This window comes from Thamnophis sirtalis, unplaced genomic scaffold (genome assembly GCF_051295495.1).
Source record: "Thamnophis sirtalis isolate CommonGarterSnake01/CBP01778 unplaced genomic scaffold, rThaSir2_p1.2 scaffold_3, whole genome shotgun sequence".
NCBI lineage: Eukaryota > Metazoa > Chordata > Lepidosauria > Squamata > Natricidae > Thamnophis > Thamnophis sirtalis.
In genome coordinates this window covers 101,411,613-101,548,548 of record NW_028261383.1, presented here as the reverse complement: position 1 = coordinate 101,548,548, position 136,936 = coordinate 101,411,613, and the positions used below count along the sequence as shown (strand labels likewise).

Sequence of the window (136,936 nt, the reverse complement as noted above, 5' to 3'; positions counted from 1 at the left end):
GGCCTGGATTGAGAGATTCATTATATGAAAATGAAGCAAAGATTAAAACTGACATTCTATTGATGTAGTTTCCATTAAAGCTTTGTTGCTGTTGCACAATTCAAAGTAACACAATATTAAGCTTACCAACTTAATTGGAATTTCTAGCTTCATAGTTTAATTAGTTTTAGGAAACTGATTTACCAATCCATTAAGTGTTAACTGATTAAATTTATACTGACATATTCCCTCCTTCAATTTGTCTTTGTTCAAAGTAACATTTAAGTTTGCAAGCTATGTGAGAGCAGAATGTTTATCAGAATATTGCAAATTAATGTTAGTAGGTTGGAATGCTTCATATTTCTTTGAATTATTAACATGATAAACAATACCAACTAGCCAGATCACAATTTTTTTATTTTCTTTATTGTATATGAAGTGCTTTGGGATGATTTTTACTAGTACAAGTATCCAGTTTTTTAAAGAAATAAAAATAAATTTAAATGAATTGACAATCCATATTATACATTGTAGAAATTTAATACTAATACATTATACCAATTATTATGCAATCATTTATCATAAGATCCTATCTATTCTCAGTTACAAATAATTTTCTGTTTGTTCAACAGGTGTATGTCATAGATTTTGGCTGATAATCATGACCTGTAATTTAACTATCATACCATTTTATATAAATCTTCTGTTTCTATAATTTCAAAATTTCAGTTGGCTTCAGCACATTGGCTATGATGCACAGAAGAAAGAAGCCAAAGTGTTGGGAGCAATATGCTGACTCTGTAAACTGCTTAGAGAGGGCTGTAAAGCACTCTAAAATGGTATATAAGTCTAAATGCTATTGCTATATAAAAACATGGAATTTGTTGAAGCACATCCAGTACACCAAGTACAACTGGAATATCTATGTAAAAAGACATAACTTGGAAGACATATCAGATATACCAAGTACTGTTGTTACATATGTGAATGGAACAGTCATGCAAGAGAGGCATATTATAGTAAAAGCAACCTAGCGACTCTGAAAGAATTTGGTTCTTTCAGATGTGGCATGTGAACTGATTCTTGATACAACAAAGATATGCTTCACATAAAACTGGGACTGATGAAATTTTTTGTTAAAGTGATGAATAAGGATAGTGAAGGCTTTTGGTTTTCGAGCAGATGTTTCCAAAAATAACTGATACCAAGATTAAGAAACACATTTTTTGTTGGCCTAGAGATTAGATATATCATCATTGACAAGTGATTTGAAGATGTGTTAGTGGGGTCAGAGAAAATCGGCTGGAAAGCATTCAAGGATCTTGTTGAGAATTTTCTTGGCAACTATAAAGCAGCAAATTACATTCAGCTGGTTGATAAACTCACAGCATACAAGACCATGAAGTGTAATATGTCACTGAAGATTCATTTTCTGCATTCACACTTGGACTTCTTTCCCAAATATCTCAGTGCAGTCAGTAACAAACATGGTGGAAGGTTTCACCAGGACATTGCCACAATGAAAAACATAGTAGCAGGGCAACTGGAATCCATCAATGTTGACTGACCATTTTTGGATGTTGCAGCAAGGTGCATCAGCAGCAAAATATTTTTAGCCAGTTGAACACATGCAACATGTCAGAAATGTTATGTAATTAAATACTTTATAGTCATTAAGCATTAATTTCATATTTCTCAAGATTCTTACATGATACAGACATTCTGAAATTATATTTGTATTCAGTCTGAGAGGGTCTATCATAATCACCAAAAGTTTTCCAGGAAGCAAAATCTTTTGAAAAAAAATGTTATCCAGTGAACTAATGTTTATAATACATCTTAATTCAATTTGTGCATGATGAACATATTTATTAGTATTTGATCTTTAGTGTAATCCTATTTAACTAAAATATAGATGCTATATGTAAGAGTCAAAGTTCTTGGAATAGGAGAGTCCCTTGGAGCTTTCTTCTGCATTGCTTTCTTACAATAAGAATTATACTGTTTAAATTCACTTCTATTTTTTTTAACTAAAATGGATTTTATACACATACAGTACTTCCACTTGAAACATGTTGTCATTCATTGGTCTGAAAGTAGTAAGAACTGTTTTGTCAAAAATCTGTTTATACCCCTGAAGGAAAGAATAGATATAAGTAATTCTCCCTACCTCTCCTCATTTGTCATCATTCATTAGAAATTACATATTGGCAATTATCTTTGGCTATAATTTGCATTTTTTTTAAAAGGCACTATTATGTTACTCTCATCGCTAATTGTAGCTCCTTTCCCCCATATAGCTTTAATTGTGGCTCACTTATTAAACTCTATTTAGCTGAAAGCTCTTGATTCTAATGCCTTCTTTCTAATTACTAGCTTTTGCACAATATTGCACCAAAAAATAAGTTTTCCATTGATCTGAATTCTTTATCAGATAAATTGCAAAAATAAATGGAGTAGTCCAAGTGGGATTGCAAGATACAGAATAACAAATCTGAAGAAACAGGTTCATAAGTGATATGCAAAGTGTTCTCTTATCTTTATCTAATATAATTTTAATCATATGCATTGTTTAATGGGGATTATGAGAGTCATTTTCTCCATAAAACAAAGTACTGTTCAATGTAGTGACTAAAGTGCTGGGTTAGAAACCAGGGATATGTGAGTTCTAGTCTTAGGCATGAAAGCTGGTTGGGTGACTTTGGGCCAATCTTTCCTCTTTCAGTCCAGTCCACCTGATAGAGTTTTTGAGAGGGAAAATAAGACACAAGGATGTTAAGTATGTAAACTGTCTTGAATTGACTGAAAATACAAGGCAGGATAAAAAGAAATCTAATCTATTCTTCTATATTTTCTCATCTAAAATTCTTCTACAGGTAGAGATATAAATCAGAATTTGCAAAGTGAAATTTCTTTTACTGAGACAGTAAGTAAAACAAGTTTTGTTTCAATTACAAAATAGGATTGTTTAAAATATATGAAAATAACCATTCATTAGATTTACTTGAAGAAATACTTTTAGTTACAGTGACATTATTGCTCTGTATATTGTATATAGTTTTAGTTTTTAACTTATATTTCTTTTACTGTGTATCTTCTAGCATGTTATTATTCTCCACTGCAATTTTCACTCCATTTTTAGTGTAGCATGTTAGGTCCTTTGTGCTTCTTTTTAATAATTGTACCCACCCCCTTATTTTGTAGCATTAATAAAAACATGTTATTTTGCCCAACCACATGTATTTATATTGGTCAAAAATAATTTCAGAGACAAATAAATGTCAGTAAGAGAGTCAATTATGGCAATGGAATGCTGGGCACTAGGAAAGTTGATATTATGGTAAAAAAGATTAAGTTATTGAACAGCTACTCTAGGTGATTTTTTAAGCTGTTACAAAATGCTATGAGTTTACCTTTTCAGCCAAGGCAATACACTTTTATAAGCTAAGGAGACTTTTGTCAATGCAATTTTTCATAATGGTTTTCTCAAGAGATATTATTTATGAATTAGAAATATATTATTATCTTTTATAATAGCCCCAAGACATGGATATATCTATTATGAAACTATAGATTCCAAACATGTACCATTTGAAATTATATTGTTTGCCATATTTCATTTTTTTTATTGCTAACAGAAGGAATCTATCAAGTCAAATTGTTTATCATATTTGAATTTGTAGAATATAGTATTAGTATTTGCTGAGTGCAAATCCCAAGGAATAAATTTGTTGGCTTATGGTAATTTCTCCTATTATACTTTAATGTTAGGGAGGAGTCTCTGCTAGTATCAAATATTACCATTTAGGGAATCCAAGATACACAGGGAAGATCAATTTTATTCCATGCCTATCAGTCCTTTGAGGCAGATTATGTTAGGAAACAGATTCCATAAACATGTTAAAAATCTACCTTATTGATGTATACTATATAGTGGAAACTTGACAGCCAGAGTGTGTTTTCCTTTCCTTCATTTTATAATCCAGGGATTTAAAGGAAAATCAGATTGAGTTTCTTTTTAATGGTCTTTCATTTTTAAGGTTTAAAACTTTATTATTTTGCATTTCCTTCAAAAAAGCTCCTTTTCATTTCACTCTCACCATCCAATGGGTTTGGATAAGAAGTAAAATGAGATTTTCTACAATATGTGCAGAATATTCTTCAGTTATAATGTATGTTCTGCAATATATATCTGCACAAATAGCAGGCTCTTTATAAATTACAATTTTGCAGATAGATAAGTTAAAGTCTTTCAACTTGATATATACTGAAAATGAAATAGTGCATTTATTTGTTTTAACAATATGTTCTTAACCAAGATATTTAATCTTTTTCTTTTAGGATGAGGCAATATTTGGATGGGTATAGAAAAAAAAAGAAACAAGGAAAAGAAGATTTATTTATTGTTCTTATTTTCATTGTTCTATACAATTAGCACCTAACCATTCAAGAGAAAAACATTCCCACCATCAGAAGTGCTGGAACATAAGTTCCATACAGTTTATATGAAGAATATACAATATAAAGTGCAAAGTATGCATTTGTGGTTACTGCATTTATGATTACATTACACTGTTATAATGTTTTGTTTAAATTCTGAGTAAACAATGCTCTGTTAGTATATTGTATACATTCTTATATAAAAATACAATATAATATGGATCTAACGCTGTGGAAAGAACAGTTAAAATTTCAGAAAAAATAAGTTTGTATGAAATAAATATATAAATTGAAACATCTGAAGTTTTGAATTAATTTTATTCCCATGCAATTACAATTGCATAGTTGAATCTTTGTATGTACAGTATGTTGAAACATTTAAGTAGCCAGTCAGACATCAATCTCTGCTTGCCATAAGTAAAGTTCAAGGTAGTGAAGCAGCAAAGTGTGAATTCATAAAGGTGATGAAGTTGGGATGCAGTGGCAGTATTTTATTATTGTAACCTACCAAGTGTTAAAAGGAAAGGTAATTCTCCTTCCAACATTCACTGTCATGATATAACTTTTCATTGCTTCCTTGCCTCTACGGATTATTGCCTGGAAATCTCATGACTCATACTGCAAAATTATATAACTAAGAATAATATGTTTCCTGAAAACCCAAGTAAAAATGCTCCTTTCCTAAACAATAGAACATTATCATATTTGTTATTGTTTATTGTCAATCATAAAACCAGCATTTATAATATAATTTATTTATTTAGGTTCTAGAACAATATATTTGAACATTTCTGTCCCCATCTACATCTTCATGTCTTCATCTTCAAGTTGATGCCTTGAACACAGCATTCCACCTGAGAATGTTGTCACAGAGTTGATAGTCAGCATCCATGTACAAAATAGTTTAGATGTAGGTAATGCATTTCCATGCAATTTCCTGTTCTCCAGTGGTAATACATAAATACTCTTCTGCATGAAATTTCTCTAAAATAGAGATGTGGTAGTTTATAGTGCAGGAGTTTAGCACATGGTAAGGCCTTAAAATTATTGCCTACAATATATAAACTGCACAAATAGGAACAGCAAAATAAGTCATTTTTTAAAAAAAGGTTTGACTTCTTTACTCTTAGCCCTTTTCATTGGCTATTTAATGTAATATTAGTTAAAAGTAGCTGATGACTTCATAGTTAATTGACTAAATGCAAGATGTACTGTACTTAATTTCCATTTCCTGCTTTCAGATTACTAGATGTTAACATTCAGCTTGTCTGAAAACCCCAAAACAATCAACCCAAGAATAAAAAAACCAGATACACAAAATCCAGGATTTTCCATAACATAATTGACTTTCCTGAAAGACAACATATCCCATTCAGTGGTGATCTTTAAAAGGTTATACTTGGATTTGAAGAAAATATCTACATTACAGTCACATAGTTACTGTTACAAACTTGGGTGTTGGTCCAACCTAAAAGTGGAGAATCTGTAGCCATTAAATTGCTCTTTCCTGCAGCCTGGCCAAAGATAAAAATGTTTGGAAGCTGCTAGTCAATAAGACCTGCTCATAAGAAAATACATTTGTGCAAGACTTCTCTGATCGAATTATAGCTCATGTACAGCTTGGTGTTAGGAGAATTGAATGTAGCAAAAGACAGTATATAGGTTTAGATTTTCATTAGGGAACCCTACGAGATATTATTATTTATTACAAGATAAAAGTCTTTTTAAAAGATGTAGATTGCTTTCATCTGTCCTTGATATTAGTTGTTTTGTAGTTTTATTGCAAATTTATATGCAAATTTATATTAACATCCCTTGGGAATGAAACCTTGTATTAATTATGTCTGGTATATACGGTATGCAAATGAGATTGTATGTGCTTAGATTCTACATTTTAAAACTGAATGTGGAACACTCCCTCCACAATGCTTTTATTTTCTGAAGTTTTTTGAGTTGATGATGAATAAGTCTGATCAATGATAAGAGTGAATTGAGAGAGAATTAATTATTTTTGTTTTACAAAGGTATCTGAATAAGAATGAGAGAAAACATTAATCTAAAATGATAGGTCCAAGTAAAAATTGCACCCAATCAACACCTGAGGTGCTTTATTTTATTGAATTCCTACAGCCTCAGGGAATATATCTGCCTATGGTATCTATGGCTATTGGGAAGATTTTTTTTCTACCAGAATGACCTCAAACATTGGGTGTAATGAGTAGAGGCTTTCGGTTCAAACACAGACCAAGTAAAATAGGCCCTAGCCCACAGCCACTAATACTCTGATTGTTAACAACTTTATCTGCCTCTAATGTCATTCACTGAATGAGATTTCCATACATCCACCCACTTCAAGAAAGCACATGGATTTTGATGGCTTGCTTTGAGAAGCCTCCAAATGGAAGCATCAAGGTCATAAAGACTGAAACCAGCATGATGTTACCATCTCCTTAGTCTGAAGAATACCTTAGAAAGAAATGTAGAATTGGTTGCCCTGGCCAGCTCTTTGGAAGCAGCCTTGAACCAAAATTAATTATTTCCAAGATTATCACTGAATTTTTACTAAGTTTATTGAGATGAAAGGATAGGATTATAACAAGTCCACTGAATTATTTCCCACTTAGAACTAATAGGCAGAGGATTTTTGGGTTCTAACATCCTTTCATTACTCAAACTAGGTAACATCATCAGCTAGCATTGATGATGTTACCTAGTTTGAGTAATGAAATGTTTGCAAGAAAACAACCAAGCTCAGAGAGTACCAAGGACCCCTCATGTCAACCCTGAGTTAAAAATATTCTCCTTTATTAGTCTACAGATATTCATTAGTCTAGTACCTCATTATTACAGATGTAAACTGTACCAATAAAGTTGCTTTTTGCAATTGATTGATGGTGATTTTGTCAGTGTCAATGGCATTCAAGTGGTGATTTAGATGTTTTGGATTGCACTGTGCTTGCTTTTGCCACAGCCATACTACTTCTACTTGCAGGTCTTTGTAATTTGTGATTTTCTCAAATTATTCCTCTTCTATTCTCTTGTCTCCAGGTACTGCAATAGCCACTATCCAGATTCCTTTTTCTGGACGATTGTTAAGTCTGTCAAGTAGTCAAGTGCTTGTCTGCTTGAATTTTAAAATCTCTGAGCACTTTCATTTCTTCATTTTCTATTATTTTGTCTATTTTGTGATGCCATCCATTTGTGCTTGTAGGCAAGTGGTATTTCTTGCAGATATTCCAGTGAACCAATTTTGTTACTTTGCCATGCTGTTATTTAGATTCAGGCTGAATGATTTTCTTGCAGCAACTAACTAGGGGGTCCACAATTTCTTCAGCTTCTTTGTACAGGCAGAAATTGTTATCTGTTGCTGTCTTCTTAATTCAGACTTTGTATACATTTGTTCTTAAAACTTGGTCTTGTGCAACTAGAATGAGTCCCTTGGTCTCTTTTTTTCAATTTCCCCACTCTTAGCCATTGCCAGGACTTGTTATTATCTAGTTGTGTATGTGTGTGCATGCACATGAACATGTATTGGTCATGTAATACTCTTCCTTGCCATGTCTCTTTTCTATTTTTCCTTTTTTTTTTTTTTTGTAAACCAGTTTGGTCTCTTTGGTATTCAGTAAGCTTCCATGGTGTACTAGCTTCAGTGAATCTTCATTGTCCTTCAGATATTCTTCCAATGTTCTCTTTCTTCTTCCATTTTCTATTTGCAATATTCTGCACTCATCTATGCTCCTTAGCAAGTAGTTAACATTGCTGCATGGATAAAGGGCATGATTCATTGTCATTATTTTCTGGTCCTCCTATCCAGTGCTTTTAATTCAGTTTGAGTCCAGGCCACTATTCCTGCTGAGTATCTAATGTGTTAATTGTTATTACTTTTATTTTAAATTGATTATAGTCATTCAACTTCAGTGGATACTGGGTGGCATATAAAACCAAAAAATCCATAAAAACAGATAAAACAGAACCACACAGATAATCTGGACTAAAACAATCTGAAAATCAAACAGAACAGCTCCATCTCAAAATATAATGATAACATCAGCCCCAGGCTTGGGGCCAAAGTCAGATTTTGAAGGTTTTCCAGAACCCTAGGAAGAGGACACAGTCCCTATCTATAATGGGATGCTGTTCCTGAAGGCAAGGATCATAGAAGGCATGCTTTCTCAGTCTTGCAAGTTGACAACATTTAGTAGAGGCAATCTGTCATATGATAACAATCAAGTCTGCATCTAGAGGGTTCAATTTATTGCTTTATTTTTCAGGCCTATATACAGGAATCTTCTCAATGGTTTGCACCTGGGTAACACTAGATAAGGTTCAATGGCATTCATGGGTGTGGGTGTATTGGACTTCACTCTCTTATGACTACATAGAGACTCTAAATCCGTGAGGTTGAGCCTATGGCACCCAGCCCAGCTAAGCTACGCATGCACATGTGCCTCCCGATGGCCAGCTGGTCTTTGGGTCTCTGCCGCACATGCATGTGGAGTGAGGCGCATGTGGGGAACATGTGCATGGGGGGCAGGGGGCATGTGTGTGGGGTGCTTGCATTGCATTTTGGAGGTGCATGCACATGCATGTGATACCCCCCGCACCCCGTTTTGGGCCTGGAAGGCCTCCTGCATCAATCTGGAAGCCAAAACGAGGATGGGGGGGGCAGGGTGTATGCACATGGGGATGCTCACATTGCATTTTGGGAGGGCATGCACATGCTTTGGGCACTCAGCACCAAAAAGTTTAGACATCATTGCTCTAAACTAATTCCTCTCTTTACTTCTCCCCCTGGCTCTGCCAGTCTGTCTCCAACAGGATCTGAGCACTCCCACTTTTCCAGAACTTTTGCCTTCTTCAGGTAAAGGTGAGTATGTCCCTTGAGTAATTAGTTTGCCCTTGGCTTTTGTTGGAAAACTTGAGGCTCCAGTAATAAAATCCAACAACAAAGAAGGTCCTATGAACCTAGTCTGCCACTATTCTTGATCAAAACCATGTGGAAGGAAGCTACTAGAAATACTCGCTGTGTTTCAGTTGTACAATGTCAGCAGGTTTATTTTTATATTTCATACAGCTGTTGCCAAATTACCCCTGTTTAATATGCTGTGCACCAGCCTTTGTTTTCTGCACACTGCCCCTTTTCTTTATGATATGCTTTAATTAGACATGAAGTGCCTAATCACGGTTGTGAAAACTATGAAAAGAAATGACTTGTATGTATCTCAGTTTATTAAATTGAAATAGGATTGTCTGAACTGAATATAGTGCCCCTTTATAAATTTTGCCCAGATTTTGAACAATAAATGCCCAAGCTATGTCATTTACTATAAATATAGCAATATTTATACTTCCAACTATAATTTTAGATTGATCCAGAATACAAGTTTGAGTCATCATATAATTAATTTTCCAATCCATTTTTCATGTTATTTTCATTCACCATCACTCATTGAATGTGAACATGCTTTGTTTGTAACAGAATGAACAATATCCCGCCTCTGAAAACTCTAGGGAACACACAAAATTATTTGTCCCAATTTTTTTTAAAAAAACATATTATTTCTTGCAGATACTTCAGATAGGTTTATTACTGGAAGAGTATTTCTGGTGATGGGGAGAGCTTGTGGACGACACTGTCAATAATCCAACTAACAGATCCAATAAAAGCAGGCAACTTTAAAATCTCCAAAGCAAGCCTTTATTGAGTACATCATCCTGGCACAGAAGAAAGCAAAACCAACTCTAAATATTCCCATGCAACCCTGCATAATTAAAAACGAGTTTTTAACTCATCCTCTCCTCCCATGGAATGGGTCACATTGTCCAATTAGGAATCAGCCTGTTGTTTTGATAACAGTCCACATCTTGGCAGACACCTGCAGAAGTGTTCTTGGTTCTCACTGTTGAAGATTATAGCCTCCACATGCCATCTCACTCTTCCCTCCACCCAGTTCATTGGCAAGTTGAAAAGCAATAAGTCATAGGAAGCTTAAGCATTTTTCAATCTTGATAGACACCTCCTTTAGCAGCGATGGCAAACCTTTTTTGGCTTGCGTGCCATAAACAGGGGAGGGCCGGCGGAGTCGTGCGTAGGCATGCTGCACCCATAATGCAATACGCAACCCCCCAGCACACAGATGCGCATGACAGGTGCTCCCCCATTTTTTGCATGCTTTTTTCACTCTCCCCAGGCTCCAGAGGCTTTATAGGAGCCTGGGAGAGCGAAAACAGCCCCCCTGCCCCCTGGAGGCCCTCTGGAGGCTTCAGGAGCTTCCCTGAAGCCTCTGGAGGGCAAAAAATGACCCTATGAGCAAACTGGAAGTCATTTCTGGGTTCCTTGTAGGGCCATTTTTAGTCCTCCGGAGTCTTCAGGGAAGCCTTTGGAAGGCCCCTGAAGGCTCTGGAGGACTTAAACCGGCCCTACGAGCAAACCGGAAGTCCGTTCCCAAACTTCCAGTTTGCCTTTAGGGCCAGTTTTTTGTGCTTCTGAAGCCTCCAGGGGAGGGGAGGGAGGCTGTTTTCTCCCTCCCCAGGCTCCTATAAAGCCTCTGGAGCCTGGGGAGGGCAAACAATGGCTTTAAAAAAAGGCTAACTAAATGCTATCAGGAGAATATCTAAGAGCATGTGGTCTGTGCATATGTGCTTAGGAAGAGTGGCAGGAGGAAGTAACCTCAGATTAACAATCTGTGGAACAAAGAATAGATGGAATGGTAGACAACAATAGGTTCCAGAGAGAATCCTTAACTATGTACACTTACTGTCATTTTGGGGCCATGAAGTGTTGAAGAATCAGTGTCATCGGATTTGACTCTCCAATACCCCTATGTCTACCAATCTACAACTCCCACGTGGTAATTTTTGAAGAGTTCTCTGTTGATCTCTGGGGAAAGACTTAGTAAGTGGATCTGTCAGCAATGTATTGATTGGGGGATCTGATCTGATTTGTATTCCACTGCAACAAAATGACTGCTGTTTAAACATTTCTTTGGGTTTCAAATCAGCAACCTGTGTCTTTAATTGTGCATCTCTTTTGAAGGGTGGTGATTGAATTCGAGGAATTCTACCTGAGCATCTGTGCATGGTGGAATTTGGTTTTCATGTGCTTCAGTCATCTTTTGTGCAGCCTTTTTCCATTTGATCCTCCTCCTGATAGGCTGTAGTTAGCTAGATGTTAGACTTTGCCTATTCCTGTATTTTGTTTCCTATAAATAATCTCCTTTCTGTTAGGGCTTATAAAACCTGTTCATTAATTATTGTTTAGTTCATAGCCTGACTTTCAACAATGCTTAAATGCATGCACAGAATGGTTTAACCTTGAACAAATAGAACTTCTACGCTAGCGCTATGCCATTGATTTCCTTAATAATATTTATACTGTACATACCCAGTTAGAACATTGTTGTGCAGGTAAATACTACTACAATGTATAGATGCATTCTCAAATGTTTTTCAAGAGAGAGAAAGCTTTAATTATTTTTCTTAAAATATTGAAAATATGGCTGCTAGAAAATGCATATGCAAGCAGTCCTCACCTTATATCCACAACTGAGCCCAAAATTTCTGTTGCTATGTGAGACATTTGTTAAGTGAATTTTGTCCCATTCTAAGACCTTTCTTGCCACAATTGTTAAGGGAACCACTGCAGCTGCTAAGTTAGTTACATGGTTGTTAAGTGAATCTATCTTTCCCATTGACTTTTCTGATCAGAAGGCCGCAAGAGGTGATGACATAATCCTGAGACACTGCAACCCTCATAAATATGAGTTAATTGCCAAGTTTCTGAATTTTCATTATCATGGGGATGCTGCAATGGTCGTAAGCTTGAAAAATGGTCACAACTCACTTTTTTTAGTGCTGTTGTAACTTCAAATAGTCACTAAACGAACTGTTGTAAATCAAGGATTACATTTATAGCTTGTATAGCTATTTCAATTTTCAACTGCATATCTGATTTATTTAATAAAAGTTTTATTCTGAGTAACATGCAGAATAAGAAGAAAAGAACTTATTAGGGGTCTTAAATTCATTTACAAGAAGAGAGAAAATGGGATTGGTTACCCATAATTCAGACATGCTTACAAAACTGAAGACCTGATTTTAATAATACAGTAATATAAATATGAATAGTGCTGATATTGTACTAATCTGGCAGTTTGTTTATGGGCATTGTAGTCGTGCTTCCCAAAATGATTTGGAATGGATAGCTTGGACTCTTAAAATTAACAGAGCAGCAAAGATAATTGTAAAAAGCAACAACTTCTTGATTTGCTTAAATTGAAAAGGATATCTTTCCCATGCTGAGAGCCAGTTTGGTCTAGTGATCAAGGCACCAGGTTTGATCAGGAGACTGAGAGTTCTAGTCCTGTTTTAGACATGAAAGCTGGTGGGTGACTTTGGGCTTGGCCATTCTCTCCCAGCCTCCAATGTCAGTGATAAGCTAGTTGGTGCATTTCTGTTAATATTTGGTTGACAGTAGGAGAAAAAAATATAGTTTCATTCTATGGGACTCTTAATTACAAAAAAAAACAAAGATACAAGGTACTCTGGCAGTAAGCAACATATAGTGCTTCCATGATGTTCCTTTGCATACTTTGGTCGTTTGGATGGATGTCAGTTCATATTTAATATGCAATATAATCTTTAAATTTCTCTTTGATTTACTGCTTCCAAGTTACTTTTCTGTTTGCTTTTTTAATGGTGTTCATACTGTGTTTAACTTGTTCTTTCTCTCTCTCTCTCTCTGGGCAAAGCTGATCGCTTCAAACAGAAAATACCAAGTTTATATAAACTCATTACTGTTACTTCATATAAATGTATAAATAATTGATTTGGCAAGTTGTAATGCAAAGGCATTTCAACCTTAAAATCAGCCTTTTGAACTTTCAAAAACAGCCAGGAGGGCTTCCACAGCTTTCAGGAGATAGCTCAAGTTTTTCTTCTCAAATTTCCACACAAGTTTTGATTTCTAGAAATAAAAACACAGAAACACAGAGAAACAGAATGCTATATTTTGTCAAAATCTGGCTCTGACCAACAAAAAGAAACACAGGTCAGATATTTTCTTTTTAATTGTCATGATGAACTTTAACGATCATATTTTGGTTTAAAGGCAATTTAACCTCATGACAATTAGTCAAAAGTAATTACATTCCACTTAGTTTTCTTATCGTTACATCTTACTAATATTCAGATAACCCCAAAATGAAGGGGCAGTATTTATCTGCCACTTCTTTCCTTGCTCATTCCCTCAATCTTTTATTTCCTGCTATGTTTCTAATTGATTATCAAATGTACACAAAAGACTGTATCTTGAGACATGGAAAATAGAAATCACTGGGTTTTCAGCTGTGCTCCTGCATATGGTGTTCATATTGTGCATTCTCTATACGTGGATGATTAATCCTAGCTTTGGCTATTGATTGGAATAAAGAAATTCAGAATTTCAGTTCTTCTTTGGGATCAATTTGAGAGTTATTATGTCTCTGTGCATGGCTTATTCACTATCTGTACTTAATTGACTCCTTTCCCTCCCATTTCCTCCCCTCTCCTCTCTTCCATTGGAGGGTTGAGTAATATAGCATTATCATTTGTGAGTGGTACTGTTTATAACCTTAATTTTTCCTCCCTCCCCTATTATCATCATCTTCATCATTGTTGTCATTATTATTATCACTATCACTATCATTATCATTATTCACTTTTGGTGTCACCCAACTCCAGAGTAACAACTACCATTATTTACAATTTTATATAATTATACAGTATACATCTATATTTTTATTCTGTTCTTTAGTTTAGCATAGTAAAAGTATACACCATGTAACTCTGTCAAATGTCAAATGGACTTGGATCACTTAAACCCACATGCCGGTGAGTCTTCAGTCTGACAACAGGCTATGTTTTCTGTACTGTACAATAACATCTGGGAGGGGGGAGCATTCCAAATCACTATAAATATTGGCAACAATGGGCAAAGTATTTATTGCCCATACTCCACCTTCCTTTGAGAGAATTCTCAACAGCACAAATAAAAAGCATGACACTAAAGAAAAAAAAGGTGTCTAAAGTAGTGCTTGTGTGTCAGCTCTCTGGAATTCTGTGCTGCTAAAATGAAAGCACAGGAGGCTGTTTCCCACCAAAAGTTGGAAATGAAACTTGCTTCCTTTGCCAAATGTTTCCCTCAAGAAAATAGAAATTTAATAGTGAGCACCGATCAATGATTGAGCTGGAATTAAGGAGGAAATGCAACTCAGCAAGATACATGGATAGCTGGAATGAATAATACACCAGAATAAATATAATCCATGACATTCTTATGTCTATTCCACTTTACATACAGGCTGAAAGGAAGCTTTTTCTTGTTTTAAAGACAAGCTAATCTTCACGCGTGATGGTCTGGTCTTAAGCATGTATATTACTTTTGAATAACTTAAGTTCAATAAGCGCATTGCTCTGGCCTGACTGTTTTAAAATGTATTATACTAATTTCCATTTCTCTGTATTCGGATGCATATTCTTAGAGCTCTCCTGTTTCAACAGTCCTCATCTTCCAGAGGATGCTTTTTCTCTCTCAAGAATTGAAGAATGAGCTTTTTGGAAATTCCTGCTTAGAATTTCTTGGCAAACATGGCTCTGCCTATTGTAGCTACAACTGCTCTAATTCCTGAAATCGTTCACCTATCTGTCAATGACATCACAGCAGAGGGTGGTTGACTTGGTGCAGACTTAAAACTCTTAGCATGCTGCTTTAAACAGGCAGGCCAGGCTGAGCTGGGACGTCGCCTGCCTGTGCTCTGTGCAGACTGTAGGTGGCGTTGTCGCTAAGCACCGTCTCTTTTTTTCTCTTTGCTAGCGCTTGTGGCTGCCTTGGGCGACAGCAGGTGGTGCCAGATCCCGCACGGAAGCCGCCGCCCCAGCTTGGGAGTGTTTGCCTGCCGCAGACTCGAGCGGCTGTCTCTGCGCTCACTCCTTGATCCTCTTTCAGTAGCGTTTGGAACCAGCCGGCTGAGGAACGAGGCGCTGTCCTTTCAGCACCACCGGGGGGTTTAAAAAGCAGCTTTTTTTTTTTTGGCGCAATCCGTCGCGAACTTCCTTCCAAGAGCGAGGTGTGCCCTGCAGTAAGTAGATAGTGGGAGGATGATGGGGGTGGGGGGCGGGATGAGGATTTCTCCCCCCCGTGATCGTCTGATTCTGAGGCATGTATTTGTGACCCGCCCCTGATTACTGGTGCAGATGCATCAGGGCTAAGAAAAAAAAAACGAGAAGGAAAAGGGGCTCTCGAATATATTTGACACTGTGTTTCATTTGTTAATTTCTTCACAGATTATAATTCATTCTGGAATATGTCATTTGCCAAAGAAGAGGTGGTTGTTAAAGAATGATTGTTATTAAGCATCCCTTTTGAAAGGTTTTGTGTAGTTGCTATGGTTTTAAAAAATAGATGTAATATACAGATAAAAACCTGGGCCAAATGCATCCCTTGTTTAGATATTTTCTGTTAGCAACAAAGGAGCCAAGCTAGGTTCACTCCTATAACCCGATCTTGATATAAAACAATCCTTGTCTGGAACTAAACCAACAGAAGCTTAGCTGAACTACCTTTTGGGGTGGTTTAGACCTGATGATACATTCTTTAAAGCAAGAAATAAAGGTAAAATGCTTCCCCCTCTCCCCCTCCCTCTTTTCCTCCCTTCCAATTTAACAGAGATATGCAAGTGGGAACCATATGACCTGCAGGGTGATTGAAATATGGCAAGCTGGCATATTCTCCCCTTAATTTCCCCTCCTTTCTGTCCCATCCTCCTTTTTGCCCCTTTAATACTGATCACCTCAATATGTTTTAGGTCTGGAAAGTGAGATCTAAGGATGGTGAAGCTGGGAAGCAATTTGAATGAAAAGAACAAGCAGCAGCCGTCCAATGAGGATGGTTTTCAGACGGTTCCTTTGATAACACCCTTGGAAGTCAATCACTTACAGTTCCCAGCTCCAGAAAAGGTAAAAGGAAAACAAAACAAAATCTAAAGGAGAGGGGCGGGGGGGGGCAGAATACACACTATAGGCTTTCTAACTATTCTGTTCTATCGCCTTTCAGAAGCATAGAAAAGACCCATTGTTCCCTTTAAAGGGGTTGACTTTTGCTGTGTGCACCTGTCTGTTTTCAAAAACGGAACAGACCAGCATATAATAGAAATGGATCATGGCTCAAGCCTGAAAAATGGCAGAGTCTGTTCATCCTTTTTATCCAATAAAACAGAGAGGGGAAAAAATACCTTTATTAGAACAATTACAGTGAATTTGGGTATTTTAAAATCAGCTTTAAAGCTGCAATCCCAGTTGTTTATCTGACATGAATTTAACCTGCTGCAATGAATTCTTTTGGCAAAGTGTTGCAGGGAGATGTTTCATGCCTACATTCCTGTATCCCTATTCCTCTATTAGTTTGTGGGAAGAGAACACTTTTGTCAAGCAAGTCAAAGCTTAGATTTTGAATAGGATCTTCAAAAGCCAGTATCATCGATTTACTTCTTACTGAGCCATTATTTTAATACAGTCTGTTGTCTAATCTGTACACATTATCCTATTCTTTGGTATTATTATTGGGGGAGACAATGTAAGGTTATAAATGTGTCTCAAATTCATTTAATCTGTCTTTTATGTGGGTAGAAAATGACTGCAGTGCATCTGTCTATTCGGTTCTCAACCCCAAAATATGTAGAAAACATACTATGTGGACTGTAGTCATGCACACAAAGGTGAAATTAAACAAATTATGCTTAATTCATCTCAATAATGTCACTCTCCTTCCAAAACATTAAAAGTTCTCTCTTTAATACATTATAATAAGTCATAATGTCTTTTCTTATCTAGAGGAATTCTACTAAGTAATTTAGTGATGCGGTGATTGAAAGATAAAATGATACAAAAGATTAACAATCCATAAAATTGCATTTCTGATGGCAAAGTTAGTGTAATGTGAATCAGTTCTTAGAAGCAATGGGCTTGATGGAAATATTGTGATGATATTTTTTTTTTTTGAAAAAAGATTTTTTTTGAATCTTGAAATGTTTATTTGTTTCTTTCCAATAATTTTAAAAAAATGTATTTATTTATTTATTTATCCTATTTATATGGATCTATCCAAGAGGCAGCAAACCAAAGTAGAATTACATTAAAACAAAACAAAACAAACAATCAAACACAACTAAATGGCATTGAGGCCCAATAAAAACCCAAAACTACAAGACACATATTGTAATGTCCTAGTCTCAAAGCCTGGAGGAAAAGTTAGGTCTTCGTGGCCTTCATGGCCTTGCCAAAGGCCAATAGAGAAGAGACTACCCATGCTTTTGGGGAGACTGTTCTAAACACTTTAATAATAATAATCTTAAAAATATAGAAAAGAAAAATAACTCTGTCAATGATTGTTACTCTGGATTGTTATATAAAATTTACAGAATCGGGACAATGGGCTTCTCAGTACTTTGCTGTGGAACACCTCCAGAAGTGTTCTGGTGCCTTTATATCCTGCTTGTGAGTTTCATGATTGGCTATAATGGAGGTAGAATATCCCACTAGATAAGCCTTATACCTGATTCAACAACACCTACTTTGTTTTAAACAAAATAAAAATTACATTGAACTTAAGAATAGTCCATACTACAGAAAAGAATATTGTTTATTAGATACACAGAATTTCTAATAAAACAGATGTAAGCTGTCGATCATATTTTCCTTGGGTCATGGAGATGTGGGCCTATACCCTTTTTCAACCACACAATCAATTTAGACAAATATTTATCAGTTTCAAGTTGGAATAAAGATGATATGAGCTTCATTTTATTTAGGCAAGGAACCCAGTGCACATGGATGAATAGCTGGGGCAATCAGGTTATAAGCAATGCAATACAAAATAGATTATGTGGCTGTCAGATCTGGCAGACAAGGGCTTAAGCAGATCTTGAAAAACCTTGAAAAAATATGTGGCAGCTGCTTTATCTGGGGATGTAGATGTTTTGGATAATAATTTCTACAATATCTTGATGTTGCTCATAATTGAGGATTTTAGAGTGTCAAATATTTGGTGAACTACCGATTATTTGAGCTTGTCTGGGATGACATAACAATATCAGATGTGTTGAATTTATATTTTACCAACAAAGAAATAAAGAGAGACTAATATAGATCTATTTCAAGTTATTTAGCTCTTATCAGCTAGCCATACTCTTTCTGGGGTTCGAACCCAGGGTACTTCAAACCTGGAACAATATAAGGTGTTACACAGTCACTATCATTTTTGTTTCCTTTACCCAGACTTCCATTACAGCACAATATTTAAGCCAAGGACTGGGACTTTGCTTACTTATGATGAATAAAGACATGAGCAAAACTGAATTATGCTGTCATTTCCCAACTGTAGCCTTGTGAATGTGTCAGATTCTGTTGGGCCTTTGGTCAAGACTTGTAAGTCATATTATCTCGGGAAGGCAGGAAGTTAACTGAGAAATACATAGAAGCAAATACCACAATGTATACAATTATTGTATTTTTTTAAATCAACTCTTTCTATAGGAGAGGTACAATTTTGGTAGATGTTCCAGGAAAAGGGCCTTGTAGAATATTAGGAAATGATTACAAATCATCAAATTTACCTCACAATATTTTTGTAAGAATCAAGCAAGCTCAATTCCCTATATAGAAGCTTTGGAAATTAACAGTAATTTCCTACATGCAGTGCAGATGATTATTTCCCCTGCCCCAAAACAATAGTTAAAATTATGTTACTCACTCTTTGGCTATCTTCAGAGCATAAAAACATTTCCATATGCAAAGATAACTGATAAAAATACTGGCACAGCATAAACTATATATACATAATAATTTGGTATCAGATGATAACTAACCTGATATAGAAGGAACTTATATTTACCTGTACATTTACTGTGCACCTTGAGTTATATCTGCAACTTTAACATTTCAATTTTATATTTTTATATTTTTATATTTAAGATCAAATTAGGCCTTTTCTAAGAAGTTTTTAGTGAAAGAAAGCTCACTGATGGCACTAGAAACAAAAATAAAGTATTGTTATGTTATAATCTAAAAAAAAAACAACAAATGGGAGGAAAGTTTATTCTGAATACTTTATTTAGGGTCTTGGGAAACTCAATAACTTTCTCAAAATCATTAAAAAATTGCCATTGCCAATTCTTCTCATAGTATCTTTCCTTTCAATTCTTCTCATAGTATAGCTCATAGTATCTCTTTGAATATATATCTCTATACATATATGTAGAGTATTCCATCTAAGGTCATGCAGAAGTTTATTTTTATTTTTTTTGCATACTTTCTAAAACAACAATAGTGTGGATGGTGTCCTGTCTCTTAATGTAATATAACTAAAAAGGATTAAACTGATCCAAAACAACCAGGTCTTCTTCTTTGTTCCCAAGAGAATCTTAAAGATGGGGAGTTTAGATTGTGGCACTACAATAATCAGACTAATGTTCATGACTTTTGCCAAATCAAGAGTTACCTTGTAGATAGTGAGGTAACCACTGCTATGGTCTGGAAACAAATTTATTGCTATATCTGTGTTTTACTACTTAGAATCATATAGAAGAGAACCACCTCATTGCAGTGGTTAAAGGCATTGAACTAGAAATCAGGAGACTGTGAGTTCTAATCCTGCCTTGGCATAAAGTCAACTGGGTGATTTAGGGCCAGTCATTTTTTTTCTGGGCAATTTCAAAACCAAAACTGAAAAATGTTGCCAAGAAAACTACATGGCCTTGTCCATGTAATCATCAGAAATCAAGAGTGACTTGAAGGCACAAAGTCACCAGCATCATAGAGAATCAGAATCTAGCATAAGGAAAGGAATCAGATTTTGGGGTTTTTTTTTGGAAATGTTTGATAATATCTGTGAAGTGTCTGGTATGGCATAACAAATGGAAGTAGTTTAAATGACTCCATGCTTCCTTCAGGGCAACTCTATGGCTCAGTGAAGCTGCTCTTTTGCTTATAAAGCATTCCAGATTGAGTGCTTGTTATCCTCTATGAAAAAGGCTAGGTACGTCATGGAAAGGCCTTATCCAGAAACAGCCTAGGCTGCTTTGTGTTCAATGAACCAATAATAGGATATGACATAAGACCTTATCTAATGTCTCATCATCCCCCAATGTATTATTTTATCTGAGCACACTCAGAGTCCATTACTACATATAACCAAAAGCTATTTTGCAGCTCAAGTTCTGATCACTATCTATTTTTGTCTTTTAATTCTTTTAATCGACTCAAATGCCTATTTTGCAATTATGGGAGCTCTGAAGACTGCAGTGGCTGAGGATGCAAATTAGATAAAAACAGGTCATCATGAATATCCATAGGGGTCAGAAAGTCAGGATGGCAGTGTGACCATGCAATCAAAACCCTGATTATGTGTAAAAAATGCATTGCATGTACAAACAGATATAAAAAATAAAGGTGAAGTGGTAATTGGCAAAACAAAGCCACATCTTGACTTTTTAAATCCTTCCCTATAGATTCCCCAACATATCACTAAATTTTTCCTGAGACGGGGCATTAGTTTATCTTCTTTGTTTTTCAAATAATAAGCCAAATTAAATAAATAAACCATATTTAGAGATTATAGAATAATGATATTTTATATCCCACTTCACACATGCCTCTATATCTCTATCTATCTCTATCTACCTATCTGTCTCTGTCTGTCTGTCTGTCTGTCTGTCTGTCTGTCTGTCTGTCTCTCTGTCTCTCTGTCTCTCTCTCTAACATCTCTCTCTCTGTATCTGTATCTGTATCTCTATCTATCTATCTCTTATCTCTTTCTCTTTCTATTTGTCTATCTGTCTGTCTATCTATCTATCTATCTATCTATCTATCTATCTATCTATCTATCTATCTATCTATCTATCTATCTATCTATCTTGCTATGGTTCGAATAGAATATAATTCTTTATTCGCTAAGTGTGATTGGACACACAATAAATTTGTCTTTGGTGCATAAGCTCTCAGTGTGCATAAAAGAAAAGATACATTTGTTACGAATCATAAGGTACAACACTTAATGATACTCATAGGGTACAAATAATCAATCAAATCATACTAGGAAACAATCAATATAAATCTTTTTTTTTAAAAAAAAGAAGTGAGGTACAAGCATTTGGCCTACTCCTAGGGCTACTTTTAAGCAATGCAATTCAGACAGCTCTATACTATTTTTAACCCAGCAAATGTAGGTGATGGATATTTTAGTTCTTTGTGAGAGAATAAATAATTATGCAGTCAATGAAAGAGAAATGAAAAGAAATGCATAATAACACTTTTGCTTTTTCTATGCAAGCTCTTAAAAGCAAGGGGTAAACTTTTATTGAATTCATTTCCAGATTTGTATAAACTTGCCCTCTTAAAAATGACTGCTATGACTTTGAAATTATATCCATTGCTCTTCTTTGACTATCTATATCTTAAGTTTGTTTATTGCCTTCAAGAAGCTTTAGAATTTATTTAAACTACCAGGGACAACATTTATAAGAGATTGTTTGGGAAATTAAATATGTAATTCATTTTTCAATTTTAGTGGAAAATTCCTCTATTCTTACAAGTATTTCTTCAGGATATTCAATTCCAATAAAGGTTTCAATAACTTTTCTGATCAGCTCAGTGATATCTTATTCCTTTTAATGTAAGGACATTGCCTTTTAATGTCCTTTTAACCTAAACAGTTGGGAAATTAATTTTCTTGAAGTTCATCAGACATAAGGAGAACTAGTGGCAGTACCAGATCATAATGTTTGTTTCCATTACGTTTCACATTTCTATATTAGGAAATGAGACATTTGCTTAATTTCAACAATTGTTTGCACTTGTTATTTATTTGCAGGCTTACTCCAATCAGAATACCCCAACAGTAACAATATAAAACTATACAAAGCAATACATGAACCCTAAATACTTCCCTTAAGAAAATGGAGCATATTGAACAATGACCTAAGACAAAAAAGCTGAGTGAAATAAAGCTTTTAGCCATTTTTCAGAATGCCACAGGGGAGAGAGTTGCACAAATTATGGGAAAAACAGAAAATTTTTACCACTTGGTCCACTATCTGTTAATCCCAAATGGACTGGGGGTGTGGGGATCTTATCAAGATATCAATGTGAGATGGGCAAAGTCAATCCTGGTGAGGTGGTGGTTTGAGGTGCTTTGTGTATGCTATACAAGACTTTAGATGTGCTGCTCAATACTTTGAACTAGACTTGGAAGCCTACTGGTGTAATTCAGCAATTTTAGAAGAGATATTACCTTGCAATGGTGAGGTTGATCTACAAGTACAGTACATCTACATTTTGGACCAACTGCAACTTTCAGGACATCTCCAAATGATACCCCATATAGATTGCAACACATTAATCAAGCTGCACTTGAATTAGCAATACTAAAGAATCCTGGTCTAGGCATGGTTGCAAGTAGAGCACTAGATGAAGCTGGACAAAGGACCTCTAGCCATGGCCTATCTGTACTGTTGATCTATTTGTAACCCAAGAAGACACTTAGATCATGAACCAGTTCCTTCAAAAGGAGCAGGAGGCCACCCAAGGGCCAAAGCTCTTGGATGTACAGAAAGTTTGGAATTTAATCTAAATTAATTTTGCTCTATGCAGACATCAGCTCAAACATTTTGTGTCATTTCCAACTCATCTTAAGGTGATAAAATATCATCCCAGAAGTCTCATGGCTCATCACCCCAAACTGATGAGCGTCTTTACTTAGAAACTTCATATACATATTAAATACCACAGGGCAGAGCCCTGTCTTACCTCACATTGGAGCAACTATGGTTTCAAATACTGTGATAAGAAACTTGAACTGCTCATTCAGGAACATGCAGAACCATTGAAGAACTATACCTACAACCTCCAATCCCCATACTCATTGAAAAGAGAACCCTCCACAATAAGGTCCGGACAAAGGCCATGCAAAAATGCTGTTTAAGTGCTCTGACCAGGTCTGACTACTGATTGGTAGCATTTCAGATGCATCTTTGCAGACAAGCTGCCATCATCTTCTTCTCCAAAGGGATTCTGCATGTTTCTGTATCTACTGTATATGTGTTAGAGAGAGAAAAACAACTTCCAATTATCAAAAATGGATGGCTCCCAAGAGGACTTCATTCAACTTCATACTTTCAAGCAAATGACATCCACCTTCATATTTGAGAATCTTCCAAATCCAATTACTCACATCCCATCAGGCTGCCTGTAGGAGCTAGCAAATTCAAAGATCCAACTTGTATGTGGCACAATTCATCTCAAAGAGAATATTATTTATTTCCTTGAGTGTAATAAGCTCAAAAGAAACATATCAAAAGAAACTCATTTATAGAAGAACCTACCTCCACCCCATAGTATTCTGGCTTTATTTAATTTGTTTAAAGGTAAAGATTCCCCTTGCACATATGTGCTAGTCATTCTCAACTCTAGGAGGTGGTGCTCATCTCCGTTTGAAAGCCGAAGAGCCAGTGTTGTCTGAAGATGTCTCCATGGTCATGTGGCCAGCATGACTAAATGCCGAAGATGCACAGAACACTGTTACCTTCCCACCAAAGTGGTCCTTATTTTTCTACTTGCATTTTTACATGCTTTTGAACTGCTAGGTTGGCAGAAGCTGGGACAAGTAATGGGAGCTCACTCCATTATGCGATGCTAGGGATTCAACCCCCCGGAACTGCAGACCTTTGTGATTGACAAGCTCAGCATCTTAGCCACTGAGCCACCGCATCCCATATTAAGTAATTTGTTTACTTAATATTTAATGTTTGTAGCTCTATTTTTATGATGCTTGTAAGCCAACTAGAGTTGCTCAACAATAAGATGGGTGGCATATAAATTTAATCAAGAAATCAGTTAAATAAATCAACCCAGAAAGCAGCATAAAGCTCTGCCGTGTTCACCTTGCTGAGCTCCACCCAACAGGCACCCAAACCAGAGTACACGCAAGCAATTTTATCTACCAAGAAATCATAACCATAACCTAGATGCCTGCAGGCATTTTATCATATCCAATTTTCACAAAAAAAAGAGTTTAAGTAAATCTACCATTGGGAGTAATGCATAATGCAAAAAAGAATTGATATTTTGCTGCTCTTATCACAAAAGTTGAAGCTCAGAGATAAACTCTTATCACAGCTTCATCACTTCTGCTTGTCCTCCACTTATTACATGACACTTTCATATAATGTATTTCAGTAAGATAGAATAAACTACAGTATCTTACCAGCATTCGTCATAACCATGAGGACAGCATATCTGTACATTTTAGTGCATTTTGCATAATAAGGCACAAGCACACAGAAAGCCCAGTTTTATTCCAAATACATTAATGCTATTCTATACATAATAGTACGTCCAGGCTGCTCTTGCTCACATCTATCCAACTTGGAGATACATGCACGATATGGCCATACTCAGAGAATAAGGAGAAGACTAAGACAGTTGGGATGAGACGGAATTAAGGAGATCTTTTGTTCTTGCTTCTCTAACAACAGCAAGCCATGATCAGGAGATAATGAGGATTAACTGTAAGATTTCTGCTGAAACATAGTCCATTAATTGCTGACATAGATCCTCCTACCAATTCTTGCTTAATCAGAAGATACCTTTTACAGTTAAACCAAGCAAACATATCACTAATTACCAAATTCAACATGAAAAGCAATGAAAACAAAACAAAATGAATCAGAAGAACAACAACTACAATTCAAAAACATAGTAAAGAAATACACCAATAGAACCAGCCAATCCTGGTCACTGTGGACAGGGGATATACTGTGGACAGTTGTCCTGCAGCACCTGAAGGCTGCTGGTTCCTTGTCCCCAATTTTCTCTTGGTTCTCTTATTTAAGAAGAGGAAGACAATGTAGCCTGAGGAAGAGCAAAGATCCTCTCATTATTCCCCAGTCCTCCAACCCAAGTTATTAAATGTAAGATAAAGGTAAAGGTTCCTCTCGTACATATGTGCTAGTCATTCCCGACTCTAGAGGGTGGTGTTCATCTCCGTTTCAAAGCCGAAGCGCCAGCGCTGTCCGTAGACATCTCCATGGTCATATGGCTGGCATGACTAAATGCTGAAGGCACACGGAACACTGTTACTTTCCCACCAAATGTGGTTCCTATTTTTCTACTTGCATTTTTACATGCTTTCGAACTGCTAGGTTGCAGAAGCTGGACAAGTAATGGGAGCTCACTCCATTACGCAGCACTAGGGATTCGAACCACTGAATTCCTGACCTTTCTAATCGACAAACTCAGCGTCTTAGCCACTGAGCCATTGCAATTGGCTGGCATTAAATTGGGTGAAAAAAAAATGCTTTTCCTATTACTAGATAGTTAGCGACTTTGGTAGAGGGCTTTATGCAGAAACAATATTTTGCTATTCAGTTGGAATTTCCCTGAAGGACATGGGATTTCTTTGGCTTTATACTCATGATGACATTATAAATTATGGGGAAAGCTACACCTTCAGATATTTGTCTTTGATGCAACTTTATGTCAGACGAAAAGGCATCTTCAGAGGAGTTTTGCTTTTAGATTTTTTTTGTCTTTAAAAAACAATGTTTCTATTACGGGAGAATATACCCACAGGGATTCAACTGTAAAGGCCAGTACTTCAAAATGTCAAACATATTAGTTGGCAACCTTTTTCATAATAGAATAAAGAAAAGGGATGGGAGAACATGAGTGAAGACAACTCCCTCTACTCCCACAAAGCTTTTATCACCAAATGGCTCAGTGGGAAGAAAGGCAGAATGTTCATTTGTGTTTTGAAAGTTATAATTTGTTGGGCTTTTCATTAGGATTGTTGATTATGCTTAATAGTATTTTGTATTTTGGAAAGTGTGATATAAAATAATGGCAATCAATAAAAAAAAGAAAGAAAACCAATGAGAACTGTATGCATTTTCAGTGTGAAGACAAGGAGACCTTTACTTGTTTGTCAAATTTAGATAATGCCCATCTCACTCACCGAGTGACTCTGAGCGATGTGCAGTTAATTACACCGAAGGTTAAATCAAAGGTTAAAAGCCATATAAAAATATTATGCCCCAATATGAAGAGCCAGATGAAAACAAAAATAGAATAAGTTAAAAAGGCACCCAGAATTGTTCCAATAATGAGATAGATAGGTATACATTTAATAAATAAATTACATGTATTTCTTTAAGAATTTATTTATTTTTATCCCAGAGCTATAATTGCACTCAACAATGAACTAAAAGGCCACCATCAGTGATCTGTTGGACAGTATTACTTGGTCTGTTGTGTGGATGCTTTGGTGGTTTAGGGGTGGGGAATTTTTGGTGGGTGGGGATTTTTGGGGGATTATCATGTGTGTTGGGCTTGGTCTTCAGGTGTTATGTGAAATTCGTTGTCTGGGTATACTGTATATATACATACAATGACAATAAAGTAAATTTATTTATTTAAAATGTATATGGCCATCCGATTCACGGTCAGTGACACTGGTTGTCTTACAAAGATAAAAACCCAATATAAAAAATTAGGAAAGCAATAATTACCCTGGCAGTGAAATAAAAGTTAAAAGGTAGGGCAAGAAGCATCAAGGCACTCACCATCCCCATGGTTGTGGGCTGTCCAGGGAGTCCCAGGGGAGTTTCCAGAGCCACGTCTTCAAACACCTTCGAAAGACCAGGAAGTGGAGGCCTGCCTGACTTCCAGAGAGACAATATTCCAAAGAGCAAGGGCAATGGCAGAGAAGGCACTTTTCCTGACTAACTGATGGAATCCATAATGTATCTTCCTTATTTGATGGGGGTGAGTCAGTTGCTCTGGTAACCTGGCTCCATGCCACAAATTTGTGTATTTCTTCAAAAGAAGAAATTTTCCAATTTAAGATCCAGCCAGATTCTAACCACTCTCAAAATTCTTTACTTTCCAGAAGTCCCTGGATATGGATGGTTATGATTCCATATTTCCTAAGTGGCCCAAAGGCAGGTTTCAGTAAGGTAAACCCCTCTCTTCTGGAAGGAACGCAGGAACAAATCTTGTTGAAAGGCAAATCAGCATGGATTCTGCAAAGATAAACACTGCCTCACTAAAGTAGATATTTTTTAGAAGGTTAAACAGGCACAGGGATGGAAGTGTACAGTTGACATTGTATTATTGGATTTTCAAAGAGTCTTAAGTAGAGTTCCTCATCAAAGGAGTCTGAATAAACTTAATAAGTTTATCTGTTTTTTTTAATGGATTACTAATGAGTTAAAAAAATAGAAAGCAAAGGGAAAGCAAAGCAAATTCATGGACAATTTTGTCAATGAGTGAAAACGAGAAAAAATTCTTCAAAGACTTTTATTTTGACCAGTGCCCTTCAACTCCTTTGTATATAACTTTATCTTAGAGTTAAGTAGAGAGCTATCCTAGGTTTCAGATAATAGAAAACTATTCAAGGTAATAAAAACCAAAAGTAATTGTAAAAAGCTCTAGAGATGTCCGTTCAAACTGAGCAAGTAGAAAATGTAGCTCAATTCAAGTAAGTATAAAGTGAAAGCACTGGGGGAAAAATTGCCCTATGTTCTTATATATACTGAGTCTGTTGTCTGTTGTCTTTAACCAGTAAAAAAAGATCTTGGGGTCATAATAGATTCTTCAGAGAAGATATTGATTCAGTGTTTGACAGCTGTGAAAAAGGCAAGGGATTATTTAGGAAGAGGATAGAAATCACACTGTGATATTGTCATACAATTCTATGGTAAGTACACATCTAGAATACTGTACAACTCTGGTCCTTACATTTAAAAAAAAGATTTAACAAAGGTGATAAAAGCTATGAATTTCTTTTCCAGTTGGTGGGCAAGCCCATTTGATATAGGATGAACCTCAGAATCCAGTTTCTCAGGGAGAACAATATCTCCATCCTGTTTGGATTTAATTTTAACTAATTCATATTAAATCCAAACATGTGGCTGAATCTTATCAACTTTGATTTATCTAAAAGAAAATTTATTCAGGATCAAACCGTATTACTTACCTACTTAAATGGGTGACCACCAAAATAGAACTACAATGGGCATGATGGGCCAAAGACCTAGACACTGAACAATAGTCTTCCAAAATGACTTTTTGGACACAACCCAACAGGAAAGTTTCTCTAAAAATGCTTTATTGTACTGGAGATTCAGAAATATTTAAAGATTAAGGTCACTGACAGATGTTAAGAGTTTAAGAGGAGCCAATATTTCCATCATGCAGTTTCTGCCATGAGCCATTCTATACTCTGGGGATAAAGAAATAGATCTGAGAGGCAACTTTGTAATAAAACCTAAAGAAGCTATAGGAAAGTTCCTGTTCCTAGTAAATTGTGAAGTGGAAAGAGGCGAGTCAAGATGATAAGCCTTTTGAGATGAATCTTGGGTGGGACCTTCTGAGGAAGAAGAAAGGAGAATTATTTCACTTCTCCAGACTTACTCTGTAATTTCAAATTACATCTCCATTCATCATCATCATCACCAGCATGGAATCAGCCATCATGTTGAGAGTTTGTAAGCCAAAACATCTGGAGAGAGCAAGGATCAGAAAAGTAGGAGAATCGAAGAATGGGAAAACTAAGATGGGAAGTGATGAAGATATAAAAGCAAGAAAACACATGGAAGCAATCCATACAAATAACATCATTCAGGAATGAAAAGGGGAAACAAAAACCTGAAAAGACTAATTAATGAAAGGATGAGGAAGACTGAATCCAGGGGAAAGTCCAAGAATGAGGAGGTGAATGAGATATATGGGCAAGAAGAAAGAAAGAAATGAAAAAGACACAAGGCTAAAATAAATGGTGTGCTAAGTTCAAGAGAGGTATGTGATCCTACTCATGCTTATTCAGTTTTAGAACTGGTTATGTGTATTTGGGGACACATTCACTGGACCATAGCTTTAGAGAATGCAAAGAAGCTCCTTATGCAGAATTCTTCTGGGGTAATTTGATTGTGAAATTCAAATGGACACTTTAAAATCTAAAGCCCAGGCTTATCACCATTACTATCCTTATCCTAGACCAGAGTTCCCCAATGTTTTCAGCTTTGCCGACTGATGAAGGAGGGAGAGGGAATGGGTCCGTGAGTGGGGCTGGCAAGCTCCATATGCATGTGTGCCTGCCATTCATGCAAATAGAGTGACCACACAATCACACACTGCTTAGGCAAGTGAGGATGTGCGTGCATGCACACACGGTCGCCAGCTGTTTCTGTGGCCCAATTGCAATCCCCTCACGACCCACTAGGTTGGAGACCCCTGTCCTAGCCAGCATATGTGATAAAACAAAGCTAAGAGGGCAATCATTGAACTAGATATGAGTTTGAAATAGATTTAGATGAGTCAGGAATCTGTCTTTGGAAAACAAAAATATGGATCCTCCTATGGTTTGTTGCTCTCTTTTTCTCCCTAATAAAGGGAATGCTCAAACTATGAGGACAGCCTTTCTAAGGATACATAGACCAATTCCAAACCTTAATTTCTTTTGGCATTGTTAATAATCTGGAGAAGAAAAATTTAAAAATTCATGTTCTGTGCTCCTTATGCCACCTGACCTGCAATTCATTTGCTGCAAAGTGGGAATTACATGTCCTTTCCTTAAATGAATAATTTAAGAGCATTCATAGCACCCAATCATGTTAAATATTTCACTCTGTCCTTGGTAAGAAAAAAAAGAGTTTAAGTGCAAGTATAAAGTGGAAATAAATGGTACTAAATATCCTAAAATGAAAAAATAGTGTTCAAACAATACAAGCCAAGATACTGAATTGTCTTAGTCTTTAGCCTAAAAATCTGGGGTTTTTTAAATGTGGGAAAAAATATATTCTTGCACTACATTATGTGCTTTATTTCTTACTGTATCTCCCTTTTTAATTTGGGCATCCATTAAAGTTTCAAACAAAGTTCACAGGGTTCATGCTGGAATATGAAGATTAAATTTAGAAAAGAGGTGAGCATTGCAACTTTCAGTCTTTCTTCAGCTTATATTAAACTCTGAGCTGGAAGGAAAGTTTCCAGTTTACCCTCTTCCTGTTCATCCTCCTGAATGGAAGTTTGTGAAGCAAGGAGATAATTCCAGCAGGACGTTCTCTGACTAAGAAAACCTGTCAATGCTAGCATTGGATGGAAGAGTTTGACATATTGGGAAGTAATAAAGTGGCTGGGTGGGAGAAAGAAATCCATCACTCACGTCCTTAGAAATACTTCTCCCAAAGATCCTAGAAGAAAGTCCCCCCAAGTTTTTGTGCTTTTGTGGACCGGTTGTGGGTGGACGGGGAGGGAGACAAAGGATGGTTGTGCACATGTAGTGGGCAAGCTTGTGCAAATGGAACACATGAGCATGCACTCACCTGCCACTTCCGGTTCCGAAAGGCTCAAGCGTTGGGGAGCCCTATCCTAGAAGATAAACTGTATTTTCTACTGTTTTTGCTTGTGACTATATCTCCCCTGTCATGATTGAGCAATATCTGTCTTGGGAATTGTTTATAGGGAGAAAAGGTGATGTAGCTTCAAGATCAGATCAGTGCATGTTTTTGTGTTTCATGGCCATCACATTCTCCTTAGTGGCTTAGAAAGAATACAGCTTTGGACAATGAGATGGGCAGCATATACATTTTATAATAAATAAATAAATAGCTAGATCTGCAAATTGGAATTGCCTTCGAAAAGACAACTACGATGGTATCTTGGTACTTATTGTTAATTGGTTCCAGGAGGCGTGACGAGTACTAAAAATAATGAGTGCCAAACAAACCATGTGACTTAACTTTCTTTTGGCCGAAAAGAGTCACAAGGCAGCCTACAGTGACAAGTACTAGCTTGCGCATCAGGTACCAAACAAATCATTTTCCAGAAAAAAATTCACATGAAAATGTGCCAAATTCCAAATTCAATGAATTTAAAGCAACCGAGTACCAAGGTATAACTGGAGTTATCTGGAAGCCTGCAATATGTCTGGAAATATATTGGAAATATATTATTTCAATGTATTTTGATGATAGCATGGCGCTAAATGGTACCTAGCAATGGGAATGGCTCAATTAATTCTTGTTAAAAGGTGTTTATTAATTTGAGTTCCTAAAGGCATTTATCTGAGCTTCCATTCTCCTATGTAACCAAAGAGCATAATAAATTGCCTTAAAAGTATAGACAAAAATTAAGGGAAACAGACAACAAACTTCTTAATAGTTATCATGCACCATAACTATTTCTGACAATGGGTCTGTTACAATTCAGATAATGCATAAAATCCACCCTAATTTGTTACAATTGTGATTCCTAAGTTATGATTTTTCATTATTCAGAACTAATCTGTAATCTTTTCTAGTATTTTCCAGAAATTTTATTGATTGTGAACTCCTTATCGATCCATATCTCAATTGTTACTTTGTCTAAGGTTTTCCTTTATCAAGTGATTATTATTTTAGCTGCTAAAATTAAATAGGTGATAAATTCCTTATTTTTAAGCTTAATAATTCAACTAAATAAATTAATCCAATGCCATAGCTCTTGGTAGCATTCAATTCTCAACCTGATAATAATACTTACCCTAAGCACTTTTTGAGGATGTTGTGCTGAAGAGCATAACGTTAACACATAATTATCATTTTTTTAAAAGGACCCCATATTTTGCTGATGCTTGTACTACCTAGGGGAAATAACTACCGGTAATGATTGAAGAGTTCTTCCTTCCTTCCTTCCTTCCTTCCTTCCTTCCTTCCTTCCTTCCTTCCTTCCTTCCTTCCTTCCTCCCTCCCTCCCTCCCTCCCTCCCTCCCTCCCTCCCTCCCTCCCTCCCTTCTTCTATTCTTAATCACTCAATGATTCTAAGATAATTTTGCAAAGTATTTTAAAGAGATTATACATGATAGTGTAAATGCCAAGTATGTCTATCTCAGCATGTCCTGTGAAATAGTATTAAAGCTGGAGCTGAGCTTGCACTTCCTCCTCTTCAACATGTAGCAGGAACAAAGGGTGACAGACAGACCTATGGAATTGTGAACCATTTACAAAGTGAGAAAAACCAGAGGACACAATCTTTTTTACCTGTTTTGCTGCAGCCCTTTTGTTACACATGTCTTCTATTAAGAGTCAGGGCATACACTTACATTAGTTCATCATAACTCTTTCATTATACATGCATTATTCATACTGGGTGCTTGACTGTAATTGGAGGCTCCTTGTATTGATTTTAGCTTCAGTTCTCATCTGCTCCCATAAGTTTCCTTTGATCTTATTTTTATCAGAATTTTTTTCACATAGCTTTTAAATAATAATTTCACCTTCATTCAGATTTTTGTTTTAAGAGTTCTGGGTAGTTAAATGTATCATCTCATTTGCTTATTCTAGGAAATATTTTAAAAAATTAACCAGTGTGTTATGAATATCCATCCATCCATCCATTCACCCATTCACCCACCCACCAACACCTACCCACTAACTTACCCACCCACCCACCCATCTGTCGATCCATTTATCCACCCATCTCTTTGAATCCCATTCCAGGACTTTGAAACTGACAGTCACCTGTTGTATCAAGTGCAGGAACCAATGACACTTTGGGATGATAAGCATTTTATGTATCAAATCCTATTTTTAGGGTCTTGAGGGAGATCCTTTTGTTATGTTTTGTTATGGCTAATCTTTTAGTCAGGGTCTATAGAGGCTACACAATGCAATTTAGGGACTGGATCCAATAGGATCTGGAGAAAGAAGTTCTTAACAGAGTAGTTGTGATGTTGGACGAGGACTGGGAAGACTTAGAATCTCATCCTCCGACATCCACAGAATTTCCCTGCGTAATGGGGCCAGTCTCTCTCAGCCCAACTTTCGTCACAGGTTGTTTTTAGGAAATAGGCAAAAAAAAAATGCAAAAGCTTATCTAGAATGCAGTGGCCTCAGTATCCTGAGTATTGCGAGATGAATGGTTGTTATTAGGTCTTTGGTGACATTCTAATTGTTGGATGTCACCTTTAAAACCCTTTGTGGCTGAATATCTGGAGAGCAGAGGTACCAGCAACTCTTCAATATCCTTTGTTAGGGTAGGGCTGCCTCCTTTTCTCAGAGAATAGCATCTTCAGGGCAATGGAAGTGAATCTTTAGAATTGTTACCACCTTCTGTAGAGAAGCATTCTCCCAGATATCAGAATGATCCCATTTTCTGCTGGAAGGCCCCTAAAATGCCAGCCTTCTAAGTTAAAAGATGAGATATACTATTTTTTTTCCTGCAAAATTAATATCCAGACACTAGAGGTTTATTTGTGTCTCTGTGTTCTGTAAAACAGGGATGGGCAATTAATTTCCCAATGGGCCACATGAGAAAGTGTGCCTGTTGTGCTGGGCCACTGCCATGCCCTCCACCACTGATGATGCCCTTCTCCCTGCCAACATCAAGCCACTGCAGGCCAGATAGGGGTTTGTCTGGTTGTGGTCTGTCACCTGTAAAATGAATAGGTCTGCTGTAAAATATTCTTGAACGGTTTTTAACATCAGTAAATTCTTGCCCAGTTTTCTAGAAGTCAACAATGCATCAATATACATTCAACGGAGGAAACGTATTCAAAGAGAGAGACAAAGGAATTAAATTTGAAAATGAACCAGAGATTGCAGAGAGGTTGTTCTGATATGCTTTCATGGCGTTTTATGATCAGAGAAGGGGGAAGGAACATCTAAGGACTGCAGATGTACAGAGTTGAAAGGGAATGAACGCAGTGCTTGACTTGTTTATAAAAAGAGCACAAATGCATTTACAGAGCATTGCTGAGCTTGCAGCTAATGATCACATTTTCTTTAATTAACGGTCCAGGCTTCAGAAAGCATGGAGAAAATAAGTATCAAGGTCCAACCAGGAATATAAGTGGAAAACAGGAAAGAAAAGAGAGGTGTCACCGCACTTAATGGAAGTAGAGCTCTTTTCAGTTCAGTGAGACAGTACTTGTTGATACAAAATAGCAGGGGACCACCTCAAGAGGATCACATCTAATTTACGTCAAGAACTTTCAATATAAACAGAAAGACCAATTCAGGGCAAACTCTTAATTAGAGGCTCTTAGTTCCATGTTGCCGAGCCAATAATTAGAATTAATGACATTTTGTCACCTTACTAGCATAAAATGGTACTTTCTTTTGCAAGCTTTCCAAACCTCTCCTGTATTGAGATGTCCAACAATTTTTATTTTAAAAACAGTTGTTACTTTATCCTGTTGCACCTGTGTTACGTCTGTATTAAATAATATTTATTATTTCATTGGTGAAATCTCAGTCCCCTTATTAAATTGTGCTGTTAAAATTGAAGGGTTATTTATACACACTGATGATGTTGTTATTGTTTAGAGTGTTTAGAGTGTTTATTATAATTTATAGGCCACCCTTTTCCCTGAGGGGACTCAGGGCGGCTTACAAAACATGGGGAGGGGGGTACAAAGACAAAAGACAATACATAATATTAAAAATAAAGCACAACATTCATTCATCATTCGGGAGGGGACAAACTAAGATTTTTATCCCCAGGCCTGACGGGATAGCCAGATCTTAAGGGCCGTGCGGAAGGCCTGGGCGGTGGTGAGGGTGCGGATCTCCACGGGGAGATTGTTCCATAGCGTCGGAGCTGCGACTGAGAAGGCTCTCCTCCGCGTAGTCGCCAGTCGGCACTGACTGGCGGATGGAATTCGGAGGAGGCCTACCCTGTGCGATCTGATGGGACGCAGGGAGGTAATTGGCAGAAGGCGGTCTCTCAAATAGCCAGATCCACTACCATGGAGCGCTTTGTGAGTGGTAAGTAGGACCTTGAAGTGCACCCGGAGATCAACAGGTAGCCAGCGCAGCTCACGGAGGATCGGTGTTATGTGGGCGAACCGTGGTGCGCCCACGATCACTCGCGCAGCCGCATTCTGGACTAGCTGAAGTCGCCGGATGCTCTTCAAGGGCAGCCCCATGTAGAGCACATTGCAGTATTCCAGCCTAGAGATCACAAGGGCTCGAGTGACTGTTGTGAGGGCCTCCCGGTTCAGGTAGGGCCGCAACTGGCGCATCAGGCGAACCTGAGCAATGTGAGTGTGATGTGGATTAGCAAAGTGCAGCAGCCCAGACAGCTTGCAAATGCACCTCATGGCATTTAAAGCAGACACACCTTTATTTCTGAGATGATTTCTGGGAGGGGGAACCATCCTGAAATTTTGAAGAAGGAGATTGGGCAGGCCATTGATTTATTGGTGAGTGGCATCTTCCAAAACTGTCCCATTCTTATATCTGAAAACCTCTTTTGAATGATAAATAAGGCACAAAGAGGTGTCCACAGCATTTTGCTTTCATCAGAATGATAAAAGCACCATTGTGCTGTTGTCATGCAAACTCCTCCTTTTGTATACATGCACATGGATGGTATAATGCACATAGAAAGCGAATTGAACTTGTACAGGCAACATTTCTTTTGTTATGGGCTGCCCATCCCTCTCTTATCTCTTAGCGCAAGAAACTAACTGATAAATGTATACAATATATTGATTGATTAATTAATTAATTCTAATCCATAGCCAATAAACAATTCTGAGTAGCTAATAAATAAAAAAACCAACCACATGTAAAAAGAATGCAACAGACCAGAAGCGCAAAATGGAAAAACCAACCAAACCCATTGATGTGAAGCGAAGCGAAGCAGAGCAGAGCAGAGCAAAGCAAAGCAAAGCAAAGCAAAGCAAAGCAAAGCAAAGCAAAGCAAAGCAAAGCAAAGCAAAGCAAAGCAAAGCAAAGCAAAGCAAAGCAAAGCAAAGCAAAGCAAAGCAAAGCAAAGCAAAGCAAAGCAAAGCAAAGCAAAGCAAAGCAAAGCAAAGCAAAGCAAAGCACAAGTTTGACTTCATTTCCCAGAACTCCTCAGCTCTTTTTGTGCTTTATTTCCCAGATCTCCTCCAAAAACCCAGGCCCATCTCGGATCTGTGCAGAGAGAAAGGTTACATAGCAGCAATCCAGTCTAATGCCCCACTAGATTCCAGGCTATGAGTAGGTTGCTAAGTGGCCAAGCAGATCCTTGTGGATAACCCTGAGCTTTCTTTAAAACCCAACTTTGTCCCTCCCCCACAACATTTTCCAGATAAAAATGGGATGCTACTCTGCAGGATCTGATAGAATATAGCGACTGGAAGGGTCCTTCATTCCTTCCATTTCAATATTAGCAGAAATACATAAGAAAAAAATACAACAAACCAGCAGTGACTATAACAATGAATTTGAGGGTAATATTCTTCAAATGAGGCCACATCTCTTTCAGAAAAAATAAATCAGTCGTCAGAGATCTGCAATAACCAACTCTTCATAAATTTCCAGAAGGCTGTAAGGGTCACTCTTACAAATGGTTCTGTAGAAAGGAAGGCCCCCAGAGAGAATATTTATTTACATGTGTCCTTATAGCAAATAGGTTGGGAACTTCAGCTGATATTATCTGTGTGCATGCTTTGAGTAAGGTAAAGGTGCTAGTCATTCCTAGCTCTAGGAGTGGTGCTTATCTCCGATTCAAAGCCGAAGAGCCAGCGCTGTCCAAAGACGTCTCCATGGTCATGTGGCCGGCATGACTAAAGGCTGAAGGTGCACAGAACGCTTTTACCTTCCCAACAAAGTGGTCCCTATTTTTCTACTTGCATTTTTACGTGTTTTCGAACTGCTAGGTTGGCAGAAGCTGGGACAAGTAATGGGAACTCACTCCCTTACGCAGCACTAGGGATTTGAAATGCCGAACTGCCGACCTTTTTGATCAACAAGCTTAGAGTATTAGCCACTGAGCCACTGCTTTGAGTAGGCAGATTCTAACCAAGCCCAAAGCCATATAAGGGTTTAGAGGTAATAATCAACATTTTGGATTATGCACAGAAACAATGTATTGCTAGTAAAGATGGGCATTGGGCAATCAAACTTCACACTCCCAGATACCAGAAATAGGAAAATAAATTAATCACAAAATTCACATGGCGTTCTTTCTCCCTTTATAGGACACTGTTTCCATTTTATGAACTGAAATTATGGTCAATGAATCTATATCAAGCAAATACTTTTTTTTAACAAATAGAGCATTTTATAACAAAGCACACTGCTTTCTCCTCTTTACATTGGTCATCTTTTCTTCCATATATTTAGGAAAATATTCAAGGAGTGCTTTCCATTTTCTGCTCAGACTTCATGTCCTTAAGAAGCAGAATTTACATTGCTGGTATACTGCACATATACTGTAAAACTAATGCTTCATGCCTATCTGTTTTGAAATTATACATTGAGGCCATCTCCTTGTATCTCCTTGTAAAGATACTAGAAATAGAAAATGATCAATTTTTCAAATAGTTCAAATTCCATAGTTTTTTCCTTTCATCCTTGTTATAGGCATCACAGCCTTCTTACACTCAAGCTGCACCAAGATTTCCTAGGGTTCAAACCATTACTGCTTTAGGGAATATTTTAAACTTGCTCCTTTCAAACTTACCTAGAAGTCACATTGATCTCAATGGATTTTCTTTCTGAGTAACTAGCCTAGTTTGTGCTGCCAATAAAACAATGACTTTTGAGAGCAAATGGATTGGTGGTGAGTAGTAAACAGCAGAATAATTTACAAGAAATTATTAGCAATCTGTTCTGCTTAGCATTTCCAGCAGAAAAATTGTTTGTCCTGAGATATATATATTTAAGGGCAATGACTATAGTATTTTTTTTGGCAAAGCAAAACAATTTGCTTTTTGACAAATCAAAACAACTGGCAGAGCAAAACTGCCTTCCTTTATGTATAACTCTTGCAAGTAAATATCAAAAATAGTATTTCCAGTTCTATTTTGAAGGAATACACTCACATTAAGATATAAAGTGTGGATTCTCAATTATCAGTGACTTTGCCAGCTGTTAAAAATAAGGCAATGCAGAAAACATAGTCTAAAATTATTCAGATATTGGATTGATGTGAAAATGGCAGCTCTCCAAATTTTGTAGCCTCTGAAACAAAACCATCTGATTTGGCATCTAAATTCTGGATGAAATTCCAACATTTGTTTCATTAACTACATATAATTCTGTTATTTCTTTTACATCTCATTTTCTTAGCCAAAAATAGCTTCCAAAATAGCTAACTACCTAAGGCCAATGCAAAATATAATACAGTGTCGTAAAGTGTTTATATGTATGTTATATAAGTGAATTGAAGTGGAAATTGCTCATCTAACATTAGCCATAAAGTTTGCTGTTTATAGGATTAATAAACATGATAGGTGGCATCCAACATATTTTTAAACAGCTTTAGCAATGGTTCTTAAAAATGTGTAGGATTATCAGAATCCCAGTTAGATGCTACAGGTGAAACTTGAAAAATTAGAATATCGTTCAAAAAGTTCATTTATTTCAGTAATGCAACTTAAATGGTGAAAGTAATATATGAAATAGACTCATTACATACAAAGCAAGATAGTTCAAGCTGTGATTTGTCATAATTGTGATGATTATGGCTTACAGCTCATGAAAACCCCAAATCTGGGCGGCATATAAGCTTATTAAATTACGAAATTAAATCCACAATCTCAGAAAATTAGAATATTGTGAAAACATGCTTTAGAACTACTTCAACATTTGTTGTAGATTAGAGGGATAAAATATTATACTGTTAATTTTGAATGTGAAAATTCTGAGCATGTGTTGTATTTCAAATGGAAGGAATTCTGTGGTACCACATTATGCCAGAAAGTTGCTATGCTACCTTTACCTGCCATTAACCATAAAGATTATCCTATGCTTTAGATTTGAAAAGAAAAGGAGTGTTGAAGCATACACAAAAGCAATAGCACTTATATACCACTTTACAGTTCTTTACAGCCCTCTCTAAGCGGTTTACAGAGTCAGCATATTGCCCCCAACAATCTGGATCCTCATTTTACCCACCTCGGTAGGATGGAAGGCTGAGTCAACTTTGAACCTGGTGAGATTTGAACTGTCAAATTGCAGACAGCCAGCAGTCAGCAGAAGCACCCTGTAATGCTGCACTCTAACCATTGCGTCTCCGCAGCTCATCTACATTCCTTCTCAAATCAAATGCATGTTTTCCTGAGAATATTTATTCATTGAATTAGTTTCTATAGCTACCCAATTCTATCCAATTGACTTATGCTAGACTAGTCAGATTTCAGCAGCACCTACTATGGCCTAAGTCTTGTTCCCAATGTCATGGGATGTTCCTGAAGAAGGTGGAGAAAGAAATAGAAGGATAAAACCTATACAAAACTATCATTTGAAGTGCAGTCTTCATATTCCCATTCACTTGATTTATAGATTATTAATTGGCAACACTGGCCAAAAATTGGTTGAACAAAATATTTATAATGAGAAATAGATGTTGCTTTGAATATGCCAAATAAGACACAATGTGACTAAGTAAGATGTATTCCATCAAATGATTCTTAATATTGTGGGATGGTTGTCTTTGCAAAATGGACTCAGGCTCAGGCGTTAACCTATGATTCTCAGTGCATCCCTGCTGAAATTCAGGGCCAGAATGGCTGATGTTCAGCTACAGTTTTTAATAGTCCTAAAATTTATTCCATATCATTTGTGTCACTCTGCAGTATTTGAAGACTAAAATAATAACTTTGAAAATACAGATGCCAGGAGGAAAATGTTATCTCTATATTTTTCTGAAATAAATTGATTTTTCTTCATCTTTCCTTAGCCTCAGATGTGAAGTACAGGACACTAGTAGTTTAGGGAGAGTTTAGTAGGTTTACTAATAGGTTTTAGTGAGTTTAGTTTCTCACCATCATGGAAAATGTTGTCAGTTCATTTATTTAACCTTTGTTGTTTCTTTCTGTGTGGGCTTGAGAGTATTTTTTACCTACAACAATGATTTCTGCATACATAAAGTTATTCACAGAAATGATTTATTGAAAATCAATTCTTTAATGAAACTACTTACTTTCTTTTGGCTGGGGAAAACTGAAGATGTCAATTTTTGTGTCTAGGTGATTGTGAAAACAAGAACAGAATATCAACCAGACCAGAAGAACAAAGGAAAACTTCGAGTGCCCAAAATTGCTGAATTCACAGTCAGTTTCACTGATGGTGTAACAGAAAGGTTAAAGGTAAGGAATGCAGAGGTTTGGTAAATGTCCACTTTTCAATTTTCATAGAATAATTAACAGATTGATTTAAAAATGGCATACAACTCAAGACTTAAGAATTCTTGGGTTGGAATATACAGTTTACCAATGCATGGTAATGCATCTGCATTAGAGATTGGATTAGATATATGACATGAAGAGGAAGAGGGATTCAGCCAGGCCCAGCCTAGAGCTTTTAAGCTGCTATTACTCATGCCATGAGAAACTACATTTATAGTAATAATTCAATTGGGGAATCAAACTTCTTGCTTTCATTATAACCATGATTTAAATGTTTCCTTAATTAATTAATTACCTTAATTATCTGAATTCTGGTATGTTCAGTCTCAAAATCACAAGATATTTCCAGAATCTAAAGGTAAATGATTCTTCATCTTTTTGTAAAAAGCAGGTATTATATTAAATCTATGTTCTACTCCATCTGTTTCTTATTGGCAAAGAGGTTTCAGTGTTGTTAGCCTGATTACATAGTGGAGAAGCAAATCTGATTATGCCACAGATTGAATTTGTGCTCAATTGCAAAGTTTTATACTGTTGCAAAAAAAATATCCTAGATTAAAAGGATATCATCTCCCTGACTCAAGACGATTACTGGTAATATTGCCACTGTTGGATGGATATGATCAAAAGCAGAAATTGCATTTGAACATGAAACTCAGGCCTGCAGACTATTTCTATCAAGGTCTGTTCATTGGCAAGTATGATCCATTGTCTTTGATCTTGGTTTGCTCTAAAGGATGAGGTGACAGCTATAAACTTTGTTTATCAATAAAGAGGAATCATTAATTTTGGTATGAGAATGAGCTGCAACACGTTTTAGGGTGATATGCTCCTGCTCCCGTCATTTCTTTTTTCTGTCTATCATGAGGTATTTGTTCAATTTGCATTTTAATGTAAATTTACTTAATTGGCAGATTTCAAATCAATGTGCAGCCTGTGAGTATATACAATTGTATATTTGAAAGAAAAGTGGGCCTGAAATGTCTATAGTTTTCTGATGACCTGCACATGAATATATATATGAAATTTTAATGTAGACATGGAAATAAAAGAATTATAGTCTGATTCTATAAGGAATTTAATTCTAAAAAAATTAGGACCTAAAATGGAAATATCTTATTTTCTATAGAAAACCAGCAGCTTCCACTTTTGATATTCTGCATTTGGTATCAAATGCAGAAGACTTTCATGTGATCTCCATTTATTTAAAACATGGTATCTGGAATAAAACAGTCTTGGAAAGCATTTTTTGATCACAGTGTATTGCTAATTCCATAATCATAAATAAAATCTATTAAGAATATGTCAGAATTTCATGCATAATTGACAAGCCTTCTATAGTTATACAATATGAGGAAAACAAACTTCTATATCCATGTTGCCATATCAAAAAGTGATCTTATGGGCGTAGTATTAGCTATCATGTGGCATATGAAGTTGCAGAGTAGTTCTGTTGACTGGAGTACTGTTCTGTATATCACTGAATTCTGTCTCAACATAAGATCTATAAGAGTTAGTTTGAAATGAACTATGGACATGGGAATCAAAAATCTGCCAACAATCAATACAAAATGTAAAAATTAATAGCAATTGGATTTAAATCAATGCAATGGCCACATTTTGTGCTTTGAAAAGTTCTGAGAATCCTTTGAAATCAGTATCTTATGCTTTCTTAAGCCAGGAAAACTGTTTTCTTCGTTGAGACTCTATAGTCTGAAATTTGGAGGTATATTTAATTACAAAAACACATTACTGACAACATAGTTCCCCATCACATTTATTTCTCTTTAATTGATCTACCAAGCTACTTGCGGAGCTACTTGGGGAGATATGATAGCAGTGTTCTAATATCTCAGGGGTTGCCACAAAGAAGAGGGAGTCAAACTATTCTCCAAAGCACCTGAGGGCAGGACAAGAAGCAATGGGTTGAACTAGAAGAAGGGGTTTGGACTAGAAGATCCCCAAGTTCCCTTCCAACTCTATTATTCTATTCTATTCTATTTTATTCTATTCTATTATTCTCTTTCCCTTTCTAGCATTCTTCTCACACTGGTTGTTACCTGAGTCAGCAAATAAATCCAATGATCTGTCATTCAATGGAAAATGTCAGTGCTATTTTCTGACTTTTCATCTGATTTTGATTTTGACCTCTCTGTATTACCTATTAATCACCTACCATGATAAGAGAAAATAGATCAGGCCATAAATGTCTGCCTGCTTTTCATAGATACTGTTCTGACCTGGCTCCAGAACATGACAAACCCTCTGTAGCTACCTAATTGTTCCTTTTATAAGGAGCGCCAGCAGCCCTGGCAGAAAGTGTCTCTCTCTCACACACACAACAAGCTAACAAGCCTATCCAGCAGGGAGATGAATAGTTGTCTACCACCCCTATTCATCTCTGCCCCCTGCCTTTTATCGTCAGAGCTAGGGTGGGGCTTCGCTAGCAGCAGTGGCTCTTCTGTCCCAAGGACCGTCCCATGGATTTCCACTGCTCTCCTCTTCTCTGTCTTCTGCACATCTGTGTGTCATGCAGTAGACCTAGCTGTTCCTCCTCATCCTCCTCAGCCACCTCCAGACCTGGGGCCTGTTGACTCTTCATCTGATGGATGGCCCAGACTCTGCCTCTGTCTCTATCTCTGACAGCTCCATTCCCTCCCCCCCCCTTGGAGGTTTCAGATTGCCTTATGCTGGCCCTGACTCCCACACTGCCTCCTCATCTGATTTGGCTACTGGGGGGGGGGGGGCGGTGGCCGACAGGCCACAATAGATACTCCATATTCCAGATTAACTTTATTGACTTTGTTGAATTATCTCCTGATCAAAATGAGCTGAGATAATAGATTATTTTATTACCTTCTATATGGTTTTAAAAATTGCTCTTCATTTTTATCCCACTGCATATTGAAAGAAGGTTGATGAATATATTTCCTTCCGATTACATACATATCTTTTATCTTGTGCTGAAAAAATAACTTTCATTTGTGCTTATGGAGAAGGAAAGTGGCATAAATGTTTTAGGGTTTATCGATTTTGATGCTTTTTAAAAAGAAAGAAAAGGAAAAGAAAGGAAAGGAAAAGGGTAAAGGAAATACAGACTAACAGAACTTGTAAATGAGATCCTCATGTTTTCTGTTTTTAGATGGAAGCTTGTTATTCAGTATAACTCTCCAGTGAGCAATGTGCTAGAAATTTCATTTTCACCTTTCTGGAACAGTAAAAAAGAAAAGGACTTTTACCATACTTATAAGCTGTCTTTGTCTTTTATAAATCTTTGTGTGATTGCTTATTAAGAAGCAATTATTACTACGCTCAGTGGGATTTGCTCTTAAATTGGATGTGAGGAACTGCAGCCTTCTTTGTCCTTCCTTCCAGGGTTTATCCATGGAGCTTTTCTGTAACAAATTCTTGGTGTCCAAATATAAGGAAGGAGCAAGTGATTTGACTAATATCAATGGGATTCACATAGCTGTTTGAGAAGCCTTCATTTTCCAAACAATTTTATCAGTTTTGCCCAGGTTTTACATATTCTGATGCACATTTATTTTTGAGTAAACTGATTTGAACTTAATGCCCCCCCACCCCTGCCCTGCTGATATCGTTGATCTACAGGACTTCTTTCCTAAAATTTCATGTGATGGCTGAAACATTTGAGTCTGTTTTTCAAATATAGACTGATTAGGGTTTTTTAATTGTTTGGTTTTGGTAATATAGCCATATATGAAAGTTTGCAGGTATTTTCTTAGTGGTTGAAGTTTATAAAGACAGTTATATGTGTGGCCCATTGTGAATGTATATTTTTTAACAAACTTGCTTTAATTGCAGCTATTAGGAAATTTATTTAATGTTTTGTATTTTTAGATAAAACAAGAACAATCCATGTACTTTGAAAAAAAAGATACTTTTTCTTGTTTAGACATTTAACTGCTGTATTTCTTTTCCTTTCACTCCCATGTGAGTGAAAATTTCATTGTGGCAGCAGCCATATTTATTTTTCCCTAACATAAAAATCACTTCAGAACAACATTTTAGGGCCAAAATTAAGAATGCCTGCTATCACTCTTTCCCTTCCAAGGAATGTTACCCTCAAACTATAAGAAAAAGAAAATATCTAACATTTAAAAAGGGATCCTTTTCAATTAGGCTATGTCCTAAATTGCTTCTAGCTTTTCCTTTCATCTCCCACTTGTAAAAACAGCTTTGTGTTTCTGCTGAAAATAGGTTGCGATCACATGCCTATTGCAGAACTGTCTAAAGTATGCAAATTAAACCAAACAGTGTGCTGTTTTTGCACAGTATATTCTGACTTTTCCTATTAGAGTACAGAAATAGAAATTCCCAAGGATATTGATGTTCCTTTGACTTCCAGAAATCTTTTCAGCTATGTCCTTGACATAGAAATTTCTGCAGTATCAAACATCAATTTTCACTTTTGCTAACGGGTGAAAACCTGCCTAAAAATAATGAAAATTGGGAGTGAGGTTTTCCTTCTAGCATTATATTCTGCTTACTTTGCGTATTCTCTGTCACATTAAGTTTATCGTAGTCTTTGCCTTTAAACATACCGATTTTAAGAACAGTAGCACCTTCTATTTAGAAAACTAAATTCTTTTATTTTCAAAAATAAAAGTAGCCATCCTCCCACCAAAAGCTCCAAAAATATGAAAATGATATGCCTCCTATAGGGACCCAGTACCCGAAGAGACATCTTCTTTATATGTCAGTCAAGAGATTTTACTGGGTGGGCTGATTAGACATTGCAAAAACTGAGATACATGGACTTAGCATATTGTACATTGAGTATAACTACCTGACAAGAATTTGTAGAATCCTTTTGAAGACCTTAATAACAGTTCTGTTCCACATCACATGACTTGAAGGGAGAAGGGAGGAAGTTTGGAATAAAGGATCAGCACTTTTTCAACTTTGATGCCCAACTACCTTTTACAGGTAGAGATTTTTAATGACAACAACCCCCCCTCCCTCAACTCTGGCTGGACTGAACCTATTTTTGAATCCAGTCTTTATTTTCTTCCCCTAGAGCCAAACATGATCCAGTCCTCATGAGTTTTCAAAGAATTATCCATACACACAGAGAGAGACACTCAGAATCCTGACCGCATTCATATTATTGATTTCCAACTCTTTCTCAGGTTGAATGAAAAGATAATTATATACAGAAGATAGTATGCCTGATGTATCGTTCACTATCCATTAAGGATGGGCCGCAGATTACCATAGCCATATTAATTCCATAGATTAATTCATGTGAGCAAAAGTTACTTAATGTGTGGCTTCAGCTTTCAGTCAGTGCTAAAAAAGAAAATCAATAAATGGCTGCCCATCTTCTGTAGCTTTAGAAGCTCAGTGTTTTTCATTGATGGTAATGTGTGACTTGCCCGTCTGTTTCATCTGTTTAGCTCATTTGCTAGATCTGACTAAAAATCAATTATTTTTATTTAGAGGTTTTGGGGAGAGGTATAATTCTATAATGGAAGGGGGGATTAAGATGCATGCTAGACATCAAGGATGTGCTTCTTTCTATTTCCCTTTAGTTTTGTCAGTATGTGATTAGTAGCCTATTAGTAGCCTATGTATTTGGTGCAAGATTGATAACATATGTTTCAATGACTTTCCTAGCAGAGTGAATTGAGTGTACCCCAGTGATGGTTTGTGTCTTTAAACACTCAACTTGCATTGAGTCGAGCAAACTACATCTAAATATGGCCCCAAAAAACATTATAGTAAACACAGAATTCCAATGGGCAACTATAATAAGACCATCCCGCCTTCTTTCTATTTGCTATTCAGCAATGTCTTTTACTACATGTTCATGTCTTCTCAATTCATTGTTTATTGTATAGTTGTTGAAAATGTTTTTTTTTCCACCATTCAAATGTTTTGTGTTAGAGTGTTCAAAAACACCACAGGAGTTACAAATGATACTTTGCATGTAAAAGCAACCATATTGATGTTGTAACATAATATGCAGTATTTGATATTCCAGTTGGTTTTACAACTTCTTGCAATTCTTCAGCAATATTATGTATCCCAGGACAGTCTTTGTTCAATTTCAGATGATGGAGGAGCACAGTGAAGTTATAGGTATCAGGATGCCTCAGTGAGTTTCCATCTCTTTATTTGGTAAATCTTTTCCAAAAATGCATCAATATCCTGACCTGGGTGAGTTTGCAGGAGATATGGAAAGTGACTTGATGTATTTCCTTACAAAATGATCTGTGGCTTCCTCAAGGTTTTCTTATTCTAAAAGCATTGGAAAACAGTTGTAAGGAACCAGCTGGAACTGCTGGTTGGATTGGTCAAAAACCAACACAGTGGGAATGTTTGGCCTTAGGGGTGAGTTCTCTTCAATCAGAGTTGCATGGTTGCATATACAAGATGGAAATTGCATGTACAAGACAGGAAATATGTGTTAGGGGAAGCTATAATAGCTGTTATGAGAAGGGAGAAAAGAATTAATAACGCATAGCTATTTTCAATGTTTCTTGTCTCTTGTAGACTCCAATTCTACCCTCACCCTTGTGAGTAACACTAATTAGAACATTTTGTTTTCAGGAAAGTCACTTCACCTTTGTAGGAAATATCAGAACTCCTTGTACTTAAAAGTAGCTCTAAATGTATCATTCATTCTGAGCCAATTGAATAAACGAACCTGTTAATTGCATCACATTTTGATCATGGACAAGATAGCGTTTCTTTAGAAGAGAAGCTTTTATAGTAGAGCTGTCATCCACCTTGGCAAACATATAGGTGGGTGGGTGAAGTAGGAAGATTCAAGATGTTGGCTGTGATGAAAGCCTCCCCCACCTTTTTTTTTTGCACACATCACAATCACTAGCTTAACTTGTTTGCCCCCACACCTGTGTTACAAGAATAGGGTTAAAGTGGGTAGGAGAGACAGAGAAACTGAAGCCATGCTCACAAGGCCTCTGTGTGTCTGTAGAAATCTTAGGTAGAATATGCTTATAGCCTTACCCATAAATGTATTGTGTCAGCACACACTCCATTGTGCTTTTGTTTATTTTAGATGCAGATACCTCCATAGGGGTCCTTGATAATTTCCCAAAGGAGTTGTGGTCCCTGCACAACTGCTCTTATTTTTTTCTTACTGAAAACTTACGTTATTTCAGGAGCTTGTCATTTCTGAAATATGATATTACATTTCTGTGCTGCTCAGTTCAGTTATGCAGCATTCTGGCAGCTTGACCAATTATTCTTCAACTTCATGACTCATCCTGTACATACATTATGACAAATGTCTTCGCCCACTCTGTGTAGGTGGAATACAGGAAAATAATGTTAAAGCAACATTAAGACCCAGCCACCAATGTCCCAAAGTAATTTCACTTCTGTTCTGCTCTCAGAAAAGACCTGTCAGAATTTCTGTATATGGAAGTTTTATTCTTTTGCTGTAGAAATGGACTGAAACAGAAGCCCATAGAAGGTTTTTAATTTCCCTACAATGTCCTAAATTCTCTGTCAGGACTCTAGAAATCATGATGAACAAAGTGGCTGAATATGTAAAGCAAGCATCCTTTGGGTTTCCCCATTACTGAATGAAGATGGGAAGAGAGGTAGGCTTTGATGATCCCTATCCACCCCCCCCCCTCCAGAGCTTCTGACAAGGAGCCTGTGAGTTCTCTTGGTGAAAGAGGAGCTGAATTTGCCTCAAGTGACAAATCATTCTTGTCCCACAGATGACACTCTTGACTGGATCAAAGCATCTTTGGCCATCAAAATAATACCAATCAGAACCAACCCGCAATGGTCTTGTTTGTGGATGTTGCCATTCATTTTTCAATATTAAGTTATCTGTTGAGCTTTTCTTTACGTATATTGATATTCAAAAAAGTACAAAATATGATAATACATGTGGATTGATTTACCTCATTACTGCCTCTCTGCCTAAAAGGAAGTAGAACTGTCCACTCATCAGTCTAAACTTAGGTACAATTCATGATAATTGTTTTAAAGATTAAAATTTCAAACCGAATGTTATTTGTATTTCCTTCTTTGCTGAGACAAATTTGTCACTAAGGAATCCTGAGTTTTGACAAATATTAGAGACATGATTTTTAGCTTAATGAACATTCCAAAGAGTTGAATATCCTTTTTTAAACTTCTCACACGTTGCTATTTTTACTTTTCAGTTTATATTCTGTATTAAGTAAAATACTATCTTCTCACTGATGAAATCTTGTCTGTTGATCTTCTATTTACCATATATGTTCCACAGGCATTAGAGAAAGTAAACATAAATGTATTGGACATTAACAAACTAAATGAGCACCTATTATTTATCCATATTTAATCAATTTTGAGAATTTTATAATATATGTTAACTTATTTTTATTGCAAATAAAGGATAAAAGCATAGCAATTGGCTATGATGACACATGTTTGATTCTCTCCATCCTGCTCTTTAATACTATATGAGGTCACTGGGAGAGAATACCTATTTGGATTTGGATGCCATATCTTCAGTATGACATTGATACTCAATTGTTTATTGTCATCTTGAGGCACCCCATGAGTGTTGAAGCTTTCGTGTCTGAAGGTAGTTCGGGTCTGGATGGATCAATGTAGGCTAAAATCAAATCCAAGCAAAATAGATTTTGTGACAGCATTAGTCTTGACTCTCAAGGAGAAGGCACTTCCCCGATAGAGTAGATTCACAATTTGAGAACCGCTTGGACTTAACATGGCTATTGCTGAGTGGGCAGGTGGAGGCTGATCAGGAGGTCCTTTGCTCAGTAGTACCAGTTGTAACCTTACTGGGGTCTCACTACAATGGCTCATTCTATCAAAACCACTTGGTTAGGCTATTGCAAAATCACCTACATGGGGCTGTACTCAGAGGCTTCGGATGGTGCAAGACTGGATGTTTGCAGGAGTTGACCATTGCAGTAGTTGATCACACTTGATTTGTGGACCCTGCTTCAGCTTGCTATTAGCTTCCAAGTATGATTTACAGTGATGGTATTTACCTATAAGGCCCTTTACGCATTAGCACCTGGTTAGTTGGAAGACTGCCTCTCTTCATTAGAGTCACGCTGATCACATTGGTCATGCTGAAGGAAATGCTTGTCTCCTGTTTTGGGAAGATTGGAGGAGTCAAATTAGAGGTGCTGTTTTTGGTGATGACATGACCACTCATTGGAGATCTGTTTATCTGCTATATAGTCTAGTTTCTGAAATTGGTGTTTTCTGGAGGCTTTCTGGGCATGCCACATGTGTTGTGTGGATTCTCTTTGTCTTATTTTTTTCCATATAATATTCTTATATATTTTCTTGGCCACTGAGAGTCTTGGGAATACTGCAGTGTACACATCTGATAAATATTTTTTAATTTCCTCAGAAAGCTTTGAAATCTATCAAATGTCAATGTCAACAATTCAATTTCCCATCTTAGATTTGTTATGTTTCATATTCTTTTTATTCCTTCTACTGCCCTGAAGACTGCTGTAATGATCTTGTATCAAGTGGCTTCTTTCAATTATCTGTGATAGACATCCACTCATAAGATGAGACATTCATTGCTTTCCTCCCTTTCCAATAGCATTTTTCCATGTGTGGGCGAGTATATCTCTAAATCAGTTCAAGAGAGGCTTCTCTCAGTCTGGTAGAGCAACCTTGGAGGGCAGAAAGAACAACATTCCACCAACAGTTTCTGTTCTACTGATAAACAATACTAACCTTTAGTTCTTCTATTCAGAAATAATGCCATGGGGATATGCAGTAAATAGTAAAGCTGTGCTGTATTTAGGGAGTGCAGAGGTGCTCGATCTATCTCCAGCTGCTTTGGACAAATGCATATTTTCCTGAGATTTCATGATAACAAGAAATATTTAGGTCTGGAAAACCTTGGTCAAGGCAGCTGAGTTTCTTAAGGACAAGATTTATTGTGATGTTCAAATGTTTATGTATTCCGGGAAAGCAGGAAACGAATTGAAGTCAATATAAATATGATTAGAGTGAAATTGAAAGGATACTAAATGAACAAGGATACACATATAAAGCAGGAAAAGACATCCTAGTAACACTGACTGGAAAAATGGAGCACAAATTCTTTGACTTATGAGGACCAGTGGTGAGTTTCAATTTATTTTACTACTGGTTCATTCACGCGTGCTCGCGTGACACTTCTGCGCATGTGCAGAAGCTTCTGCACATGTGTAGAAGCATCTGGATGGGTGGGCAGAGCCTCCTGTTGCCACCACCACTACCATTTTGCCTGATCCCGGGCGAACCGGCAGAAACCCATCTCTGATCAGGACCCTCTTGCCCTAGGTAGGGGTCAGGGTTAGGGTTAGGGAGTTGTGTGAAATAAATAAATAAATAAATATATATATATATATCTGTGTGTGTGTGTGTTGTATTTGTGCTGTTGTAATGTAATGTAACAAAAAGGCAACAGTAAAAATATTGGGTTTCTGCCTGGATGGTCTCTTGTGACGAGCCGAAGGACAGAGAATGGAAGTAGTGATCTTCCTCCCATATTTGGGCATACCGGGGGTTGTAAAAAAAAAAAATCTTTTATATATATATATATAAATATCCATATATATGGATTCCATGTCATCAAGTTGAATACCATCACTGGATATAGACTTATATTGAAAGATACTAGATCCTCTTTTGGAACCAGTATAAGAAAATGCTGTAAATTGGATGTGCGATGAATACAAGAGCAGTTGCAATGGCAGTACAAAGTGTTGGACTGGATGACCATCGGGGTCTTCCAAATCAATACAAATAATAGCATTAGTAATAGTTTCTGAATGAGAGACAGTAATGTATAATGCATGAATGCTAACAATAGTTTTGTTTCTTGATCTATAGTGGTCCATCAGCATTCTCAAAACAGAACTAAAATGCTAGACCATAGCAGTAAATACACTATTACTGCTTTTCATCTCATCTGTCATGAAAAGGTCACTGCATTTGAGGTAGAGAAATTATTTCTCTGTATTTATATTTAAACTCCTTTGCAGGGCGCTTGCAAGTGAAGCTCAATTTTGAGGGATATTACATTAAATGTCACAGCCAGTAGAACACTGAAATGTGAAAAAAATGATCTGAGGCTACAGAACAGAATACAAAACTCAAACTCCAGAAAGTTAACCTTTGTTTGCCCTCAGCTGTTCAAACTACTTTTGTGACAGTGATGCAGCAATGCCTATTTAGATGCTTTTATAAATTGCCTTGTTTAAAATTACCTATCATAACTAAATGAAGGTAGGCTATCAAAACAGAGGAAGTAATTTGGGCCACGGTGACTCAGGATGCCCCAAAGGTGCTTTTTCAAGAAGCAACTGGACTTTTTACTTTTTCTTTGAAGACATTTTGCTTCTCATCCAAGAAGTTCCTTCAGCTCTGACTGGATGGTGGGGAGCTTCTTCAGTCAGAGCTGAATAAGCTTCTTGGATGAAAAGTGAAATGTCTTCAAAGAAAAAACAGAAAGTTCAGTTGCCTTTTGAAAAATCATCTTTGGGACGACCATGGCAGGATGACTGAGAATCTCCATAGACAGTGACTTAGGATACATTACATTTAACATTTTACTCCTTTGTTGTACTTAAATTGTTTCATAGAAATGCAACTTCTTTTTTAAACGTTTCTGGATTTTAGGTGAAATCTATGTGCTGCTTTTAGTTACTTTGAACTTGTATTTCATTTGTATTTTGTATTTTTGAACTTGTATTTTATTTTATTTGTTAAATTTGTTAAATTGTCCAGATAACTTTTTGTTTACAAAAATTAGGCACTGGGAAAATTCTCTGTCCATACATACTGTAAAAAAACAAACCTATATTTTTCAATATACATTACCTGCTACCCCCTCTAATGCTGGTTTCACCACAACCCCTTATTAATAGGAATAGTTCAAGAGATTGTCATTTTGAAAGTTCCAATATGCATCTGAGAGGATTTATGGGAACAAAAATATTTCTGGATATCTTTGTCATAAATTCATTTCCTCAAAAAATTGACCATGCAAAATAGGTCATTAGAACTGGAAGCATTTGATGGATTTCACTTGAAATTGGAGGTGATTACCCATCTGCTTTAGTTGTATCCATAAATGTTCTTTCCCCCTCAAAAAACTTTATTACATTTCAAAAAAATATAAAATACAAAAAGAAAAGTGTCAAAGAGAATGGAAAAGGGTAATGGAAAAAATGAACAAAAGCTATAGAAGAATGACAACTTCTGACTGTCCTTGATACAGATAAAACTCTCAAAATCAATTATCCTTTGAACTGGAATATACCATAAACCATAACAGACAGTTCTTCTGTCACCATAAACAATCTAATCATCAAAATCCAAGGTTAAAATTTCTTTTCTTTCATCTTCAGACACTATCTATCTATCTATCTATCTATCTATCTATCTATCTATCTATCTATCTATCTATCTATCTATCTATCATCTATCTATCTATCTATCTATCTATCTATCATCTATCTATCTATCTATCTATCTATCTATCTATCTATCTATCTATCTATCTATCTATCTATCTATCTATCTATCATCTATCTCCAGAGGTGGTTTCAAGTAGAAAGGAAGCTAGATAAAGATTGCTTTAGTCAAAACAATCAATTTCACTATCTCCGTCAACTCCATTCATTTCACCATCCACTATTCCATTTTTAAAAATATGTGACTCCTTCCATCTCTGCATATAGAAGCCTTGCTGCTGTTATCATATATAAAAACGAAATTCCATGCTTTTTCAAATCTGTTCATTAAACCTAAAAGAAAAGTCTCTGGCTTTAGTTGTACATTCAGTCCAGCAGAGATGGTAAAATGTGCCTTCAAATTGTTTACATTTCCAACATATGTGTCAACATATTTTTGGCACACCCTTATACTGTACATTTTCAACAATTTATCAAGTGTTAAAGGCCAGTGATACATCATCTTGTAATAATCCCTTCAAAGTTATAATTCAATGTAAATTTCAATTCTTTATTTATTCACACATTGGTCAAGTGTTATAATAAATTTCTTGCCTATTTGATAAAAAAAACCTTTTATACATTTGTCTTCCATATTCATTTTCAACAGTAATTTATACTTCTTAGCAGTTGCATGTTTGTCATTAATGTCATTAGTCATAAAACCAATTCTAAATCAGTTTTCTCATTGGTAAGAACAACATTCTTCTTAGTCAGTTTAAATATTTCTATTAACTGAGTGTAGGCAAACCATAGGCAAACCATTGACAAATGTGGTCTTCCCTTTCCAGTATCCACAAATGTTCTAACTCAGTGATGGCTAACCTTTTCTGGACTGAGTGCCCAAAGCATGCATGTGAATGCGCACATGTGTGGCCAAACCCCACAAATGCAATGCACATGTGGCCCTGTGCATGTGCCCCACCCCCATGCATGCCCCACCCCCATGCATGCCCCCCCACATGCACATGTAAACCCTCTGCATGACCCACCCTCCTGCACATGCGCACATGCCCTGAACATGCCCTGCTCCTGCTCGGCTGAGACCCAAAGACCAGTTGGCTGGCAGGAGGCACATATGCATACACAGCAAAGCTGAACTGGGATGATGGCTCGCATGCCCATAGAGAGGGCACTGTGTGCCACCTCTGACATGTGTGCCATTGGTTCGTCATCATGGTTCAAGCTTCTTTGATAATTTCCGTGCTGAATTATATTTGGTATTTGCACTTAAAAATGTCCTTCAAGCTCTGGGGCTTTCCATTAATGAAAAATCCCATGTTAATCATTTGGTGAAGTGCCCTAGATGAAACATAATGCAATGTGATATCACCTATAAGAGCTGGCAGACAGGGGACAAGCTGTTATATAGGAGCTCTATTACTTGAATCAGTTGCTCAATTTACAGATTTGAAAGACAAGTCACTCCCAATTTTAGGGCGCACCCTAAAAAGTTGGCTTTTTCAGCAAGCTGGCCTGGCCTGAATAGAATAAAATAAATTATTAATTTTAAATTGTCTATTTTAATTTAATCCTAAATTTGATGTTAATTGTCAATTGAAGGTTATTGGATTCCTATTTAATCTTTTTTAACTTTTTGTCATATGTTTTTTAATGATGTATGCTGCCCTGAGTCCTTTGGGAGAAGGGCGGCATATAAGTCCAATAAAACCAAACCAAACCATTTTTTCTCATCACAAATTTTCCTTTTTATAAGGGTCATTTTAGAAAGGCTGCTCTGAAAAGTACTCATCAACTGAGAACACCCACTGGAAGTTAAAGGATCATGTTCTTGCAATCTTTTTTCCTGGAAAAGCGACAGTCATGTTTCAGAAAATTAAGCATCCTATCTAATCCACTATTCATAGTTTATCATTATTTTTTATTTTTCCTTAAATATTACACTGTTTAGCATTCAATTGCTCATATCTTTCCAATGTAAAGATCTTCTACAGTTATGCCATTGTTAGACCTACAGGACAGAACCAACCATGACTCGATAAATGGAATACATAGGGGTGGAAACAGTGATTATGGATTCTCACAATCATACAAAACCTGAGTTTTTAAAATCATTTTTGCCAGTTGAAATGGACTAGCTGCCTGAGAATTACAAGAACTGAAATCTAAAACACCGGATGGAAATCAAATTAGGGAAGAAAAAGCTGCATAATTACTTCCTTGTCATATTTATTACTGAAACTTTCAATCAGTTCAGTACATTAGATGATGTCATGCACTTCATATTACAAAGTTCTGTTGGTAGAAAAGGATATTTGTAAGCTACCTTAAATGTTATTTTGACAATGGAGGACTGGGCTATAAATACACATAACATTTACAAATAAACAAGGAGAAGGACACTGTCAAATCATACGTCTCAGTACCAGGATTTTATATTTAATATTCAGTGCATGACAAAAATCAATTATTCTACAGATATTGGCTTTTATAACCTTTTATACTACATTCTTAACTAATCAGTATTGCCATGTTTGATTTACTACAGTTATTCTTTGGGCTAACAGAATAAAACAATGTATCAATAAAGGAGAATATATGTGGCTCAGGGTTGATATGAGGGGTCCTTGGTGCTCTCCGAGTTTGGTTGTTTTCTTGCTGATATTTCATTACCCAAACAAGATAAACATCATCAACGCTAGATGATGGACTAGCACTGATGATGTTACCTAGTTTGGGAAACAAAACATCAGCACAAAAACAACCAAGCTCAGAAAGCACCAAGAACCTCTCAGAAAAACAATGTACTCATCAGATATTTCACTGGTACTTTAGGACAGAATAACAGTTGGAAGGAACCTTGGAGGTCTTCTAGTGCAACCCCAAGCTCAAGCAGGAGACCCCATATTATACCATTTCAGGCAAATGGTTGTCCAATCTCTTATTAAAAATCTCCCGTGTTGGAGCATTTATAATGTCTGGAAGCAAGTTGTTCCACTAATTAATTTTTCTAACTGTATTGTTGGACTTTTGGTTCTGTGAATGCCCCATTCCAGAGTACTATGATGTCGGTGATTTATTCATTGATAGAAGAAAACTGAATGAATGAAATCTGTATGTGTGGAATAACCAATTATGAAAAACTAAGATTAGAAAAACAGATTAATCTGAAATAGAAATTCTTTCAGGGAATAAAAATACAGTTGCTATTTATCCCTCCCCTCCAAGCTTAATACACACACACACACACACAAACACACACACACACACACACACACACACACAGACAGACTGTAATATGCAACCTTGTGGGTTTGCATTCTGGCTTAACTCTTGGGATTCATTATGAAGCATGCAGTCCAAATGCCACGTCTTCCTTCACAAATGGCTTAGCAGACTGGATGGTGTTAGCTCAATTTTGTAGATTTGAATGTAGCAAGTTTTTTTTTCTTTTGTAGTTTTTCTAAAAAGTCCTAATACAGACATTCAATCATTTATCTGTAATTGATAATGTGTTTTATAACTATAGGATTATACATGGCTATACATGGCTATACAATCTGAGGTTACCATAATCTGACTGATTATATTGTAAATAAAATTGCTCATATCTGCTCTGAATAGTGAGCTTGGTTGGGCAGGATAAAATGGTGGATATAGCTTCTTTCATGGTTACTGGGATATTTCTGAGCAAGTGGGCAAAAGGATTCTTTGTAGCATTATATTCAGAACTTGTGGACTTAACCCTTGACCTTCCTGGCTAGTTAATTGTCTGGAGACAAATGTGTATTTAGGTAACCTCTAACCAGCCCCCCCCCCCCGATGATGCTGGTAACTTTGACAGAAGTAATGAAGTATTCAATACACTTCCGTGGATTAATTTATTTTGGGAAACCATCATCCTACATCCATTTTTTACTATGTGGGGACAGTGGTGGGATAAAAGTTGCAGAACCCTGGATGAAACAGATTGTCCAGATCCATTGAAACCGGGATTCAGACCTGAGCATAGGACTAAACCTAATTGGTGACTCTCATATGTGACTTGTGGCTAGACTTGGATGAAGAAAGCATGGACATCCCTCCCTGTTTTATTAGAACTTTTGCCATTTTTATAGTCCTGCTTCATTGTTTATGTGGCTGGGATTTGGAGGCCTGATATTATAATGATTCCATTCCTTCTTGAGTGATGGAGTTGGCTGTCAAAATGCACAATGAGAATGATCGTTGTTGGTCATTCCCTCAAGGGATGCCAGTCCTTGATCTTCCTTGACCCCTCTCTGATTTAACACCAATTTGAAGCTTCTGGGAGAGGCAGTTCACTAGTTTAAGATGAGATATTATCAATATACAGATTATAACCAGTTCTACTGAGAATCACTAACCCTATCCCAAGGAGAGCAGGTCAATTTGGAGGTCCTCCTCAACATACAGGTCCTACAAGTAGAAGCCAAGGCAGGGGTAAAAGCAATAAACATCAAGCCTTTGTCATCTCTAGTATTGATTACTTTACATGGGGCTGTCTTACTTGGAGCTAAGGAAATGAGCCTTCTCTGTCACAGCCTCTCTCCACCAAAAACCTTAGTTGGAGCAAAGCATAGCAGTCAATAGGCTAAGTGGACAGTCTTGATACTATCGTACAACACCATTGCAATGGGACTTGCACTGGATATGTTTCCAAGTACAATTCAAAGTGCTAGTTATCACCTCTAAAATTTAGTAGTTCAAGACATGGGTCTATTTGAGATTGCCTCTCCCATGGGTCAGAGAATGTCTACTGAAGATCTCCAACTATATAAAGGGATGGGGCATGAAAAGGGGTATTTTCTGTGGGCACTGCCCTATTTTGGAACAGCTTGTTTTGGACCCAAGGGCAGCATCTGCTCCCATGGTCTTATGGAAGTTTGCAAAATTATGGTGGTTCTGCAAGCCTTTGGGATTTGAGTAACTATTGTATTTCTAAGACTAATTGTGATGTTTAACTGTAATTATTATGTTTGTTTCCATTATATAGTATTGTATATATACAAGCGGATTTGGTTGTTCTTGCATAGTATTTAGAGTCAATTGACTGAACAGACTATACATTAATTAAAACATTTCCCTATGGATCCTATTATGCTCACTCCATGTCCTCCAGGAGTGAGAAGAAACCGAAGAATGGAATATATTAACATGAAACCTGTCACATCTAAGTTGTGCATGAGCCAAGCAAGTTTTCTGTAGAATATTTTTTTTTTTAAAAAAAGAAAGCTGCTACCATTTTGGTCCCATTAACCTTCTTCTATGTAAACCTCCCACACAAGTGTAAATCATTTATCACTTTAGTGCATCTGCTGAGAAAACAGCATTTTATAACTCACCCAGTGCTTATTAAGCCTACTGTAATTGTTATTCCCTCACTGGAAATTTAGGACTTGGCAATGGAATATGTCTCCTAACTGCAACCTGGCTCCACAAACACTTAAAGCATCAAATCCATTAGGATCCAAACAAGCTCCAGAAACGATATTATGTGATGGAGTTTGGCCAGTCTAATTGAGCCAGCTGCTTAATTTAATTATTTGACAAATTACTTGGAGACATGATGTACTTGTTTGTTCTGTCATCTCATTGCTCTCTCAGAATAGCAGGGCAGGCAGAATTAATGGCAGAGATATCATCTCAGAAGGCAGGCTTTGTGGTGACAAGATGTGTAAAGCAAACTGGGCAATGGTGACATTAGAGGTTCCCAAAAGCAAAAAAAATGTTGGAAAAGACATTGAATTTTTTTTTCAATGAAAAGCATTTTCCGAAGAATAAGAGTCTAATTTAATTTCATCCATGTTGTGCTTTTATTAAAGAAACATCAACAATTTGTTCCCACCTTTAAACTCTCCTAAATATTATGCATATTATCTATTTTCAAACAATATTTTTATATTTTCTTGTCTAAGGATTATAAAACTTTCCAAATAGTGGCTGGATTTCTCCCTGGAACATGTAGAGCTGTTCTCTCCAGTTTCACCGAACTCTAATTCCATGTTCCATATATTGTGGCTGTTAGAGCAGGGATTGTCAACCTTGGCAACTTTAAGACTTGTGGACTTCAACTCCCAGAATTCCTTAGCCAGCCATGCTTGTTTTTAAGCATACCCTGATGTACGAAAAATATTACTTATAGTAGAATAGGGCCATCGTTCTTTCACAGTAGGATTATGATAGGATGGGTGATAGTGAAAGAAGAACTGTAATACCATGGAAAGGGTGAATATTTTTATTCATTTGTTTATTAGGCTTACAGGCAGCCCATCTCATTTATATGCAACATAAAGATCCTTCATATTATAGAGACCTAAAGGATGTATCTTGCTTGTCTCTTCTGCCAAACCAGCAGCTGTATGTGAAATTTCAACCAAATACAGAATCTTCCAATTTGTCCAAATGGGAAATTTATTAAATGTATGTATTCATTACTTGGTTTCAAATAGAGCCAAAGTGTTTGTCTAATATTGTCAAGCTTTCCTTCTATTTTTAAACTTTATCTTTGTGAGAGGCACTCTTAATAGATGACTCATCTATATAAAGCAGGATATTCAATTATTCAATTATTCTTGCAAGCATTAAAAATGTTTCCTGAGTGTTCTAAAACTAGTGGAGATGTTAAGAAACACTGTGAAGTATATGTCTAATGCTTCTTATTTTAATGAAAATTGCTGTGGACAAAAATCTGTAGAGTCATGAATGGAAAAGAGGAGGAATGAGATTGGAAGATGTAGTCCATCTTGGAGAACCACGTTTCCAAAGCATCTTGATGCCATTCCCCTTCCTTCCCTCTCTTCAGGTTGCTTCTGCATGCATATAAAAATAATACTGACTATATGGGTTGATTTGGAATCAGTTCTGAACTAAAATAAGGTTATTTGAACTGCCCAGGTAGGATAAATTTCTTCGTTCATTAGTCAGGATCATTCAATGAGTACATCAGGTCATGGAGTTATGATAACAGTAAGTTAAAAGGAATTAAATAGGTGGCTTCCACTTTCAGTTACACATTTCTTTTATCATGCAGTTGAGTCTAAGAGGGAAAAAAATAGAACATGAAGTTCCATTAACACAAGATATCTGGTTTTGAGAAGAATTGGAAATGATGCTTTCACATGAAGGCACTAGAATTCAAGTGTCATGAGATATGATAAAAATAAGAGGAGCATTAGGAAAAATGAAAGGGCTGAGACATACGTTATTATAAAAAAAAAAACAAATTATCCTCCTACAGTGGATTAAGGAACTTTTATGGAAGGTTCCTTCTGGACAACTATTCAGATAGTTCATTTTTCTGATTATGTGTTATTTCAATAATAATCAAGTTCTGCATTTTCAAGAGAATTTGGAAAATGGCAACTTATGCTTATTATTATCATTTTCCCCTTCAGTCTCTAAAGGGCTTGATTTCTTCACTACACTGGATTTTTGTCAACTTTACTATTCTTTAAAATAATCCATTAAATTACATAATTTATAATAATAGTTGTAAACCTGAAACAAAGCTTTAAAATTGGAGGCTTTGATGGCCACAATCTGTTTCTCATAGGGAGATATTTCAAGCTAGTTCAAATGTTAATTATGGGTAACTGTGTATAGATATGAATAAGTATTTATTTTGCTGGCTTTGAATTTTGTATTGGCTGAGAGAGTAAAAGAGATTGTAACCTGGTGATGGAAGACCAAGGCAAAATGAACTGAAAAGCAGGCTAGAAGTTAATACCTAGCGCATCAGGGGAAGGAAGAGCTTGACTGGAGAATGCCACTAAATACACAAGTTCCTAGGATAGTTTTAACTTCTGTACTGCTGGTTCTTCTTTCCATCTGATCAATTTATTGTTTATTTTTTATATAATATTTTAGTATGTGCTTTAGCTTACCATTATGGTTGCTTGAATTGTACTGTCAACCACTTTGGATTTTTTTAAACAAGAAGAGGCATATAAATGTTACTACAAAACAAATGGAAGTTTGTTTCAATTTTGTAGGTCGTGGTAGAAGTATCTAAAAAGAGATAGTAGTAGGGTTAGGTGATAGAATGATAGTATGACAAACCTCCTGAATATCACAAGATGCAGAACCAATCTAGCGACTAGTGGTCTGAAAGGACACTTTGCTTCTACAGAATGTTAATGAAATACCCCCTTGAAGCCTTGCTAAAAGCAAAACATAACAGGTCCCCTATATATTTTTTTCCATTGTGTGAACCAGCAGCATTGCTTAACAACTTTTACAGACAAGAAGCATCTGATTGAGGCAGATCAGCACTGTTTCAGCACTTTGTTAGGACAGAACTGTTTGTCAAGGTATAAATATCTTTCTCAACTCAAAGGTGCTTTTTCAAATGGTCCGAACAGCTCTTGGATGAGATGTGACATGTCTTCAAAGAAAACACAGAAAGTCCAGTTGCCTTTTGAAAAAACACCTTTGAGACAACCATGACCTGGATGACTGAGAATTTCCATAGATATTTTTGTGAACTTTCTTGATGATTTTTGCACCATTGAGACAAGGAAACTTAACCCCGGGATTACTTGAAGCAGATTGCAGTCAGTTTGTCTTAGTTTACAAAGCAAAAATATTGGAGGCTCTTTAAGAAAGAAGAACAGTGATGCTTTGGCCTTAAGATAGATTGGCTGCCCTTGGACAGAAGTATATCTAGGCAGCTTTCCAGTTTTTTAAAGAAGGTCATAATATCATATTTTCAGCTCTGAAAGTCAAGTAATATTCTGTTTCCAGTCATACTGTCTTTCTAGGTTCAACACTAGAATAGAACAACAGAGTTGGAAGGGACCTTGGATATCTTCTAGTCTAACCCCCTGCTTAGGCAGGAACCCTACACCACTTCAGATAAATGATTATCCAACATCTTCTTAAAAACTTCCAGTGTTGGAGAATTCAAAACATCTGGAGGAAGTTATTCCACTGATTAATTGTTCTAACTACCAGGAAATTTCTCCTTAGTTCTAAGTTGCTTCTGTCCTTGATTAGTTTTCACCCATTGCTTCTGGTTCTCCCCTCAGGTGCTTTGGAGAATAGCTTGACTCCCTCTTCTTTGTGGGAGCTCCTGAGATATTGGAACACTGCTATCATGTTTTATTGAGGTTTTACTTGATATATTATAGCAAACAAACTTTTTGTTGTTCCTAATAAAAATGGTTATCGGTTTTGTCACAACAGATATTTGCAAGTTGGCTTTCTTTTTGTTGTGGCCAAAACCTGGCTCATCTAAAGCAATCAAATCACTTTGAAGATGTGACATAATTTTACTTCCATGCAAATCCATAAATAATATATTCTGGACTCCCAGAAAAGCTTGACACTTTGCTGAAGAGCCATGAGCCAAGGCAAAATCAGAGTTTAGCTACCTTTGGTCCATTACAAGGGCAAGAAAAAGAAAAAGAAAAGGGTAGACACAGTGGCAATTACAGCAGATGTTAGAATGTTTTAGATAAACACATCTGTGTGACCTTCTTATCACTTATCCCTTCCTATTCAGTCAGCATGCTAGTCCTACTATCTTAGAAATATAGTCAGTGAATAGAAACAATTTGGTTTACTGGGCCACATGCTCCTCACTGATTTACCTTGACAAGGACACTATAAAGAAGGGCTGTCAAATTCCCGGCCTATGGGCCAGATGTGTCATGAACTGGCCACACCCATGCCTGGTTTAGCAAAGGGGAAAAAGTCTTGACGTCTCTTGACACTGCTGTGACGATGTGACTTTGGCAACCCTGCTCCACCAGTTGCCCAGGTTATAATTCATTTTTTAAAAATGAAAAAGAGGGAGCAGAATGAAATGAGCATCACTGTTTATGGCTTCGGGTACTGAGGCTGGATCTATATTTTGCTTCCTGCCTTCATCTCCTATTCTCTGGGTGTTAGTTCAGCAAGTGGGCTAAGGCAGCATCAATATACTCAAAATCAGCCAGCATTTATACTTAGAGTGCATCACAGCCAATAATATCTCTGTTATTTTCATCCAGAAAGTCATGTTTTCACCTTGAGCTGTTTCCAGATCAATCTCAGTGGGAAACTATGTTATTTTGACCCTTGGCTTCATAGGTGTTATTGTGTTCTTATTGCCAGATGGGCACACACTTGGTGATATTTAGTAGTGCATATTTTATGTTTTTCTGCCTAGAGATATTATATTCCAGTCCAAATTAGCTTGTTTACATTGTATATGCTAGAAATTCATAGTTTCAGATGTTAATATTTATTGTTATTATTGTGATTGGTCACGTAGTCAGCCAGATGTTCAGACTGAATCTTTGTTTTCTTTTGCCATAGTCATTAATTTGCAGATCTTTGTATTTTGTGATTTTTTTCCATTTCTTTCTCTTCTATTCTGCTATCCTCAAGTAGTGCACGACCCAGACACATTTTTCTTTCTTATCAACAATTGTTAAGTCTGGGATGTTGTGGCAGGTGCTTGTCTATTTGAATTCTAAAGTCCCAGAATGCTTTGGCTTCTTCATTTTCTATTACTTTATCTATTTTGTGGTACCACCAGTTCTTGCTTGCAGGCAAGTGATTTTTCTTGCAGATATCTCAATGCACCATTGTTGCTATTTTGCTATGCTGTTGTTTCTAATGAGTCTGTGTCATTTTTTGCAGCAGCTAATTAGGTGATCCACTGTTTCGTCAACTTCTTTTGTTGTCTGTGCTGTCTTCTCAATTTTGGCTTATATGCATTTCTTCAATAATTGATTTTGTTCAGAATTAGCCCCTCTATCTCTTTTTTCAACTTTCCATGGTCAGGTCTTCTTGTTTTTTGTCTTACCTACTAGTTTTGTATGATGTGCTGGCGATGTAAAACTTAGTTTTCCCATATCTCTTCTCTATTGATCTTTCTTGTAGGCTAGGTTTTTTTTTAATATTCAATTATTATCTCTTCACAACAATGTGAACTCACAGCTTTAAGTTCTTTAGCTGGTGTTAGCCTTCATGTGCACTCTTCTTCCCCAAGAACCCAGAATGTCGTAATGTATCAGTATAGTATATATGCACTCCAAGTTGCTTTTTTTCCAGTTGACAGATGGAAATGTCAGTACACAGATTTTCTAAGTGCTGTACAATATTTTTTGGTCTGGCACCCAATGTCCTGATAATTCCTGGGACTGCCATGGCTGGTTTGTACCATAATCTTTCAGTTTTTCAGATCTTGATACTTTGTCATCCTCTCTGATTTTTTGTCTTCTATTCTATTATCTCCAATTCTTTGTCTTCTATTCTACTATCTCTCTACTATCTACTATGACATATCCATTATCCACATTTTCTTCTTTTCAACCACAGTTATATCTGATGCGTTGTGAGTCAAGATATTCATCAGTCTATAGTCAGAATTCCACAAAATTTAATCTGCTCATTTTCAACTACTTTTTCAACTACAAGTTCCTACTAATTCACATGATACTTTAACAGATTTGCAGTGAATTCTCACCTTCATCATATTAGTTCAAATATCTTGCTCTTGTGCAACAAAAATCAAATCTTTACTTTCTTTTTTTAATGTTCCAGTCGTAAACCATTGCCAGGTTTTACCCTTAACCACCTTCCACATGATCATTTGTAAAAATTGACCATGCAATCCTTTTCCTTGCCAACTTTTTATTCATGTTTTTATTATATTTTTTTCAATGTTCACTTTTTGCTTTAATACATTCTCATTTTTAACTTGAATCAATGCTTGTTCTTGACTGTCTTTTACATAAAAAAATGAATGCACATGTTTCTTCTTCAACAGTTTGTCTGACTTGAAGAAACCTCTGCCTGTGGGGCAGGTATAATCCATCAATTTCTCTACAGAGATGTAATGCATAGTGAATGGTGGTCAATTTTATTGTTTTGAACTAAACTGTCTAATTCAGCTTGTGTCCAGTTAATAATTCTAGCATTGTATCATATCATAAGTATGAAGCAGGTATTGATAACATTGCTAACTTTTTGTTGGTAATATTCTCTCTCTTTGGATGTCTTGTTTATTAATCACACTTTTAACTTATCTATGCATGATGTTATTCAACTGTATAATGCCCAGATATGTGTAGGCTTCAGCCTTGATAGTTTGGCCATTCGGCACTTCAATAACATTACTGTTTGTGATTTTATCCTGATTTATTGCTACAGAGGCACATTTCCCTAGGCAAAATTCCATTGCTATATCTGTGCTAGAAATTTGTATAGCGTTTGTTAATGATTAGACTTCAATTTCTGATTTTCTATAAAGCTTTAGATCCTGCATGTCAAACTTGCCACATCATGTTGCTGTCACGTGACATTTCATGATGCTTTTCCATTCATGGAGCTGGAGTGGGCATGGCCTGTGTGTGACACACCCAGCCCGTGGGTTTCCATTTGGACATCCCTGCTTTAGATGTTGATGATGATGGCTTAGTTTTATCACAATTTTCTCTCTATCTCTGTGATCTCTTATCTCTATTTCATCTATAATCTATCTATTATCTATGTTACATGTTTGTATATAGGTATATAACTCAAGGCAGCAGAGATACCTAACATTCTTGCTTTCTATTTTCTATGCAACATCATCCCTGTTAGATGGGTTAGATGAGAGAATTATTGGCTTAAAGCCACCCAGTGGCTTTTATCCCTAAGGCAAACAGTCTCCTGATTTCAAGGCCAGCACCTTAACCACCACATCAAACTAATATCTGTAATATCTCTTCATGAATACTTGCTGCAATCTGTTCTAGTTTAGCTTTATGTCTTCAATATGGTTCATCCAAAGTTATTAATTTGCTTTCTAAGAGTTAATATACCCTGTAAGAAAATATACCAGTATTCATTTTAATATCTGTGATGATGGGAGTTAAGTGCTGCATGTTGTGCTAAAAAACAACCACAGCCACAAATCTGTTAAACTGACTATAAATACACATGATTTCCCAGGGAGCTAACATTCATGACAAGATATTAATTTAATTGTTAATTGTTTTGCAGGTCACTATTCTCATAAGCCTGGCTCTTGCATTCCTTGCCTGCATAGTCTTTCTTGTGGTATACAAAGCATTTACCTATGACCACAGTTGCCCAGATGGATTTGTTTATAAGGTAAGAAGTCTGGCATGAATGAAGTGTCTCAGCTAGTGATAGAATCTAGTTCGCTGCATGGCTACAATTTAATCCTGTCTTTCTCTGTCAGGACCAGAGATATAATTTGTCAACAACATGCTGAAAAGTGGTTAGTGCTTTAGGAAATAAAGGTCTGCAATAACCTCCAACAGCCTCAATTATTCTGATTCTGACAGGTATAAATCTTCAGGCAGACTACAGCCAGCCATCCCCCATCTATTTTTGAACAGGCTGACAAAAACTAGGTTTTTGACTCAGCTTAGTCTCAGCATCTGATTAAAAATGTAAGAGACATACAGTTACGCTGTATGCATTTTGAAAGTTTTGGGACATCTTTATTGATCCTCAGTTTATTGTCACAGAATAAAAGGAGAAATAGGGGTAGGAGTAAAACTGAGGAAAAAATTACCTATTGGTAAGCATGATTCACTGTCTTGTTGAATTTCATGTCTATGTCTTTACATCTAAGGACAACGGTCTGTTCATTAGCCTATACCTTACAAAGAGTTGGATTGAGAACATATGTAGTCACTCATGCCCTCGTCACCTCAAGACTGGATTACTGTAACACGCTCTACATGGGGCTGCTCCTGAAGAGTGTTCGAAGACTACAGTTGGTCCAGAACGCAGCCGCTCGAGCGATATGGGATGTATCTAGATACACCCATATTACACCTATCCTCCGCGAGCTGCACTGGCTTCCTATTGGTTTCCAGATGCACTTCAAGGTGCTAGTCGTTACTTTTAAACCTTCATGGTTTAGGACCTGGCTACCTGAGAGACTGCCTCCTGCCACTTACCTCCCAACGACCAACAAGGTCGCACAGGTTGGGCCTCCTCTGGGTGCCGTCAGCCGGACAATGCCGGCTGGCGACTCCCCGGGGGAGGGCCTTCTCTGTTGCTGCGCCGGCCCTATGGAACGATCTACCTGCAGAGATCCGGACCCTTATCACTCTCCCGGCCTTCCGTAAAGCCATCAAGACCTGGCTGTTCCGGCAGGCCTGGGGCTGTTGATTGATATCCAGCCCCGTTTAGATGGAATGGGTGATATGAATTTTAATACTGTATTTTTATTTTTTATCTCTATTTTTAAAAAATTAAATGTTTCTTGTCTGTTGTGAGCTGCCCAGAGTCCCTATGGGAGTGGGTGGCATACAAATTCTAATAAACCTGAAACTTGAAAAAAACCTTGAAATTTGTACTTGTAGTTCTGATGAGATTTGCAGGACTATCCTAAGAACAAATTGCATCCAGGAAAGAAATGTTTCTTTTGAGTCAAAGTCAACTGCTGATGCTTCTTGCTCCATGGACAGATCCATGCAGTTATTTTGGCAACAATGCAGTATGGTGCCATATTGCCCTTTTTTCTTCCTATTTTCCTATTTCTTATAGTCTGAACTACAGCCCTGGGCTTTCACCAATCCAAGTAATAGCCAGACCCAACTCTAAGTTTAGCTTTTTGAGATCAGCCAATAGTCAGATGCCATGGAGTTGGGTTCGGCAGCTGGAATTGCACTCAAAATATGTAAACTTTTGCAAGGGGTTCAGGGTGAGCTAAGTTGATGTCAAGTAGATAACTAAACAAAAAAGTGTTTTTGCTTAATTGGTATTCATGGTACCTGTTTTTTTCCCCTTTTGATCTCCAGCATAAGAGGTGCATTCCCGCTTCTCTCGATGCTTACTACTCAGCTCAGGATTCCAACTCCCGGGGCAGATTCTACACTGTCATCAGCCACTACAGCATGGCTAAGCAAACCAGCTCGCGGTCTGTATCTCCATGGCTTTCTTCAGGATCGGTAAATCATGAAAATAAGGCCACTAAGACAGAAGGCCATTAAAGCCATGTGATGGCCTGGGGATGGAGGGAGTGGGAAAACCACATCATGTCTCTAAATCATTGCCCTAGTTCACAGAGGGCGCCTTGCTAATCAGTGTGATGAGAATACACTAACTCCAAGTGCAGGTGTCATCTTAATGGATAGTTTTCTCTCTTTCATTCATTCTCACCCTCCCCTTTAGTGCATTGTTCTCGTTAATTTGTAACTAAGTCAGGATCTTGTACAAAGGCATGTTAGGTGTTGACTATATCTCACAATGTACAAATATTTTTAAAACCATTGCTAAGTATTTGTTAAGAAAATAAAAATGAAACAAAAAAAGTAAACCCAGAAAACATTGACAAGAAGGTAAAAGAAATAGTAAACATAATTTATTAGGCCTTTCTTGGCTGAGAAAACAGCCTTGAAACTTGGCAAACAAAGGTGGGGAATTTGTTTATCACAATGTAACATGAAAGGAAAGTTCAGATCGATGGAGGAACTTTATAGTGCACAACCATCATATACAAATAAAATACACAATTGTCTGGGCAAAAATCCATCTCAAAGGGTTTTCAAGGGATGGTGGTGTTATATGGATGCTTTTAAAGCAATTTAGCACCACTTGTGCTCCAATGTGCATTATTCTGTCCTTAACATTAAGATGAATGAGAAAGCCCATACATACAAGGAGATTACTGTCTCTTTACCAAAAGCCTCACACATGCATTAAACTATTGGATTGTGGCTACTAATCTTTGGTTGTTTCTCAAGAGGGAAATATTAGCCGTGAGAGTGAGTGCAAGCAGGTTCCTATGTGTCTCCTGATTGTCAACCCAATTTTGAATGCAACAATTCTACCCTCCCACAATCCAAAAATGATCGGCAAAGTTCAAAAACAAGAAAATCAAAATTTGACCTAGAGAAAGAGGGTGAACTGCTGTCTCAGAAGGGCCCAGGGTTGGGGTTTTGTTTTTGGGGGTGAATTTGAGATAAAGTCAAAAAAATATAGAAGTGAAACAGATTTTATTTCGATTACTCAAGGAGTATGAGAGGCTTATATCCCCTTGGATCCTGGGAATCTTGCTCAATAGAGCAACAGACAGATGTCACTGCAAATGCTCCATCACATGGCCAGCCACTCTTACAATAGAGATTCAAAGAAACACAAAGATAGCCTGTTTTCTGTATGTTTGCCAAAATACATTAAATTTTTTTTAAAAAAATGGTTAGCCAATCAGCTGAGTTATCACACAAATTTTGCTAGAGATACATAATAAGAGGAATAGCAATGGTATCTGCCAATAGCCACCATGATCCCCAAATGATGAAATAATGCATTATGACATCACGAGGCATATGACTGCCCTTTCATATCCCAAGATTAAATACAAATACAAAAGTTATAGGTTTTGCCTGGTGATATTATGACAACATTTAAACATTTGCCCTCCTCATGCCAATGGGTACCAGATAGCTTCAGAAAATTCTCATCCCCATTGGCAAGGCCCATTTTCTTTCCTGAAAATCTGAAAGAGTTGGATAATACTATCCTCTTCTCAAAATGTAAAAGACAGAAAAAAACAAAGCAAAACCCAGCCAACCAACCAAAACAAGCAAGCAAACAAACAAACAAACTTCCAAGCAGAAAATAATTTTTTTTAAACAGAAGTTAGATTAGAAGTAGCACATGCTGAAACAGTGATATTGTCTATTCAGTGTCACATTTTCTGCAATAGGGATGATGAAGGAGGTGCTGGTTCTCCTGTGTATTGGATAGCATTTGACGAAACATATCAAATTAAATTAGCACATTGTGTAGATGATGAGTAGGTTACAAAAAGGATTTTAGGAGTATAACCTTGCTGTTTTATGCCACATTTGCATGCTGGCATTTTTAAATTCTTCCCTCTTCAATTGTCCTTCACCCTATACAATAACTAAACATTTTTTAAAGAAATGAAAAATAATTTTAAAAGTCACCCATGACATAACGTCAGAGCAGCTGTGAAATAAACCACTACCACCGCCAAAAAAAAACCATGCGTATTTCTATACACTCCCATGTAATCCTGCCATGCACCTATTGCAGATCATAGCTTCACTCTTTAAGAAGATGCTCCTAACTGACTCTGTGGGTTCATTTTTTAGCAATGAAAACCAACATCTAATATCACTGTCAATATGTAGGTGGTAAAGAGATGTGGAGCTACTCATCGGGAAGCCATTTTTTTCCTCCCAGGAAAAGAATCCACATATGTTTCTAAAACCAAGCATATACATTACTCTTAATGGAACATAATGCCTGTGTTTGTTTGCACCAAGTCCTTGGCATCATCTAATAAACTGTGTTATAAAAATTGTGTTATACAAATATACAGGCTACTAGTGCAGCTGGATTAGTACTAGTGACCTTGACAGGCAATGGCACTTCATAGTCTCCTAAACAGTACTGATTAAGGCCACATGATTCAACCACTTCAAGGTCCAATCAGTGCTAAGATGGAAGACTCAAGTCACACGAGTCCAATCATAGACTTAAATGTGCTACATAGTTTTATATTACAGCTACAGTGAGTTCACACTTGGCCAATAAAGAATTCTATTCTGTTCTCTATTCTATCTTCAGTAAATTAAACATGCTTAATTTTTAACAGAAGTTTTCAGAACCCCACAAATTGGCTTCCATAAAATCAGTAGAGCCCTTTAGAACGATAGGAATTACTGAATAAATGCACAGGAGGAAGCAGTTCAAGAGTGTGTTTGATCTAAGACATCATATTAGGAAACTCTGTAATCTCAGATAAGTTTATGCTTTATATCTATACAAAGGTTTGAACGAATTGTGTATTTAAATATTCTTGGTTTTGCAGAGCTGGTTTGTGTCAAATTAACCTTCAGTTTCATGAAGAAAAAATAAACCAAGAGTGTGATCCACCAAAATCTTAATTTGTATTAATAGGAGTTGCTTGGGAGTGGTCAGTGGGGGAATTCTTGGCTATGCCCAAATTATGCGAGTTAAATCAACCTGAATGTAGAAGAAAAGCTAAGCAAACAATAGCTGTTTTAAAATTAATCAAATTGTCACTAAAAGTCCTAAAGATGGGCCCTCAAATCAGATTCATGATTTATATTTTACCTGCAAGAAAAAAAAGAAAGCCTACTCTACTGGAGATGGAAAGCAAAAGAAGTAATGATAAATGGTTGTATAATGTAGCCAAAACTGTAGTGCCAAATCTCATTGTCTTTTTATCCCTGTCTTTATCTCTTTCTTCATACTACATCTGTAAATCCATTTCTCATCTAAAAATGTAAAAAAAAAATCATTGGGAAAAAAAAGTAAACAATTTCCAGAACAGCTACTGGATAATTTATAATTTTGTGGTTGTTGTATGTCAGTAGATAGAAGAGACTGAAGTATTTTTGGTGTAGTTCTTGACATTTTCTGACAGGACAAATAAAATTAGATGTGTCTGAGAGTCTCAACTATTGTGGTACCATTGTTTCTTTCCATTTTCTCTTGAAGAATTTACATGGATATGATGAACATGTTAGGAATGATAAAATATGGATTGTGCATGTTTATTTCACCCATCACAAAACATAATAGACTATTCTTACATTTTTAACACACATGCATCTTTTAGGGAAATATATAGGTGACTGGCTTACCTCAGATGAACTTTACTTCAGATCAACTAAATTCATAGGTTGATCTGGCTCATAGTGATCCCAACTGTCAGTTTCAGGACTCAACTGGCATCTGCCAGTCAAGTATCTTAAACATTACATAATTGCAATGAGTTAGACTTCAAAATGGATGAGTCCTTCACAGTTCAAATCTTTGGCTTCTGACAACCTTGCTTAGATATCAGCCACCCACCTGTACATGCAACCACACTATATGCTTGGAATGTACACTTTTCTTTTGTGAACAATTTGCAGCCCTCACTTATTTTAAGATCCAAGCTGAACTTATTCTGCAGAAATTCATACCTTTCTGGGAGGAGGGAAGTGCTGAAAAATAGTTCTTGAAAATTGCTCAAACCCTAAAAAAAAAAAGATGATTTAATCAACATCATACTAGAAACAGATTATAATCAGAGTCTTCTCAATATCAGCCAAGGTAAGTGATATATCACACACACACACTGAAACAATAACATTTTATCTATCTAAAAATACTTTTAATAAAAAAACGAATCAGATAAAAAGAGACTTGTGCCTAAGAATGCATCACACAGTTGCAGAAATTAGGGAAGACAAAGATAATGATTAAATGAGAAAATATAGGTGCCAATACATTTTACTGCCAATTAGGGGGTTAATGAGCATGCATATGCAGCAGAACACATATACATCTACACATTGTCTTTATTCACTGCCTTGTAGGATGAGCTTTACTTATAAGAACTTTGCCACTGCATGAATGTACCAAACCATAATAATTGCACACCAAGATATGTAATTAAAGTTCTAGTTTATATGGAAGCTTTTATATTTCTGCAATCTCTCTGCTACAGAAAATTACATTGTAAATGCAGACATCACAGTGTCACTTGGAGAGGGAAGATGCTACTCTCCATGTGTTGAATCTACTTCATGCAAGCTATCCTTTGACAGAACAAGGGATGTTTTAAACATGAAATAAAACCAGTTCATGGAAACTAAGGCTATTAGGCAAAGTTAGTCATAGTGGCTATTGCATCCTTTCAATGCTCATTGTTGCAGTAAACATGATTGGGAAGTATCAATTTTGAGACCAGCTCTTGGGTTTTCACCAAGTATGTATTTACCAATGGAACAAAATGCAGACAAGGTGGAAACAAGGCACAGTCATTTTCTCAGGTCTTCATATAAAGAGGGAAAGCTTTACCAGTGCCAGGATTCATTCTGACTTTACTTAACACTATTTTTTTCCCCAATGCCCAACATTATGTTTGTTTAAAAAATATTAGCAAAGTTTTTAAGTGAGTTAATAGCAGAATTCACTGTTTTACTAAAACCAGTGCAAAATTAGTCTTAAGAAATACAGATAGTTGATATTCCAATGCAGATCTATTCTTCATTATGAAATTTAAATTTGAAAATAAGGGATACGTTTCAATCTGATCCCACATTAGTTTCTTTTATAAATTGAGCATCAATTGGGAATGCAGATAAATCAAGGCTATAGATTAAAAATAATTTTGCCCACCAATGAGTTTTGTAAACACAGCAAAGATACCTTTGAAATTATTCTGTGTGATATTCATGTAACAGAATTGTTGATTAATCAATGTTTGCACAAGCTGCCTAAGCAAATTTTTCTCCCGTTGGGCAAAAACTTTGGGGACATGAGATTTCATCACTAGCAGCAGGCAAAAAATGACCAAGATAAAAATACAAATCTTTATAACATAACTGTGTAAATGCCCAAATTAAACGTGTATGTTCAAGAGGAGACTTAACAGTCCAATTTTTTATATGTGCCTGACTTAGGTTTACTGTAAAGTGGCCATTCACTTCATTAGAAGCTAAATAAGGATGCATTTGGAGGCATATTCAGTTGCAAGTCTCACTGAGTTATGTGAAACTATTTAATGTGGCTGAAATTTTCAAATCCTTTATCTTTTTTTTTTTTTGCATGTGTGTAGGTCTCAGAAATCCATCACAGCAGGTGGTGTCCAAAATGTCTGTCTGCCTTACACAGAGTTTATTTGGCTTTTATATAGTTTTAATAAGCAAAGCAAAAGCAGGGATAGTAACAGCATCTTATTGGTACATAGCAATAGCAATAGCAGTTAGACTTATATATTGCTTCATAGGGCTTTTAGCCCTCTCTAAGCAGTTTACATAGTCATCATATTGCGCCCAACAATCCAGGTCTTCACTTTACCCACCTCGGAAGGATGGAAGGCTGAGTCAACCCTGAGCCGGTGAGATTTGAACAGCCGAACTGCAGAACTGCAGTCAGCTGAAGTAGCCTGCAGTGCTGCATTTAACCATTGAGCCACCTCGGCACCTCATACTCCTTGTCAATATCTAAGACCATCCTAGCCAGAGTAGAATCTTCACATAACTCCCGAGTACGGCTTGTCTCTGCTAGGTGAGCTCATAGGTTAAAAGGTAAACAGCCACTGAGATCATGGCAGTTTGCTGCGCATGTCTTTACGTAACCTTTCCTCTCATTCCTACATCTCACTCTTTTTTATTTTGTTAGACAAGGCATCGTAAGAGGGGTTAGTAAAATAATCATAATCAAAAAAAAAGGAACATCTTTACAGTTGCTTATACAGGGCATATACTTGCCCCTGAGGCAGTATGGAAGAGAGTTTTAGGGCAAAAAGCTGTGATACATATATATTTTGCAAAGGGAGGGAAGACACTGAATAAAACAGCACCCACCAATCAAAATAGCATAAATGATAACTAAATAATGTAGAATATTTCCCAATAGACCTGTGGGCAATCAAGCCCAAAAGCTTTCCCACCAGGATCCCGCTAGGATCCTAAAGTATCAATTTTCAAATCAGAGGCCAAATTGTGTAAAATATTGAATTGGTGCTGGATAGTTTTTAATTCATCTGAAAGATTGAACTAGCAATAGCAATAACAGTTAGACTTATATACCGCTTCATAGGGCTTTCAGCCCTCTCTAAGTGGTTTATAGAGTCAGCATATTGCCCCCTAACAATCCGGGTCCTCACTTTACCCACCTCGGAAGGATGGAAGGCTGAGTCAACCTTGAGTCGGTGAGATTTGAACAGCTGAACTGCAGAACTGCAGTCAGCTGAAGTAGCCTGCAGTGCTGCATTTAACCACTGCGCCACCTCGGCTCTCATCAATTACTAAAATAGCTTAAAAAAGTAGTATTAATTGTTTTTGCCAAATTACACACAACAGCATTAATATTAAAATAAGCGCAAGCAACAAGTGCTGGCACACCCACTATGAATATAGCCAATGCTACATATTCTATTTTATTAAGCAAAGCTATCTCAGAGTCACAAGTGCTGTCTAGCATGACTCCACGTCGAGAATGGTTTGAATGAAGTTTCTGTTTGGAAAGCAAAAGAAGAATTAACTAGCTGAGACAACATTGTGCTTCATTAACATTAGCAGGAATATAATAAAAAGTTTCTTGACATGTAAAAAACCATCCTTGCAGGAGCCAAACATAAGCAAAGCTGTACAGTTTAAAGCAGGTGAACTAATATGAGGTTTTTTTACTTGAAGATGTACAATTAAATATTTTTGTGCATGTTGTATGCTCAGGAACTGCTACTATCGAAGTATTTAAAGCAATTGCATCAGGGGGTGGATCATAGCAACCAACCCCTAACTAGATATAGTCTTATAGTTAAAGTTTTCATTCAATAGCAATCTACTCAAATCAGTGAAGTTTTGAATTACTACAAGTGGGATGCACATAATGAAAGTCAGAAATTTAGCTTAAAAGCTTGTTGAGAAAAGATTTAGAAAGCTAAAATAGCAGCAGCTAATTTTAAACATTGCGGAGATGACTGTCCTTGTAAGCAATCGCTCCTCCCATTCACCCCCCAGCTGAAAAAACAGTAAAAGCTTGCAAAAGTGGAGAATATGAAAGCAATAGATGAACAAGAAAAGAAGAAGTCATTAAACACGCAAACCGAGGATCTTTAGACAAATGATATGCAATGCAGCTCACATAGTCAGTTAAAGCACATGGAAGAGATAAATTATTCTGAAAATAAATTTGAAAATCAGATTTTGGAATAGGAAAAACAATATTAATCAAATCAGTCCAATTTCTTCAGCAAACTCGGGTTTGTCCCAAGGTTAAAACATTTTGGGATGGGGTATTTTTATCTTCTAATGCAGTTAACATTCCTGTAGGCAGCTTAGAAAACATCAAAAAAGTTAACTAACAATTTATACGATCCACAAACTAAATGCTCAAAATCTCATTAATCTTTTCAACTGTGGCAAGGGCTGTGAAAAAAAAATCACAATGAGATTGCGGGACTGTTTTCCTTTGGTCAATAAATAAAATAAAAAACTAAGTAAATGAGCAAAGAAAAATAAGGACGAACCCAAGTAAGGGTCCCCAACAACTGCCACAAATTAATTAGCAAAATACTTTTGTGTACAGTTAAAGAAAAACCGGAGCAAGAAAAGATTGTAACATTTCATATAGTTGTACTATTTCTCCAGAGCGATCTGCAATCCATAGATACTTAAATCATTTTTTATTTCTAAAAGCCAATTAGGTGGTATCTTTGGGGCTCCAATTAAAATATCATTCATATAATGATTTAACAAAGCCGATGGATAACGCTTATGAAAAGGATTCAATTTTGCAACATAAATCTGACACAAAAAAGGACTAAGTAAATGTATAAATCAACCAATGAAATAACTTTGGACATTTTGCTTTTGGTTTCGACCCTTGATGGAAAGGACTGCGGGAGGCTACACCCCCGGATTTCAACGTTCCTTTTTAAAATGACCAGGTTTACCACAGTTGTAAAACTTTCCTTGAGGCTTGCTGCCTTACGATAAAGTAGCCACCAATTTATTAGTTTGACAAAAGGCTGTTCCTATATTTTGTCACACTTTAATCATATCTGCCAAATCAGGATCGTTCCCAAGACCAATAATTGCCCTCCGGCATTTGGAAGTAGTGTTTTCCTTTTGCTAATTTCATCAACAACTTCATCTGAGCCTTAGGATTGTCTATCTGTTCTTTTAAAGCATCCTGCAATCTGTTAACAAAATCAGGATACGGCTCAGTAGCCTTCTGCCTGATATTAGACAAGGCTTGCTGAGGCTTGCCAGAAACAGGCACAAACTCTTCCTGATCAGGGGGGCTGAGGGGAACAGAGGAAAAACAATTCTTTAAGCCAATTACTTCATGATCTTGTGAAATCAATTTAGGTGAACAGACAGAAAACATATCTTCTATATCTCCCTTTCTTTTGCTAATCGTTCCTCTGGCCGTGGAGAAGCAGAAGAATTAACTTCTCCATGAGGAGCTGAAAGTCCAATTAAAGATGATTTGGGGGGAATTATTTTTACTTGATCACAATCAGGTAGCGGCTCTGTGGTCAATTGCTGTCCTGCCAAAACTTTAGAGCCAAATTTTTCCACTGCATGATTGCACTGACACCATAGTTGTAATATCTCTACTGGGGCCCTCGGTTCAAGATGTAAAGTTTGCCCTATTTTTTCCCAGTCACGTAAACGAAGCGTTCCTCATTCAGGATACCAAAGACAATGTGTCCCTATCTCTTCCACTAGCTTCCTTATGCATGCCTCAGGTGCTATAACACCTGACTTCTGTAACAAGAATCTAAGTTCTGTCACGTGTTGTTGCTGGTGTAGAGACCCATACCTACCTCTGAGGGGTCCCGTAGGACAATTGGTGCACCTTGGGGTCTGTTCCAGATGAAGCTAACTATGTTGGTGGTTGCTCCCCCATAGGGTGTCCTGGTCCTGGGTTTCGGCACTAGATGTAGGTCTCAGAAATCCATCACAGCAGGTGGTGTCCAAAATGTCTGTCTGCCTTAGGCAGAGTTTATTTGGTTTTTATACAGTTTTAACAAGCAAAGCAAAAGCAGGGGTAGCAACAGCATCTTATTGGTACATACTCCTTGTCAATATCTAAGACCATCCCAGCCAGAGTAGAATCTTCACATATCTCCCTGGTATGGCCTGTCTCTGCTAGGTGAGCTCATAGGTTAAAAGGTAAACAACCACTGAGATCATGGCATCGTAAGAGGGGTTAGTAAAATAATCATAATCAAAAAAAGGAACATCTTTACAGTTGCTTATACACGGCATATACTTGACCCTGAGGCAGTATGGAAGAGGGTTTTAGGGCAAAAAGCTGTGATACATATATGTCTTTACGTCACCTTTCCTCTCATTCCTACATTTGTGCAAAATATCCACTGAGTTGGAGACAAATGTCAAAAGAAAGATACTCAGAATAGCAGTCAATGTACTTAACTTCAGTTAGCTGTTGAGTCTGAATTACAAGGAACCTCCATTCCTCACTTCATAGGCACAGAATTATAGATATAAAAGTAAAAGAGAGCATAAATCTTATACTGAGCCATTTAAATTACCTCTATAGAAAAAAAACCTGTTGTGGATTGTTTGTCAGTATTTTCTCTTGCATTTTCTTATGGACTCTATTTCCAATCCTCTCATCTCTACTGGCAAATCTCTTTGGCTCAGTTGTGATTCTCTCTGATACTGCTAAGAGGGAACATTTTTCTTATTTTCAGCCACCCTTGGGATTTTGTAAGTGTGATGCTGATAGTGAGTATTAATAATATTTTGAAGAAAAAAGATCCTGCAATTGGGACAGCAGAGACATTCAGGATCTTACAGTAACTGATGTCCCTGTCAGGAGTTTCCCTGATAGGTTTAGTCCACTTAAAATGTAGAATAATTGGCATCCTTGAGTCCAAGCAAAGTTGGCTGAGTTTTTCTCCATCAAAATATTTGGCAGTGCAGTAGAATATTGCCAGAATTATTAATCAATTGGCCTTGGATAAACATTTGCACATAAAAGAAATGCAGACAGTTTGTGATGGCGTGGTTTAGCCTTCCAAAACGACAGCAGAGGAGAGAGGGGGGAGGAAGGGGGGAGGGAGGAAAATATTAAATATTTTCATTTTATGGGGCTAAGAAAATGAGCCTTCTCTGTCACAGCCTCTCTCCAGGCATTAGGGCCGACTCATATCCCCGGGACTTCCAAAAAGTAGTTATTTGATTTTTATTGGTTTATATTTATATTTGTTGGCTGTGCAGAGTCTTTAAAAATGGGAGGCTATAACAGTTTTATAATGAACTAGCTGATAATCTGGCATCGCCCGGGTATTTATTTATAGGAGCAAAATGTCCGGACCAAATGTAATTTCTAATGTTGGATTTTCCCCTTTACCAGCAGGAGCCCCCTTGTGGATTACTGTGAAGTTGTTACCATGGCAACTCTAATGCACTGCACAGTAGAAGCCATTTTATGGCAGTATAGTAGAAGCCATTTTAAGGTACAACAGACTGTATCTTAATAAAATACACATCCCAGGGGGTTTTAGAGGTATCTTACCCCACACAATATTTTTCTCCAGAGGGTAAGTCATCTGTGTACCAAATTTGGTTGAAATTGCTCGAGGTGTTCCAGAGTTATGCTGGAAAACACACACACACACACACACACACACACACACACACACACACACACACGCGCACACACACCCCTCCATTTTTATATAGAGAGATAATGATAATAATGGTTCATGTTGATTATATTAACAATTTGTTGTTAAACATTCATTGGAAATATTTCACATATCATCAAAGTGATGCACATCCAATTGTACCATATTGACTTTTTATCTTTCAAAATCCAAGATCCAACACAATGGACTCTTCAACCACATGGATGGCAGCAGTGAGTGGAGTTTGCAGCCAGGCATTGTTCTTGGCTCAAAAAGTAAGTTGACCAATATGTAAAATCAATATATGTTTCTGAACAATGCATTCAAAACATGCATTCTTGGACTGAGTTGTATATAGCAAAAGCAATAGCACTTAGACTTACATTGTGCTTTATATAGTGCTTACATAGTGCTTTACAGCCCTCTCTAATCAGTTTACAGAGTCAGCATATTGCCTCCAACAATCCTCATTTTGCCAACCTCGGAAGGATGGAAGGCCGAGTTAATTTTGAGCCAGTGAGAATTGAACTGCCAAATTGCTGGCAGCCAGCCGCCAGTAGAATTAGCCTGCAGTACTGTATTCTAACCACTGCACTACCACAAGTCTTTCCATGGTGCATATGCATAATGACATAATTTATACTGGAAAAATACACAGATTGGGAAAATAAAATATCTGCATGAGAGCAACGTATTGATTTTCCAGATACAGTATTTCTACAAAAATGGATTTTCCAAGAAACAAATGGAACAGAACAATAAGTGCATAGATGTGGCAGTGTCACAAATTGAATTTCCACATATCATTATGTTCCCAAGAATTGATGTCTGTGTTATCACATAAAGATATTTCATCTAGTTAAAAATACTTATTTTTTTTTGATTCCCTGGAACATCATTGTTGTTATTTAAAGATCTCACTATGTTTTTGTTTTGTTTTAAATCTATTCTTCTGAATTAATTTAATTTCTGCTTGTCAGCATTAACCATTCAGGTATAGAAAACAAATTCAGAGGAAAGGGAAGTGGCCAAGCAAAGCTTGTTATCATATATGATAATCCCTGAAATGCACCCTAGTATTAGAACTTGTTGTAACTGAGGAACCTACAACCAAGAGGAAGAAACCAAATAATAGTGCTTTATTTTTGTTCCTCTCACTTTACACGGCCAAAGTCTGTCGGAATATAGGGAAGATAATTAGCTGTAAACATTTGCTTGGGTTCATGAAACTAAATCAATAATAGAATAACCGTGGAGAACATTAATTAGTTCTGAGTCGCAGGGTATTGGCTAGATATATGTGATCACTTGCCAGTGCAATGGAATTTATATAGATGGTGCTCTACTTGCAAGAGAATATTCTTCCAAGAGAACCAGCAGCCTCAGATATGAAAACTCAGAGTGGGGGGCCGGGAGAGATTAAACCTGAAGGTCCTTCCTGCTTTATGAACAAAGTCAGAAGAGAAATTTCAACTGTGGCCATTAGAATCTGCTAACCTAAAAAATTGTAGTCAGTTCAGTCATTTTCTGGATCAGCTGGGAAAAATAAGTAGACAGTGTGAGATGAATTCCAACACATTTTTGGGAATTGAATCATGCTGTTTAATTATTCCAGGAACTCCAACAAACAACAAAGCAACAAAAGTCAAAAGAGAGCCATTACTTAAACTAATTTTTGAATTATGGCCAGGAATTTGTGGTCTTTAATACCCCAGCATCCCTCACCTTGTTCCATGTGGGTCCGGACAGCTGGACGTTCTTTAGTAATGGCTGTGGATGAAACAAATGGAAACTGTGAACGACCTTATAAGCATCTGACACAACACAGTCACGATTCTGCAAATAAAGGTCTGTCTCTTCTTCTTTACCCTTGGCATAAGATGTGAACCTTGGGCAATGAAGACGAATTATGGTTCAGCTGAAAGCTGTGGAGTGAATCTACCAGTAACTCTGGTTAAACTTCTGTTTCCTAGTGGAAGTTAAGCTTTCACCCTGCAGGTGCAAGAGCAGGAATGGCATTTCCTGATGTCACTAAGTTATCTCACGTTGGAGACCTGTGTTGGAAATTGTTACTCATCATTTAGAACATGATTATTATTGTCCAATAATTGCACCTGGAGACAACAGGCTATTTCAGGAAATGCAGCACAAACATTTATCCCAATAGCTTCTTGTTTGCTCTCTCCTGGCATCTCCACTTGACGTCAGTTGCTTTATTACATTCAGTAATAAAGCAGAATCCGCAGCCTAGACTGCAAAGCAGAAACAAATCCCCCAAACCAAGAATGGTGGATACGCTAGTTATGAACTAGTAACCAGGTTTCTTTGTTGAAATGGCAACCAAGCTGAGGAGAATCTTTTATTTCCAATATTTTTTTAAAAAAATTTACATTTAAAACAATGCAGTACCGCAAAGTCGAAGTGACCATACATCCACATTATATACAACTAGTCTCAACTATTAACAATTAGCCTACTTAATACATTGTCTATCCTTCTGTCCAATCACAATATATACAGTTTGTTCCAGTCTTGCCACCTTGTCTTATACCAGTCGTAAAATCTGTTCCAGACTTTAAAATATTCTGATTCCCCTTTATTTTTAAGTTCAAGAGTGAGCCTATCTGCTTCCGCACAAGCCAACACTTTTCTGATTATATCTAGCTCTGATTTTCTTTTTTCCAATATTGTGCATAAGTTATGCGCGCCGCAGTTAGTACATGTATAATTAAATAAAGTGTATCTTTCTTAAACCCTGAGGAGAATCTTTTGTGGTCATGCAAATTATTCAATTTTGATATTTGTATTCCTTCTATGTACTGCAACCCAAAAACATGTCTCCCTAAAATGCTGGTGTCTAATTTGTACACATAATTTGTCTGTATCATATGAAATAGTCATTTTGCTCACATACACCCACACAGCATTTCCTGGGAATCAGAACTGATATTTTACATTTTCTCATAAAAATATTTAAAGTTAACATGTGGCTATCCCAGTCAATAGAATCTTCTGTAAAAAATTGTTTAGCTTGACATCCTCCAGAGTAGATATTGACATGACATGAATAGTCTTTCAATTATTATTTTTTGCAAACATCAATACATTGTTCCTGAAAGGAATTAAAATCAAATTCTCATTCTTATCACTGGTAATACTACAATGTGAACATTTACCATTATTTCTATGGTGATCCCAGTTTCTCAATATTGCTTTAATGAAATCAAATTATGTGCTCGCATTCAAATGCTAGATATTTGAAAATCCTACTGAAATATTTTTGATTGGTATTGGATTGACAGAATTTCTTTAGTCTATATTTGATTTTCTTCACCTAATTAAATTTAAATCTTTAAATTAAAGTGTTTAAATAATGATGCAGAGTATTTCTACAGATTTAAGTCTGTTAGTGAAGCAGCTGTGCTGCTGTTCTCCCATAAAAGCATTTCTCCTTTGCACTGATTTATGTCCTTTCGAGCTCTGCTATTTCTAGCTTGACCTGCTTCTTGAAACATCACTGGTTGGTCTGCTATGATGTCACAGAAGTATTTGGAGCAATCACAATTCATCTGGCTGTCAGTGGCTCAAGAATGCTGATTTCATTATAATTTTGAAGTCAATTCGATAATTATAGTGTACTGTATAGGACTTTAGCATTCTCTGAGCATCATTAAACAAAAACTAAAATTGATCATATGGTGGGATTCTTCGTCTGATATCATAATTTGAACTGAAATGTTCCAAATCCTTTCAAGAAAAAGAAGCAGGCAGAACTTTTGTAAAATGTGGTACATGACACTGACAATAGATGGGTTGATTTATTAGATTGCATTGAGTTTCAGATACATATGGAGAAGAACTATTGAAATCCATGAACGCAGCTTATTAATGTCTAACATATTTTATAGATTTCAGTTGCTCTACTTCAAAAAAGACTAAAACTGGTATCAATCCATTATCATGCACGTATATTTATCATGCCATTTTTAAAGACCTGCAACTTTATGTAAGGTGTAGAAAATGATTACAAAGTGGGAAGCCAATTGAAAGTAAAGATATGAGGCAAGAAAACGTCATAGATACATTCTTTCCCATTACCAATAGTTGAATATTCCATTAATACTGATGTTTGAAATAACAGTACTTTAGGGGACAGGAAAATGAAACTCTGTTAGCATCCTTTAGGCCTGAATAGGCTGTCATTAATCATGTTTGGTCCCCTGTTATCTAACAGTGTTTGATGAGTTTGACTTAGATTTTTAGCTTGCAGAAAAACATTTTTCAAAGCCAGCTTGGGGAATTGGTTTGTAGCACCATATTTTGAGTTAAAATTCCTTCTTGCAAGTGGCAGAAACTTTTTAAAATATATACTGTAGCTCGATTTAGGCTTTGCAGAAGAGCAAAATGTCTTAATATTCAGTCAGCACAAGGAGAAAACTCTAGAATATCATCACATATATTCTATATTGAAAAAAATCAGATCTCTTGAACTGAGACAGCTTGGTTGAGGTATGTGACTGCATGAATATATTTACCGCATACTTGTAGTTTTAATAGCAATGGATAAAAATGACTCTTCAGGATTCATCTTTCAGAAGATACTACCCAATAGGCTATAGGTTAACATTTGACTGAAGTTGTTGGTGACCAGTCTGTGGGTGAAGCTGGCTTTCCTATATGTATTTGTGTGTGTGTGTGTGTGTGTGTGTGTGTGTGTGTGTCAGGGGTGGGTTGCTAATCCTGTTCCAACCGGTTCGGTTGGAATGGGGCCGGCGGCGTCCTCGTGCACGGGCACAGTTCACGCATGCGTCTTAGCGCCTGCGCGATGCTCCAGCTGCTCGCGGAGACTCGCGCAGCCGCTGTATGTGCCATCCAGCTGCTCGCGGAGAATCGTGCAGGCGCTGTATGTGCCATGCACCTGCGTGGAAGTGCAGAAGCCTTCAAAGACTGGTAAGGAGCGCGGGCGGGCGGGTGGGCCCTTCGCCGTTCCCGGAAGTTACTTACTTCCGGGTTCGCCGACCAACCGGTTCGCGGGGACCGCCGTGAACCGGTTGAAACCCACCCCTGGTGTGTGTGTGTGTGTGTGTGTGTGTATGTTTATGTGTATGTGTAGGACAGGACAAGATCTCTTGCAGAAATCAAACTGGGATTATCCCAAAGTCTATCATATGAATATGGGTCAAAATTATTCTTGAACTTTAAGCTTCCAAGCATACACTGCTGTCCTTAATGCTGAAAATACAATAGAACTGAGATTAAACATGAAGACAAGTCTATGCCATGATATTGGAGGAGCCACAAAATGACTTCCTAGTTGTACCTAGAGCGGTTTGTGGGGCTTTTTGTTTGTTTGTTTGATAACTTACATTCCACAAAGAAATGGAAGATCAGGCTACTAATAATTACAATCTGGCTGGTTTGATTGCTACCTTCAGAATCACCCTACCCTACCCTATACTATATCACACCACACCTCATTACACTACACTACACTATACTGATAGTCCTTGACTTACCACCACAATTGAGCCCAAAATATCTGTTGTTAAGTAAAATATTTATTATTTATTTTATTAGCATTATTGCAACAGTTGTTAAATAAATCATTGTAGTTGTTAAATTAGTCACATGGTTGTTAAGGGACTCAGGCTTCCCCAACGACTTTGCTTGTCAGAAGGTTAGAAAGATGATCACTTGACCCCGGGACACTGCAACCATCATAAATATGAGTCAGTTGCCAAGCATCTCAGTTTTGATCATGTGACTATGGGGATGCTGCAATAGTCATAAATGTGAAAAATGGTCATAAGTCACTTTTTCCAGTGCCGTTGTAACTTCAAACGATCGCTAAATGAACTGTTGTAAGTTGAGGACTACCTGTACTATACTAAACAAATAAATAATACAAGTAACACACCAAAATTAAGAAATAGTGGCTTGGATCTTATCATCCGTCATCTTTCGTGCCATGAATAAAACAAAGTTTGTTTAGTTATGTAAAAGATTTGTCTGATTGCCGATCATAGAACATACCTTTAAGTAGGTCATAACAAACATATGACCAAGAAACAACAAACAAAATAACATAAAAACATGGTGCCCCAACTGTACTCCTTTGATATATCCAACAAAACTGTGTACAGGATCCCTGTGGGAAAAGTGAGTCCTTTACTATCTTCCAGAAGCTTAAAAGGCCTAGACCTGGAACTCCCCACCACCACCACCACTACCAATCAACACTGACTGGCCCCAGGGAAAGAAGGATGACCACTGACAATCCCTAAGGTAAGGTTCCTCCGCACATGCATTTCCGGTTCTAGGGGCGGTGCTCATCTTGGTTTCTAAGCCAAAGAGCCAGCGCTGCCCAAAGACTTCTCCATGACCAGCATGACTAAACGCCAAGGGCGCAGGGAGAGCTGTTACCTTCTCTATTTTTCTACTTGCATTTTTTATGGGCTTTCAAACTGCTAGGTTGGCAGAAGCTGGGACAAGTAACGGGAGCTCACCCCGATATGTGGTGCTAGGGATTCGAACTGCTGAACTGCTGGCCTTCTGATTGACAAGCTCAGCATCTTAGCCAGTGAGCCACCGCGTCCCAATCCTTAATTCTAGTCCAAATAAATTATGTAAACAATTATATTGAAAGCTACTGAAAGATTCCAGAAGGTCAGGACAATTGCACCAATTCACCAAACTGATATTTAAATAACAGTTATCTAATGTACCCTTTTTCTTCTGCAGTATCTTCTTCCTCCAATAAATTGTGAATTGATAAATCTTTGGGCATGTTACAAGATAGGATATGGAGGACTGCAGGTTGAATAATAAAGAACAATCCTCTCTTCATAACTTCCTTACTTGAATAGAAGCATTGTTTGGAATCCAAACCATTATATTTAAGCCAACTGATTTGTTGCTGAATTACCTTGCAAATGCCATTGGTTGTGTTACAAAGAGTTGATGATTTGTCTCTAGCATTATTTCACTAGACTCTGTTCAGTCTCCTAATGGGATTACATTATGCCCATTATTTCAAACAGATTATTAACATTCTATTGATATTCCAAATTCATATAGGCTCATTCTTCTACCATTCTATTTTTAAGTCATTTTTAAAATTGCACTCTGTGTAAAATTTCCATATTGTGCTTATTTGCATACATATTTTCTCTTATATCTTCCTCTGTTGGGGTTTTCATTATTGGCCTCTGGCCTGTTAGTGTAAATTTTCAATATTTTTGACTGTAATCGATGTTTACCATGCTTAGAGAAGTGGGGGGTGGATGGACTACTTAGCTGACAGAATAAAACATATCGTACTTTACTTCCATGTTCAATATTTTCAGTTGACTGAAAATCCAGTACAGATGTATAGGAATATACTTTGCAAAACTGCCATGTCACTTATTTCAGTCTTTCATACGAACGGCCTCACGTTGCACAAATAGTAAAGTGACCAGACATCCCAATTTCAGCGGGATGGTCATGCTTTATAACAATTTGTCCCTTGTCCCGGGCCGTTTTAAAAAAGTCCCAATTTTCTGGCTTCATGTTGAAAGCCCAGTGGATTTGCTTAAGAAATCCTAACAGGGGCAAGACAAAAGACACCCTGTCTAACCTCTCTCTCTCTGTGTCTCAGTACTTTCATTGAAGATATTAAAACTTTAAAGCAAGAAAACGGACCCCCCCACCCCTTTTACTCACTTTTATAAGAAACAATGACCAAGTACCATAGAGCTCCAGGAAATGCTTGGCTAGAGGGGCCGCCAGTGTTACTTCCTGGATTTTCCAGAGGGGAAGGGCACGGAGGTTGGAGGTCGGCTCGTGTGGAAGAAAAATTGGTGACAAAAGTTTCTTTGAAAAATATTTCCCTGACTAATTTCACCATTTTAATTTGATCAGTTCTTTGTATTAACATCTACATCATTCTGGATTGACTTGTGCCTGCTGGTAAGTGAGCTGGATTTTTTTCTTTTATTTTTTTAATGTATTTTAAAACAATATTTTATTTATTGTGCATAGGACTTTTTTAAAAAGCTTTATTCTGTGTGGATTCTTTTTTTAAATTGTCTTAGACTATTTAAAAAAAGATTCTATCCAAAATACAAAATACCAGCTGCAGTTATTCACTTAAGAACTGTGGCAAGAAAGGTGGTATAGTGACCAAAGTTACAATGGCATTGAAAAAAGTGACTGATGACCATTTTTCACACTTAGTGACCATTTTCACACTTAGCGACTGTTGCAGCATCCTTATGGTCATGCAATCAAAATTTTGATGTTTGGCAACAGATTCGTATTTATGATGGTTTCAGTGTCCTGGGATCATTTTAATTGCCTTTTGACAAAGGCAATTTGGGAAACCAGATTCACTTATGTTACTAACTTATCAGCTGCAGTTATTCACTTAAGAACTGTGGCAAGAAAGGTGGTATAGTGACCAAAGTTACAATGGCATTGAAAAAAGTGACTGATTACCGTTTTTCACACTTAGTGACCATTTTCACACTTAGCGACCATTGCAGCATCTTCATGGTCACATTATCAAAATGTTGATGTTTGGCAAGAGTTACAATTTATATTTGTAAATTGTAGTTATGTTGAAATAAAAAAAATTACAATACTATTTTTGCGTTATATGAAAATTTTTGTTGTTCTCTATAAAATTTTTAATCAACCCCCCCCCCCCGCCCCACCCCGGTCAAAGGTGTCCCTCTTTACCAATCTGAAAATCTGGTCACTTTAACAAATAGATCTTGTTCACTTGAGAAGTTCCTACTGGTGGTGTTTGACCTGGTTTTCCTTGTTGTTGCAGACATCTGCTAGTTAAAGCTTATAATATTATTTGATGCCTTAATATTGTGCTTTTCACTCCATCCACTATCACTTCTCAATCAGCTAAATGCTGATGCCCTTCTCTAAAGAAAGCAGATATTTATCACCATTAGTCATATGACAACAAGGAGAAGAAGGTCAGTAAGCAAAGATTGTAGCCAAACCTTCCTTGTGATGTGGCACTTGGGCCTTTTTTTAAGAAAAAGATTTTTATTAAACATGCTTATTTACAATTGGTCTATTCAGTATTTACAAATATAAGGATATCGTATTTCCATCCATGTTGTTTTGTTCTTGTCTTATACATTTTCACTGTTATGATTTCATACATAATTCTAATCTCCATTCTATAAATCTTAATCATTGCTTATTTTGGGTCTTTCCTTTTTTGTTCCAACCATTGATAAAATTTATCCCAAATCTTATAATATTCTGATTCATCTTTGTTCGTTAATTCCCACGTCAATTTATCCATTTCAGCACAAATCAGAATTTTCCTAATTACTTCCTCTTCTTGTGGAATTTCCCTGTTTTTCCAGTTTTGGGCAAAGGCCATTCTTGCTGCCATAATAATATGTATTATTAAGTGATTACCCCCTTGTTATGTTTGTTATTTATGATTCCCAAAAGAAATAGTTCTGGTTTGAATTCTATTTCCTCTCTGGTTATCTCTCTCAGTCATCTTTGAATTTTCCGCCAATATTCTTTTGTTTTTTGGCATGATCACCACATATGGTATTATGTGCCTGATTCATAATCACATTTCAAACAGTTTGGAGCTAAATTTCTAAACATTTTGGCTATTCTCGCAGGTGGGAGATGCCACCTATAAAACATTTTATATAAGTTTTTGTATACAGTATTGCCAATGTTATTTTTTTACTTCTTTCCAATAGTTTTTGCCATTTTTCCAGATGTATATTTTAGCCAAAGTTTATCACCCATGCTATCATTGTCTCCTTAACCTGCTCTTCTTCCATCTTATATTCCAATAAAAATTGTAAATCTTTATCTATTTATCATTTGTTCCCAAAAGGATCTTATTTATTGACATCCACTCACTATTAATGCCCCTTCTTTCATATATTTCGAGTAACGTGATTGGATTTGAAAATAGGACCACCATTCCAATTCTATCCCTTGCTCTTTTAGCTCCTGCCTTGATCTCAATCTCCCTTCTTTCTCTATTATATCTTTATAGGTGACCTGTTTTCCCTGGTTGATAAAATTTGGGTGCACTAACGCTTCTAATGTTGATAGCCAAATTGGAACCTTGCTGTAAATTTTCCTTTTGAATTTCCTCTTGATCTTGCTCTGTTGGGTGTTTCATTATTAGCCTCTGGCCTGTTAGTGTAAATTTTCAATATTCTTGACTGTAATCAATGTTTACCCTGCTTAGAGAAGTGGGGGGTGGATGGACTACTTAGCAGGCATAGAATAAAACATACCGTACTTTACTTCCATGTTCAATATTTTCAGTTGACTGAAAATCCAATACAGACGTATAGGAATACACTTTGTAAAACTACTGTGTCACTTATTTCAGTCTTTCATATGAATGGTCTTACATTGCACAAATAGATCTTGTTCACTTGCGAAGTTCCTACTGATGGTGTTTGACTGGTTTTCCTTGTTGTTGCAGACATTTCAATTTCAATTTTAATGGATTTGTATGACGCCCAATCCCGAAGGACTCCGGGCGGCTTACATAAAAACAGTTTAGAAAATATGAAAAGAATTTAAAATACAAGACAAAAACAAATTAAAAGAAAGACACAACATGCACTCGATTTTAATGGGGCTGAAGCTCAATCAAAGATTAGCAGCCCCAGGCCTGCTGGAACAGCCAGGTCTTAACAGACTTTCGGAAGGCCGAGAGAGTGGGGAGGGTCCGGATCTCAGGGGGTAGATCATTCCATAGGGTCGGGGCAGCTACAGAGAAGGCTCTCCCCCGAGGAGTCGCCAGATGACATTGTGTAGTCAATGGCACCCGGAGAAGGCCCACCCTGTGAGATCTTATTGGGCACTGGGAGGTATGTTGCAGGAGGCGGTCACGGAGATATCCAGGTCCTAGGCCATGCAGGGCTTTAAAGGTGATAACCAGCACCTTGAAGCGTGTTCGGAGACCAATAGGGAGCCAGTGCAGCTCATGGAGGATAGGTGTAACATGGGTGTATCTAGGTACACCCAGTATCGCTCGCGCGGCTGCATTCTGGACCAATTGTAGTCTCCGAACACTTTTCAAGGGCAGCCCTATGTAGAGCGTGTTACAGTAGTCGAGCCTTGAGGTGACATCTGCTAGTTAAAGCCTATAATATTATTTGATGCCTTAATATTGTGCTTTTCGCTCTATCCACTGTCACTTCTCAATCAGCTAAATGCTGACGCCCTTCTCTAAAGAAAGCAGATATTTATCACCATTAGTCTTATGACAACAAGGAGAAGAAGGTCAGTAAGCAAAGACTGTAGCCAAACCTTCCTTGTGATGTGGCACTTGGGCCTTGTTGCCAAGGAAAGCTCCTGAAATCCCTATGTTACTAACTCTCAGCTAGATGAAAAGACCCTCCTACACAGGGACCTCATCTGCTGGTTATTCTTACTTCTCCTGTTCTTGGTTAAAGTGGGATTATTGCACTACAGGTGGTCCTCGACTTACGATCACAATTGAGCCCAACATTTTTATTGCTATGTGAAATATTTGTTAAGTGAATTTTGCCCCATTTTACAACCTTTCTTGCCACAGTTGTTAAGGGAATCACTGCAGCTGTTAAGTTACTACCATAGTTGTTAACTGAATCTGGCTTTCCCATTGCTTGTAAGAAAGTTGCTAGAGTGGATCATGTGGTCCCGGGACAGGGAAAGCGTCTTAAATATGAATCTGTTGCCTGACCATGAGGAGGCTGCAATGGTTGGTAAATGCGAAAAACGATCATAAGTTACTTTTTTCAATGCTGTTGTAACTTTGAACGGTCACTAAATGAACTGTTGTAAGTCGAGTGCTACCTGTAGAGTCCTCTTGGAAATTCACACACTTTTAAAAAAAAAACATTTCTTGCTATAAATGGCACAGGTGTTCTGTGGTTGTACTGAATGATCTGAAAAAAGTGGCTTTCAATTGGTCATTTCTGATCAAAGGAAAACAACAATAGCCCTTAGACTTGTATACTGATTCACAGTGCTTTACAGCCCTCTTTAAGCAGATTACAGAGTCAGCATATTGCCCCCAACAATCTAGGTCCTCATTTTCCCCACCTCGGAAAGAGGGAAGGACGAGTCAACCTTGAGCCTGGTGAGATTCAAACTGCCAAATTGCAGGCAGACTGAAATGCTTTCTATATCCTACTACCAATCCATAGGCTTAGGGTACATAATCCACATAAGGGAGATTTTAAAAACACAACGCCTTTAAGTGACATTTGACTTTCAAGGTGGTAGCTTTGAAATATGTTTTTTGATTAATGTATTCATTACGGAGTGCATGTCTTAACTTTTTCCTCTAAATTATCTTGGACAGGGCAATGAGCCCTGAAAAGTGGTTTAGAAATATATTCAATTCATTAATAATCAGGTTTTCAGCATGCTACCCCTTTTTGGGTTAATGGGTTTCCTGGTTTATCCACTTCAGTGCATTTTGGATGAAGAGAGAGAGAAATTATAATTTATATTGTTATAAGGTCCTTTGGGTTGGGTTGGAAACTTGGAGGTATAGTTATGATTTTCCTAGCAATACGGGAGTGATTTACCATTGACCTCTGGAATTATTTGACCTCCCAGTCTAGCCTAGAGAAGGTTCTCACCTGTGTATTAATCAGGATTGATCCTGCTTAGCTATTGGGCAGCAACCAAACTTGGCTGGCTGCTGCCATGAAATCACCAAGAGCTTAGTCTGATTGGAAAAAAAAAGAAATTATAGAAAATGTTTAAATGAATATATAAATTAATAGATAACAATTAAGAATCATTGATTGCTTCCTAAGTATCAAAAGCCTCTGTCTCAAGATTTACTAAGTCCACAGTGACAGTGCTAGCATCAGAAAATTTAATTGCTAGAATCAGACATTTGCTAAGCTTAGTAACTCTTGTTTCTTTCAAATGCTTTAATAAACTCGATGAACAAATCAAATAAATAAAAAATATTGTTTACAAGAAATTCTTTTCTTCAATAAAGTTTAGAAAACTATATAAAATGGGTGAATGGATTTATACAAGTTGTCTAAAACAGAATTATGTAATCATTGTTTTCTTTCATAAACTAAGAATATAAGCACTACATAACACATCGAAGTACTAAAGTATGTGCAGTTAAAGAGTTAAGAAGTGGGAGGAAATCCACGTTGTCATTTTGCAAACATTTGGAGTTAAACGTAGGTTGCACTCTAATATAAAAACAGGCACAACAACCAATACAGGCAATATACCAAAATTCAAGTGTTTGTTCCAGCGGAAAATTGTACTGAACACACATGTTGGACTTCCCTATTGAAATTAATGAGCCATTTTCTTATTGATTGCTGAGCAATCTTTCAGCTCAACAACTTTGAAAAGGTCTCTTGATGTTGCACAAACATTTCAAAGGTTAATAAGACATAATGGGACAAGAAACATCATGGAAATGGAAAGACGTGGGGTGGGAGGGGAAAACATAAATCAACAGAAGAGCTACTATATTTCTAATGAGGTGGTGGCAACAACTTATTAACAAGTTATTTTTTCAAGAACACCATAGGCTGCAAGAAGAATTAATCAATCCTGGAAGGGAAAAAAAAACCCTGACTGCTCTGTTGAAGCAAAGGTTGCCAAGCAGAACTACAAATTTTTGGTGTGAGCAGGTGATGGATTAAAAAAAAACCTAGGGTGGCCAAAGGTTAGGGAAGTAGAAGAATGAGAAGACAATGCATGGATGGATAGATAGATAGATAGATGGATGATAGATGGGTGGCAGGAACATGCAGTCAGGGGAGGCAGGGGAGGCAGGGCCAAACCACTGTCATGATGAAAAGAAAAAAAATAAAAGGAAAAAGGCAGAGGTAGTTGCTGCCAGAGTCACAGTGGATGACTCTGCTTAGTGCTTAACTGTAGGGGGAGGCAAGAGAACCACGTGCCTCCTTTAGACTATCTTTATGATCACTTGAGCAGAGATAAGCAAGGGTTAAAAAGCGAAAAATTCCTTATGCAAAGGAGGCACGTGGTTCTCTCGCCTCCTGCTCTGGCAGTAGCAGCTCTTGCCTTTTTCTTTTTACATTTTTTACATTTTCATCATGGCAGACAAGAGGAGAGTTGAAATCCTCTGTGACACAGCTGGAAAAGGTATGTGGGTCGGACGGAGGGAGGGGGGAGGAATTCAAAATTATTGTAATTTAATTTGTAAGTAATTTTTTATTGTGAAATTATTGTGAGTAATTTGTGTGTGTGTGTGTGTTTCTTTCTTCACTTCACTCAAACAAACTCTCTCTCAATTTGAGAGAGAGTTTGTTTGAGAAGAGAGGGAAGGGGGAGAGGCAGGGAGGGCAGCTTTGTTTGAGAAAAGAGGGGGAGCCCCCCAGCAGAAGTGGGTCTTTTACCTGCCTCTGGTGGTGGGCTGGCACTTTCTTTGTTTTGCCTGCTGTGCCCCCCTTCCCTTTCTCCTCTCCCCCCCACTGAGAGCCCCATCCTGCTCCCCTCTCCCTTTCCTCCTCCTCCTCTCCCCTTTCTTCACCAGCTGCCACCTTGCCCCCCCTGTCTCCTCTGTCCCCGCCGCTGTGTCCGACAGGCATCTCACGTTTATGTCCATCAGACGTAGGAGGCGGGGGCGAGGCGGCAGAGCGTGGCAGCGGCGAGAAGCTACATCCCCGCCGCTGTGTCCGACAGGCATCTCGTGTTTATGTCCACCATAAATGCGAGACACCTGTCGGACACAGCGTCGGGTACGGAGGAGGCGGGGGGGAGGCGGCAGAGCATGGCAGTGGCCAGAAGCAACGTCCTCACCACTATGTCCAACAGGCATCTCACATTTATGTCCATCATAAACACGAGATGCCTGTCGGACACAGCAGCGGGGGCAGAGGAGGCAGCGAGGGCGGCAGCAGTGAGAAGCAACATCCTCACTGCTGTGTCCGACAGGCGTCTCGTGTCTATGGCGGACATAAATGCGAGATGCCTGTTGGACACAGCGGCAGGGACGTTGCTTCTTGCCGCTGCCGCGCTCTTGCCTCACCAACCATAATCCTCACCGCATGTCACTGATGGGTGGATAGATGGGTGGATAGATGGGTGGATAGATGGGTGGATGAATGGATAGCGATCACCACAATAGGCCTGGAAGAGCTCCAGATTGTCACTTGGCTGAGATTAAGAAAGTTTGCCCATTTGTCTATTTCTGCCTCAGTAGTACATAACTGTTACATGGAACCATATTGTCTGTTATTAACGTTCTTGCAACCAGCATAATTTGCGAGTTACAGATTATTAGGGTTATTTGAGGGATTTCCTCTTCCCAATTTCAGCTACTCATATTATCACATCCAGCAGAGAGGGCATGCTATATACCTCAGGAGTTACATTTAGTGAGCCATAGGTGGTGGGTCATTTCTACTGTGGTGCCTGCACTATGGAATATTCTCCCACCTGAGGTAAGGTTAGACTCGACATTGTTGAGCTTCCAGAGGTCCTTCCAAACCTGGCAATATCAACAGGCCTAGGGATTCCAGGGGACAGTTAATTATTGAGGTGGCTCTGCTATTTTAAACATCCCTTCATCTATTATTCTTTCTTTCATCTTGTTTTTTCATACCTTTGAATGTATTTATTAACTGCTTTCAGCTCTGTTGTAGGCCACCAGATTGCTTATTTGTGAGATGGACAGCTGGAGAAACTGCTTTAATAAATAAATAAAATTGTCCAAAGTACGGTTGGAGTTGCATATAGAAATGATTAAAAATTATTTCAACACATTTACCAGTAAACAGAGGCAGAGGAATTCTGCCACGCAAATAGATATGAAGCTAGATTAGAATAGTGGAAAACATTCTAAAGTGAGTGAGATTTTGTTGGACTTTTTCCTTTTTCCCTTTTCAGAGAGATGAATTAAAATTATCTTAATTATCTTATATCCTCATCTTTTATAGCAATGTATCAAGCACCTGTGTCATATCCTCTTCACTGTGAGACTAGATATAATTACTGAATCTACCAATGCATCCTAGATTTTTTTAAAGAACTTTGTAAAACATTTTTTCATAAGCCTTAACAACATAATTTCAGTTGCAATAGATCTGAATATGAGAGAAATTTGAATTCATCCATCCTTACAGCCAAGAACCCGAGAGAACCTGGCAGAGAAAAGTTAGAGAGGGCTAGAGGTCTTCATTGCTATTTGTAATGAAGAGGTGGGAAATAGCCAAATTTTCAGAATGAGAGAAGATTGATTGTGTTTTCCAAACTAATGACATTTACCATCTTCACTTGGAGGTTCTGAGTACAAAGGGATAAATGTGCAAAAGGCAAAGCTAAAAATTGTTCCAATGAATATACCATAAGGTGTTTCATACAAATCTTATTTTCTCCCCTTTGTTAATAAAAAAAGGATGCATAAGATATTAGTTTATTATTAATGCATTTGGTTTTTTATAAGCCCTCCAAATGTTATTTCCTGGACTGTCTTCCTCAATTACAGTAAATAGGAACTAGATACCTATTCCATGCCTAGTATGTCTGGCTGATTCGGTGGAAACCAAATGTTTTGGCAAGAAGGAACCCATGATATTCTAGTCTGGGTTCCTTCTTTGGATCAAGGAAAGGACAAAAGAGGTATATAGTTGTCTCAGTCAGAAGTCAAAGCAATCCTTTTCCAGCACTGCTTTTCTGTATGATTCATGCAAAATTCCTTCTGAAATGTATCTCAGTGTGACAATATGGTTGGAACTCAAGAGTGGAAAGGATCCTTATATGGATGTCCTGGGTACAGTCTGAGTAAGTGTCAAGATAAAAGGATAGAATGCTTGCTGTATTAACAATAGCAATAGCACTTAGACTGATATATTGCTCCATAGTGCTTTACAGCACTCTCTGAGCAGTTTACAATCTCAGCATATTGCCCCCAATAATTTGGCTCCTCATTTTATCAACTCAGAAGGATAGAACCTGTCAGGAATAAATTCCACTTTAGATCTTGGCTTTAATACTCTTTAATGGAATAGAGGAATTGAAAGATCCATGTGTTTTTTTTCCAGTTGGGAAACATGCAACATCTCTCTCTCTCTCTCTCTCTCTCTCTCTCTCTCTCTCTCTCTCTCTCTCTCTCTCTCTCTCTCTCTCTCTCTCTCTCTCATCTATCTATCTATCTATCTATCTATCTATCTATCTATCTATCTCTCTATCTCTCTCTCTCTCATCTATCTATCTATCTATCTTTCTCTCTCTCTCTCTTTCTCTCTCTCTCTCTTTCCCTCCCTCCCTCCCCCCCCTCTCTCCTTACTAGAATAATTACTTAAGTGGGGCTTATTTTTTCTAGCTGGCTTCTTGGAAATTGAATATAGCCAAACAATCATGAACTGTAATGATTGCTGCTCCTTTAGGGCAAACAACATATGCCACTTTACAGAGGAATCACTGAGGCAGCAACATGTTAAGCAATGCTTAACCAAGTGTTCAATGAGGCTTTGGATCTAAATCCTTTTAATATTTAACTGGTGAATGTTTAAACATCTTCATATTGCTTTAACCAGGAAATTCTGGGAGCTATTATTTGTCCTAGAATTCAGTGGTTATCTGTTTCTACCTCCTGTGAATAATGTGGCAGAAAGTGATGGATCTTGAATTAGATGACTGTAGAAGCATGGAATTTTTGGTTATTTTAATCATGCTGATGGTACATAGAGTATTTCCATAGAGGAGAGGAGAATTTCAAAGATTTAAAATTCATGGTTGAGGACAGAGTTTCATAGAAGAACTTCCAGGAGATTGAGATGGCTTCTTTCTGATATTCTGAACAGCAGCTCATAAGTCATATTTACTATTAGATTTATTCTTAGATTTTTAGATTCCACAATCTAACAGAATCTCAGTGTCTTATAAATATATGAAATTTCAAACCCAAAAATAGAAACATTCAGAAAAGGACTAAAATCCATGAAGCATGCAATGCCAAAGAAAAAGACCTCATGATGCAAAGAACTTCTAGAAGAGATTGGTCCTCAGTATCTTCCAAAGATGTTCAAGGCAAGAGATGGTCTGACCTCAAGCAGAAGCCATTTCAAATGCAGAAGAACCAAAGAAATAATCTTTCAAACATTGGCTCCCCTGACTTCTTGAAAGTGGGGAACAATCAGCTGCTTCTCCCAATATCATTTTCAGATTGATTTTGGGAGATAATACCATAGACAGTGGGGAGTGAGTATATTCCTTAGTAAGAGCAACTTTGTATATATTCATTTCCAGAACGTTCAAGTTGGTGGAAAAATGATTACAAATCAATTCTTAACTTGTCACTTCTTTCTATAGCCACAATAACAATGGAGATATAGTAGTTTGAAAAAATAACCTTGTGATATTTACAGGATAAATATCTGGGGTCAACAAATAGCAAATTTAGGATGGAACTTTCAAGCCACTTAATTTAGGAAGGATTTTTTTCACCAGATTAAATGTATGTAAGCAAAAGGAGCTAAAAAAGCATCCTTCTCAAGATGCCCATAACTAAACATTCTTGCTCTCTGGTAGGGATAGGGTCACGGGGAAGGATAATTTAGCACAGATATAGTACCCGTGAAATCTAAATGCTCTAAAATGGAAAATCTACACATGCACTTTTATCTGCTATTGATTAAATAGCATGGGCATCTTAAATGGGTGACAATGATTTTTATTTAGCTAAATACCTGTACAATGATATACGTTTAGCCAATTACAGTACAATGATATAGCTAATTACAATGGGTACATGTGAATATCTGACATGTTCCAAAGTCCCAAATATATTTGTTGTTATACTTTACATCTTGAGTGTCCTCATTTATTTCCCTATGAAAAAGCTCCTATAAAGAAATCTGCTAATATCTCCATGATCTCTTTTCCTTAGTGGTTAGCAACTTGACCCCAATTTATAATCATGTTTGATCATTATTCATAAGCTTATAATTCCATAACCCTGTATTTACTGTGATGCAATAAAATATAGAAATGTTGACCAACACAGAAAATAACATCTGGAAGTTTCCTGCAATATGTATAAAGAAAGCGAAAGTGGCATGGTTTAAATAGCCAAAACTTTGCATGGAAAAATTGTTCCTAAAATGTTTCTGTTTAATTGATTACATGTTTAAAATTAATGGATCCACATTTTAAGAAAAGTAAAATAAACTTATGACCTAGGACAGTGTGTCAAACCGGAGTCCTGCGGCCTTGATGTGTCACGTGTAGGCCACACCCACTCCAGCTCTGCAAATGGGAAAAACTTCATGAAATGTCACATGATGGCATTGTGATGCAGTGAGTTTGACACCTGTGACCTAGGACAAAGCCAGTTCATTGGAAAATCTGGTTTTATGTTTATTGAATTTGTTAAATAATGTTTACAAAAGAATTGTGTGTTTGTGTTGTATGAGTTTCCTGGTTTGTTCATGCTCCTTTAGGCTGCCTTTTGTTTTCAGTACATATGCATATGTAATATGTATCAGTGGTGGGTTTTAAAAATTTTTCAGACCTACTCTGTGGGTGTGGCCTCCTTTGTGGGAGTGGCTTGCTACCCATGTGACCGAATATGAAGATGCCAACGACACTTGTCAGAACCACCTTAAATTACCTCATACACAGCACTGGCATGCATAAGAATATGATGTAAACTTGTTTTTTAAAAGGCATCTTTGGTTTGTGTTAAAACAACTTCAACACACGCAATGTTCTGATTGCACCACAAACGCAGTAGTCATCCTTACCTTTCACAGAGGCACTGGGTTTTATAAATATGAGTATGATAGTGTAGAATAATCATATCCAATGACCAGTGGTGGGTTTCAAAAAATTTTGGAACCTCTTCTGTAGGTGTGGCCTGCTTTCCGGGTCCACTGGTAGAACCTCTTTTAACCGGTTCGGTAGATTTGATGAACTGGTTCTACCGAATAGGTGCGAACTGGTAGGAACCCACCTCTGGTATGTATGTATGTATGTATGTATGTATGTATGTATGTATGTATGTATGTATGACTAGGCAATTACAGTACACATACATACACATATGCATACACACACGCAAACACAAACACACACCCACATATACTCACACACATACAAACTAGGAGATAATTTTGGAAGTTGAAAAATAAAGTGGTGCTGAACCACTCTCCAAAAAATATAGAAGTCAACATTTTAAGATGAATTCTAGTTCTTTCAAGCTTTGGCTTAGCAAAGGCAATTATCCTGTATAGCTTGAAACAAAGCAGTGTCTCAGATGTTAAAGTGTGGTTTGAAAAGACAAGTTCTCTATTGATTTTTAAAATATCTTTATATTGCAAAAGCATAGGTTTATATATAGATTTTCCGATTTAAAAATATGTCAAATGGCTGAAGTAATTCTATAGTAATCACAGGGATGTTTCCCTCTTTTTTCCACCTTTAGCTAACTTTAATCACCGCTATGTAATTTTTTTGTTCTGTGACTGCATTACCACCGTTACCTTTGTTATATTTCACTTTAGTAAAGAAAGCTTGCCAGCAGCTATGTATATAGTGGTTCAACTATATTTGGGGAATTTTAGAGGTAGAAATGGTGAACTCCCACAGGCTTCCTGTTCTCATTTCTCCAGAAGAAAATAAATAATTACCAGCTTCCTTCCAGCAATGGCACCAGAAGCTCAAGTGGCTGAGCTGTGCCCCCCCTTCCTTCTTTTGAGAAGATTTCAACCCCTCACAGCAGGATAAAACTACAGAGGATCTACTCCTGGGCATTATTTCTGCCTTGTTTGTATTATCCCTTATCTAGCCTGCATCCTGTTTTTATCACCTGTCTTTCATAAAGATAATTGGGGAATCTAAGCATAATGATGATACTGCAGTCCATATCCTTTGATGATCTCTCCTGAGAGTTTATATAGATATTTAAAAATGCATCTGGAAAAAGAGAGCCAGTTTGGTATAACAGTTGAGGCACCAGACTAGAACTGGGGAGACATGAATTCTTGTACTGTTTTAGGTATGAAGCCAGCTGGAGGATGTGGGGCCAGCCATTATCTCTTAGCCCCGGGGAAAAGGCAAGGGAGAATCTCTTCGAAAAACATTGCCAAGGAAGTTTCCTCTTAAATCAACCAGGAGTCAAGAATGACTTGACACATAGAATGTTGAACCCCATCCATATATATCTATGCATGTAGGTATGCACTGCACACCAAGACATCTAGACCAGTAATGTTACTCTATTTTCTTCACTACCGGTTTGGTAGCGGGAAGACGCATGTCTGGGCATGTGCAGAAGGTTCTTGATGATGTCTGGGTGGGTGGGCGGAGCCTTGCACTGCCACATTACTGGTTCGCCTGAACTGGTACGAACCGGCAGCATACCACCTCTGAACTAGACAAAAGAACAGTTTTACCGAACGCCATCACCCTGCTAAACAAATAATTCCCTCACCACTGTCAAACTATACACTATGGCTGCATTACTATTACTATTATTCTTCTCATCGCTCCTATCACCCATCTCCTCCCACTTATGACTGCAGGACTGTAACTTTGTTGCTTGTTTCCTCATGATTTATATTGATTGTTTCTGGATTGCTGATTTGTACCTTATGACTAATGATGATTACCGGTAAGTGTTATATCGTATGATTTTTGATGGATGTATCTTGTCTTTTTATGTACACAGAGCATATGCACCAAAGACAAATTCCTTGTGTGTCCAATCACATTTGGCCAATAAAGAATTCTATTCTATTCTATTCTATTCTATTCTATTCATATACATGCTTATGATTGGCAGTAATAACATTACACAAATATTACAAAAACATGGTTCAAAATCTTTCTGAATCAGTATAATAATCTGGGGCATAGAGGGGAAAAAAAAACAGGCATGAGCTTGCTCTGAGTTCAGTTAAGCATCTTACTGTCTGACACTTGTTGGTGTTGTATAACATTGGCACTTCAGTGATGCAATGGTGACAGAGCAGCGTATTTGTCATACAACAAGTAGTCCAGCTGTATAGTTTCCTTGAGAAAATACTTCTTATGGATTTTGGGTTTTTTTTCACATTCAGATTATTTTTCTCTGATTCTCTTCTGCTGAGCTTCTCCTCCTTCTGCCTATAGAATTCCTCTTGTGGGAAATTCTGCTCATGCATCAGAAGAATCAAAGAGAGGCTAATCTTCACATTGGCTGAATAATCACTAGTTTATTGAGGGAGACAGCTATATTCTTCAGTGATCAACTCCTTCCTTGCTGTTGATTAGATGGTGATCAACTGTGATGTTTGGTGATGAACTCCAGATGGTTGCTTATGTACAATGTCTTTTTTTAAAGTCCAACATTCCAATTTTTTTTTTCATGTGCTGATAGAATTTAAAAGATATTTTACTGATTGGGCAACAAATTGAACACAGATATACTGAAGCTGCTGTGGCTGATAAAAGCATCATATGCCTGCTCTCAAATCATTTGCACATTATTTGTCATCTTATTTCTGGTGCAGCAAACATTTATTACAACAAGTAAAACTCAATGAAGAATGAGATTGAGGTCAGTCTACTTATTCCAAAGTAATCTTACCAATTTCAATGGAGCTATGTTGCAGCAGCGATTTCAAATCACTGATGGACAGTAACTGATACTTTCTCAGATATCTTTAATGACTTGTTCTGAGAATTTTCCAGGTTTTCTTCGTGTACACCATTCTTATTTCTTCTTGTTGAAAATACAGGCTCAACTTTTCTGGACCTCATGACCTTCTGACCATAAGGTAGCAGGAGGGCATCATTTAGAGATTAGAAGGATTAATCAGAGTCTGTCTATGATTTTACTTGTTTTTGTCTAAGTCTAGAGACTTAGGGGACGTGGTGGTTCAGTGGCTAAAATGCTGAGCTTGTTGATCAGAAAGATCAGCAGTTTGGCGGTTTGAATCCCTAGTGCCGCAAAACGGACTGAGTGTCAGGCCTGCAGCCATATTCCTTTTGGATCTTTGGCCTGCCACTCTTTCTATTATTCTACTATGCTTTTTCTATTGTGGGAAAATGGGAGGGGGGATTGTACAGAGATAGATGCTATGTAGCCAAAATAAAAATTCCTTTCTAGAAAGCCAAGGTCATCCTTTGTTTCTGCACCTCTGCACCTGACCGGAACTGGATGGGTTGAACTGCCAGCATGGCAATGGAAGATTGGACCATGTGATGGACTTATGAGTGTGGGTGCAAGATCAGGAACATTCAGTTGGGTGGGGAAAACTGGAAAGCTTTCAGATTTGGATTTTCTCAGAAGTGCCAATATGGGTCTCTTAATAAATTGGAATTTTAAGCAATACTTTGCCTTGGACTCTGATTTAATTTTGGAACCCTGACATTTGGAACCCTGACAGTGAGCTACTGTTACTTGTCCCAGCTTCTGCCAACCTAGCCGTTCGAAAGCATGTAAAATGCAAGTAGAAAAATGGGGACCACCTTTGGTGGGAAGGTAACAGCTTTCTGTGCTCCTTTGGCTGGCCACACGACCACAGGCAGCACTGACACCGTGGCCACACGACCATGGACAGCGCTGGCTTTTCGGCTTTGAAACAGAGACCCTAGAGTCAGGAACAACTAGTGTGAAAGGGGAACATTTAACTTTACCTTAGAGATTGCTAATCTGATGTCATTTCCTTCTGCTTTGTTTCCTGCTGAGATCCCTTTCAAATGGGCCAATAATGCTTGACAGAATCAGTAATGATGAGCTGCTGTTACAGATGCTTCAAGGCAGGTGGATCTATTTTTAAAGAATTTCTCAATTTCTAATACGCAATAGATGGCAAAGCCCTCTATTGTTATCCCTAACCTTTGTCAGATGACCTTGGACTGAAAAATCAGGGAAGCTTCAGTAAGTAGTATAGATTGCAAGAAATCAGGAAGCCAAGAAAGAAAAATCTTATGCAAGTGGTGCTTGCTAAATGACCAATCACTTAGATCTTTTGACGTTATTACAGACCCTCTAAAAGGTACTTACAATGCAGTTCTGGAATTCTGTTGGCACCCCTCTCCCACAGTCACATGATCACATTTTGGGTACTTGGGAACCAGCTTTACTGCTGTTTGCAGAATCCCGCAATCACCAGAAAATAATTTTCAGTGGTTTTTGCCAGTATTTGCAATTTACATCCAGTTTATTTATTTATTCATTTATTTAATTAGTTAGTTAGTTTGTCAAACATATATTAGATAACAGGTATAAGTATAAACATGGACATGAATACAGAAATTGACTACAAATAAATGGGGACCATAGGACAGGGATGATAGGTATGCTGGTGTGCTTATGCATGCCCCCTTTATGGACCTCTTAAGAATGGGGTGAGGTCCATAGTAGACAGTTTGAAATTAAAGCTGTGTGGGTTAGAGAATGTAACAATGGAGTCAGGTAGTGCATTCCAGGCATTGACCGCTCTGTTGCTAAAGTCGTATTTTCTGCAATCAAGTTTGGAACGGTTTACTTTGAGTTTGTATCAACTGTTTTCCCATGTATTATTGAGGTAGAAGCTGAAGTAGTCATTGATAGGTAGGACGTTGTAGCAGACAATTCTGTGTACTATGCTTAGGTCAGACCTTAGGCAGCAATTGTTTCCAGCAAAAATAAGTCCTATTGGATATAATGGAATTGCTTAACAAGCATCACAAAAAAGGTCATAAAATTGGTTGTGGTCACATGGTGACTTGTTTAACGATGGTAATGACTAATTAATTAAGTAATTCTGAGCTCAATCACAGTCAAAAGTTCAAGACCCCCTGTATAACTGAACAAAAGAGTTGTAACTTCCACTCTACTTTTGTTACAATCTTTATGTTATTAAGGAACTAAGATTAAAAAGCACTTTGTTTATAAAATCTGGCTTGCCTACAGCATGTTTCCATCCCTAATCATTGGTACAATTTTTACAGTTACCATCCCCACTGCAAGCCATCAAATAAATAACATCCTTTCTTGTAATTCTTGGTTTTCAAAATTGTTAGATGACAAGGGTGTCATTGGATAAATGAATACAAAATGCAGAAGGTGTGGTGAAAAGAAGCATCTCAAATAAGGTGTCATATCTGGAGAGTTTCTAAAGGACTAGCCAAATTAGTTTTTCCAAAAGAACACATGAATTATATTTAATGTATTCTTATATTTTAATAAAAAGGAGGTACATTGATTGATGTATTATTTAATAATAATAATATATGGATTTGTTCATTGCGTAGTGCCCAATCACACTTGGGCAATAAGAATATTCTATTCTTGCATAGGAAACTAAGTTTTCAACTCATGTTTTACACATTTGTGTAAGTGAGGTCCAGTGAATGTCAGATTTACTAACTTCATAGGCTGTTGGTTGGCCCTAGCAAAACACAGATCCATCTTATATTCTTTTGGATTTTTGCCAGGATTTATTTACCTTCACAAAAGGTGACTCAGAGCAGTATAAATAAATACATACATTAACATTTGTTTCAGCACCTAAACAAACTGTATATGATCAGAACACACAACACTTTTTCCAAAATATATAAGCAGAGTACACCATTAGTTATATTTGAACTTCCCAAAGAAATTAGAAAATATGTCCAGTTACTGTTCAGATTTCTAATTCAAAAGTAAATGTGTGAGTACATTTTAAAAAAGTAAATGTGTGAGTAAAAGTAAATTTAATGTAAATGTGTTTTCCCATTTAATTTTCCTTCTATCCAGGGATTTTATAGGCAAAGTTGTCTGCTTTATCTGTTTGATTTTCTTTCTTTTTGATGCACTGTAAGTTTAGAGCCATTAGCCGATAAGGTTAGACAATATTTGTGTCTTTTCTAATAATTTATTAGAAAGGTAATTATTATTAATTCATTAATCCATTTATAAATATATTAAACAATTCAAATGGGCACCCAACTCACTCCCAGGTGATTCCAGGTAGATTATAACATATTGTAATAGTAATGATGTTTTATTGTTTATTTCTGAACCTCTTACTTTGATTCTGACTTTTAGGTGTTTGGTTAATATTTTTAAGCAAGTTGTAAGATATTCTGTTAATGATTTAAGTCTGAATCAATGGCAACAAACAAAAAATTACCAATGTATTAAGTTATCATGTTTACACAGACATTCATACATTGAATGTATTGTTTATGTATTCTGATTGTTGATGTATTCTAATTATAATTGTTTCTCAAATAATTATATTAAATATAAATAAGAAATGAAAACGGTTTGCTCCTTTGGAGGGTAGGATAAATACTATCAAAATTCATGTAGTTACCAGAATATTTTACATTTGGATTGGAATCCCATGTGGAGATCTGAAAAATATGTTTAAAACCTCAATCTATTGTTTTGTAATTTTTCTACAGAATTCTTCAGTTCAGAAGGTAACTCTTAAAAAGATCCCCAGGAATCATCTGCTTGCCCATGTTCAAGAGCTGATGGTCCCATATCTATTCCTAACTGATTTCAGAAGTTCAGACACACAATACATCAGGATTGTAATTTGTCATTCTTTAAAGTGTGTTGATGTTTTCTTAACCATTTAATATGGTTGCAAATCACCAACACTTGCTAATGAGATTTTACAATTGATTTATAGCATGTAACTCTCAAGAGCTAAGACTCTTCAAAAATAATGTCTTTTAGCACCTGTGGAAAGGGCACACTGTGCTTTTGAGCAACAGCTAGGGTGACCCAATATCCGTGATGGGCAATGATGATTCATCTGTTTTGATCAAGAACTCAAGCTGTGCTAAAACTGGCACTGAAGAGACAACAGAAGACTCTCTTTGCTCTCTGCAGAAACCATAGTGCTATGAACTGGCTTCAAAGTCTAACAGAAAAATGTTGCACTGCCAGAACTGTGATTTTCTTACTTTATTCACCTCTTTCTTATTGTAGTCTCTAATAAAACATTTTCCAATGATCTGCTCCCATGGATTGTACCTCTGGTTAAGCACTGGCATCTTTTAAAAGAAATCTCAGCATTCAGAAACGGAATGCACATATATAAACTTATTCTTGCATTGAAATTATTCCCTTCTCCTCCAATGTTTTCATCTTCTAAGAGTTTCAGAACTGCAGTTTAGGCTTGTTAATTCATTAGGGTGTTGTTTTGCTCTTACATAATCAGTATATACTTCACCTTTATCCTGGTCTTGGAAATTTGTCACCTTCCTTTTTTGGTGAGCACCTGCCCCATGTTTCTTAGTGATGCAGCTCATTTCAAACCACTTTTTCGTCTTCCTGAAATCCATTCTCCTATTAGCTGGTTCCAAGTTCCCCTTTCAACCAGTAGGCAAATTTTCTTTCCTAAATCCGCAAAGTTCTTCCTCTTGCTTTTGTTTCTTGATTGTACAGAAATATTTCTCTTGCTTTTTTTAAAAAAAATTGCCACCTCAGAGAAGAGTCTAATCTCCAAGGCTGTTGAGTGAAAATATAGGAAAAACACTAATCTTTTGCTGCTGAGCAAACACATTGCCCCTTTTGAACACCAAGAGAAGGTAAATCCTTCCAAGTGTTCAATCTTGCCAAAAGAAAAGAAACAAAAGAGAACTGCAAAAGAGACAGTTCTATGGGATGTGACTGTAATTCTCCAAATCCTAGTTAATTCTAGCACAAAGGAAAAGTCACAGACTTGGGCTTTTACATTTTAAACCACTGTCATGGTTCAGTCCTTTTGCATAGGCCATAAAAATAATGTTGTAAGGAATCTGCAAAGCAATTTTATACTAGATTGATCAAGGCTAGGGTTAATCTTTGGACTACAGGGAGGTTTTCAGGGAGCAGATATAAATTTTTTTTAGCAATTCCAAGAGACAAAGGTTTCTTAACTATTTTTAGAGTATATAGCCTCATGACCCTTTTCATTCATTTCTAACCTACTATGGATCATAGTGACAATGTGATTGGGTTGGCATCTGCCAAATTGTCTTGGCTCCATCTCTCCTTCCATTTATACCAAAGAATACCCAGACCTGATACACACCATGGAGACGTTCGTGGAGAAAAGTATGCAAGAGAGAACAGATGCTAAAAATTTCACAACAGTATGACTTTTCTTATCTCTGCATAATGTTGTGGCCAAAACCTGACTCGCGTAAAGCAACCAAATCGCTTTGAAGATAGAATATGAATTTATTAACATGCATACAGATACAGAATGTGCTGAGCTCCCAGCAAAGTATTGGCAGCTTGCTGAGCAGCCCTGAGCAAAAGCAGAACCACAGTTTATATACTTTTAATCTGCTGCATTTCAAAGACAAGACAAAAGGAAAATATGAACCCAGTGGAAATTGCAGCATAACATTGGAATGTGGCTGATAAACCCATCTGGTATATCACTTCCTTCTAGGTTGTCAGGCTAGCCATACTATCTTTTAAATAGAATCAATGAGTAGAAACAGTCTGGTTTACTGGGCCACTACTCCCTGTCTGATTCCTCCTCCTGTTGCCACTCAGGGTGAATTCAGCTTGCTGTGAATCTTCTAGGATACTTTAAGCAGTTCATTTTCATTGATGGAGTACCACATCTGTATCTACCAAAATTCTTTCTTTTCTCTCCTTAAAATAGTTGTATCCTTTCCTTTTTGGCACCTGGCTTGAGACCGGAGCTTTATGGGAATTCTCAGGATTTTAAAGAAGCCCCGTGCGAATATTTCAGGCTCCTCTTTAATTTAAGAATCAGACTCAAAAGCCTGCAAGCAGGTATTTTTATTCATTGCCTTACTTTTAATTTCCCAGCCAAATTTGTTAGCTGGGAAATTGGTTACAGATGCCAACTTCTCCCACCTTGTTCTCTCCCTCTGAGAGAAAACCATAGCAACTTGTGATTCCAAACTGTGGAAGTCGTGGAGATTCTCAGTCGTGCAGGTCATGGTTGCCCCAAAGATACTTTTTCCAAAAGGCAACTGGACTTTGTTTTTCCTTGAAGACATTTCTCACCCAAGAAGCTTCTTGAGTGGAATGACTAAATACTTTTTTTCTCCTGCAGTCCTTAATCTTATGTAGCACAAATGTTTTTAACCTGGATATGTGTGAACTTTGCAATGTTGACATACATACATACATACATACATGCATGCATGCATGCATGCGTACGTACGTACGTACGTGTGTGTGTGTGTGTGTGTGTGTGTGTGTGTGTGTGTGTACCTTGCTCTATTCTATACTCAATCTACATTTCTAGAGTTAAGGAAGGGCTTACAGATATCAATGGCATTTTTTTTCTGGTTAGCCTCTGGCTATTCTCTGACTCATAAAATTTTGAATCTTTCATCATCTCTGATACCTATTTAGGGCAGGTGTCTGCAACCTGTGGCTCTGGAGCTGCATATGGCTCTTTGGGCTCTCTGTTGTGGCTCCCTGTTGGGTGATCCCATCACTGGCTGACCCCACCTCTTGCCCTTCCCTCTCAGTCACAGCGTCCCCTGCAATTCTTGTTGCTCCTCCCTCCCTCCCTCCCTCTCTCTCTCTCTCTCTCTCTCTCTCTCTCTCTCTCTCTCATATGAACACAGACATTTGATCGCTTGAAAGGACAGACTGAGCTTTGCTTCTATCATAAGCACACACTTCCCACAATCTTCCACAATTGCCTGTCCTTTTCTCAAGCAGCAGCAGCTGGATAAAAGCAGCGGGCAGGGAAACTGATTCTGATGGGCCACAGGGCTTTCTGCCTCACCATAGCAGCAGCCTGAGCAACACCTGAGCTCCAAGTATGGCAGAGTGCAAACCGTGGTTGCTGCCTGTTCCATTGCTACAAGATGAGCTGAGGAACAGAGGAGTCCCTGGCTACAAGCTTACAAGAGTGCACTGCAAATATGTCTAGGCACCCAGAGAGACAGAACTCCCGGCCCTTGCTGGATCAGCTGATCCACGAGCTGTGGTTAAAGGATCCAGCAGCTATGAGATGACTGCACTCACCACCTCCTGCACCTCAAAAAAAGACCTCCCCCAAAATAAGCACAAGTGCTTATTTTCAAGCCTCAAAGAATAAAACTTGGTCTTATTTTTGGAGAAACACGGTATTATTGTTTTAACTCTTTTTTTATAAACTTGTGTCTGGTTGACTTAGAATTAACCTTGCACACTGTCAATCTAGCTGTACTTGTACCCTGAAAAACAAGGCACCTGCCACCTTCATTTTTTGCCATCATTTTTTTCTCTGATTTTCCTTTGACTGCTTATTATTGTAATATTAATCTGGATATTTCACTTTCCATTTTAAATTCCATAAAAGCATCTAAGACTTTTAAAGCTGTCTAATCTTGTGTCCCTCTGTTTTTTATTAATTCTGCCAACTAATTTGGCCTTTTCTGATATCTATTTGTTCATTTTCTCTCCATGTATAATTCAATTTTTCTTTGTAAATTTGTAAATAAAAATTTGCATTTATGAAAGTTGAGTGCAATGGTTCAGGGAGTGTTTGCATTCTTGAATATTTTTATTTTTCAGAATAGCTGTGTACACTGATCTTTTCCAAAATAGGCCACTTAAATTTGTTTTATATTTACTGACACACTATTGTTAGCATTTTAACTGTCTGTTCTGCTGCATGCTTAAACAGTTGACTATAAATATTCCATCTGCATCAATTTGACAGTTGATTTACTTGACCGTCATACTGTATCTCGCTTTCAAATTGGCTTTGTTCTTGAAGACATTCCCTTTCTGCATATGTTTATATTATTGCATAATGCTATTATTAAAGAACTTTAATCTTCCTTTAAATTTATTTGCCTGCTTCAGATCTCTTTTGAAGTTGTTCTTGAATATACTTACTTCAGGTTTTAAAATTCAAATATTTTTCGTGATTTTCTTTAAAAATTTTCCTTTTCTTGTTATAACCCTCCATATATTGATACTTTTGACTGACATATTTTCTTTGTCCTTTTTTACTTGATATTGAAAAGCAATTCTATGTTAACAGTCATTAGACCTTTTCACATCCTGTCTTTTTTTAGCTATCATGACAGCTCGTTCAAAGAGCCACTTAGATCTTTTCTTCTTTGAAAGGTTGGAAATTTTCTCCCACTTTGATTTTCATGACACCTCCTATTTCCCCCCCCCCAATATTTTCTCATGTTCTCTTTCATATAAGTAAAGAATATGTCCATTGATCTTATATTCTGATTGTATGTTTTCAAGGTGATGTCTTCCTGGGATCTCTTCAATTTTCAAATTTTGCCATAATTTATGGTCTCTTGTACTGTCAGCATCTAAAAGTGTTCCAGCAGAGTTGCACATTTGCATGTTCTATTTCCTAGAATAAGTATAGACTAGTTGTTCCTGATGTTGCCCATTGGTGATATCTAGGTCTGCTTACATTACATGAAGAAAGAGTAATAACAACAAATAACAACAACAAAATCTCTTTGCAAAGTTCTTTTACAGAATAGAATGGAATAGAATAGAATGGAATAGAATAGAATAGAATAGAACAGGTTTTTTTATTGGCTAGGTTTATTGGACGTACAAGAAATTTGCCTCCGGTACATAAGTTCTCAGTGTACATACAAACAACAAAGTGAGAAATCATAAGATACCAACTAGGAGAAGGTAATAGAAAAGATGAGAAGGCTAATAGTAATACAACCCTACTACTTGGGTAAATGTCCTTAGGCATAAGATAGTGCTGTAGGAATTAGGTGTTTATTAGATGGATGGCATGAGGGCAAAACTGTTTTTTGTGTCTAGTGTACTGCATTATTGTGTTCCAATTCACATTTTCCTGTGAATCTAGTTTCCTCCATTCTCCCAACTTCTATATTCCACTGCTTGTTCCATCTTTTCTTGATGTTGCATTTCAACATGTGTTTTGCATAGCATTCCTATATATATATATATATATATATATATATATATATATATATATATATATATATATATATATATATATATATATATATATATATATATATATATATATATATATATATATATATATATATATATATATATATATATATCTGTGTGTGTGTGTGTGTGTGTGTGTGTGTTATATTTGTGCTGATAAATAAACGTGATCTTCCTCCCATATTTGGGCATACCAGGGGTTGTGACTTTAAATATATATATATATATATATATATAGATAGATAGATAGATAGATAGATAGATAGATAGATAGATAGATAGATAGATAGATAGATACAAGTGTTAAAAATTCTATTTATAACCCTACAGAAGAAACAGTGCAGAGTCCACATGGGATTTACTGCTTAACTGCCACAGGAAGCAGGAAATTGTTATAGTCATAAAAAAGCCATAGAATATTCAACAAATGCAACTACAAACTTATAAACACTAACCATGTAACCATCAATTATACAATTGAAATACCATTCTTTTTTTAAAGGGTAGTGCCGTCTTTATTTTTTTTAACACCCTTTTCCTGGCTGCCCTCTATGGAGGCAATTGTATAATTTTGATGTTTATTAGATATCCATGAATTCTACTTGATTTTATGTTGTTTATTCAGTTACAGACAAGAATATACCTAGCAGTATCCTTACTGAGTCTCACTGTCATTCTGTTCCTTTTTATGGATTTACTTCATTTCCACTTTGATAAGTTTCTGCTTCTCACTTTTCATGAGCCAATTGTGCTTTCCTATGTAAAGTGAAGAATTTAACTTTCAAAATTGGAATTACCAATGACAAAACATCTTCACCACTGTGGTCAAGCTACATCATTTCCTCCAATCTGCTCATAGAAATTCCAATCTTTTTCTCGGTAACTAAACTAATGTCTTTTGACATGCAGGACACCCTGGGTGATTATTTGGCACTGAACTTGTCTAAACGTGACTCCTTTGAAATATGCTTGCTTGCTAAATATCGATGGAGATTCTCAGTCATCCAGGTCATGGTTGTCCCAAAGGTGCTTCTTTTTAAGAGGCAACTGGACTTTCTGATTTTTTCTTTGAACACATTTAGCTTCTCAGCCAAGAAGCTTCTTCAGCTCTGACTGGATGGTGGGGAATGGAAGGATTTATACTTCTTGCAGACATTTGACCATTTGCATTCTTTTAGAGAGTTGTTGAAGCTACTTGGAGGGGGGGGTGTTATATGTGTTCTCAGGGTCACCTGAGTCATTGAGAAGTTGGAGGATTCTGCAGGATGTTTTCTGCTCTGTGTTCCTTCATTGTTGAACACAGGCATAGGCTATTGAGGATGAGTCTGTGTTGTCTGCATCTCAAACTAGATGAGAAGCTAAACATTTTCAAAGAAAAAACAAGAAAGTCCAGTTGCCTCTTGGGGAAAAAGCACCTTTGGGATAACCATGCTTGTTTGCTCTAATATTAACCAAAGCACCTCTTTTGAATTTATTTTTTCAAAGCATGTAAAGCCCTCATGACTGCACTTGAGTATGCCATGTGGGTGCAGCAATTAATCCTTTGAAGAGGTTCAATAGGATCTTGAGCCACAGATGTTCATTAGGTAGCTTGGCATAAGCCACTATTTTCTATTCCAATCAACATTATGGAGTTACTTCTTCTTAGGCTAAAAGAAGGGGAGGCTCCCCTTGTATAAATAGAATAGAAATGCAATAATAAAAGAAGAAATAGGTAAATCAATCAATCAAAGCAGTTACAGTGAGGCAAAAGGCATCTTGTCTAGGTACTACTAACCAATGTAATTCTTTGTTACGTACATTTTCAATCTTTAAAATATATGTCCTGCATGCAATCATCCTCTTTAGCATGTATTCTTAATGAATTGTGGAAAATTGACAAAAGAAAGCAATCGATACTTGCAGACTCTGCTTGATGAAACTGACATGCTATCTTTGGAGACTATTTTATTTGCAAATCTGCTTTCACAGAAATCCATAACAGACTTCTTCTTCATTTTGAGCATGAACTGAAAAATATTGTATTCGATGCGATGGCTGATGCTGTGAAAATTCTATCTGCTATGATTGTTTTCTGATAGCTCACTCAGATATTCACTTTTGAGTGAACCAGTCTCCTAAATACTTTATCTACTCAATGCCATTGAGAACCTCTTAAATGTGATTCAAAAGAATAAATTCTAGGTTATGCTGTAGACCCCGTAAAATAATTCTGAATTTTGCTATATAAGTTTTGTATCCATTTATTTCTGTTTCTCTCACAGGACCCGGGCTATAAAGAAGGAGACAATTGATTTAATTTTAAGACAAGTTTGTTTGTTATAAATAATCAATGTCTTATTAGATGGAACTGAGGGACAGAATGAAATGCTGTTATCAATTTTGTACCAGGATCAATGGCTTGCAGTGGCATAGCATCGCTAATTCAGAGTTTTATGGCAGGTAGTAGAAAAACAGTGACAGTTTGGTTGGGCACTGATAAGTTCTTTTTTTTTTCCTCAATAAAAGCAATTGATAGTTAATAGGTAACAGGCAACCCATTCAAAAACCTTTTGTGGGCCACATAGTTTGCTGGGTAAGTTTGGGGTCATAGTTGTGTGCACATGTCTCTTTTTTTACACACACACAACTGGAGAGAGAGGGGGGGGAAGGAAGGAAGGATTGATTTGCGTCTCACTTTTCTTTCTATTCCTTCAATGATTCACTAATAGCTCAGTTTTCACATTGATAACAGACAAAGACATGCCTCTTTATATGGGGTCAGCTGATCAAGTGAACAAATAGAAGCCTAGAATATCAGAGTTAGAAGGGACCTTGTAGGTCATCTAGCCCAACACAGGAGACCCTATACCACTTCTGATAGATGGCTGTCCAATTCTTGTTGAAAGCTTCCAGTGATGAAGCTTCAATAAATTACGAAGGTAAGCTATTCCATTGGTTGATTGTTCTCATTGTCAGAAAATTTCTCCTTATTTCCAGGTTGAATCTCCCCATGTTCAGTATCCATCCATTGTTCCATGTCTAGCCTTCATGTGCTTTGGAAAACAGGTTGACTTCCCTCCTCTCTGTGGCAGCCCCTCAAATATTCGAACACTGCTATCATATATCCCCTGGTTTTTCTTTTCAATAGACTAGCCATGCCCAGTTCCTGCAACCATTCTTCATATATTTTGGCATCCAGTCTCTGAATCCTCGTGACTATGATACTTTATTTCTTGCCAGTGAACATGGAGAAATAAATCATGTTCTAACAATTAGGCTATTCTGTGGGTTTATTGGAAAAATTAAACTTGCAGTTCTGCAGATTTTTTTTTGGTAACCAAAATCCCTGTGCCATGTTGCCCGCTGAAAATGATGGCCATACAAACATATCCATATGTTAAATTGCTGCTCACTTACTTTGGGTCAGCTGGGCACATTTTGAGAAAATGTTGTGAGTGCTTTCAGAAAATGTCTGTTTGGGGACCTTTCCCAGTTGCAAAATGAAAGAATGGTTGGGAAGAACTGATTTACCAAAATGCTCCGAGCCTTTCCTTCTCTAACACATCTGTTGTGTGTATTGCAAAACACTGCCTTTATGCTTTTGTTTTTTTTAAAAAAAAGTTTCTAAGGACCATTAGGGCTTAGAAACACTTTTGGAATTAATATGATGGGAGAAAGCATGCATAGCTTAAGAATAGCTCCATTTTAGGTCCTATAAACAGAAGGGAGGAGAGACAAGGTTTAAGGCTACAGCAGCCAGCATGATTCCAAGCCAGGGCCCATCTGCTTCTACCATAAGGACACAGGGATGATGTTTTCCTTCTCTGAGGCTCTTGGTCAAATCCAGCTTATTTTTGAACTTAAGCTGTCTTTTGCTGAATTCTTTTCTATGATAGTCTTCAGCTATGGCTCCCTGCTGACTTTTTTTCAGAAACCCAAACAAATGCTCTGCACTATTTTCGCTGAGAAGGAGAAACTGGGAGTAAAGCTGACTATAATTTTTCATAACAAGCATTCCCTTAAGCCAGGCAGGTAGGACTAATGCATGTGAAGTCTGCATTAAAGGAAGTCTTTAAAACTTGGAAAGAACTGGAGGAGAAAGGGAAATAATATATGTCAATAAAGGTAAACTTACACAGCTCCAGCTAGGGTACACAGTGGCTCATGTAGTTGGGACACTGGGTTGACAACTAGCAAGCCTGTGCTTGAGACCCCGATAATGCTGTATAATGCAGTGACGTGCGGTGAGGTTTATGGCTGGCGAGGTACTGACACAGTGGTGGGTTTCAAATTTTTTTAGACTTGTGGACTTCAACTCCCAGAATTCCACAGCCAGGCATGCTCAGTTCCAATTTAAAGTGCCAGCATTTGTTTTTCTCCTTTGCGAAATAAGTTTCCTTCTTTCTTTTTCTTTTTCTTCTCCCTTCCCCTCCTTCCCCCCTCTCTCCCTTCCTCCCCCTCTCAAACACACACACACACACACACACACAAGTTGGATTGGACTATCTCTCCTACCCCCTTCCCTCTCTCATTCAACAAACTCTCTCTCAAACAAACACACACACACACACACACACACACAAAGTTGGATTGGAGGGAGTCAGGGAGACCACAGGAGGAGGCAGGAAGCCAGTCAAAGAGCCATACTGGAGCACACACACTTTCCCCCAGCCCCGGAAGGATCCAGCCTGCTTCACTGATTACAGGTTTGAAAAGACAACGTGGCTCTGCCTGCAATCAAACTATTGATTGGGGAGGGAGAGCACTTCCCTCCAGCCTTTGCCCAAAGCCCCGCACCAGGAGGATGAAGTTTGAATTCCTCCCCCTCCCTCCGACCCACACGTACCTTTTCCAGCTGTTTCAGAGAGGATTTCAACTCTGCTCTTGCCTGTCATCATGAAAAGAAAAAAATGTAAAAGGAAAAAGGCAAGAGCAGAGGTCAGGCTGAGCTAGTTGCTTCCAGAGTCACCGTGGATGATTCTGCTTTAAAAAAGCCTCTAAAAAAGCGCCCTCTACAGGAGGAGGCAGGAGAACGACGTGCCTCGCCTACATCAGGAATTTTTAGGCTTTAACCCTTGCTTAACTCTGCTCGAGTGATCATAAAACGCCTAAAGTCAGACTAGATGAGGCACGTCGTTCTCCTGCCTCCTCCTGTAGAGGGTGCTTTTTAGAGGCTTTTTTAAACAGTTAAGCACTAAGCAGAGTCATCCATGGTGACTCTGGCAGCAACTAGCTCAGCCTGACCTCAGCTCCTGCCTTTTTTCTTTTACACTTTTTTTTCTTTTCATGATGACAGTGGTGAGGCTGTGCCTCCCCTGCCTCACCTGACTGCACGTCACTGGTATAATGGGGTGAGCTCCCATCATTTGCTCCAGTTCCTGCTGACCTGGCACTTTGAAAGCATGTCATCAATAGATAGATGTCTATTTGTCTACTTGCAATGACAAGGAGGACACATTAACAGGGAAGAAACCCGCAACCGGACATCCCCTGGTCAATGGTGATGTCACCGGCTAGTCTTTTCAACCTGGAAGCGCCTTGCTTCTGACATGAATGTGAGCAAATCTGGCTTCTCCCATTATCTTTGCTTTTTGGAAGCTAGTTAGGAAAGTGACAAAAGGTGTTTGTGTGATCCTGGGACACTTCAAACCATCATAAATACATGCCATTTGCCAAGCACCTGAATTTTGGAATTAGACAGGCATAGGTCTGTTTTGTTGAAAAAACAAACATATACCTATCTAATGTGCAGGTAGTCCTTGTCTTACAATAATTCATTTAGTGAACTTTTGTTTAAAAATGTCGCTGTGGACTTCAGATGGAAAAAAAATGAAACTTTGATTTTGGGTTTTACTGTTTGGATAGATTTGTGGTTACAGAAATGGTTACTTTATACTATTATGTAAAAGAAAAAAATTGTGGTTTGATGCTACTGTTTTATTCTAATGCACCAGAGGGAGTTGGAAGTCAACACCTTTTTCTTCTTCTTCTTTTCTGCATTTCTCCTTTTCCCTTCCCTTCCCTTATTTTTCCTACTCTTTGCTTTCTTACTTTTGTATTTTATCCTAGCCGATAACACGGTGTTGCCCAGGTATTTATTTATAGTGGGAAAATGTCCGGATCAAACACAGTTTGGTTTCTAATGTTGGATTTTCCCCCTTACCAGAGGGAGCCCCCTTGTGGAATACTGTGAAACTGTTACCATGGCAACTCCACTGCGCTGCACAGTAGAAGCCATTTTACAGCAATATAGTAGAAGCCATTTTAAGGCACAACAGGTTGTATCTTAACAGAGCACATGCCCCGAGAAGTTTTAGGGGTGTCTTACCACCACAGTATTTGTTTCCAGAGAGTAAGTCATCTGTGTACCAAGTTTGGTTGAAATTGGTGGAGGTGCTCCAGAGTTATGCTGGAACATACATACATACATACAGCCTTTGTATATATTAAGATTATATATAAGATCTTTATATAAGATTAAGATTATAAACTTATAAAAACTGAAAAGATGGAAAAGTGTGTCCCCAATTGGCAGTTTCTATCCCAGGAAACAGTGACGAGGCAGGTGGGTGATGCTATTCATCCATGTCCATAAAGATGCCTGAAAGTGTTCCTTTTCATGTTTGAGGATTTTTATTTGTCAACCAAGAACCATGTTTAAAAGAATTTATTTAGAAAGGATATGTTCATCAGTGTGATAACTCTCCAAAAATAGAACAGTATGGGTTAAATGTGACAAGAGACGACAGTGAAAGAAAGATTGACAAGGGCTGGGAGATATAGACAGAAAAAAACCCAAGAAAGATAATTTGGTGTGTCCCTTGGCAGTTGGGCAGGGATTCCAAATGCTGTTGATTTCTCCTTCTAAGCTGTCACCTATTCTTAACTGGTCACACCATCTAGAATAGAGTTGCTATTAAGTATTGAAAACTTTCAGAAGCCTGGAAATTACCTGCAGGCTTCCTCAGCCAAATTAATCAGACATTACAATAGTACATGATTTATTTATAATTGGATGGACTATAGAAATGGGTTGATCGAAAGGGAGATGTCTTTTTTTTTTTAGCAGTTCAAAGACTATTTATGTATAGACTTTGCATTTGAGAAGAAAATGTTACAAGGAGTTTATAACTGCTATTCATCCAAATATGGAATTAAATTGCCTCATATAGAACAAAGCCTTAGCAACTCTGTAACAGGTCAATTTCTGTGTGCTAAAAACATGCTACTTTGTGTAAGTAGAAATAGAGGAAAGCTTAATTCAATGTCAATTTTAAAAACAGTTTACATAATCTTACGTTTGCAAATTGTCAAAGGAAACAAGGTTATATTTCAGAATGTGTACTTTTCTGAATTAATTAATAGCAAAAATAGTTTAAAATACATTAGGAAAGAATTAAGATAAAAATACATCGAAGTATGTATAAATTTGGAGATGAGAATGCAATTTTTATGATTTTTTCCCTGGTGATTAAAAATTAAATATATCTCAAATTGATGTGGAAATTAGAAACAGAAACAAAGAAACTCAGTGAAATCAAAGCGGATTGATTCACCTTTACAGTATTACAGGTAGAAGGAATTCAAGACTTTTTATAATTTTCAACTCTCTGCCTATGCTTTTTGCTAAAGGAAGGATTGCATTTCTGTTACTATTATTTTTTTAGACATTTTAGACATTTTATTAGGATTTATAGGCCGCCCTTTTCCCTGAGGGGACTCAGGGCGGCTTACAATCACAGGGAAGGGGGTGCAATATCAGAAGACAAACAATATGTGAACAAAAGAAAATAATAAAACACAACTTTCATTCAACAGTCAACACTCGGGCGGGTAAATTGGGAACCTATCCCCAGGCCTGATGGGAGAGCCAGATCTTGAGGGCTGCGCGGAAGGTCTGGATGGTGGTGAGGGTACGGATCTATTATATTTTCAATACAGGTTCTAACTGTACATGATAACAAAACTGAATGCATTTATGATCCATATTTGCTTATATTTCTCTTCTTGTCAGCTGCATCTGAAACTTTTGCCATCTGTGGACATGATTATAATCATAAAGATCAAGTAAGAATTTTCCACCTCCCTTTGTAGTCAGATTCCCCAGTCCAGAAAGGAGAATGTGTTGGTCTGGGACTAACACACCCCAAGGCTTCTCTGATGGTTAACTATTCTGTGGGAACACTAGAGTTCTGTCTTCCTATCATTGTATTTAGCAGTAGAGTCAGGTGAACACATAAAAGCATTGTTAGGAATATGATGAGTTTTGAAAGAATTTTAGACTACTACAATGGAATGAACATGTCACATGTTATAAAAACATTACATAGGATTTCTAGATTCTGTACATTTTTTTACAAGTCTAGATTATTAAAATGTCCATCATATTTTACTTTGCTCCAGGATGGATTGGGACTCAACTGAAAGCTAGAGCATTGTGAAGCATGCCAAGCTGCATAAAAATCAACAGACAGGATTTCAGGTTACTATGACTAAAAGCAGGAACATTCCTGGAGCATTCCTAGTAATTCTTTGCTAGGATAAATTGATTTAAGCTCCTGGTCTCAATCTCTCTGGTAATACTGTCTCAGGGGTGGGTTTCAACCGGTTCGCGGCGGTCCCTGCGAACCGGTTGGTCGGCGAACCTGGAAGTAAGTAACTTCCGGTAACGGCGAAGCCCGCCCGCAGTCCTTACCCGGTTTTGACGAGTTCTGCGCTTCCACGCATGCGCAGGACACATACAGCGCCTGCGCGATCCTCCAGGACCAGCTGGAGCACCACACAGACGCTAGTACACATGCGTGCACCGCGCACATGCACGAGGATGCCACCTGCCCCGTTCCAACCGAACCGGTTGGAACGGGGCGAGAAACCCACCCCTGTACTGTCTCCATGTTACAAAATGAGATGGCTAGAAAATAAGAACACAGAGAGAGAGGGGGGGGAGGGAGGGAGGGAGAGAGAGAGAGAGAGAGAGAGAGAGAGAGAGAGAGAGAGAGAGAGGGAGGGAGAGAGAGAGAGAGAGATATTCCACGTGGCAAAGAAATTTGATTTTTGTCTACACTCTCTACCCTTAGTCTTGCCTCTTATTCCTAAAACTGCAATTGCAAAGTTAGTTTGAGAATGACTCATCAGTCCCTGAATTATTCTAGTAAATAGTAAAATAACATTCTCCCCACCATGACTTTATGTGAACATGCATAAAAGGTAAGTCAGATAAAGCCCTCTAAATCGGAAACTTAACTTCTACTGGCTTCATGGACAGATCCATATAGCTTCCATAGCAATAATTTGGGGTGGATTGGTTACTGACGTTTCCCAGGAGATTTTGGTGTTGTTGTTTTTTTGCATGCTCTGCATCCCAGGGATTTTCAAGTGCCACTGCTTCAGGATTCACATTAACCTAAATGAGTGGATTTTTCAAGTAGAGTCTGAAAAAAGCTGAGCAATTTATTTACTAGCAGAGCACTTCTGGATAATTTTTGACTTGTGCCTAGCCCTATTGTATAATGTTTCTTGATGTGAGATTGCCAGAAGACCTCAGAGATCTCCCCAGCTTTTTCTCTTGTTGATACCTCCTTTGAAAATTCAAAGGTTTTCCCATTAGCACAAACGCCAGACATTTTGGAAAAGTAAAACATGAATTCTGCAGTCCTACATTTTGCAGCTAGCTTTGTATCTGAACACGATAATGATAATGGAGGATTAACAGAGATTTGTTCAGGTTCTTTGGGTATAGTCACGTTAGAGATTTGAAAATAGAATTTACAAGCTTGCCTTCACTAAAATAGCAGCAGCAAACTAAAATACAGCATCGGTGGTTTAAAGCAAAACATTCTAAGACAATAATCATGTTGGAGAATCCATTCAAAGTTGGATTCCTTGCAAAAGGATGTTTTTGAATAAGAAGGTGAAATATTACACCTCATTATCAAGACAAATGAATATGATGAAAACTTAGTGCATGTTTGATTATACTGTTATGAAGGGCCAGATTGGGGCCAGATTATTCTCTGAGGAAATTCTATTTAAGCCAACTTGATAGCACACTGCACTAGCACCAGCACTAGCACTTAGACTTATACGCTGCTTCATAGTACTTTACAGCTCTCTCTAAGCAGTTTACAGAGTAAGCATATTGCCCCCAATGATCTGGTTCCTCATTTTACTGATCTTGAAGGGAGGGAAGTATGAGTCAGCCTTGAACCAATCAGGATCAAATTGCTGGCAGATGGCAGAATTGGGCTGCAATACTTCATTTTAACCACTGAGCCACCATGGCTCATAATTACATACTGTGTATTAAGTTAGCCAATTTTAATGGGCTATAAACCATGCCTAAGCAATGGGAGTGAAATGATTATGTATTATGTATTTTTGTTTATCCATGCAACATCTTTGAATTGAATTGAATTGAATTTTATTATTTATATGCCGCCCTTCACCGGGAGGGACTCAGGGCGGCGAACAACTCAAAAGGGGAAAAAGGGGAACATAGAACAGAATACAAATAATTAAAATAGGCAAGAATCACACAACCACACAGTCGAGAGGGGAGGGGAACTCATCAACCCCAGGCCTGCCGGCAAAGCCAGGTTTTGACGGCTTTTCGGAAGGCCTGGTGAGAGGTGAGGGTCCGAATCCCTGTGGGGAGTTCGTTCCAGAGGGCCGGAGCTGCCACAGAGAAGGCCCTCCCCCGGGTGGTAGCCAGGTGGTATTGGCTAGTAGATGGAACCCGGAGGAGGCCAACCCTATGTGATCTAATGGGTCTGTGGGAGGTAATTGGCAGCAGGCGGTCTCTCAAGTACCCAGATCCGATACCATGAAGGGCTTTATAAGTTACGACTAGCACTTTGAAGCGTATCCGGAGACTGATCGGTAGCCAGTGCAGCTCGCGGAGGATAGGTGTAACGTGGGTGTACCGAGGTGCACCCACAATCGCTCGTGCAGCTGCATTCTGGACGAGTTGAAGTCTCCGAATACTCTTCAAGGGCTGCCCCATGTAGAGCGCATTGCTTTGTCTCCTTCCCTGTTCCCTGTGGAAAGAATAGGGGAATCCAAGAATCCAAATCTCTCTTTTTTTAAAAAAAAATGCATACCAATATGAGTCTGATGCAAAGGTTCTTCCAAATTCTTAACAACTAACTCAGAAATGGGCCATGATAGCACTACTGGCCCTAAGAGGCTCCCCGGAATCCATGCTGCAATTCCCAGTACTCCAAGATCACAAAGCCAGAATATGATAGCAAGAGAGCTGGCATTCAGCAACCTGTGTCCCCCCCCCCCTTTTCATTTATTTTTCAAAAATTAAAGTTCAAATAGAAATGGGAATCAAACTGCTTCCATTTCCTCTCTTACCCTCATCTCCAAGCTATTACTTTCCCCCAAGATTGTCATTTAACACTGAAAATAAATGTCAACATTTTGGCTGTTTTTCACATTCTGGAAAGGATAAGAGTGGAAATGGAAGTGGCCTTATGCTCCCACTCTTGCTCTTTAAATTCTCCCAGACACAATCCTCTTCCCACCTCAAATTCACTTCACTCCTTTTTATGACATCTTCATGGTCTCCTGTGATCCCCAAGAAAGTGACTTGCTTTCCCTTGCATTGAGATCTGCCCAAGGCTGAAGTATGTGTTGATAAATTCAATCCTGTCAAATCTCATATAACCATCTTTTACAGGTAAGAGAGTTTTTATTGATATACTTGTATAACAACAAATAATTCACGTTAATTCCTTAGGACATGAAAGAAAATAAGAACAAAGCAATGCATTCTAGTAATTGTTCTTCCATTACAAATGCAAAATAAAACATAAAAAGGAAGAGACACAAAGCAATACAATAAAACAATGTTGACAATGGAAGTGCAGCAAGCGAGCATCAAAAAATAATTTATAACTGAAGCTTGGATAGAGCAAAGAATGGTGGATAGTTCTGAATAATTTTTGGAAAGGCTGTGTAGCTGTTCAGATAAATTTAACAGATTAACAGAGTTGGAAGGGACCTTCCAACTAGATGTAGGTCATCTAGTCACAAGTTGCAGTGGGCTCATTTTATCAGATTAAGGGATTTCCAAAGAAATAGTAGAACAGATGAATATATTACCCACACATGGTGTGTTTTTAAATCTATCTTTTCTTTCCTTCTCTCCTTTTTGATTTATTGTATTGTTAGCCGCCCAGAGTCCTACGGGATTGGGCGGCATATAAATGTTATTAAACTTTAAACTATATTACATTGGCTTTGGCCTTACCAAACAAGGAGACAACCTAAAAAACTAATAAAGTGAAGGAAGAAATACAAAGAAAAAAAGTATTACAGTATTCAAAAGTCTACCCATTAGCTGGGAAAATTCTCACTTGACTGGATTAGTTCATGACGAGAGGTACTAATAAAACCAATAAGTCAAATGCCTTGTTTTGTTGGCAAACACTTAGGAATTTAGCAAAGCACCCACACTAAATGGAGATTAGTGCTATCTTTTTTTTGGAAAAATAAAATATTTCCTTGGAAATTAGATTAGCAATGGGAAACTATGTGATCAATGCATACAGATTATCCTCTGAATCCCCAAGACTATCAGATTTTTCTTTTTAAAGACTAATTTCACAAACAAGGAGGAGATTGATATTTTTTTAAATCCAAGTTTCATACTTTGGATAACTCCAACATTCTTATACATAATGCAAACTATAATATAAAAACAGGATGACCTTGAACATTTCCCCCTCTGGCTGAAAATAAATAAAGTGTACTGCAACAACATCTTCAACTTTAAATTTTTCATTTTTTTTTATTGCGGATAAATATTAGCTAGGGAAAAGTGCTGAGTTGCTCGTTATAGTTTCCTTATTGCATATTAGAAGAACTAGTCTCAGTATCTTCCAGAAAGCATACTTTCAAAAAAAATTCTGCTTCGTGTTCTTATCAACATACTTTTCTCTATTTCCAAGATAGGACTTGTACAAATCAGCAGTGTCCAATCTGCTTTGGGTCATGGATATCACTTAGCTTGTGGTTGCACTCCAAAAATAGGTGGAACTGGAGAAAAAAAAATAAAAAGAGCAAAGGAACTAAGTTTAAGCCTCATGGGCCACTATCTCCATCACTAAGTTTTTTATTGGTTATTCTGCAAAGGCAACTAATGGGAAGCCTTTAAAAAGTCAAGAAGCTGGCTGTTATCCTGCAATAATGGCTCTTGACTTTTGTAAGTGCATTGACTTCATCTGCATTTAGAAAGGTCAGGACTTTGCTTATGTGGTTGCAGTCACCATTTAAACTTTTCAGACAATCTCTTAATTTCTCCTGCCTTATCCTTGCCTCTTTGTGTTGCATGTTCCCAATTGATTTGTTTTATACCCTGTATTTTAATTTTAAGAATAGCTAATGAACGATTTAACAAAATCACAGTCTATAAAGTGGAGCTGTGTCCTTGTTGGATTTGCGATCAATCTCTTAGCTATATAGATTGGCATGAAGCTCCTATCTTTAAAGTAACAGAAAAATAATTTTTATAGTGATAAAAAAAAAAACGCACAGAAGCTTAGGAATGTGCACTACAGAAGCATTGAGAATATGCATACCTTTGTAATGTCTTTATGGCTGCAGTTCTAAACAAACTGCAAGACAGTCCATTGAAGCTGACTAGAATGAAAATGGAAGAAACATATTTATAAATGGTTGCAAATGTCCCATCCATTCTCATTTGTGATGCATAGTAGTAGGTAACAATGAAAAAAAGTCCCATCATTTAATGACTAATATAGATCAATGTATGCTTTTGAAGGCAACTACTTTTGAATAACTTTACGGTGCAGCTGCCTTCTGGAACTGCTTTTATACTTGAATCTAATAATGGGTCTTATGAATTGCAATGTAGGGAACAATTATTAAATCTATGACAGCAGAAGGAGCAGGTAAATTGAACCTACCTGATGTTCTTGGAGGGGAAAGAGTCAGGCAAAAGAAATCAGGTTCTTGTCTTTTCCTTGATATAAAATGAATCAATGTATGGTCACAATAAGAAATATTGTTTATATTTAGTGGGTACTGGAATCAGTAGAGAAGGATTGACTGGAAACATCCTCAGAAATGAGAAGAGATTCTTAAGAGATTCTCTTAAGAAGAGATTGGACAACCATTTATCTGAAATAGTACAGAGCTTGAACAAAGGAATGGACTAGAAGACCTCCAAGGTCCCTTTCAACTCTGTTATTCTGTTATGTAGAACTGTTGGACCAGCCCATATAAGGTCCCCCATGTTCTTATCAGATGCTATATATTCCATCTGTGAAAGTCATGCTATAATTTACATGATCTTGTGATGTGGTATCTTCCTACTTTGAATGAAACCTGTCTCTCCTTTCATGTCTTTTTCATCCTTGACATCCCTTTTTACACAATTTGAGTGTGTTCATCCTCCTTCTTAGGAATAGCATGGGCATACTGTGGATAGTACAGAAAGCCTGAGTCATTCTTGTTCAGGAAAGAGGCAAGTAGTCCACAACTATGCAAAATTAGCAATACCTTTTGATCATTGTTTTTGATTAGTATGTTCTTGGTATCCTGAGCAGTATCCCAGGAGGAGACATTATTGGTGGTGATTGTGAAGTCATGTCCAACCCATCGTGACCTCATGGACAACATAACTCCAGGCCTTCCTGTCCTCTACCATCCTCTGGAGTCACGCCTACTGCTTCAGTGACTCTATCCAGCCACCTCATTTTTTGTTGTCCTCTTCTTCTTTTGCTCTCAATCTTTTCAGAATTAGGCTCTTTTCCAGTGAGTCCAGTGAGGACACCAGGGGTGGGTTTCTCGCCCCGTTCCAACCGGTTCGGTTGGAACGGGGCCGGTGGCGTCCTCATGCACACGCGCAGTGCACGCATGCATACTAGCGCCTGTGCGATGCTCCAGCTGCTCCTGGAGGATCACACAGGCACTGTATGCATTCTGCACAGGTGTGGAAGCGCAGAACTCGTCAAAACCGGGTAAGAAACGCGGGCGGGCGGGTGGATCCTTCGGCGTTCCCAGAAGTTACTTACTTCCGGGTTCGCCGACCAACCGGTTCGCGGGGACCGCCGCGAACCGCCTGAAACCCACCCCTGGAGGACACATTAGGTTGGAGGAAATTGAAAAAGGGGATTCCCTAAAACAGGGAAGGAGGAGCCAGCATCTCCAGAAGATGGCTTTAGCAGGCTTCTGCTGGCAAGTTGTTTTCTTCTGATTTTCTGTGTGCTGCTATTTTTATGCTTTATTGATATTAGTAATTGGTTGGCCTTGGCTTGTAAATTTATATAATGATAGTCTCCTCAGGGGCTTCATTGCAAAAAGATAGGAGAGAAGTGTAGGTAAAATGAGTAATAAATGAATATGTAGCATGCCAATTCTGTTCTAGAGAGTTTTATCTATTTTTTTTAAAAAGAAACAAAAAGAAAAAGGTTTGGCATTTCTGTGTGAAAACTTCAGCCTAGAACAGCATCTTTAAATGAATGAGTTGCATTTGTTACTCAAACTGAAAATAACATATTGAGAACCCCTTTAATTTCACATCACCTACACTTTGATTATAGATATACTATTTTAGAGCTAAATTAGACTCATGATCAGGAATTAACTTACTTAAAAAAACAAGGAAACAAGCCTGTTAAATTTAAAGACGTATTTCTATTGATTCAGTCTCTTTCCCCTATCTAAATCATAGGCATAGCTTCCATAGCTCATAGGAGAAAATAATCCAAGTGATGCATTTTAGCTGAAGAAAATGGAATAAAACATATTAAAGTTTTCCCTTTTCTCACACCACCAAATACGCATATAATGACAACAATAATATTCATAGTTATAATTTATTAAACTGCATATAAGTCAACTGTCAATAACTCTGGGTCACTCTCAACAATTAAAAAAAATTAATTACAATAAAAGCAATAAAAGAAAAGATAAAAATAAAAGATAACAAGTATATCCCGGACTATACAGATCCCAGTGAATTTGTTTATCAGGATAGTTGAAAGTTCTATGAGATTTAATATAATGAAAAGTAGTGAAATAAAAACTATTGTTTGACTAACTATTTATCTGCTAGAAAAAAATACCTGGAACGTCCTCTATAATAATTTCTCCTCTGTTTTCTAACCCATTAGCCGAAATGGCAGTTGAACAAGTTCTAGAAATTACAAGCTCTCATTCCTTGTTTTACCTTCTTAATTTAATTCTAAAACATATAAAACATCATCTGGGATCTTATATTGAAATAAAGTCTAAAAGTGAACCACATAACTGCAAGTTATTGCAGTTCTAAACTCCAAATTGAAAGTATGTTTGTAGCCCTTTATCAATGGTGGGATTTACATTTTTTTACTACAGTTCTGTGGGCTTGGCGTGGTGGCCGTGGTGTGGCTTGGTGGGCATGGCTTGGTGGCTGTGGCAGGGGAAGGATACTGTAAAATCTCCATTCCCTCTCCACTCCAGGGGAAGTTTACTGCAAAATACCCATCTCATCCCGATCAGCTGGGACTCAGGAAGCAGAGAATAGATTGGGGCGGGGCCAGTCAGAGGTGGTATTTACTGGTTCTCCGAACTACTCAAAATTTCCGCTACCGGTTCTCCAGAACTGGTCAGAACCTGCTGAATACTACCTCTGTCCTATATGCTATACTTATTAACAGACTGACTGACATATCCCCACGTTGGGTGAGGTTGAAGTCCACACATCTTTCGTTGCTGAGTTTGGAAACACTGCTTTAGGAACACAGGATAATACTTTTGCATTGAAATCACATTACAGAAATGGTGACAGACATGGTTGGCTTTGTCACAACTTCAGATGTACTGTACATTTATTGATTGATTTATTGATTTCCCACCTTTATTAATTTTAAAAATAACTCATGGTTATTCATTATCTTCAAAATTATTATTATCAAAAAATTATTATGCTCAAAAAGGGTGACCCCATCCTAGTTGAAAATTAGAGACCAATCTCATTATGTTGTGTCACCTGCAAAGTCATGGAATCAATCATCAACCAATCCATTACCCTCCACTTAGAGACAGACAACCAGGGGTGGGTTTCAAAATGTTTTGCTACCTATTCTGTGGGTGTGGCCTATTTTGTGGATGTGACTGGGTGGTCATGGCCAACTTGATGTCACTCACCAAGAGATGTCATGGATTGGGTGAAATGTGGTGAAGCTCACTTAACAATGCTCTTGCTTAGCAACCAAAATTTGGGCTCAATTGTAGTGATAAGTCAAGGACTATCTCTGCCTTCCTCTACATGGCAGTCTTGTCCTAGTAAACTCCTCCTTTCTGGCAATTTTCCTGTCTGTTAGAGACACCAAAATAATCCAGACAATGTAAGGTTTCCTGCTGCAGCAGGGGGTTGGACTAGATGACCTCTGAGTAGCCTTCTAGCCCCACATTGCTGTGCTGTCTTTCTTTCTTTCTTTCTTTCTTTCTTTCTTTTTTCTTTCTTTCTTTCTCCCTTCCCTCTGTGGGAAGCAACCCCCTCCAAAAAAAAAATAACTGCTGAATGTCACTTTGCAAACCTGAGCAGCTTTTCAATTTAAAGCAGGACTCCAAAGTTTGCAGCTTTAAAACTTGTGGACTTCAACTTCCAGAATTCTACAGCCAGGCATGCTCAGTTCCGATTTAAAGCAACAGCATTTGTTTTTCTCCTTTGCTGAATCTCTGGGCTGAAAAGTGAGTTTCCTTCCTTCTTTCTTTCTATTTCTTTTTCCCTTCCCTTCCTTCCTCCCTCCCTCCCTCCCTCTCTCTTATTTTTAAAGCTGTTTTTCCCCCTTGCCTGAACTGGCAAGGGAAAAAAAAACTTTTTTAAAAAAAGCTTCTGACAAAGCTTCTGATGGGAGCAATAGCAATAGCAGTTAGACTTATATACCGCTTCATAGGGCTTTCAGCCCTCTCTAAGCGGTTTACAGAGTCAGCATATTGCCCCCAACAACAATCCGGGTCCTCATTTTAGCCACCTCGGAAGGATGGAAGGCTGAGTCAACCCTGAGCCGGTGAGATTTGAACAGCCGAACTGCAGAACTGCAGTCAGCTGAAGTAGCCTGCAGTGCTGCATTTAACCACTGCGCCACCTCGGCTCTGAACAGGTACAGGGGCGTGGCCAAGCCACCATTTTTACTACCGCTCCTATCCGGTATGCCAGATTTTCACTTCTCTTCTGGCGTATCAGACCGTATAGGGAGGAACCTACCTCTGCAGACAACCTACTCTTTGGTTTCAGAAAAAAATGTCCTGTAATCTACAACTCCTACACTGAAGAAACATTTGGACCACACAACTTGACCAGGGTAAAGCAATAGACACAATTTACATAGACTTCTGCAAAGCCTTTCATTCAGTGGTACACGACAAACTACTATTAAAACTACGCTCTTACGGCATTTCTGGATCACTGCACAAATGGATAGCTGCATTCCTGTCAAACAGGCGACAAGTAGTCAAAATAAGGAGTGCCCTATCAAACCCTGCACCAGTTAACAGCGGTGTCCCCCAAGGTAGCATTCTAGGACCCATTCTGTTTCTAATCTACATAAATGACCTTTGCAATCCTATTATAAGCAGCTGCGTCCTCTTTGCTGATGACGTAAAACTATTTAACACCACTGAAAATGCTGCTGCCCTGCAAAGTGACCTTGACTATGTGTCAGAATGGTCAAACAATTGGCAACTTCAAATCTCAACCAAGAAATGCTCTGTCTTACACATTGGCAAAAAAAAAATCAGAACACCAAATACAAGCTGGGCAGACACAACCTCGTAGTCAACCCTCGATCTGTCAAGGACCTAGAGGATTCATTTCAAAAGATCTAAGCCCCAGAACTCACTGTAACAACATTGCCAAAAAGGCATTAAGAGTTGTAAACCTAATTTTGCGAAGCTTCTTCTCTGGTAACATTGTACTGCAAACCAGGGCATATAAAAGCTTTGCAAGACCAATTCTTGAATACAGGTCATCTGCCTGGAATCCACACTGTATAATGGACATTAACACAATTGAGTGAGTCCAGAGGTATTTCACGAGAAGAGTACTCCGTTCCTCTGCTTGCAGTAGAAAACCTTATGCCACTAGACTTGAAATTTTGGAACTGGACAACCTAGAACTATGCTGCCTATGATCTGACTTAAGCTTAGTACACAAAATTGTCTGCTATAACGTCCTACCTGTCAATGACTACACGGGCAAACAATAGATACAAACTCAAAGTAAACTGCTCCAAACTTGATTGCAGAAAAGACGACTTCAGCAACAGAGTGGCCATTAACTGAATGTATTACCTGACTCTGTTGTTACAATAGCAATAGCAATAGCAGTTAGACTTATAGACCGCTTCATAGGGCTTTCAGCCCTCTCTAAGCGGTTTACAGAGTCAGCATATTGCCCCCAACAATAATCCGGGTCCTCATTTCACCCACCTCGGAAGGATGGAAGGCTGAGTCAACCCTGAGCCGGTGAGATTTGAACAGCCGAACTGCCGAACTGCAGTCAGCTGAAGTAGTCTGCAGTGCTGCATTTAACCACTGCACCACCTTGGCTCCTCAAACACACAAAACTTTAACCTTAAACTCTCTATCATGGACCTCACCCCATTCTGAAGAGGTCTGTAAGGGGGCGTGCATAAGCGTATCAGTGTGCCTACTGTCTCTGTCCTACTGTTCCCATTTATTTGTACTAATTTCTTATTTATATACTTATACCTGCTTATACTTATAGGTTTATATATTATAATCATAATGATACTTGTTTTCTCATACATGCTTGACAAACCAAATAACATAATAAATAAATTATCATATTCAACACCTTTTCTTCTATTTTCCCCACAACAACAACAACCCTGTGAGATGGATTGGGCTGAAAGAGTGACTGACCAAGTTTTCATCCGTTGGAAGAAATATCCATCTGGTTCAGTTCCAAGCCAGGAGAAAGACAGTGAAAACATTGAGGCTGATTGGAAAGATGGTTTAATAGTAAAGTAGAACCACCAAGCACACATGGGTTCTGGGCAGCTGATCACATGGAGTTGGGAGTGAGGGTTATTTATACCTTCTCTTGGGCTTAGCATTTGAACTTCCTGTTCCTGTGAGAGAACATGTATTTTATTGGCTGTTGTCAGACACCCATGGGGCCATGTACTAGGAGTTTGTCTGAGCTAAGTTTGGTTGATGTTTGTTGGGGGTGGTGCAACTGAGATGATACAATGTGTTCTGAACGGGTGTTGAATAGAATATACAGGGCGGGGCATAACCTTTTCCTAGGGGGTCACAGCAAGATCGACAGCAGTTTACAACTTCCGCGACACCTCATTTTAAAGCCCATAAAAAACTGAATTGAATGAGCTATTAAATGTTAAATTTGCTTTAAGAATGGCTGGAAAATTCGATTCGGAAGAACAAAGGATCATTGACAGAATAAAATGCATTGCCTTTCGAGAGGCTCGCGATGCTGGAGCGACGTTTATCAATCGAAAATGGATTGCAAACAAATTGAAACGTCATCCGGATTGGGTTACTGATAATTGGAACAAAACAGCCCAAGAATGTTTCACAAAATTTGGAGAAGGGCGTCCTCTGCAACTGTCCCAAGAAAGCAAAGCCATCATTGCAACTGGCAGTCGCAAACAACGAAAAGGAAACCGAAAAGTGGCCCAAGAAATCCTTCAAATTCGTGGAAAACGAGTTGATCAAAGGACAATCGGCCGATATCGAGAACGAGAAGGTTTGAAGCCATTCCACGTCATTTGCAAACCATTGAAAACTCAAACACACGTTCAAGATCGGCTTTGGTTGTGCGATTGGTTGTCTGAATGGACCGAGGAAGATTTTCTTCATTTGGCGCCATCTGACGAATTCTTCGTTTATGCCATTCGAAAACCGAATTTCCAGAACGATCGAATTTGGGCTAAAGACGTCGACGACATCGCCAAACATGAACGATATCGACAAATCGTTCGCAATCCGACTTGCATCGGGATTTTCGTCATTTTCACAGCCAAGAAACTGCATTGGGTTTTGAAGGATAAAGGGGAATCCTGGGATGGCAGTTATTTCCGTGAGAAAATTTTATTGGAGAATGTCATTCCATTTCTCAGTGATCCAGACAATGTCTTGGTGGTTGGTGAGGCTGTCTTTCTTCATGACAAAGCTCCTTGCATGCGTGCAAATGCGACTCAGCAATTGTTAAAGGAAAACAATGTCGAATTTTGGGGCAATGACGTCTGGCCGGGAAATTCGCCAGATCTCAATCCGGCAGAGAACATTGGGGCCATAATTAAGGATGAAGTGGAAGCTCTGATGATTCAGGAGCAAGGTCAAAATCGATATTCGGTTGAAACTTTGAGAATGAATTTGGAAACTGTGTTGAAAAATCTGGAAAATCGAACGGAACTGTTTGAAGATTTGTTGTGTTCTTATCCACCTCGTTTGAATGCTGTTCGAAGGGCTAATGGTGGTCATACTGACTATTAAATCGTGTCAATAAAGTCAGTTTTTGATGGGCTTTCGAATGGTGTATGAATTATTTGTGTTGTTATTACAAGTGTTGCTGTGACCCCCTAGGAAAAGGTTATGCCCCGCCCTGTAATTCTTTATTGGCCAAGTGTGATTGGACCTTTGTTGCATATGCTCTCAGTGTACATAAAGAGAATAAAATACATTCATCAAGAATAAAAGATACAACACTTAGTGATAGTCAAGGTTACTAATCAGCTATCAAATCATACTAGGAAACAAATAAAACCAGTATAAATTGAAAGATACAAGCAATATGGTTATAGTCATAAGTGGGAAGAGATAGATACTAGGAAGGAAGAGAAGAATATTAATACAGACTTAGTAAATTATTTGACAATGCTGTGGGAATTAGTTGTTCTTTTTATATCCAAAGTTTTTTTATTTTTAATACAAATTTACACATATTATAGAAACAAAGTGTTAACTGGGTCTTTCCTTTTATATCCTCTCATTTGCATAATCCATTTTACATCAAAGCTTGGTTTTCACTTTCAGCCAAATTATTTTCTTCTGTTATTGCGGGAATTAGTTGTTAAGCAGAGTGATGGCATTCGGGGGGGGAAACTGTGGGCAATTCCTATTGTGGCAGAGGGCTAATCCTACCTTTGTTAGATCTTGGGTGAAGGCATTTACTTATGAATAGAGCTAGCTATCTCTTTATCTCTTAATATGCTGGGGGCTATTAAGAAAGGTGGGGACTACTTTCCAATAGGACGCTTCTCCATTTCTCATCCAGAGAAATATAATATTCTGTCTTTTTAATATTTATCAAAATATTTCATTCTTCTAGGAGTGAGGTGGGAGCTAACTTTCTGCACCTAGATAAAGAGAACTAGAACTCATAGACTCCTGCTTTTAGCCTGGTGCTTTAACCATTAGACCAAATTGGCAGCTTGTATTTCCTTTATACATGATGGGGAGTTGTTATCTATTATAATTTGGTGGCACAAATATATGGTACATTTTCACGGCAATGCAATTCTTGGATTGACTTCATCAGTGCTATGCATTAAAAAAAAGTGCTGGTTTTCAACTAGCAAGATCTGGCTTGTAGTTCATCTCAAGGTCATAAATATAATGGATCTCACAGACTGAGTGCTGTCACCAGGGAAGCTAAGCTGCTGTGATGAAGCTATCACACTTCATTATAGCCAGAGAGCTGCTAGGAGACAGCTTGATTTCAGCTTGTGCCAGCAATTGAATTCTCTGTCCCGTAAAAAAGATGTCCCTTAAATTGTAATGGTTATGTCCCTCCTCAATCATCTTGAAAAGCATATTTCTAATTTACAGATGACATCTTTAAATGGAAAAGGGTGGTGGCAGCGGCTGCTTTTCCTATGCACGTAGTCTTGTAGGCTTTGTTTTTTTTTATAAAGAAAATTATGATTATTTTTGTCTGTCTCTCAGCCTTTTTAAATCACATGTTTTCACATGGGGTGGGGTGGAGGAGAAAAGAGTCACTTCCCTGGTGATACGAATTTGTTTCAGTATTAGAGAATAATTGGGTGCTAGAAATCTCTGGCTGAAGGACTTTTGTCTTGCTAATTTTCATGTTAACAGTCTTGCACTGTGCTTCTATTATCAGCTCTTGCATCTTTATGTGATAGTGATGTAAACATCAATACATTAATATCATCAAAGAGGACAAAGTGAAATGGAATGCCAGCAAATATCAGGGCAAAGCATTGACAGTTTTCTCATTCAGTCTTCGGCAGAATAAAAATAATGGATTATTCAGCTCATAACTGTGGCTCCATTTGTGGCTCAAATATTATTCTCTTAACCTATGAGCACGTTGAGATTCTGTTACTACCTCTGCCCAGGGGTTTGATATACATAATGAAAAATGTCAAAACCTGGCCTTCATTTTTATTTTATTTTGTTTCATTTTCCTGTTCGGCTGGATATTTACTCAGGAGGCAGGGGAGGGGGAAATTCTGAACCTGAAGCTAGTCCACAGGGATAGTCCATGATAGCCACTTTCATCTGCTTCATTACATCCTTCCGTTGATGAATAAAATAAAATATGAGCAGGGATTTGGCTAAGCTGAATGTTGCCATCTCCCCAATTAAATTTTAGGATGTTGCTAGTTGGAAAGAAAGTGCACAAAAAAAACCCACAAACTCCCGTTCAGGACAACTGCAGAAAAAGGGAGTTGCTGCATGTAAAGGAAGCATTTGAAAGAACTAATTCTTAACTGTCATTGTTTGACAGGTACTTTATTTTAGAATTCACTCCACTTAAATGTTCCATTTGCAAAGTGTGGTGCTTCTTCGTGTTTTACTGCTGATTAACTTGTATAATTTTCACAAAATGGGTCCTTAAAGTGGCAAAGGGGTTACTGATGCACAGTATAATTTACGAAAGCAATATCTCTATATTTGGAGATGGATAAGGACCTCAGAAGGACAACATTTTCTTTATGGGACAATTTATTTATTTGTGCAATTTATCTACAGCCTCAGTCCCCACAGAGGAGGGGGTTACAGATGTAATTTGGGTAATTTATGAAATCTTCACATGAATGTACCTCTCATTAATAATAATAAACAAGGAAAATCCACTGAGTGGGAGGAGTGAGCACAAAAGGGCAGATTGACAAAGTGAAGGGAGAGGAGCATATGGGGTGTAATATCACATTCTACTTCTGTCATGCGGATGAAAGAAGCAATATGCAGTACTATGGATGTCAATGAAACTGGAGTAAGACTACTATCTTGGGTGCCTTGATTCAGACTGATATGAAGGTTTTAAAACCTTCAGGTGAATGGATTATGGGAAGAAGTATCCTTACAGTCTTGCCATACAGATCATTGTGGAGGCTAACTAACTTTACTCATTTGTAGCTAGTCAGTAGTCATATACCACCTACTTCCACAGCTGCTCTTTTATGAGCTTGGAAGTGGTGGCTCAGTGGCTAAGACACTGAGCTTGTCAATCAGAAAGGTCAACATTTCGGCGGTTCGAATCCCTAGTGCATTGTAGCGGAGTGAGCTCCCTTTACTTGTCCCAGCTTCTGCCAACCTAGTAGTTCGAAAGCATGTAAAAATGCAAGTAGAAAAATAGGAACCACCTTTGGTGGGAAGGTTCCATGCGCCTTTGGCATCTAGTCATGCCAGCCACATGACCACGGTGACATCTTCGGACAGCGCTGTCTCTTTGGCTTTGAAATGGAGATGAGCACTGCCCCCTAGAGTTGGGAATGACTAGCACATATGTGCCCTTTCCCTTTCCCTTCTACCTAATAATTCCTAATAACTTTTGAAATTTGTAATCAATGCTTTAGATTGCAAATCTAGGTTATGTGGGAAACTCCCTAAGAACCATAGCATATTAGAGAGAGGGAGGGAGGGAGGGAGGGAGGGAGGGAGAGAGAGAGAGAGAGAGAGAGGGAGGGAGGGAGGGAGGTAAAAAGAAAGAAATTTGATACAGAATCCTCTCCTGGACTACTCCTGATTTTGAATGGATTCTGCTTGAATTAAAAGTATAATGCCGGAAAGAATCAAAGGAAGGCATTCTGTGGGTGACCAGGAGTCAGCTTGTCAGTGCACATAATTGAAAGTCTTTCTTTCCTCCCAGTGTACCATCACTCCATCCTGTTATCTTAGAAGCGCTGAACTTGGCAGAGAAATAATCCATCCCTTAAAACCTCAAGTAGCCAGAAAAAAAGGAAAGAAAAAGAAAAAGGTCAGAGAGGTGAAATCACTATACCTCTCTAATTTTCTGAGCTGAACTTTTTGAATACGTTGCAATCTTCAATTAGAAACCAACAGCACTTAGTTTAACTTGCCCATTCCAAGTAGGTTGAATTAATGGAACACATTAGAACTATCATTCCCAAATGTGTCCTGGAACTTTAGAGGCTGCAATTGCAAAATGCAGAAACAAGGATTTGGAGCAAAAGCAAAAATATGGAGCACATCATTCTTCTGGATTTGCATCAGTTTCTGGGCACAAGTTCAATTGGTGTAAAGTTTTAAACAGCTGCGACACCTTAATAAACATCTCGTATATCTCTTATTTGTACATTAGCTGAGAAAAACAGAGTACTCATGCTGTGAAATTCCCTCTCCTTGGAAATCCATCTTTTTTTTCTGGAGTGGCCTTTTCTGGAGTTTCTTTCCCCTGCTTGTATCCTGAACGTATCTACTATATTTTTATTTTTATAATTGTTTTCCATCATGTAGTTTTGAAATGTCATGTATTTTACAGTTGATACTCATATTAGATATCTTCCAGCCAGAGGATGAAGGTGTTTCTTGTTATTGGTCCCTTCAAGTCATTCTTCACTCTTGGTGAGTTACAACTTCATTGCAATTTTCTTGGCAGAATTTTTGTTCTGATTTGGCAGTGCTTCTTTCCT

General features: G+C 37.6%; 1 protein-coding gene across 2 annotated transcripts; it reads left to right on the top strand.

Annotated features, from left to right (window-relative positions):
- Window positions 1–15,337: 15,337 nt before the first annotated feature.
- NSG2 (neuronal vesicle trafficking associated 2) lies at window positions 15,338–71,489 on the top strand. Of its 2 annotated transcripts, none has more exons than XM_014053780.2 (5): window positions 15,338–15,536; window positions 16,263–16,413; window positions 40,451–40,570; window positions 66,055–66,165; window positions 67,833–71,489. In XM_014053780.2, exons 2-5 carry the CDS (start codon window positions 16,285–16,287, stop codon window positions 68,022–68,024), a joined length of 552 nt encoding a protein of 183 aa, XP_013909255.1. In that variant the 5' UTR covers window positions 15,338–15,536; window positions 16,263–16,284; the 3' UTR covers window positions 68,025–71,489. The 2 variants fall into 2 exon arrangements, with proteins under 2 accessions (XP_013909255.1, XP_013909256.1); XM_014053781.2 differs by lacking the exon at window positions 15,338–15,536 and adding an exon at window positions 15,654–16,069.
- Window positions 71,490–136,936: the final 65,447 nt, after the last annotated feature.

What these genes read in the sequence shown, in the direction of transcription:
- NSG2 (XM_014053780.2), top strand. Translation starts at nt 16,285, where the DNA reads ATGGTGAAGCTGGGAAGCAATTTGAATGAAAAGAACAAGCAGCAGCCG. An exon ending in GTGTAACAGAAAGGTTAAAG is followed by an intron (nt 40,571 to 66,054) that starts GTAAGGAATGCA and finishes ATTGTTTTGCAG; the next exon opens with GTCACTATTCTCATAAGCCT. An exon ending in CAGATGGATTTGTTTATAAG is followed by an intron (nt 66,166 to 67,832) that starts GTAAGAAGTCTG and finishes TTTGATCTCCAG; the next exon opens with CATAAGAGGTGCATTCCCGC.